Source organism: Misgurnus anguillicaudatus, chromosome 24 (assembly GCF_027580225.2).
Source record: "Misgurnus anguillicaudatus chromosome 24, ASM2758022v2, whole genome shotgun sequence".
NCBI classification, from domain to species: Eukaryota; Metazoa; Chordata; class Actinopteri; order Cypriniformes; family Cobitidae; genus Misgurnus; species Misgurnus anguillicaudatus.
Genome location: NC_073360.2, coordinates 14,656,781 through 14,800,959, shown reverse-complemented (window position 1 = coordinate 14,800,959; position 144,179 = coordinate 14,656,781). Strand labels below are relative to the sequence as shown.

At 37.1% G+C, this 144,179-nt stretch overlaps 3 protein-coding genes and 1 pseudogene across 3 annotated transcripts; 3 read left to right on the top strand and 1 right to left on the bottom strand.

Annotated features, from left to right (window-relative positions):
* The first annotated feature begins 18,193 nt into the window (after positions 1-18,193).
* Positions 18,194-21,832, top strand: LOC141361692 (uncharacterized; annotated as a pseudogene).
* An 11,740-nt stretch (positions 21,833-33,572) lies between these two features.
* Positions 33,573-47,984, top strand: LOC129437769 (GTPase IMAP family member 8). The gene is made up of 5 exons (XM_055196063.2): positions 33,573-33,652; positions 34,222-34,257; positions 41,710-42,405; positions 42,494-43,138; positions 46,715-47,984. The coding sequence occupies exons 1-5, from the start codon at positions 33,637-33,639 to the stop codon at positions 47,752-47,754; spliced, it is 2,433 nt and encodes an 810-aa protein (XP_055052038.2). The 5' UTR covers positions 33,573-33,636; the 3' UTR covers positions 47,755-47,984.
* Positions 47,985-55,286: 7,302 nt separating this feature from the next.
* On the bottom strand, positions 55,287-70,833 carry LOC129437770 (zinc finger FYVE domain-containing protein 1). Its single transcript, XM_073863276.1, has 12 exons — positions 70,802-70,833; positions 69,439-69,548; positions 65,666-66,170; positions 62,693-62,910; positions 62,426-62,532; positions 59,970-60,078; positions 59,135-59,227; positions 58,940-59,062; positions 58,694-58,864; positions 57,949-58,138; positions 57,713-57,811; positions 55,287-57,081 (listed from the first exon to the last, which is right to left on the bottom strand). The coding sequence occupies exons 1-12, from the start codon at positions 70,821-70,823 to the stop codon at positions 56,849-56,851; spliced, it is 1,980 nt and encodes a 659-aa protein (XP_073719377.1). The 5' UTR covers positions 70,824-70,833; the 3' UTR covers positions 55,287-56,848.
* A 21-nt stretch (positions 70,834-70,854) lies between these two features.
* dpf1 (double PHD fingers 1) lies at positions 70,855-142,926 on the top strand. Its single transcript, XM_073863277.1, is given in 14 exon segments — positions 70,855-70,902; positions 70,904-70,968; positions 89,696-89,725; positions 95,612-95,772; positions 95,858-95,965; positions 96,587-96,714; positions 103,856-103,945; positions 107,055-107,133; positions 109,717-109,848; positions 132,642-132,761; positions 132,852-132,964; positions 133,097-133,178; positions 137,306-139,093; positions 140,738-142,926. Coding segments are annotated over 13 exon segments (1,227 nt in total). The 3' UTR covers positions 137,377-139,093; positions 140,738-142,926.
* Positions 142,927-144,179: the final 1,253 nt, after the last annotated feature.

Below are 144,179 nucleotides of genomic sequence, written 5' to 3'. Positions count from 1 at the left end.
TATATATATATATATATATATATATATATATATACATACATACATACATACATACATACATACATACATACATACATATATACATACATATATACATACATATATACATACATATACATATACATATACATATATATACATATATATACACCATGGGTGGTCCAATGCGACCTCCATAATGAAACGCCCCCAAAATTCAAAGCACCTTCTCTTAAGTGTTTAGCATCCCCATAGCACCTGCATCAGAAAATCTCTGGAGCTGCCACTGATCAAGAGATGTTGCACTCAATAAGGCCGAAAAGGGATACAAAACAATCTCAAAATGTTTAGACCTCCATCAGTCTACACTTAGACAAATTGTCTATAAATGGAGACAGTTAAATACTGTAGCTACCCTTCCTAGAAGTGGGCGCACAGTCAAGATGACTCCTAAGACACCATGCAGAATACTCCAATGAAGTAAAGAAGAACCCACGAGTAACAGCTAAAGGCTTGAAGACATCATTGGAACGAGCAAACAGCTCTGTTCCTGAGTCTACCATACACAAGTCTTTGGACAGGCACAGTGTCTATGACAGTACACCACGGAGGAAGCCGCTGCTCTCCCGAAAAACATTGCCGTGAGCCTGAAGTTTGCAAGAGCACCTTGGCAAACCCCAGTGCTACTGGGAAAATATTTTATGGATTGATGAAACAAAAGTTGAATTTTTTGGGGGGGAAAATGTTATGACAAAATGGGCACAGCTTACCAACATCAAAACATCATCCCAACAGTGAAGTATGGTGGAGGGGAACATCATGATTTGGGCTTGCTTTGCTGCCTCATGGCCTGGACCACTTGCCATCATCGAGGGTAAAATGAATTAAGTTAAAAAAAATCCTACAGGGTAATGTCCGGGTGGCTGTCTACCAGTTAAAGCTCAGAAGAAGTTAGTTGATGCAACAGGACAATGACCTTAAGCATTGTAGTAAATCCACTACAGACTGGCTTAAGAAAAACAAAATGCGCCATTTGGAGTGGCCTAGTCAAAGCCCAGACCTTAAACTGTGGAATGACCTCAAGAAAGGGTTCACTTACATTTTCCTCCAGCACTATGAATGTTTAATGGGGGTTCTCAAAAAAGACACAAGAAACTAGAATTATTTTTGTGTTGTCACCTTATGCGCATTGTGTTTGTCTATTGTTGTGACCTAGATGAGGATCAGATCACATTTTATGGCAAATCACTAGGGGTGTCCTCGACTAAGGATTTACATATTCGAATCAGAATTGTCGAATCTTTCCATAGTCGACCGATAGTCGAATCATCTGTGTGTGTGTGCATGGGAGGGGGCCAGACCAGGTACAAATTGGTAACTTTTATTTTCTTTGAACGAAGACAAAACTGACGATGCATTTATATATATATATATATATATATATATATATATATATATATATATATATATATATATATTTTTTTTTTTAAGGTAAAATGTAAGGCAACATTTGTTTAATTATTCCTCATAACATTTTTAACCATGATCTACAGAACATCACACAAAAAACATTTTGATAACTAAACCTAAAAAAAAAAACAAAGGTATTCCTGCCTTGGAAACCCCGGCTACAATTTAGTGTTTTTATTTAATTTGGAGATTTAGTGCATCAAAGCCATGAGCAAAAAATATGACAAGTGACAAATAATTTTTTATTGTTACTGTAAATGATAAAAACTAAGCTTTATATACAATTCATTAAACTTTAATTTATAACAAGAAAAACACTGAAATTAATGCTTTTTATAGACACTACGCGTTATTGTTTAGCACAGAAATATCTGCTTGCTTGCTTTGACTTTGATCATCTCTGTATTCACTTTAGATACAGAAATATCTGATGATATTATTTTAGGAATCTCTTTGCTATCATTTGAAAGTGAACACCGATCATAATATTAAAATCACAAGAAAGACAGTCGTGTCAGGCGTAAATATAGGTTCGGTGCAGATATTTTCCGTGTCATCACTGAAATAAAAAAAAAACGGCTTACCTGTTTTGTAGTTTAACTTTTGACAAGATAACCACTCTGTTTTAAATACATTTTAAAACTTATACCCGTCGAAAAACAAACGTTTTTTAATGTTTAGTTTGATGAACTCCTAAATATGAGAAGCAGAGCACCTAGCGCGGCTAAATTGCATGCGCAAACATCGCCAGAACGCAATAGCGCAACATCGATAGAACGAAAAACAATCCAAAATGTACAGACTTAAATTAGATCAGAATTTACGTTTATAATGAATACACTTTTTTAATAAAATAAGATCAGAAGTAATAAAGTTCAGAACAAATGTGCAAAATGCCTCAAGTGCACGGAAACAAAACACAAGCCAAATAGATAAATCAGATAACCCAGAGTGACTTATAAAATAAAATAAAGAAATTAATAAAAAAACGAAAATATTGCCAGAATTGCCACCTTTGTCTTTTAAATGTAGAAACAAAGAGGCAGTGGTTTATTAACATTATGGACGTGTAGCCCTGTCACAGGGGTTGTTGGATTTATTAACGCATTTTGCACCCATATACGGCCAAAATTGAATTATCCTAATTTCATAACACATCTGCGATGATTCGACTGTGATTTGTAGTCGAATCAGGCATCTCCTATCGATGCATCGAATCTTCGACTATTCGGGGTCACCCCTACAAATCACAGTAGAAAACCAGTTTATTCCTAGGGGTTCACATACTTTTTCTTGCCACTGTATTTAGCCCGTCAACATATGTGTTTGCGTGTCATGTAAACTTATGTGCATTTCAAAATACATGTCTGCTGCAGACACTTCAAAGGGGTTTATGATAAGAAAGACACTCATGTTTGCTAGATACTCTCTTAAGCTCATGTGTAATCTGAGTTTAGTGTCAAGTTAGTATCTTGCGAGTATTTTGTGAGCGTGCGAGCGTCTCTTTTATCATAAACCCTTTTGACGCGTGTGCAGCAGGCACATATTTTGACAAGACGCATGATGCACATAGGTTCACTTGACGCAACTAACACAATTTTATTTTGCACCCCTCTGAAGAGAAGTCATCGGCAGACACTGGCCTAACATATAGATCTGTTAAGTCACATGCTAATATTCTGCCTAAGGTGAAAAATGATATGTTAGCAAATCAATAACAGGGTGTTACGAACTGTTACGAACAAGGAAGAAGAGGGATGTTTGCTGGTGCGGATTCTGCTGGTGAGTGCTCTCCTGGCTATTTCCACCCGCATCCTTAATATAGCCGCCCACAACGAACCCAATTTGAAACACGTGTGCAGGGGTGGTCCTACAATTAAAACACAAGTAAGAAAACAGGAAAAACACCACACACACGGCAAGAGCCGTAACACAGGGCTTGGCATTTACACTTGTCTGGGACAAGTGAGTGTTTAAATGGGCAACTAAGAGATCATTTTACTTGCCCGACTGGACAAGTAACCTAAAAATGTTGCAAGGACACAAACGCCTGCATGCGGACACATCAAGTTTAACCAGGCTTAATTGAGGGGTCAGAGTCACAGAGGAGCACAGCGACTGACGCCAGGCATGTGTGTAAAGAACCTGTCATGTTACAGAGAGATGTAGGGTCAGTACTTGGACATGGTTTAGATTAAGCCAGGACTTGGCCTTAGTTATTTTAGGACATTTGAGTTGTGTGTATATCTTAAGACAAAATAATGGCACTCGACAATGTTATGTTATGTCAGTGCAAGCTGCTTCAGTTAAAGCAACACTATGTAGTTTTTTACCTTTAAATAATGTGTCTAAAATTATTTCAGTGATAGAACAACTTTAAACTGCACAAATTTTACTGTTGCTGCAACCTGAGCAGCCTCCTAGCTGCTACAAGCACACTCTGAAAGTGGCGGTGGAGGGAAGGAAACACAGCACCGCCCCTCCCCCTGCCTGCAGAAGAGTGTCTGATACCAGGCACTGTTGCGCTTTTCAACCACATGGGGGAGCTGTAAGTCATTTTTACATGGTAACTACATAGTGTTGCTTTAATACAACTCAAATATGCATTTTAGTCTGGGACTAGACTTAAACCCTGTCCAGGAAACCACCACATATTGAAAAACATGATGTGCAAAAATGTATTTGTGATAGTCAATTTTGATTTTTGTGGCAATCAATTTTTATTGTGTGGTGGGCACAAAAACATTATAATATTAATGGTAAACACTATAATAATAACTGCTTTTGTGTGATATAGCATTTTTTCTATACTAATCTGGTATAACCAGATTCACACAGCTAGAAAAGTTTTTTTTCCCTGGGCAAATAATTTTTTTCTCGGACAAGTAAATTTGTCACTAAGGACAACCACATGACAATGCTTAATGTCAAGCCCTAAACTATAACCAGTCATTAACAATGAAATTTGCATAATCACATGTTTAACCTATCAAATCCATCAATTCAGCTTCTGTAATACCAACAAACTTTATCAAGGTAAAAAAAGTGTGTTATTTATCGAAATCAATCGAAAGTAAGTCACAACCTCGAACTACGAATTAAAAAATTGAATTGTCAATGCTGCCACGCCCCCATGAAAAAAACACGTGTTTGAGTGCCTCGAGTCAACCTCCTTTAACTTAGCTAACTAAAGCCAGTTAAAAGATAGCATGGCAGATGCAGGAGACACTACGCGAGCTGCTCTTTTCACGGGAAACAAAAAACAGCAAGCGCCTCCCGCCTTCAGCTAAACTCAGAGCACACACGTGTGCACAGCAGAACAGCGTCTGTGACAGGACCGGTCGTTTCTCTGAACTGAGATCCTTTTAAGTTTCACAACAACTTATTTCAGTTGCTTAAGAGTTATGAAAACAGCATTTCAACATGACTTATTGGGGTATAGTCTCACAATCTTGTCTGATGGTAATAAAAGCGCGTTTTTAAGGTGCAAAGTACTGACAGGAATGTTCATCTGACAGGAAGTTTTGTATTATCAGGTATGTGTGTGTAGCATATTTTTCCACTGGCAGCACGACTTACATGGCAGGGCATCTCCGGGTTGAAAGTCAGATATTTCATAAAAGTCTAGTCTAAAATGGCATAGCATTTTTTGTGCTTTCGAAAAAAAAGTAAAAATCAAGAATCGAACCGTGACCTTAGAATCGAAAATGTAATTGAATTTGGAGAATCGTAACACCCCTAGTTATTTAGCATTTGTAAAAGCAAACATTATTTGCCCATTAAAAACCCTCTAACATTAGGTGATGCAATTTTCTTTTCAATACATTAGAATAGAACAATACATACACTAGAACACATTTTCTGCCCCAAGACCCTCAGGATCCCAAGAAGATTACAATTACAAATATAGCTGCATACTTTACATCATTAAGAGACAGTTTTCCAGACAGTGTTCAGATTAATCCAGGACCAGGCCTTCATTATATTAGGACATTTAAGTAGTTTTTACAAGCAAACTTTGCAAAAGAATTACAGGTGTGCATTCTGAGAAAAAAAACATCATCACGGATATATGTAAAGATATCTTAATGCAAGGTGTTTTAAAATGAAGGCAGCTTAAACTTACATTTTACTCTGGGATAAGCCCCCTCCCGGCAAATCACTCCTGTATGCTAAATATTATTAAACACAAAACTAGAGGAACAATTTAATTGCAGGTAGAAAATTAAGGCCTTGACAATATCAAGCAAGATATCTTAAGCATTGTGTTTTTTATTTGTATTGTTTTATGATGTTCCCTGAGGCGTACATGTAATATTACTTAGGTTTGTTTTTGTCAAAAACACACAAATTAAAAGAATTTATTACAATTTTTCACCTTGTTTCGATTGAAAAAGTCTAATTTGTGTGCTTTCATTTGGCCTCAATTTGTGTCCACTAGTTTTCCACTGCTAGAGATTTACGGTTCCGGCTGTAATAGAAAATATTTTAACGAAATATTTTAATATTTTAACAATTTGTCATGCGCGTATCAGGCATATAATTATATCAATCAATCGGGTTTTACTAAATGGGTCCGGTGCTCAAGCCCTGCTAGCCCACCTCTACGCCACCCATAAAGCAAAATGGGACTGAACATTATGTGGCACGTCAGACCTTGGGATTGAGAACCAAAGTGGAGGCAACATTTACGATCATCTTAATTTTCTTTGATCAAAATTACGTCTCAAAATGTGTCCTGTTTTTAAGTGAAGTTGTGGTATCTTAACAGATTCTGAATTGCTGTTTCAAGAAAATTGAAGATCTTACCAAATTGCAGGTAAAATTGTTTGTGTGTAATGTGAAAAAAATGCAAAAGGCTTTTATGAAGAAACGTGTATGTTTCTGTTATTAGGGCATCCAAGTCTGGACGTCTACCGGCTATGTGAATTCAATGCTGATTCCCCTACTTTGTGCATATCCCTGAAAGTAATCATACTTTGTTTCAATTGTGTAATATTTTAGTCATGATTTGTTGATCTTGTTTAGCATACATACTTTGGATTTCATTGACTGTTTCGATGTATTATTGCTATTGACATTTTATGCATATAAGAATCAACAGTAAGTGGCATACACATCAACATATGGAGGACTGTGTTGTATAGTGTGTTCATGAGTTTGGCAGCAGAGCTATAAAGATAGAGGTAAGTAGGGGCGTGTTTTATTTTTAAAATGTGAATTTAAACAATGTGAATTGTGATAAGCATTATTTTATGGTCCCTTGTTTGGGTATATTTTAATAGGATGGTTGCTCAGACTGTCATTCCTGGCCATTGGACTGAGATCTCCTGTAAGGATCTTTCAGTAAGTTTTTGAATCATCACTTATTCTTCTAGCACACAATTCAATTAATTATATTCATGCTTACTTGCTTTTTCCTTTCTCTATATCTGTCTTTGCTTGCAAACCTTACCAAGGAGATTCCAATGCAACATTCATCCAATAATTGTCTTTGTGCTCATGGTTTTTATGATATGACAATAATATTTTACATTTTGAAACACAAAACAGGTCTAAACAAGTAGCCTTTGAACTTCAGTATGGCCTGTACATTGCTCTGAGTGTGGCTTTTAACTTTTCAGAAATGATTTGATGGATCTTTGTTAAACACATTTGTTTTGCAAGCCAGTATAAAAACAGTATTAACATTGTAGTAATTGTTGCTTTTTTCAAGGCTAATATAGATGTGGCCTTTAAAACCCGTGTTTCTGCCGCAGCATTCGGCAATTCGTCTTGCAGAATTTTGCAAATTTGTAATATATAAAAATAATGTTGCAGCACAACGTTGCATTTATATTTTGGGCGCATTTGATTGCCATTACATTTTTAATAAATATTTTAACTGAACTGTTTTAATGCATTAAGCATGAAGATTTTTCCACATTAGTCTCAGAATGTCTGGGGTTGGCTTAGGGTCTTGCCGATGTTTGTAAATCTTTTAAGCATTCATATTCACAAAATCCATATAAAGGGTGATCAACAGTTATGAATTTAAAAAAATAAACAATGTAATACATGGTAAAACATAATACAATTATTTTAATTACGCATTTTGTTCCTGTTCCTATTTTTTATATAATTAATTTCACCTGAGATAGATAGATAGTGAGTTTTATGGCCTTTTGATAATTCTTTGTGATGTCAAATTTTGAAACAGTTTCATTGTTTGTTCATAATAATTTGATTCATAAATGTCATTTTTTCTAAAAGTAGCAATATTTTAAAGAGATAAAAAGACAGAGAAATGACAGAGAAATTACGTAGTCTGGTCACATATATGGCCAGATCAATTAATCTATTGCAGAAATACAAAACACAAAGTGTACTCTAAAAACAAACGGTGCTAAATAGCACTAAAAGTGGTTCTTGGCTCGTAATCATAGAGGAACCATTTTAAGTGCCATAAAGCACCGATGAAGTATCTGTGTGACATAGTGTTAATTTCGTCAGACGAGACTAAATTTGTTCGTCAACGAACTTTTTTCCAAGACGAGACGATGACGACACTGCACAGATGTCCAAAAACGCTGACTAAAACTAAATTAACATGCATTATTGTTGACGTATAAGACAAGACTAAAATGTTTTACATCAAATAAAAACTTTATTTTTGTCTACAATCGTCTCTACTGGAGATAGAATAATCAACCGTTACATTACGCCTTCAAAATACACTGAATGAGTTTGCGCTGTTGCTCAAGTTAGTACAGGTATTATATTCCTGTTGCCAACCTGTGGCTGCAACACGAAACTACATACAGCAGGAACACAACACCCATAGATAGTAAGCACAAGGGACTAGCGCTGACAACATTTGTGAATGTGTCTCTTAAATCAGAAAACCAGACACGTTTAACAAAGTTGCATTCAACAAAAATCATTCAACAAGTGTATTTTGTCAGGTGATTATGACATTTAACCAATATTTGAGATGTGCACTGTAAAAAAATTCCGTAGAAATTTGCAGCTGGGTTGCCGGTAACCTACCGCAGATCCAAATGTCTGCTTTTTCACTGTCAACATTTTGTTCAAAGTTAAACGAACACCAAACATCCACAAGTCCTTGTCTTCACAGAACAAAACTAGAAAAACAGCATCAAGCTAAACATTCTGGCAAACAAAATCTGAAGGAAAAAACAGAAAAAGTTTGATGATTTCTGGTTCCAAGAAAACTTTGCATGAGGCTGTTATTGTATAATTTTATTCTGTAAAGATAAAGACTTGTTAATATTTAAAATTTATTCAACTTTGAACAAACTCTTGCCAGTAAATAATTTAAATCTACGGTAATTTACCGGCAACCCAGATGCAATACCATTGTAATTTCTACAGATTTTTTTACAATGTGTGAAACACTATTGGACTGAAATGGTTATCAGAAATAATAATTTATTTTAAAAAAGACAACAATGTTTTAACTAACTTGACTAAGATATGTTGAGTTTTCTTTTGACTAAACCAAGACTAAAATGACGAGACTTTTAGTTGACTAAAACTTGACTAAAAAAAAGATATGTGAGTGACTGAATATGACTAAAACGAACATTTACAACATTAACAACATTAAATAGAAAAAGAGCAATGGCAAATAAGATAAAACTAACAATTTAAATGTATTTTAGAAATCTGTCTACTCAAGTAGGCCTACAGTATAGTTAACTTAACCACTAGTCACAACAACCAATTAAAACCGAAAAAAACCTGAAATCTATAAACTTAAATTTTGCATTTAAATCCATTTGGATTAAAAACTGTGTGAATGGCCTTTGGTGTCCTAACATTATTGTCCTGAAAATTAACATTTTGAATAAGTGGTTGTCCATTGAAATGTCTGGAATGTCCGGTGATTGTGGGGCTATAACCATTTACAGTCTCTTCAACTGTTAATTTTTCTAACATTCACACTATGTCAGTTGTCAGGTCATAACCAATTTACAGTCTCTTCAATTGTTATGTCTTCTAAATGAAGTACATTTACACCATTTTGTTGGAGGGGTGGTCATAAACTATAAAATAAATGAAGCCACTCACTGTAGGTATTCGCAGTTGTTTCAACAAACATGGAGGCAAAGGCATTTTATCCCAAGAAGGCTGCTGCAAAGAAAGCTACTAATAAACGAAAGGTAAGAAACAGTTTTGTATTTGTGTGTTTCTTTTAATATTAAACAATTTTGACTTGCTGTAGGCCTATTGTCTACTTTCAGTTTGTGTTGTGCTTGTGTCTTAACCATACTGTACATTTCTTTACAGAATTCTGGAAAGGAGAACAACCCTCTTCAATCCTCAACACCAAAAACTCAACTAGTAAAAAAGAAATCGGTATGTAATTGATATTTATTGTAACCGTAACGAGCAATCGTATAGCTCATATCTCTGTTCGATAAAGTTATTAAGTTATTAATTTTTCCTGCTGGTTTACAGACTGTACTGATCCATCGCCGAAGCCCTGCTGTCAGGACCTCAAAAGAACAGCTTTCAGCCTTGACTCGAAGGCTTCTGGATTTGGAGGTAAAAGTTGGTTTGTTGGAGGCACGTTTGAATGAGAGGTCTCACCCGTCTCATCCGCCGACCGCTCATCAATCTACAGCTACAGACATTTCAGTTAATGTTCCTCAAACTCTGGCGGAAACTCAGAGGAAATGTTAACAGTCAATCTTTTTACATTCGTCTGCTCATGGGGACTTTATTTCAACCAGTAGACATTTGGACAATGACGCTTAAGGGTTCCTATCGGCTGCTTTTACACAGTTTAGTGACCGCACTCGTCCTGCAGATATAACAAGGACTCGGCTTACTTAAACCACCAACTGTCAACAAATTCGATGCTTGATTACAGTTCACCTGTTCAAGAATATCCATCGTCTCCTCTGTCCAGCACATCACAACATTGTCCTTCAGCAATGTCATCCTTTTGTTTGAGATGAAACACCAAGAACCTCTTCATATTTTCAGCCTCATAATCTTGGCCTCTCATGTTTTTGTGGATTCAACACGTTCAGACGGTACACCTAAAGCCGATCAATTCCCCTTACCGTTTATTAGGACTGGGTAGGTTGATTAGTTAATCTTGCTTAAAATAAATGGGTTTAAGCAAGTTTTGTTACATAAAATTACATCCTAACCCAACCATGAAAAGATGCTAGCTTTCATATAGCCTATGTAGCCTGTCATATGGATGCAAAATTGGAATTTGGCGTGCATTTATTTCATGACTTTTCAAACGCGTGGTATTATACATACTTGGAATACTAAGGAGTTTTCCTAAAAGTAAATTTTGTTTTCAATTTGTTTCTCAATTTTAGTCGATGCTTTGTTAATAATTTTGTTAATATAAATCAATGTGAACATCAAAAGGAACATTGAGTGAAATAGATGTGTTAAAAAACCCTACTGCCTATTATTGGAGTAATACGTTTTTTATACGTAAATTTTTCTTTTGCAAGTTTTTGCACTCAGGTTTTTCAAGTAAATTTCACACTTGGGAAATAAAGTAAAATGTACTTAGTAAACTGAAGTAAATTCTACTTATTGTTTTTTTGTTAATTAAAATCAGCTTTTCTAAGTAAAGTTAAATTACACTGTAAAAATGTGTGATTTTTACTTAAAAATATTATGTAAAATATTGTTAACGAAACATGTTTAATCTCAATACTGACATTAGCACAGTTATTGCTGATTGAGTGAATTAACAAACATCATGATTTTCATTGTGTCACCTATTGTCTACAAAAGGACCACTCTTCTGAAATTTGGGAACCATAAAACTAAAAAAACGGAAACTTTACAAAATCTCAAAGATAAATGAACATAAAACACTAATAAGTCTTTCTTTTTATTTAAAAATGTAAAATAGCATTTAATTTCAAATTTTACTTGCTTTACTTTAATTGCAAATGCAGTCCCATCCAAAGCATGCTGGGAACTACAAGTCAACTTCCTAGTTAGTTATAACTACTAAAATCATTCAAGTGGTTTTAACACAAAATGATTAAGTTAATTTCCTTTTTTCAAATTTAAGTGGATTTTACCTGATAACATTAAGTTAAATTTACTCAATGTGTTAATTTAGAATTACTTAATTTACTTTACACATGTTTTTTGTGTTATTTTTACTCACATTTTTGTTAATAAACAAGAATTATTTTTTTTACTCATTTTATTTAGTTAAATTTACTAAGGCACATAATCATTTTTTACAGTGTAGGTGCATGCTTACTGTGCGTGACTGGTCATGTCTCATGTGTTTATGACTGTGTATAGCAGTGGTTCTCAAACTGGGGTCCGGGGCCCCCAGGGGGGCTGCGAGATGGTGCTAGGGGGTCCTCAGTTTTATGACATTTTATAAAATACATTCATTTATCAAGAATTCTGTGTAATTAAACCTAATAAAAATAAGGCTACTAACCAACAGCACTACTTTGTATAACTTAATATGTTTTGTTTAATTAAAAAATAAATTTTTTAAGAGTTTTTGTCACAAATTTTCTTTTGGGGGGCCGCGAAGGAATGCACCGTACACGGAAAAAGTTTGAGAACCACTGGTGTATAGTACTTAAGCCTTCTTTAGTGACCACTACTATAGGACATTATACCCATTAAGGTTGGTGAGTTGGTAATGGACCATCACATGAATCTAGATTATTCACATTACATTCTCACTTACATTACACGCCCCCACTGACATCTTGAGATCTTAATATTATTTGTATTTAACATCAACTTAAAAATTGAGGAAGTTTTACGCCTAACTTGAACTATTATTTACTTAATATTTTTACATTGATATTATCTGAGTAAATGTAGGGAAAAAATAAAATAATAATAAGTAGAACAAATGTTAAAAAAAATCCCATAGTCAACAGGGTTTTTAATTAGCAACAGAGAACTGCGCCTTTCGCCGATGACAAACACCTCAGAATTTATGAATATTTACACTCACAATATGATTTTATTTCCTTACTACAAAAGTATAACATTATAAATTATCATTGAAATTTGTTCAACACCATTTCACACTTTATATCATGTTTCATATCATGTAAAGGAAATCATGATAATATAAAAAGTACTGTACAGTAATGCAGAAAAGCGCATCCCAACCATGTTTAACCTATTAAAAAGGTCAGATGCTAAATGCTAAATGTAAAATTAGATTAACTCGTTCATGATATTGCACAAATGCTTTAGGTCTCTGCAAATTATTTTGTTATAAGACTCAGTTATTATACATCACGTCTCTTCTACTATAAGTACACGGAAAAAAATAAGACAAATGATGCGCGTTTGAGTCGGATTTTTATGAAGAATATGTGACTTTATGTAACTGGCAAAAGAAAACTTCACCAACCAAATGTTTGCCAAAAAGCGTGCATTTGTATGACATCGCAGTACTGCCAAAGCACCGAGAATCCCTGTCATGTTACTTTAATATCATACAGTATGCTCACCATAAAGTCGAGCACACAAATTGTCATCAGTACGGTTTTATGGTCTAAAACGCGTGAATTCGCTTAGAGCACCTTTAAGTTTTTCATTAAAGGGCGTTTTGCAGGTAAAATTTTTCAACGAATTTGTGCAATTTGCTTGTTGATAATAAACATTTAAACTGTTATCCATTGTATTTTATGTTGTTGGGTATCAGAATAATGAGAGAGGAATCAGTGACCCGAAAAGTATGAAAAAGTACAGCGGTTTGCAATGATTCTCCTTTCCCCCACAACGCACTGTATGACGTCACGCTGGGGAGAGAATTTACCAAAGCCGCCTTGAGAGCATTGAGAATGACTATAGAAAGACGAGTAAAGTACAGTTCTGATAGCGCAGATTATAGATAAATACATACATACATACATACATACATAGATAGATAGATAGATAGATACATACATAGATAGATAGATAGATAGATAGATAGATAGACAGATAGATAGACAGACAGACGGATGGATAGGCTAGTATAGAGAGATAGGCAGACAGCCAGATAGCATAAGGTTAACATATACAACATAAACAAACAATTAACATACTCGTGCATGCTGGCTTGAGGGGGTCCATGATCCTGCCTGAAATGGGTGTAACTTTATGCGATCTTCAGCACAAACGGTTTTGGCAGCATGTCTCTAATCCTGGAAGGTGAGTGAAGCACGTCACGTCTGTTCGCGGGAACCAGCGACCCAAACGCACTCACTTTCTTACAGCCAGTAGCGGAATGGCAATCGAGAGAGTCGGGACTTTCCCGGGCCGATCTGATAATAGTTATACATTTCGGGTTATATTAGCAACACCGTCTGGCGGCGTGATGTGCGCCGGTTCCCGCAGCCCGCTGGTCAAACTGTGCAGGCAGCCTCTCTGCTCAATAAAGTATATAAAAGTGCTCAACCTGTTCGGCAGGTCCAAACATGTACAGGATTTATAAAAATACGGTGATCAATGAGCGGTTCCTCCTCAAATGGCTTAGCCTGTCGTGATGTAAAAAGCCGCCGAACGCCTGTTTATTACAGTATGTATGCGGTCGGATCCGAGTATGCTGCAGCTGCTGCGTATAAAATGATCGTGTGATTCGTTATAATCGCATAAACAATATAACAAAGCATCCTTTTATTTCACAAAACAATATATTTTGAGATATTATTTGATAGACTAGTAAGTGTGGATTAAGGATGTTTAAAAATCTCTAGCCTGGTGGTCAGGACATGAATGGATCAAATCAGCAGATTTGCGAAGTTTTATTTATCTCCACATATATCATAAATAATAATTAGCAAGGTAACTTTGCAGTATAACACATTATATATTTCCTACGATGTATATATGATTTCCAAATTATATACGTAAGTATTAAACAGCAATAAATGTCTCATCTATCTCTATGGCTCTAGCTGAGTCTGTCTCCACTTCTCCCCAACGTGACGTCATCGCAGAATTGCGTTAAAAAACCGTTAATACCAAAAACGTAAAAAAAGTGGTCTTTAAGACCATTTTTGAGACATTTTAAAAGTTATACACATATCTTCAGTGATTTATGTACCCATTAATCGACAGTGGTGGTTAACCTGCAACATACACTTTAAACTATTTTTGTTTTATACATATTATAAAATAAATATAATTAATTATCTTATTTTTTTCATATCTTTTTCCAGCTACCACCAGAGGTTCTTCTAGATGTTGTTTATGACGGAGGAGACAAAGCCTTTCACACTCTGTCACTAGCATGCAGAACGTTTAATGAAACATCAACCATCCAGGTTTTCTAAAAAAAGCTCACTTTGTTTGACTGGACAGTATGTTTATGTATTACTCTTATGAAATAAACAAGTTAGGCCAATATATTCAATTAATTTTATTTAGGGGTGCACTGATAAATACTGATATAGACTAAAAATACATAGTTTTTCAAATGCATGTTATAAACGAGTGAAACTAACAGTGATTTCAGATCGATAAGCAGGGGCGCCGCTAGCAATTTTGGGCCCTATGAAAGAATAGGGGGTCGGGCCCCCACCATACCCATTTCGCATCAAACATACAATCCAACCTACTGTAGCTATTTATTTTATTTTTTTATTTTGCTATTGTTTTGACCACAATTATCAGTATTTATGGAGACTTACAATGTCTGCAGCTAAGATAATTTATTTGTCAATGTAAATTTAATTGAAAAATACAGTACATTAATTAAATATTCAGAGAAAATGCAACATTCTTAAAGATTAAAGATAAATGTGACCATGCCTGTGAAAACCCAGCTGAAGTATTTCTTTTGTGATTTACTGTTTTCCACATAAATTCATCCTATATATAGTGTAAAGAACATTTTGTGAAAATATAAACTTGATATCTTTAATATTGACTGAGTAATGTCATGTCAGCGATTGAAATCATAGTGAAATTAATGCTTGAAATTAAACTGTGATGCTTTTTATCTCACAATAAGATTTGAGACTTTAGTCTGATTTTCACAGGCAGTCTCAGTGACATACTGTATACTTCAGCGGTTACACACATCAATAACATTATAACATTTAAAAATAGCGAATAACAACAATGCATCTGTTCTATACAGTTACCTTATGCCTCAAATAAGACTGGGTCAACAATGCTTGACCAAAGCTTGTATTATAATTATTACAATATTTATAAGGTAAAGAACAAGTTTCTTAACTTGTGAACTTAAGAAAACAGCTATACTGTTATTAAATGATTCTTCAGACTGTTTTTTAATCAACGGGGCTCTAAAATGAAATGAAGGACAACTATAGCAGATTACGACAGATTTCCATTGATTTCTTAAACCTGTTGCAAGGTGAGAAGCTTTAATATACATAACTCCACCATTCCCATCTCTAGTTGGCACCCATCATCGAGACCATGCATCATCAACCATCACCATCCTCATGTAGACGGTTGGAGTGTTGATCCACCTACAAAGCATGGTGAAAGAGCATGTGTTAACATAATTAGAAAGAAAACAGAAACACATTATTCATGACATTTAATAATGGGGTGACTAGCAAGGACACATGCAGAATATCAACATGTAAATGCAAAAATGCAAAAGCAAAATTTTAACATTCCCAAGGTGGATGCAGGTCTGATGGTCCATCCAACATTCAACACCTAATGAGAATGAGTTGAACAAATCAATGTACACATGTTTATTAGCAATGAATAAATGAAAAAATAATCACTTAATAGTATGTAAAAGCTCACTATTAGTTTAATTATCTTTGATTTTGCAGTGATAGACCCCAACCTTGGAGTCACCTGACGTCACTGGTCCTGTCTCTTGTTACCCCAAATGCAGATGGAGAGTAGAAAAGGATGGTGTCTTTTCTCCAACATCTATTAAAGATCAAGACAGACTGGAACTGAAGTTAACAGGCAGAGGGTTTATGGTAAGAACCATTATATTGGTCAAACTTACAATTTATTGTAAACATAAACAATATTATAGGGCTTCATTTGTGTTAACACATTACTTCAAATGTATTGAATCTGTTTATGGTGAGCAGCTACACATGAAAACAACCAGTGTTGATGCAGGAGAAAACACAAGTAAGGTATGTTCAATACGTATGCATGTTGTAGCCAGTGATGGGAGTAATTCCACTACTTTTAGCAGTAACGAGCATGTAACGAAGTATTTTTTTAAATCAAGTAACGCAATTACAATTACTGAAATTTTAATGAGTTCGTTACTCGCGTTACTCTATTTTGTAAAAAATAGACAAGACATATCTGACGTCGCAGGACCATAGTTGGCGGCGCAATGATTCATTACACTTCATCATAGCTGACAGTGCATATAGAATGAACATGAAAAATCTAAACGGGACAACATACCTTTGTTTAAAAATTGTGCGCAAGTCATAATCCATCCGGTCTCATGTTTGTAAATTATCTTCACCAAGCAATCTCAGTATGACATCAACTTGCATTTGTAGTCCACAAAGGTAATAATGGGTAATAAGGCGGGTGATGCTACAAACATTTTTTTTGGGGGGCAAACAAACTTAAAGAGCCACTAATTTGAGCAGAAAAAACTTTATATATTTATTGTTGGGGTCTGCCGCAATACTGTTGTTTGAATTAAAGTTAAAAAACGCATTACTTTTCTCATAATGTAGATATTTGCAACACCTCTCTTTAAAACACTTGATTGCAGCGTGTGTCTCTTCAAAGCCCCAGCCCCACAAACGACAAGACCTTTCTCTAATGTTTCAGTGCAATTGAGGAAAAAAAGCTCGCACAACTTTCACATTCTCACAAAATGAAACTAATGAAAGACGCAGAGATCAGCCGCTTTAGTTTTTATCAATGAAAGCCTAAAGATAGCGCTGTACACTGTGTCAGAAAAGATGTAAAACATTGTGCTCAAAACATCAGATTAGAAAAATAGATGGAAAGAAGGTCTCGTGTGGCTGTTTGAACACATTCAACCACATGCACGTTTACACTACAAAAACAGTCCGGTCTTATGTGTTTTCAACTACCTCTGAATGTGGTCGAAACTGGATGAGCTCAAAACATTTTGAACATCGTTTACACCTGTCTTTAGCATCGTCCACTTGTGATCCGATCGACGAAAACACATCATAATACCAAGTGTAAACAGCCCCTGATTACAGGTGTTGAGAGTGCATTGAGACATTTTGTAGTGATTACAGCACAAGAATGTGATTTCTTTACTCAAGTATGTCTTAAAGTAGCCTAAAGCTTTTACAACAAAGTAAGAAAAAGCTGGATGTAAGTCTTATAGTTAACACAGTAAGGAAAATATATAAGAGTATGGTAAACTAAAAAAATATTTAGGAATATATTTTCTAAGGAAAAGTAAATTATCTGTATTTGTAATGAATTTATTAATGCATTTAGCATGTTTGAACTTAGTTTAGTGTTTCTTTTTTGTTTTTACACCACCCAGTAGTGACTGGTGACATAAGATTGAGGCCCAACGCCACCAGCTGTGCCACCCATCTTAAATGTTAGTCTGGAGCCCTGAAGGTTCTAAAAATGTTCCATATAACTTTTCCTAACTTTGTTTTTACTCATACTATGTTCTTAGAAAATTTATTATTAACGTTCTTAAAACGTTAAAATGTCCAGTTTCTTGTCGTTATAAAGCCGCCTTTACACTGCACACGACTTACGGAAACGGGCAGTCGCACGGAATTTGCATTCTGGTCGTGTAGACGTCAACATGGGAGAAAAGCTAATTCTCGCGGTCTCGGAATACCCTATAATTTGACACATTTTTGGAATCATACAGAGATACAAGCAAAAAAAATGAAGCATGGAAGCGAATTGCCGACACTGTCGGTCTGTCAGGTTTGTTGTATTTGCGAAATGTACTAAATGTTTGCAAACGTATATGGGATTTAATTAGCATCTAGCCTAGTAACGTTATTTCAATGCAGTTGCATTATTCCTGCATTTTACAGTATAATTAAGCAATATCGCTCGAGTAGGAGTGTGATATAGCTCTATATCATCACGGCTGTGATTAGGCCAGAGGCACGAGGCCGTAGGCAATCACAGCCGTGATGATATAGAGCTATATCACACGACTCCGAGAGCGATATTGCTTTTATACAACAGTTCGATGGCACACGTTTGAAAAACGAAAACTAGAAAACAACAACGGAGTAATTTTAAAAGCCTCTTTGTTTGAGAACTACTTCTTCCGCCACGGATTTGAGGGCGGCCAGAATGACAGGTAAAACTTTCGGCTGCTTTGAAGCTCATAACAACTCAATGGACGGAAAAGCCGTTACTTTATATTACCGTTTCTTGGTCACAAAGTGTAGTTTTAAGATTAGTTCAGTCGAGAATGTATATGTATTATATTTAAATCTGCAGTCGATTAGTAAAGATAGCGCCTGTTTGAACGTTTGCTTAGTGAGATTCGGTACGAATGAGAACCAAAGCATGAGCGGACGTCAGTGTTCACTCGCCCCGCTGACCACCGCCCTCTCTGGGCTACATCTCTGACAGGGATTCCCTGGCTCTCATGTTGGCCTTGTTTGTTTTTGATAGTCAAAATGAGATCAAATCAGCAGTATTTGGTGTCATGATCAAACCATTACTTGTTTTTTTGTTCGTATTTGGTGTCTTTTGTGTTGTTGTTGTTTTGGCGCGAGGTAAAAGTTAATAAAACTACTTGTATAACGTTACTATTGCTTTCTCATTTATTCTTAACGCGATACGAGCACTCGATTATTATTATTAAACTTTGTTATTGTCAGTACTATATAAAACGGTTTTTTATAAGTGTCAGAGAGATGTTTTTGCATGCTGCTTATAAATATACCAGTGGCGATATCTCATAACATGTTTTAATAGTCACATCACGATAAAGTAAATGATCAATGTCCACATTTAAAGCTCACGTAACACACGCTGTTTCTGCATTTCTGATATTAATCTGGAGTACCTATTGAGTAGTATGACATCCTTTATATCTCTGAAGAGTCTTTAGTTTAATCAGATTTATAAAAGAAAGATTAGCTTTACCGAATCTTTCCGATAACGTACGCAAAAATGAAGAAGGAGGAGTTATAACACGGGAGGAGCGAGTACGAGTCATACAACACTATACAACACTGTTTTAACTTATGATTCACTACATGTTCGTGTCATTTATATAATATACACGTGCCTATTTCCAACATAAGACAGAAGTCTTACTTACCACGTGTAACTCGTCATGACCCGGTTCTGAAAATCCACCGCATCAAACACACACGCAAAACTCCGCTGCTAATCCGGATAATAAACTATATCCATTGTTTCCATAAGGCTGGATGTCTTCTCCTTACATCCAAAAACACACTTCTTCTTGTGCCATTGTTGACTTTTGAAATTAAACAAGGCTGAGTGGCGTGATAAGCTGTTAGCAATCTCTAGCGTCTCCCGCTGACTGGCGGCTGGGCGGGGTTTTCCGGGGGAAGTTTTCCGGCGGAAGCCCATATAAAGAAGTGATACGTATCGAAAACCCCTGAAACGTCAGTGAGAACCGTAATAGAAAAAAATTAGCCGAAACTTGTACGAACCCTGGCGAAGTGCATTCGGCACAGAAATACTCTGAAACACGCCCAACTGCATTTTTGACACTTTGCCTACGTTTAGCATGAGGAAACAACTCTATAACTGTGTTAATAAGTCAGAATGCTTGAAATACCATTAAACCCCCCCTTTAAAAGCTGCGGTGCTTACTTGCAGTTCCACAGTGTTTTCGCGTTCTGATAAGAAATATAGCTTCAGAAAAAAACGAGTGTTTATATTCCTCTTTCCAAGTGTTAATCGTCCACACGATGTGACAAGACATTTCTCCCATTAACTTTAACGTAACATCCAAGAGCGCTGATCTTTGACGGAATAATAACTTCCGATTGGGGATTCACAGACTGATTTAGTAAACTAATGAGACAAACGGAGAGTGATTCAAAACAGCGCGTCTGTGTTTTTCCATTCAGAGATGAGCGTGCTTAAGACCTCCATTCACGGAATGGCGGAATGATACGAAAGGTGAAGCGGTTACAGTGCCGTTATCAGCACAATATCGCATAGCTCTTAGCCAATCAGATTCGAGAACCAGAAAGAACTGTTGTATAAATTACATTATTAAGAGGTCTAAGTAAAATAACAATGCACAGTTTTAAAATAATTTACTGCTGATAGAGATTTAATCAGATCATCATTATCTTTGGTGGTAAATTGCGAAGATCTTGACTTTTTGTTGAGGAGCGTGGCGCATTATTCCCGCATTTTACAGTAGGCTATCCCTTACGAAAATTAACCATGGTTTTACTACAGTTAAAACCAAAAAACCATGGTTACTGTAGTAAAACCATAGTAACCACAAAATAACCATGGTTTTGACAACCATGGTTTTTAAAAACCATAGTTAAACCATGGTTAGTGTAGTAAAACCATGGTTTTGCTCATAGTAATCAATACACCAAAAAACCATGGTTCCTACACTTTTACCACAATAAAACCATGGTTAATTTTCGTATGAATTAAAGTATTAAGAGATTTAAATATAATAACAATGCAGTTTTAAAAATGTTCGTTTACATTAATTTAGAAGTTGATGATCAAATGTAATTTGTGCACTAGCACATGATTTACATGTAATTCTTTTTAAACTTAACAGTGGATGAGTGCAGGAAAAAATGGAGGGATCTCCGTGATGTTTATGTCAGGGAAAGGAGAGAGAAGAAGAAAAAAAGTGGAGCAGCTGCCACCCAGAAACGCCCTTGGCAGTACTACCACATTATGTCTTTCCTCCTTCCATTCATATCTTCTCGGCCTACGTCTGGGAACATGGAGGAGGAAAGGGGAGAAGGGAGAAGAGATGAGGAAGAAAGAGCAGAGGCAAACACTGAGGAAAGACATGGTCAAGAAATACAGGGAGGAAATTACATGGCAGAAAGGCACAGGGTAGAAATAAGTGCAGAAGAGAGTAGGATGGATAGTCTGGTAGAGGACTTTACTGGAGATGAGGAGAGCAGAAAGAGGCAGAGCAAAGACTTTACCCAGCCACGACAATGCCGCAGAAGAGTGGAGGCCTCATCAATTTCCTGTTTTGAAAAGAAAATTGTTGAAGCTATAGAAAACTCCAGCTCTCCCACTCCTGCTGTATCAGATGATCCTGACATGCAGTTTCTGCAAAGTTTGCTGCCATCCATGAAGAGACTTGATACCAAATCCAGGGAACTCGCCAAGCTGAAAATCCACCAGCTAATTTTTGAAGCCGAGTTTAACTGTGAGTTTTTGATATCTCTTGTTGATATTCTTTTATAAATTGTGAATGGTGGTGACATTGAATCTAAAAATATAACTGTGCTTTTTTTGCAGAAAGTTTCATCAGGACCTCATCCCTGATATGCAATGTTCATTTTCTTAAACACATATCACATACACACAAGTATGGGTTTTGATGGTTTACATAGTGTAAGTTCTCACTCAGGTCCTGTTGTGTTATTAATGGTTTTGTTCTGGCATGTTCACTGACACACACTACCCACACATTACAAACATACATGACATACATTCAACATTTCTTTAATAAAAGTTACTTTGATTACTAATTTACTTGAATTTACTTGTGTAATGCTACTTTGATTTTTGTTTAGGCAATCAGTACTAAGAAAATCTGCTATATATCTGATTGTAATGCCATATGATAATAATAATAGTAATAATAATATGTGTCATAATAATAATATAAAAAGTATTATTGAATCCTCTGTGTCTAAAAACTTATAATACTAATAATACAGACCCTTTTAACTATTAATATTAATATCATCATAATATAAAGCTGCAGGTTTAATCATTTTATATCATTTAAGTAAGATTTTGCATGCACAATTAATAAGGGACACCCACACACTGAACTGGAAAAAGGCTTTTGTGAAACTGTGGCCTACTACACCAGATGCTGCCATGGAACCTCACCATGTACAGAGGAAAAGAATGATGTGTAGGTTTCCCTCACATGGACAGCCTCTCTTGAGGAATTGTTAGCGCCTTGATGGGTGATGCCTTGCATGCTGCAGTTTGGTTCATCCATCACTGGTGCAGAAGGGTCTGTTGTTTTCTTTCTCCGCAGGAGATTGTGGAGGACACATGTCGCTTTCACACAGATTTCAACATTGTGAGGGTGCTGACCCATTACTCTGTGGTACATTCGGAACCTAGACGACAAGATGCCAAATGCATTTTCCACAACCAACCTAGCCCGGGACAGGCGGTAATTAAAAATGTGTTGCCGTCTTTGCAGGTTCTTCCCTGGATAAGGTCGCAGGAGATGGCGACGGAGTGGGAAGGCTTCATCCCCTACAAAAGCATGAGGTAGTGGGCCTAGATGTTCAGCTCCTGGTAGACATGCATCTGGTGGAATGTTAAGAGTGCCAGCTTCAAGGGCCCTTCCGAAAGCAGAGTCCCTTAGGGCACCACCATCACTTCCTCGGCCATAAGCACCAACATTGATTACTGTAAAGCAGTAGTTGGCATCAACTACTGCAAGTAATACAATGGAGTAGGTCCCTTTGTAATTGTATAAAAGGGAGCCCGAGTTTGGTGGAGCTTGGATGACGACATGCTTTCCATCAATAGCCCCCAAACAATTAGGAAAATTCCAGCGGACACTGAAGTCCTGGGCCATCGTCTTCCAGTCTTCCTCTTGTGGCACTGGCATGTACTGATCGACCAGACCATCCCAGATTGCCTTTGCCACCTCAGGGACAACGCTGGACACAGTAGACCAGCCCACCCTGAAGTGATAGGAGAGTGAGTGGTAGGAGTCTCCAGTTGCTAGGTATCTGAAAAAAAAGAAAACAGACAAGTTTATAAAATTACATTTCCAGGTCACAGTATAAATTCACAAAGTAAAAACACCCTAAACCCAACCCACTACATTGAAAAATAAGCAAAAAACTATTAAAAAAAACTTAAAAATGAGCCTTTAACTCATACTTATAATGTAATGTGTATATATATCTCTATATATATCTATATCTCTATATATATCTATCTATCTATCTATCTATATATGTGTGTGTGTGTGTTAAATATGTAACTTACCTGAAACAAATTGCCAGGCGCTCGGCTGGGCTGATGGATTCCCGAAATGTAGCAATTTTTGGGCAAAAGTAAAGAAGAGCAAAAGCAAGAGCCTGTATTCTCCGTCCATTCCCCATGGTCAAATAAATTAATGAATAAATGGATAGATGTATGAATGAATGAATGAGTAAATGCAAACAATCAATAGAAACTCATAAAAGACCGCAAATAATTTCTGAGGGAACACGGACACAACATAAAAAATAATACAATATAAATATATTAAAAATGTATATATTTTTATTAATAACAATGTTTTTTTCAATAATATTGTTTCTTATAAAGTTTAAAAATTACTAAAGTTAAGAATTATTGAAAACGATTAATAATTATCCCCTCGCGCACACGAACTTGATTGGACAACATTGGAATACATCACTTCCGGTCAGCATATCGGATGCGGCGTAGTCGTACAAGTTCAAATTTTTTAACGGATCCAAAACATTTCTCACAATATTCTCCTAACTTTCATTTATGTTGTTAAGTTGTTATGCATGCAGGGGTTTAAAACCAGTAAGTAAGTTGGTACCGTTCCCTGACACAAGAAATATCAGAGCGCCTATGAATGACACGCTCAAATTAAATGCTTCATATTAGGAAGGTCACGACAGTGTTTGTGTGTATTTAATAGAACATTATATGTAGACACCAAGTACTGAAACGTAATAATTATGTAAGGGATGCTTCGCGTCGGGTCCTGATCACACTGTCGGGGCTTAATTCGCGAAAACTACCGGCTGCCTGTACATTATCCCGCTTATTACACGGCTACTTGCCACATAAGGGAAAAAACTCAATATGAATTTGAAACATTTTATTGGCATATTTGTTTAAAAACAACGTTTTTATCCTTCCGCGAAACGACATCGGAGTTTCGTATTAGATGCATGTCTGCTGGTGAGATCGGTGGATGATGGTGACTATCTTTGCCAGCTTTACGAATGTCTTTAATTGTAGATTTAAAAACTGCATTGCTGGAGTTGAAGGTTGGACTTTTCAGGATATCAAACTTTTTAAAATATCTGGCAATGCCAGTCCTGATGGCCATACACGTTCGCACTTTGCACAGATGCATAAAATTATCGTAATACCTTAAGATCCTCTGCTTCATACTTGTCAGGCTCAATTTTTTTTCTCTTTTAGCCAGTCTTTGAGAAGTTTTATTGCCCATTCTGTATTTTTTTGTGTGTTGGCTTCGTAGCTGTCATGCTCTATTTTGTCAAGTTCAGTCTCAGTAAGCACTCTGTGTCTTGTCGTTGTTTGTTCTTCGTAGTTCAGTTTTCAATTTTTCGTCTTAATTGGGGAGCCATTTGAATCGTCCAAACCTATCCATTGTTCAAACGTTTTGTTTTTACCGTACATGTTAAAATTAATGTCGAAATTTTCCATTGTTAATTGTGGTTGTCCAGTGTTTGTCACAAGATGGTGCCAAACGGTAATCTTTGTTGTCGTGGAGGAATTTTAAACATACAAGTAGTACCGGCTATGCGTTATTACTTTGGAGCGGTTATTATTTGAAAAGAACGAACCTGCAAATGTTTCAACTGACCAATCAAAGTAAAGCATTCCAGAGAGCCGTGTAATAATAAAGCAATGAGCCCCAAGAAGCAGTGGGCTACCAGTGCATTTTATAACAGCTAAGGGGCATTTACTAATTTCTGGGGTATTTTTCAAATGTGGCTTCAAAGAAGATTTTTTCCTCATTTTATGATGTTTGGCTTAGTCTCTGTACTAAAATGCCTAAAAACCCCCTTAGCTGTTATAAAATGCACTGGTAACCCACTGCTTCGCAGGGATATTGCTTTTATAAAACTATTACTACATTTGCATAGCAGGATTTCATAAAATAAAACACAAATAAGTTGCAATTATATAAGTACAAATTAGGGCTGTCAAAATTAACGCGTTAATAACGCGTTAACGCAAATTCATTTTAACGCCACTAATTTTATTAACGGAGATTAACGCAACGCGCAATTTCTGTTTGACCCTTGGTCCAGCCCATAGTTGAATGAACAGAGACGCAGACAAATGTGACTCTCTCTAAATGAGTAAAAGGTTTTCATAGAAATAAGAACATTAAGCAAATCGTCTACCAAATCCAATGCTCTAAATGTTCGTTGGACATCTGATATGATCTTTATTTATACGTCTGAGAGGTGTAACGTTACCGTCCTCCTGCGTCCTCCTAATGCTTAATCTTCTACAAAAATGCGTCTCAATTCATTTTGGTTTCGCTTTTATGCATGACTTATAAAATAGACTGCAGGACTTGCTTGATCTTAAAATAGTCATTAAGAGAGTCATTAAAGTTCGGTACCTGATTAATGTTAAAGAGTTATTAAGAGCGACAAGACTCAAAAGCGATCCCCTCACGCTGACTGACTGACATCTGAAGCGCGTGCACACAGACGCGCGAGTGCGCGACCTGGATATAGACATCTACACAAAATTACAGTTTTACAAATATCTGTTTTTATAAGAATTCACGAAGGTAGGATCTATAATCTGTTATGTTTTAAGTAAATGTTTGGTTAACTGTTGGGTAAAACTATCTGATGTGTAACATTATATTAGATCACTTAGATTTTAAGCAGTCTGTCACAATGTCAATCAAACAAAGGAAAAAAGTTGAACATACATTGATGATGTTTTTGCTTTGTGTGTGCTAAATCTATTAGTTTTACCAGTGATTTTAAGGTATTGATGTGGTAATATAATGTATGGATGTGGTAATTTTTGTGGTAATTTGACTCTTTCAACTTCAAACACGTGTAGTTCTGTCATATTTTGTTATATTTCAACAAATCATGCATTATTCTATGTTTTAATAGAGAATGTCAAAATGTGAACAACTATTTTTTTTTAAAAAATTTGCTAATTCTGACTTAACTTGCCAGCACAGGTCACAAATGATGCAGCAGCAAACAAAAATGGAGAAAGAAAAATCTTCTTAAAGGAAAATTCGTATACAAAACAATGGCTGATGATCCTGTTAAAAATGTAAACAGGCTGGTGTTAACATACATTTGCATAAAGCATCTATATATGTATATATGATTAGAATATTAAAAACCTGAAAAGTGTTAAATTAGGGTAAATTTAGAATGGATAAAAATGTGCGATTAATTTGCGATTAATCGCAGTTAACTCATGAAATCCTGCGATTAATCTAGATTAATTTTTTTAATCTATTGACAGCCCTAGTACAAATATTACTCTTCCGCCAAACAAAGTAGTTCCTCAGAATCAAGTGTGGCTGCAACAGAGCGCAGTTTCCAACCAACACAGACGCTGCAAAGACACAATAAAAATGTGATTAAAGACTGTGGTGTTTATTTTCATAAATTAACATTCATCTAATTTATACATTAACATTTATATCGTGCAACTGTTAAAATGGATCAAATATGCTTGGAAGCATGCTTAACTCTTTAACCGTCAGCGTTTTTCAAAAAGTTGTCAGTCAGTTTTAGTTTAATGGCTTCCAGAAAAATTATCTTTAAATAAACATAAAATGAAAGAACAGATCCGCTTTCAAAAAAAAAAGTTTCATCTTACCTTCATTTGTTCTCTTATCACCTCTTAAATTTTCAGCTAAAGCAGAGATAATTTAATTTTTGTGAAGAACTCTTGTAAGAGATCAGATTCAGAGCCACGATCAGAACTTTACACACGGTGTTGTTAGTGTTGAGTGAATGCGTCAGTGTTTAAAGGCGGAGTCCACGATGTTTGAAAAAGGTCCAGATTCTATTGGGGTAGGGGCGTGTTTGTTTAGGTGATTTCAAATATCAACATTGGCTTTCAAACATCATGGACTCCGCCTTTAAGTTGGGTAAGATTGCCATCTAGCGGATAATAGCGGAAATATCAATTTAAGATAGAAACAACTCAGAGAACGTTTTCTCTTTATTTGCGAATTGACATTTATCTGGATATCGCCATAATTGTGCAAATGTAGAAAAATTAAAAAATAATTATAGACTGTGGTGTTTATTTTCATAAATCAGTACGTAGCAACATTGGCGCAGTGATACCTCTGTAATGCGGTCTGAACCGTGGGTTTACCGGGGTATTTTATCACGGCTTAGAACGCGCTTCAACCAATCAGAATGAAGAACCAGAACGGGCCTTTTATAAATAAAAATAATCAGACACGTGCACAAAATACAGGTGCCGGTCATATAATTAGAATATCATCAAAAGTTGATTTATTTCACTACTTCCATTCAAAAAGTGAAACTTGTATATTATATTTATTCATACACACAAACACACACACAGACTGATATATTTGAAATGTTTATTTCTTTAATTTTGATGATTATAACTGACAACTAAGGGAAATTTTTCTTAGTTAATATTACTTAAGAGACCAATACAAAGAAAGGATTTTTAGACATCTTGGCGTGAAATGTATGTACATGTACAGTAATCTGCAGATGTAAACAAGCCGTGCCCCTTTCTAGTTTCCACCTCAAGGAGGTCCCAAAGCCAACCCAATGACCAGACAACACAAGTGTTAGTATAATTTAAAATATAGCTTTATTTAATTTATTTAAAATGTATGGGAAAAGGGTAGGTTTAAAAAGGGGTCTCTTTCTCCCCTCCAGATGGGCCGTGCCAGGGGGAAGAGTGAGGCCAGGTGCCGGGGGTCCAAGGCACCACTGAAGGCGGGGGGGGAGACAAAGCGGGGCGAGGCTCCTATGCCTTGTTCTCTTGATCCCGTGGCGCCCTCCTCTTCTCCTGGAGGCAGATTAAAAGAAAGGTACAGTAAATGGTAAGCTCGGTGACGTAGATACCTGGTGGTTTTTCCGGCGATGGGGTGGTATGCTCCTTGGCTCTACCCTAAGGTGGTATCAGGTAGGTTTCTCTTTGACGACTAGATTCGCACCCTCTTCGTCCTCAGACTCTCAACTGTAAACACAGAGTATTTCTTGACAGTAACCAAGGCTTTTTCTCTCACCCAGGTACCCGTAGCAGTGTACACATCAAGCTCCCCCCCGCTGCAGGACTCGGGCTCTCTCCTTCTGCAGACTTATAACGGTAAGTATCTCACAGGTGTTTGACTCGGGCTCTCTCCTTCTGCAGGCTTTTTTGATTGATCTTCAACACCCTTTTTACAACAGTACAATCATCCACATAAAGCACTTTTCTTTGATGTTTGTTTACTCTCAGCAGTCTAGTAAATCGATGTCCTTCACCACCGTTCCACCCAGCCAGGCTAAATCCCAGGGATGACCAAAAGACACTGCACTTGGAGCTTCAATACAGGGGTCACACACAGCATATACTGTAAGTTGTTTCACCGGCTTTCACAGCCTCTCGTTCTCCTACGGCGAATTCAGTGAAGGGGGCTACTGACAACACAAACACAGCAACACACTGCACTAATTTTAAGGTGTACTCTCACAGCAAAGGCACAGACTCACCCACAGCACTCCTCGCACTCTATGTGAAAAATAAGGTCGCAGCCCCATCTTCCTCGAACTGTTTCTGGGACCGGTTGGCATTGAAAAGTGTAGACCAGTAATATAAACGTCGCTGTTGCGGCCCCTTACTTCTCCCAGGATCGTCACTTCCCGGCTCTCCCACCACTCTGCTCCGTAGTAGGGCCGTCAACCTAATCACTGAAGGCTCACAATACACGTTGAACAAGGCAACTCCACAATAACACACTGTACCAGACACCGAGTACTCACAACGGTTAATGATGTTCTCCTTTGTTTCCTTCTCCTTTAGAGCGGATGAAATCCTCTTCGCCAGTGTCCAAATCCACTGCTATAGTCTTCTCCAGCAGCGCTTACGGTGAGTCGTTCCTCAACAACACTCAAACACATCAATGATGCACATAGATCAATTTGTTTCCGAAATCTTCCTATGAATCGTATACTCAACCTCTGGCTGTTTCCTTCTCTGCTTCGTTATCCAGTAAACATCAATTCCCACCGCTACCAGCGCGACTTTGCCCAGATCCTCACTCTGCAACACCGGAACGGTTCAACAGCGCAACACGGCTACCACAAACACCAACAATCAACACTCCTTCATGTTTAAAACTTTCTTTTATATCCCTCTCCGTCTTCACATTCTCCAATCCCCAGCCGCTACGTTCATTACTCACACCTGCGTTTAATCGGGCTTAGAAATCGTCACCGTGTGACATATACATGGCAGTATACAACTGAGGTAGTTTCTGTAATAAACAAATAAAACAGAATACATAACTTGTCTACATACTGTTATGATTCAACAGTAAATTACGAATGAAGCATTTTTAACTCTCATATATACGCTTAGAATACTAAGAAAGCAAGGATATAAACTACGGAAAGAAATATAATAGCATAAATCACATTATGTAGCATTATTATAACAACAGACAACAAACGGTAGAATATAGGATTATGCACATAAGGAGAAGAACTAATCATATACATATTGCAGGTATTAGTGTTATAAGCATCCGTGCTAGCACAAGTGTTAGCGCGAATACACTGATAATTATACAGATCCCGAAACAGTGGCAAAACTGGCTTAATGCCAGAAATAATTGTAGTGCACACAAAACTTCCGCATTAAACAAAGTATCATGATATGAACTTACTTTGTCATAAACTTTAACTTCACTCAAGGATGTTGCACACGAGTGGAAAGTCTGTAATCTCCACAAAAACTCCAGCTAGTACGCTTTCGTAACAGAGAATACCTCACACTAAAATCGTATCTGCTTCAAACTATGCACTGCGCATTTTTTGTAACCCAACACATTAACAGAATAAATTACGAACAATAAGAGAGAAACCATAAAGAATTCACACCAACAGGGATAACATGGTCCTTAAACCAGGTACTGGTAGCTTTGGTACTGTGTGCACGTGCCAAGTCATGTAGGAAAATGAAATCTGCATCTCCATAAAGTTGGTCCTTGTGTCAGGCCACTCTTGAACAACAGACAGCGTCAGAAGCGTCTTGCCTGGGCTAAAGACAAAAAGGACTGGACTGCTGCTTGAGTGGTCCAAAGTTATGTTCTTTGTTGAAAGTAAATTTTGCATATCCTTTGGAAATCAGGGTCCCATAGTCTGGAGGAAGAGAGGAGAGGCACATAATTCACGTTGCTTGAGGTCCAGTGTAAAGTTTTCACAGTCAGTGATGGTTTGGTGTGCTGGTGTTGGTACACTGTGTTTTCTGAGGTCCAAGGTCAACACAGCCATATACTAGAAAGTTTTAGAGCACTTCATGCTTCCTGCTGCTGACCAACTTTATGGAGTAACAGATTTTATTTTCCAACAGGACGTGGCGCCTGCACGCGGTGACAAGGCTGCCAGTGCCTGGTTTGAGGACCATGGTATCCCTGTTCTTAATTGGCCAGCAAACTCGCCTGACCTTAACAATGCAGAAGAGCTGAAGGCCACTATCAGAGCAACCTGGGCTTTCATAACACATGAGAAGTGCCACAGACTGATCGACTCCATGCCACGCCGCATTGCTGCAGTAATTCAGTCAAAAGAAGTCCCAACTAAGTATTGAGTGCTGTACATGCTTATACTTTTCAAGTTCATACTTTTCAAGTTCATACTTTCAGTTTGCCAAGATTTCTAAAAATACTTTCTTTGTATTGGTCTTAAGTAATGTTCTCCATAAACCCACAAAAATAAAAGATGAAAATATTAAAAAAAGGTTTGGACCCCGTTTTTATATTCATAGACAATAACAAATAAGTTTTCAAGGATATTTTAAACATTGGGTGAGCAGCAGTGTGTCGAAATAAACACATCAATTAACAGGAAATTTTTTTTATTTTTGGGGGAGTGAAATCCCAATACAATTTGGACATCCGGGCACCCCTCTAGCTCCGCAACGTTATTGGAGTATTTCACTGTATGGCATAGATGGGCTGAATGTGCTGAAAGTCTCAGAGGGGAAAAGTTTCCCTATCGCGTTTTGCAATCGGCAAAGCAAACTCTAGCCTCGCCGTTTACCAACATGTGATGGATAACTCGCAAAGCGCAATGTTTATTCCTGTTTCCCAGTGAGATACCATAGAAAGGAATTTAAAGTATGATGCTCCAGAAGTGAGAGGCGGGGCAACAGTTAAACGTTTCAAAGTTAAAGTTCATGCAAACCGATATTAATTTAATGATGCTCCGATTGGTATCGGCCATTAACCACATTAAATGACTCGATCTTTCTGTTTACTTTTGTCATCATGGGGCTCCTGAATGTGGCTGCAGTCAGAGAGCATTTTTATGCAGTGCAAACATTTTTACAACGTGTTGCTCATGTGCAACGTGTAAATTTGGATTTCTCTCTCTCCTTTACAGAGATACAGTTGAAAGAAAAAGTATATGAACCCTTTGGGCTTACTTGGATTTCTTCATAAATTGGTCATAAAATGTGTTCTGATCTTCATCTAAGTCACAACAATAGAGAAGCACAGTCTGCTTAAACTAATACCGCACAAGCATTATACGTTTTCATGTTTTTATTGAACACAACATGTAAACATTCATAGTGCAGGGTGGAAAAAGTATGTGAACCTTTGGGTTTAATAACTTGTTGACCCTCCTTTGGCAGCAATAACCTCAACCAAATGTTTCCTATAGTTGCAGATCAGACCTGCACAACGGTTTTGGACCATTCCTCTTTACAAAACAGTTCGGCAATATTCTTGGGATGTCTGGTGTGAATCGCTCTCTGGAGGTCATGCCACAGCATCTCAATCGGGTTCAGGTCAGGACTCTGACTGGGCCACTCCAAAAGGCGTATTTTCTTCTGTTGAAGCCATTCTGTTGTTGATTTACTTCTATGCTTTGGGTCGTTGTCCTGTTGCATCGTCCATTCTCTGTTAAGCTTCAGTTGGCGGACAGATGGTCTTAAGGTTTCCTGCAAAATGTCTTGATAAACTTTGGAATTTATTTTTTCCATCGACGACAGTAATCCGTCCAGTACAATAGAGATGTGCCTGGTATGGTGTTCCTGATTCTCAGCCTGTGGATTGGGAACTTACATCAAAGCACAGATAGCAACAGGTTCTCGTCACGTTTCAGTATCAGCTCAGCTGGCTTGGAACCTCAAATGAGGTAGAACTAAAGTATCGGGTACTACGTACTGCACCCAGTGGATAAGCCCCTAGTAGTAAGATGGCCCAACCTGACCCGTGGGGTACCATGCAATGGAAAAGCACCATTAGTGTAAACAGGGTAAACCATTAGTGTAAACCATTTGTGTAATACAGTGGTGTGAAAGTGTTGTCTCCCTTCCTGTTTTTTTGTGTGTGTGTTTTTGTATGTTTGTCACACTTTAATGTTTCAGATCATGAATCAAATTTAAATATTAACAAATGAGAAAGAAACTAATTGAGATCTATCAGTCTTGTAAAGGTTATAAAGCCATTTCTAAAGCGAGACTCCAGCGAACCACAGTGAGAGCCATTATCCACAAATGGCGAAAACATGGAACAGTGGTGAACCTTCCCATGAGTGGCCGACCAACCAAAATTACCCCAAGAGTAAATTTTTTAAAGCTTACAGACATTTCACAAATTGTCTGGGTACAGGATTGTTTACATTTCGACAGAAGGACTGCAACACTTGTAAAACAGCTCACTAGAGTAGAGAAACACAGACAAGAGGAAAGATGTAAGACATTGATATTAAGAATCATGTGATGTTTTACTACAACATATCTGAGGTAAAATGACCACTAATGCCAAAGATGAGTTTCATTTTCAAAATCTACATTAAACCTCAAACCCAAGCTATTGGAGAAAAATATAAATGAAAATGTGTGGTACATTTCTAATGGAGACAAGGTAATGATTTTTTTTACTGAAATGCATTTAATTCAACCTAAATGTCAGTAGTGCATAATTTTTTTCTTTTTACAAATTGTCATTGCTGCAAAGCAGCAACTATGTTTACTAAACATCCAGAAGTGGCGCAGTGAGTGACTCTTAAAATACATTCAGGTTTCAGGTTACATCATGTTCAGCTGTTGCATATAGTCACAATGGCGGAGAGTTTGGGTAAGACATTTCACCAGTGTAATGTGTTAAAACTTTATTCAGTAATCATAAACGCATACTGAAGGCACCTAATGATGTTTCAGTAAAGTTATATGTGCTTAAAGCTGGAATTGCATGCATTTAATGCACACAATGTGTTTTGTAATACCCAGTGTGTCTACTTTGTAACTGTCTAAAGACACCGCCTTGTTTTAAAATAATGGTAATACTTAATAAGGTTGTATTAGTAAACATTAGTAAATGCATTAACTAACAAGAACAAATAATGAACAATATAATTTTTAATTCTTGTTAATTTTAGTTAATGTCAATACAGTTATTTATGTTAGTAGATGGTGCATTAACTAATGTTAATAAGTACAACGCTTTGATTTTATCAATGTATCAGTAAATGGTGAAATGAACATGAACTAATAAATATTAAATAGCTGAAGAAGTATTGTTCATTGATAGTTCATTTTAACCAATTGTTAACAAATGCAACCTTATTGTTAAGTCTTACAAAATAATGAAATTCGCCACTTTGTATGTTAACCTCTATTCGTTTTTCTGTTGTTTTTGTTTTTCAGAATTAACACAATGCCTTTCAACACTGAAAGCGAGACGTAAGTGTAACAATAAAAACAATGATGTTATTTACGTTTGTTTATTATTTCTTAGAGTTTCTCTCTGTTAATTTTTTATAAATACGAATCACATCATTATTATTTTAAAGCTAAAATGCATTCAGGGCTTTCAACTTTGGAGTTCAGCTTAATATCATTTGAGTAGGGACGATGTGTAAAGCCCGGGATACACTGCACGATTATTGGCTGTCCCAGACGAAAGATTGCCATCGTGAAACAATCGCCGCGATTTTTGTTATTGTGGCTCTACATCTGTGATCCTAAGTCGTACAGTGAGAGAGGTTCAAAGACGGACGTTTTTCCAGTCTTGCGTCCAAAGATAGCCTACGATAGTTTTCTGACAGTGTCAGAAATTCGGCATGACCACCGCACAGTATGTTTGCTGCTCCGACCTGTGTACTGGTATTTGTTTACCACGAGCGCATGCTGGTGACGTCGCGCAACGTGTGACGCTGCCGCCGAAGCTTCCGTGTCATCATCGTACAGTCTACATGCCTGTCCTACCCGGGTTTAAATTATCCATCTCGTACAATGTGATAAGTTATTCGATGTATAAGCCTGTGATTTGATCTGAACTCTATATTTAGATAAATACATGAAAATATAGCTTAGTACATGGGTTGAAAATATCCAAGCATTAACCAAGTGTCATATATATATATATATATATATATATATATATATATATATATATATATATATATATATATATTGACCAGAAAATTATTGGCATAAACCAAACTAAAACAATCCCCGGACAAATCCTGGAGACATTTTCAGTGTATTGTCCGTAATCGGTGTGTGAAAAGGGCTATAATCAAACAATCCCCGGACAAATCCCAGACATATTTTCTGTGCTTGTGTGTCAGCGCTTGTGTGTCAGTATCTTGATCCTAGAAAATGTCCATAAAATGGTGTGCCTTCTGTGTAGGACATACCTGTCAAGTTTTGGATTTGAAAATAATGGAAATTTTCCAGCGCCCACCGCAAGCAGTACCACCAACCCAAACAAGCTCCAGTATCCCTTAAATTTTAAGACTGGTGCTATAGCCTAAATGACAACACAAAATGGTATGTATCAGGGGGTGTCAAACTAATTTTAGGCTGAGGGCCTAAAATAAATAACGCCACGATGTGAGGGCAGGATCATTTTTTTAAACCTTAGTGTGCTGATAATTGTGTTAAAATTAACTAAAACTAATTCATTAGCAAAAAAACTAGTGAAACACACAGTTCTGTGAAAACTTCATTTCATAACTCATACTGTACATACTATACACACAAATTTGCATCTGTACAAAACCCACTGGCATTAGGTTGAAAAGCCTTAATTGAACTTCTTTTGCATTATACCTTAAAGGAATATTCCATTTTCTTTAAAGAAAAATGCAGATAATTTACTCACCACCATGTCATCCAAAATGTTGATGTCTTTCTTTGTTCAGTCGAGAAGAAATTATGTTCTTTGAGGAAAACATTGCAGGATTTTTCTCATTTTAATGGACTTTAACAGAGCCCAACATCCAATACTCAACTCAACACTCAACAGTTTTTTCAACGGAGAAAGGACTATAAACGATCCCAAACGAGGCACAAGGGTCCCATCCAGCAAAACGATTGTCATTCTTGACAAGAAAAATAAAAAATATCCACTTTTAAGCCACAACTTCTCGTCTAGATCATGATGCGCCAGCGTGTCCCCACGCAATGCGTCATGACGTCAAGAGGTCACAGAGGACGAACGCGAAACTCCGCCCCAGTGTTTACAAGTGCGTTGAAAGAGGACTGTTCCTACGTTATTGTGTGTCAACTGATACTAATGAATGTCTTTGAGTCAGTTTATTGTTTACAATGGTCCGCAAATTTGCGTTTTATATATGTAACACGTGACCTCCCTACGTCACTACGCGTTTGCGTTAGGTCGCGCTGGACTGGACCGGGACGAGAAGTTGTGGTTTAAAAGAGCATTTTTTTCCTTGTCAAAAATGACAATCGTTTCGCTAGATAAGACCCTTATGCCTTGTTTGGGATCGTTTATAGACCTGTAACAGATGGCTCGGAGTCAAATAGAGACCATTGGGCATCTGGATTTCAACAGCCCTAAAATTGTGATAATTAGATAACCCTGTCTCCTTTGTTGACAATTGTTGAGATCTCTATCACCTATCAAGGCTGTAAAGTGGGCGACAATTAAAACAAATGCCGTCGTAAAAGGAGGTTCAAAGGAATTCCACCAGAGAAACCTGAGAGCCGATCGAACGACAATCGCCAGAGACACAGCAGGGGGCACAGACTATATGTCTCTGATGAAACCACGTTTAAAGATCACAATGAGCTGTTTAAATGTATATATATTTTATATCCCTTTACTGCATGATCATGTATGTGTGATGTAACTGTGTGTTAACACTTTAGTTAGATTTTGTTCACTGTAGCATGGTTCATATCTTGGGTATGAAATTATTATTCAACGTGATCTTAAACCCATGTCTTGTCTAGTTTCAAATTAACCTACTCTTTATTTCCTAATCATTTCTATGTATCATATTACCATGAGCCGCATCAATGTCATTTAATATCGATTTGAAGAGTTTTGGAAACAAACTTTTATCATTATGCAATTACGCAAATGTGATGTCTGAAAGAACAAAGGCTTGTTTCCCCGCGCGATCGAACACTTCGCACATTGGTCATTCACCTAAAATGGGCTGGGCGCGTGAAAGGTCAAAACGGCCAATCGCCCAAGCCATCATCGCTCAGTTGGTCATGTAGCTCAGTTCACTCAGGAGCGCTCAGTCGCTCGGTTACTAAGGTAACCCGCCAGCGCAGTTTGGAAACTCGCTGAGACTCACCCAGAGTCCCTCGGATTCATCATCCTTTCTCTGGGCCCTGTCCTACTCTTCGGGACAGTCTTTCCTGGCTTTGCGCTAGAGTTCGGAAAACCACGTGGACCAATCCGCCCTACGAAACAACTTAACGGACTCCTTCATCTTAAACGAACACACCTGGATTCTCTCTCTCTCTCTCCTTGCTCGCACCGCGCACATCAGAAACTTCGCACCGCATCAAAGAGCCAAACGCAAGTATAAACTTGTTTTACTCGCTGATGTTCAAGCTTTACCCCTTATGAAAATTAAGGCGATCCTTAGAGATTATCCGATGGTTTGTGCAGATGTTACGCAATAGTGCTATTGCCAATCTTTTACTCTCTCTCTAGTATTTTCAATCTTTTCTTTCTCATCTATGTTTTATGTTATTGTATGTGAGTTTGTTTAGTTAGTCGTTATGTGTACTTCGTTTTATAACCGGTTTTGCATTTTCACAATTGAATTGTTTCTGTCTTCAATGCTCATGAAATTAAAGTCACTATTTCTGCCTTTTGATCCAGCTACACGCTGCGAGTAGCACTGTATATCAGTGAGAAGGTTCATTTTAAAGGCCATGAAATTAACATTTCTTAGACGTTAATATACGATTATGGATATATGTCTTCGGTGGACGAACATATTAATTAATTGTTATTATTAATACTGCTACGCCAGGTAAAACCTGATAAACTTGTATAGTTAATTACAGTTAATTATACATTCCCTTTTGAGCTAAAATCTAAGATTCCCTTGGGAATCCCCGTAGTGTTTCGGTCGGAGGTTCATGGTGTTTCAAATAATGTTACTCCCATCCTCTCGCTGAAATTCGCTACAGACCTTTGAAACTCCGTTGAAAAAAACTGTTGAGTGTTAAGGGCAGGGTAGGCAGGAATCTAAAAAACTTTTTTACAAATTTGTTTAAACTGTCTTTATATACAAATACATAATTAAAATGTAAGTACTCTGAAAAAGAGAGTATAAAACTCGAGTGTCTGTAGACCTCTCACGACTGTTTTAAACCGTTCATTTTTCCATTCGGGACGAAACAAATGATTAGCTTGCGCTAATATCACTCTCTCTCGCGACCATGGCACCACCCGTTGCTATGGGATCTGCCCAGACATGCGCACACCCGATTGATTTGAACGTGCACGAGGCACTCTAGGAAGAGCAAAAGTATGGCAGAGAAAGTGCATTCAGAACTCACAGAAAGTGCATTCAGAACTCACAGTACCTGCATATCCAGTCAGCGAAGGCAAACAAGGCAAAAAAAGGAATAAACAAAGCAATCAAACAAGTGTAAATATCACGTGGCTTTTCCTCGAGTCGATGATGCGGTAGCGGTATTGTCTGCGGAGTGTACAATGCTTTCATCACGGAAACTCTTCCATGCAAAACACTGGCTTAATAGTGAGTACTAAATGCCATCCTATTTGTTTATATTCATAGTGATAAAGTTAGGTGTATTATTACATGTGATTGTGACATGATGTTATTACATGCACCGCTTCTTCCTCTCTGCCTTGTCTGAGGTAACCTTCTCCCAGCAAAGCTGTCGGTGTCGCGCATTCATGTGTTTTGGGGGCGTGGCCTTAGAAGAAACCCAGAAGGGAGGGGTGGAGTGAATGGAAAAATGAGCTGTGTTTAAAACAGTGGTGAGAGGTCTACAGACACTCGATTTTTATATTCTCTTTTTCAGAGTACTTACATTTTACTTATGTATTGATATATAAGGACAGTTTAAACAAATTTGTAAAAAAGTTTTTTTTAGATAATTCCTGCCTATCCTGCCTTTAAGTATTAAATGTTGGGCTCTATTAAAGTCCATCAAAAAACATAATTTCTTCTCGACTGAACAAAGAAAGACATCAACATTTTGGATGACATGGTGGTGAGTAAATTATCTGGATTTTTCTTTTAAGAAAATGGAATATTCCTTTAATGCCAAAATTATTTATAAACCATTTACTTTTCTTTGTAATGAGAACAGTCATTTAGAAAATGAAAATGCTAGATGGGGCAGTGGCCCAAACCCAAAAGGGAACTAAGGGGGGTGGTACTATTAGTATGGTTTTAATAAAGTATTATAAATATATGATGTGTTACTATATTACTAGCATCAACTTAATGTTTTTTACCTCATTGCATTATTTTGATTTTTTATTTGAACTGTTGCAACTGTTTAACTCTGTCAACTCCAGACACTTCAGTGAAAAAATATTAAAGTGTCTTTTTAAAACAAGACCAAGATTATGCTTCTAGACTAAAAAAGGCCAAAGTTATAATATTAATTTGAAGGTGCACTTCAACTTTTCACCCCCCACTCAAAAAAGGTAGGTTGCAGGATAGGACGTAAGATTTGTGTTTTTTAAATTCTGTTGCTTCCATACCTCTGATTGTTTGTTTTTCACATTACAGAGAGCAGCATGTATGTTTGTGTTCAGGGCTCTACAGTGCGGGTATTTCACTCACATTTGCGCCTAAAAATAGTTATGTACGAACTTGTAAAATAATTGTGCGTAAGTGACGGGCTGTTTGTAATACACTGAACAGCAGTGCTATGAAGCGAAGCATACCATTGATTTCACATATGAAAGCAAAGAAGAGGACGGGTCACCATGTGAACATAACATGATGATGTAACTTTATTCAAATGAGAGCGACGTTTTGCAACCAATGAGCCAATCAGCGAAATAGTGTGGGAATGTGCAGGAACTGCTGGATTTTAAGTGAGAGAGTCAAGTGACAGTGCTAAAAATGTAGCCAGATATGATGACGCTACTGCAACACGAATCAAGACAGATCAGCAATCTATTCATTAAGCCAATGCACAACTGCCGCATATGAAAGTGAAAGTAAGTAGTAGATAGTGCTTTGAGGATCGCAGTTGATCCGTGATCTGTACGAATCACGACCCACGGTTCGGCTTGCATGCGATTCACAGATTAATACGCAAAATTAAATAGGGAAAGTTTATCATTTGCACGTGTTTCAAAAGCTTGCAAATGTTAACACAAAGTAATTTTAAAAAATTTAACCGCAAAAAGGCGCTAAAGTGAGCAGCTTTTTGTACGCACAGACACACATGCTGCTGAATGTGTCTGGTCCAGTGATCATCCCTATACCCTAAAAAATCAGAACTCTTGATGTGTAAACTATAGTGAGAGTTGCGCTACTGTGTCTCATACTGTAGTCCATTAAAATACATTTGGCGACGAGAGCACTGAAAAACAACGTAAAGTGTAGCTGCGTCTCTGTGTGAGCTCAGGTTAAGGGCACTCAAGCGCACACACAGAGAGACTCTTTTCAAAGAGAAAGCGAACACAAAATCTTTCTGTTCTTGACAGGGCACATAGAAACAAAATTATGTCCACAGTATTTTTTTTCTAATAAAAACATTTGTTTATATCTTAAGTGTATTACAGTCAGAAACCAGTCTGTGCTTATTTGTTCTTAAAGAGACAGTAACATCAATTAACCTACTTAAAGGAATAGTCTACTCATTTTCAATATTAAAATGTTATTACCTTAACTAAGAACTGTTGATACATCCCTCTATCATCTGTGTGCGTGCACGTAAGCGCTGGAGCGCGCTGCGACGCTTCGATAGCATTTAGCTTAGCCCCATTCATTCAATGGTACCATTTAGAGATAAAGTTAGAAGTGACCAAACACATCAACGTTTTTCCTATTTAAGACGAGTAGTTATACGAGCAAGTTTGGTGGTACAAAATAAAACGTAGCACTTTTCTAAGCGGATTTAAAAGAGGAGCTACATGTCATGGCGCAACAGCACTTTTGGGAGCACTTTGACTCGGCGCAGTAACACCCTCCCTCTCCCATTATGAGAGTGAGAAGGGGAGCGGACTTTTCAGGCAGGTCGAAGTTCTCCCAAAAGTGCTGTTGCGCCATGAAGTGTAGTTCCTCTTTTGAGTCCGCTTGGAGGGGCGCTGCGTTTTGTTTTGTACCACCAAACTTGCTCGTATAACTACTCGTCTTAAATAGGAAAAACGTTGATGTGTTTGGTCACTTCTAACTTTATCTCTAAATGGTACCATTGAATGAATGGGGCTAAGCTAAATGCTATCGAAGCGTCGCAGCGCGCTCCAGCGCTTACGTGCACGCACACAGATGATAGAGGGATGTATCAACAATTCTTAGTTAAGGTAATAACATATTTTAATATTGAAAATGAGTAGACTATTCCATTAATGTTAATCAAACAACCCAAGACAAAGTGAAAATCACTTTTGTAGCTCTAAAAATTTATTATTATATTTAATGTATACAATAAAGACAGTGTTATTATTCATTTGTTTCGATTTCTGTTACTAATGCTAATTTTAGATCTGATGCTTTGACAAAAGATCATAAAACTAATCTATATGAATTGAGCACTTACATCAACTTTTTTTCACTGTGCTCATATATTTCTTTGTGTGCTCCCAATTTTTTTCATTTAGGAGCACATGTACATTTTGGGAAAAAGGTTAGTGTAGAGCCCTGGTGTTGCATGTGTGATATTGATGAGTGTAAATAGTAAATGTGTGATTCTTCATTGCAGTGAATATTGTTCTGCTGGGGAAGAGTTTTTCCGAAAATATCAAAGTGACAAACTCTATTCTGGGGAAAGATGTGAGCGAAATTTACTCGGAGTATTCAAAGAAGCACAGCTTGAAAATCAGTGAAGCAGTGGAAAACAGACACATCACAGTCATCATCTGTCCTCATCTGCTCCACCCGAATCTCTCATACCTTCAAATCAAACAGATAGTGAGAAACCATGTGTATCTGTCTGATCAAGAACCTTGTGTGTTCATACTCGTATTGCAGCATCATGACTTCAGTGAAGATGACAGCATGAAAGTGAAGTCTGTGCTGAATGCATTCAGTGATCATCAGGCGATAAATCACACAATTGTGGTGACTACTGATGATGAAACACACAGCTTCAGTACATCTGTGAGATTCAATGCATGCATTTATCATTTAATAAAGGAGTGTGGAGGAGGACACCTTCAGTTTAAAGAAAGACAACATGATTGGCGCTCCGAGATTCTGTTTAGAAGAGTTGGTGAGTTACTTATGGAAGAACGTAAAGAATATCCCCAATGTGAGACATCAGGAACATCTGCTTATCAAGCGCTATGCATACACGAAAATTCAGAGAGATCACAGAAGGAGGATTTGCATCAAGATGATGGAAAACATACAGAGAGCAATAAAAAGACGAGAGATGAAAGAAACATTCTTACTCATTGTAAGTATTCAAGATTGTGTTTATATATACAGTTGCAAAACATCAGTAACCCTGATAAACCACCATTTTTTTTATTTATGTTTTCCAGCAACACTAACAAAGCTGAATTTGGTGTTGTGTGGAAATGATGGTATGCTAAAGGCGACTGTGTCAAATATTCTACGAGGAAAAATGGAAAACCCTTTCCATCAGAGATACTTCAGTACACTGTGTGTGAAGAAAGAAGAGAAGATACATGGATATCAGATCAATGTCGTGGAGCTTCCAGCTCTGACTCAACTCTCAGTTGAAGAAAGGAGGTGTCAATCTCTCAGCTGTGTGTCTCTGTGTGATCCTGGAGTTCATGTGTTTCTCATCATTGTTCCTGACGGTCCACTGAAAGATGAAGACAACGAAGAAATCGAGATGATCCAGAAAACATTTTACTCCAGAGAGCATCTCATGATGATTTTCACGACTGATGTTGCTGCTGACAGAAATGTGACTGAATGTCGGAGATTGATCAGTACTTATGGAGGACGATACAAAGTGCTGGGTTTGAAAGAACCGGAGAAATTTAACCTAAAATCAGCAGAACTGTTGAAATATATAAAAGACATGAAGACTGAACCATATTCACTTCAGATGTATGTCAAAGCTCAAGAGAACCGAGTGAGCCATGAAACAGAGAAGGAATTTAAAGAACAAATGATGACGATGAAAAAAAAGATCAAACTGTTGGAGGAGAAGATGCGTGAGTAAATTTTTTTTTAAGTCTATTAAGTCTAAATAAGTTTAAAGAATGCAGCTATCTGTGTAAATTCTAACATCTGTGTGAACTTACATATAATTAGTAAAGTTTACTTAATATTGCTTCTTGTACACTGTAAAAGATCCCTTATTGGACTTAAACTTAAAATAAGTTTAATCAACTCGATATTACAATTAATTTCAACTTTCTTGTTCCTATAAATTATAAAAATAAAGTTTAATTAGCTTAAGTTATTCAAACTTTATTTTTTATAATTTATAGCAACATGAATGTCGAAATTAATTGTAATTTTCATTTGACTTAAAAAATGTAAGTGTAACAGGGAATTTTTACAGTGCAGGGTAAATAAAAACAATTTGATTGTTTTAAGTGATGCTAACTTAAAACAATCAGAGTGGGAAAAAAACTTCAAACATTCTCTGAGCTGTTCAGTGTGTATATAAACTAAGTGATCTCAGACCCCCCTAAAAGGACCAAAAAGTGAACTGTAACTGTATGGTTTTCTTTGTGACATGTAAAAACAATGAGGTCCTGGTCCACTTTTTGCAAAAAGAAAACAACGGAAAGAGGCTATAACAGAACTGCGCTACAATGCTGCGTAATGTCAACATTAGTGGTTAAACGATTCGGCACACATGCGATCCGCAGATACATTTTCAAATATACATTGGTGTTCAAAAAAATAGCAGTATAATAATAAAAGTGAATAAAGTTCAAAAATTTTATGAATTTATTTCCATATTTCAAATGTCACAAAATGTATAGTGAAAGGGCTGCATGCATTTTCTGTTGTTGAGTCGCCATCATTTAGGTGTTACGTTAAGGTGAGCAAGCCATTAAAAAGCCATTAGCTATTAAAAACATTAAAGGTCCCATTCTTTCTTTGTTTTTGAAGCTTTGATTGTGTTTACAGTGCGCAATATATCATGTGTTCATGTTTCACGTGTAAAAAAAACAGTATTTTTTACACAATTTACTTCTGTGTATCGCTGTTTTCACTGTCCTAAAAATGTGCTGAAGTCCCTCCTTCAGAAATACGTATTGAGTTCTGATTGTGTAGTTTGTTTAGTGTGTTGTGATTCGACAGCAGCTTAGCTTAGCAGAGCCGTTTGAGCTTAGCTGGCGACTGACGTATTCATGTGGGCGGAGTTTAGTCAAAAAACGGTTTTACTGACATCATTAAAGCAGGAAGTAGAGTTGCTCATTCTACTTGACCTAACAGCCGCATTCGACACAGTGGACCATGCCATCCTTCTGGATCACCTCCAAAATACAGTTGGACTAACAGGAACAGCACTGCAGTAGTTTAAATCCTACCTTTATGGTAGGACTGAATGAGTTATACTGGGAGACTATGAGTCCAGGCAGCTCCCTGTTACATGTGGTGTTCCGCAGGGGTCGGTTCTAGGATCGATTCTATTTATTCTCTACCTGCTCCCTCTTGGCTCTGTCATCAGCAGACATGGACTGTCATTCCACTGTTACGCCGATGACTTACAACTTTATATTAAAACTGCCCAAAGTCCCTCTACAGTCTTGTCACGACTCGACACATGTCTTCTGGAAATAAAGGCATGGATGGAAAGCAACTTCCTCCAACTAAATTCTGGGAAAACTTAGGCATTACTCATTGGAACCCCGCATCAGATCCACTCTTCTCTAGTATCTCAGTTCACCTTGGACGGCCAAGCCATCACGTTCTCCTCCCCAGTTACAAACCTAGGGGTTAGGTTTGACCCGCAGCTGACCTTCAACGAACACATTAAATATATTTGTAAAACTTCCTTCCACCATCTTCGAAATATCTCAAAACTACGTCCTTTTTGAAAGAATCTGCACTCCGGTGCGTTTTATAGTCTGGAAAATACATTATTCTGATAATTGCTCTACTGTTTTTCTATTTCACTACTACTTAAGTAAGTAAATAATTTCCAATGCAATTTTAAACAATTTTAGCGCAAGAAGTGAGCTGTTCTCTGGGCGCACCGATGTACACACACCTCAAAAGCACGCATAGTCAAAAACGCACAAACCAGGGCTGTCACCAGAACATACAGAACAGGGGGGCATTTTATTTTCATTGGGGGACACACTTCATAAAGTGAGAAACGGTCCGTTTCTCAATCCGAAGGCAGCCTCTGGAGGTTGCATATGCAGGCTTCATACTTAAACAAGCCTGGTTTATTTAAGTTAACTGAGCATTACATTCGCAAGTCATAAGCATATTACAACAATTTACGAATAACTAAGAATAATAGGCAATTTTATAATTTTTAATATTCTGAAATAAGACAGTCTTGATGACGTATGCAGCCTGCAAATGCCACCTTTGGAGGCTGCAGCCAGATTAAAATAAACGGCCACACACTGAACAAACTCATTTGAAATAGAGCAATACAACCAATACAACAAGAAAATATAAATGTATTAAAAGGAATGCTGCTGGAGTATGCTGCTGGGCACGTGTCATTGGCTGTTGTATTTGAATAAATAATTAGGTGAGTCTAAGAAAGGATTACATGGGCTATTTTGGTGAAGTTTTATTCTAAATATTATTTTGTTTGATATAATTGTGTTTTATATTCTTACATTTAATGTAACAATGCGTTAAATTATTTGTTTAAAATTTTAAAGAACGTTTGTTAGGTTGCCGTTGTAGAAAGCAGTAGTACATTTTCTGTGGTTAAATACTACTGAAAAGGGCGCCTATTCACCAAGAGAGAGTGAGAGCGTACATCCGTAATGAAAGTGAGCAAGTTCACATTTTTTCCTTCAATAATAAGTTTGACCATAAGATTAGGGGGGCACAGCCCCCTAATGCCCCCCCCCCCCTTGGCGACGGGCTTGCCACAAATAGAGTGGCGTAAACTCTGTGCACTTGACAAGAAACATTATACACAAAATTATCTCAAAATACTGGTAAGTGGTAAGTATTGTCAAGCCCAGAGTATAGTTTGTGTACGTGAACGTATACTAACAGTCGACAGCACAGCCTTGAAAAGTACAGTTTATTTGACTTGTACGTGTACACAGACGTTCAACCCATGTGTGTTGTGACAAAATGCAATGCATCTCCTAGGCTACATATTACATTCTCCTGTAGGTAGAGTTGGGAATCGAATTTCAATTCAAAGCATCTGCAGTTGGTTCATCATATTGAATTAAAAGAATGCACCCCTTTTGATTTGTTACGCATCCCGGGTGCCTTATTATTGAGGGCCATCAATAATAGAAATCTAATCACAAACGGACAAAAAACGAACGAACCGTACTCAGACCACCTCTGGACAGCTTTTAGGCGGGCCTGAGATCACTTGCTTTGTACACACTGAAGTCAACAATGGTCATGTCATTTTACCAGAGAATGCTTAACATCTCCAAAAACGTTTTCACTTATCACAAACCAGTTTGACTTTATTTCATACGTGTACAGAAGCTCTTACTGAGAATTAACAGCGATTGAACTTATTTTTGAAAATAAAAAAATCCAAGTTTATGGTTTAACTGGAATGTAGTCTGAGGTATTCCTAATGCATAAACATTTGACTGACTTTGCAGAAGATCTGGAGTGTCTGAGAATCACGCTGATCGGGAGAACTGGAAATGGAAAGAGCGCGACAGGAAACACAATACTGGGAGTAAACCGGTTTCTGAGCAAATTAAGCTCGGATTCAGTGACGGCTGTTTGTGAGAAAGGAGTTTGTAAAGTTGATGGTCGTTCAATAGCTGTTGTTGATACTCCAGGTCTGTTTGACACAGAAATGCCAAACGAACAAGTGATTGATGAAATCGTGAAATGTGTCTCAATGACAGCACCTGGACCTCACGCCTTCATCATTGTGTTGAGTCTGGTAAGATTCACTCGGGAGGAGTCGGCCACTGTAGATCTGATCAAGATGATCTTTGGTCCTAAAGTTTCACAGTTCAGTATCGTTCTCTTCACTAGAGGAGATGAACTTGAGGAATCTATAGAAGATTATGTGATGAGCAGTAAATCTCCTGAATTTAAGAAACTGATCAAAGATTGTGGAAACAGATTCCTAGTTTTTAATAACCGAGAAAGACATGACAGAAGTCAAGTTTCTCGACTGTTAAACATGATAGAAGAGGTGAAAAGAATGAATCAGGGGCAATATTTTTCTAACAGCATGTTTGAGGAGGCCGAGATGAGGATTAATAAGAAAACGGAGACAATAATGCAAGAGAAAGCGGAAGAAATTCAGTCTCAAATAGACGAATTAAAAGCCAAATATGAGACTGAAATAAAAAACATGGAGGAGAGATTGAAGGAGGAGGAAAGAAGAGGACCAGAAGCACAAGAGATCAGAAGAAATGAAACTCTGAAGAGAGAAAAAGAACAAAAGCGAAAAGCAATGGAGGAGGTATTTCAAAAGAGAATCAAAGAAATAATCAAGAAACATGAAGATGAAGCCAGAAAACAAGCAGAAGAATCGAATGAGTTCAGTAAGATTCATGTTCAAGAGCTCAGAACAGTGCTGGAAAAACACCAAAAACAACAAGAAAGACAAAATAAATTCTTTCACCGCTTTAAAACAGAAGGTGAAGAGAGAAAAAATAAAAAATGTGTCATTCTGTGAAAGACACAATTATGCTAATTATTTAAGTAAACATCATTGCATGATATTTTACACAGTCCTGAATATAAATGTTTGATTAAAGCTATCCTAGCAGGTTTAGTAAATTTGTTAATAATCCCATTAATTTTGGAAAAGGAATCAGTGTTTACCTTAAGCTTGGATGGCATTGACTGTTTGGATCGGAAATGTAGCCTGTCGGGGGACATGGTGGTGGACGGTGTTTGGGATGAGAGGGAAAAAAAATAACAGCTTTTGCGTTTCCCGAGAAACTTTACGTTCTCTTGCAAAACTTTTGGGTTCCCCCGAGAAACTTTTTTCGTTCCCTCGCAAAACTTTTGCGTTCCCCCGAGAAACTTTACGTTCTCTTGCAAAACTTTTGGGTTCCCCCGAGAGGCCTTTTGCGTGCCCCTGAGAAACTTTTTGCGTTCCCCCGAGTTGCGTTCGCTCACAGGGGGAGCCTGCGTTTTCGCGGGGAACCACGGCGCTTCGCGTGGTCGCCTGGGGCGGTTCATTGGGCGGTGGCATCATTGATGCCAGCTGTTGATATGATATATAACTACTGTTATTAAAGAATTATATGGTATTTCTTTGTATTTAAGTCCAAGTTCAAAATAAACAGTGGCATGTAACTAAGACTACTCTTGCATAGCCTTAGTTCACTCCAAAATGGTGTAGTATTGTCAATTAACGTATGCTACTTGACTTCTCAGCATTAAGATCATTATAAAAAATAATATTAATATTTCAAATTTAGAAGTGGATATAGGCTACCCCATGCCATCTAATAAAGAAGTGGGTACTCTGTATAGCTGCGTGTACCCAGCACTACACCATATGGCATCATGTGTCCGCTGTTAGATATATAACTACTGTTATTAAATAATGATATTGTTTTTCTTTGTATTTAAGTCCAAGTTCAAAATAACACTCTATAAACTGCTCCATTGTGAAACAGGTCATGTTTTTAGTTCAGACAAACACTTTATCTCCTGTCAGCAATGGTTCAGACAGCTCCCCACTAAACACAGGACGTCGAATAGACGTGCAGATCGTGTCTATATTGGGTCCGTCGGTCCATGACCAATTCTAGACATCTATTCAACGTCCAAACTAGGTCAACTATTTGGACGTCCAACCATGACCCTACTTGGACGTCATATTTACGGGCAACATTTGACGTTTAAACTGGGTAATTTTTTGGACGTCATTTGGACGTCATATTTACGGGCAACATTTGACGTTTCAACTGGGTAATTTTTTGGATGTCATTTGGACGTCATATTTATGGGCAACATTTGACGTTTGTACTGGGTAATTCTTTGGAGGTTATTTGGACGTCTATGACAGGCCTGTGTCTATATTACATGATTAGGCCTATAAAAAATTTTTTATTTACAAATATCAACATTATTGTACCAACATGATTAATCCTTACGAATAGTGTATATTCTTTTATACAGTACTGTTTTTTCTGCTTTATTTATTTATATACAAATTCATCTAAATGTACAATTAAAAATCTGTAATTAAATGCGTAGTTCGTTATATTAAAATATATGACCATATTAACATATGGCCGTGACACCTAAAATTAACATATGGCCGTGTGGCTGAGTGGTTAGCGAGACATCCTTGTAACCCAGAGATCGGTGGTTTGAAGCCCACGGCCGGCAGGAAATAACTGAAGCGTTCGGTGGTGCAATGGATGTGTAAAGTGCAGAGATAATCATTTCTTTTCGCTTTTTTCATGTCTTTTTTCCATACACGGAGGTCCTACGGATGTAAACATTTAGACGTGCAGAAGACGTCGCAAAAAAGACGTCGCCTGGCGTTACAAAACAACCCCTTTTATGAACCGAATTTGGACGTCCAAAAATTACATGAAAAAGACGTCATTCTGACGTCACTTTGCGCAGTGGGTCAATGCATTCACAATGGAGCGGTTTAGAGATTTTTTTTACTTGGACTTAAATACAAAGAAATATGGTATAGTTCTTTAATAACAGTAGTTATATATCATATCTACAAACAGCTGGCATCAATGATGCCATTGCCTGGTGAGCTGCCTCAGGTGGCGCTGTGGGGCGCTGTGGTTTCTTGCGAAAACTTGCGTCTTTTTGCGAAAAAAATTTCTCAGGGGAGCGCAGGGGGCTTCTCGGGGGAATGCAAAAGCTGTCACATTTTTTCCCTCTCATCCCAAATATTGTTCCTCTGACGGGCTTCGTAGAAATGTAACAATAAATACAGTGTAAAAGTTTAAGTTTAATCAACTTGGATTTACAATTCATTTAATCTTTTTTGACTAGTGAGGAGTTGCTTTAAATGATAAAAATAAAGTTACATTGACTTAAGTTATTAAAAATTTGTTTTTTATTTTATTTATAGTGCAACAAGGAATTTTTACAATGTATACAGTATTCATAGTTGAAAAAGAAAATTACTCCAAGAGGTAAATTATAATGGGGTTCCTTTGTTTCAAATGTAAATTGGAGAAAAGCCTGGCTTTTGCCTAGTAATTTGGTCATGACAGCCAATAGCGCTTTACATTCTTAGCTAACGTAATAATGCATGATCTCCCCTTTATTTTCTGCCCTTTCTTGCTAAAATAATCTCTAAGATTTATGAACAACAAAAAAGTACACAATTTGAGACATTAAGATGATTTATTTAAAGATGCATGGTAAAATTATTTGGTTTTATTTTTGTCATTTATTGGCAGACCTGCCAACCTGTACGCATTTTGCGTAGCAGGTACTCATTTTGACCTCAATGTACGGTGGTACGATTTGTCACTCTAAACTACGCAAAAACCTGATGACGCCTCTGCCGCGCGAAGTACTCGAAACAAGCAACAGAAAAAATAAAAAAAGTCCAATCATAGCACTGGGCTCATCCTCCACATAGAAAGTGGGGATGATTGACAAGTCGTATGGGCTAATCAGTAACAAGAGTCTGCTATCGACGGAACCTAAAAATCCCGTGTGATCTCTGTCCTCCACCCGCAGTCTTTTTCAACGGAGAGTCAAGATGTCTGACCCCCTAAGGTAAACTGGTCAGGGTGGATGTGCACAGTTGAAATAATGATTTAGTTTAATCCTATGAAGTCGACGGTCTCGCGGGCTCCGTTTCATAACGTGCACTTGACCGCAAGATACGTAAACATTACTTCTGATTTGTAAATTAGCATATTTTATAATTGAGCGCTTACGAAAAAGTACCATGATTTTACCATGGGGGACAGCATCTAGTTTTAGTCAAATAAAAACGGAAAATTCACTCTCAGTGAAGGGAATCCACCTGACACCCGAGTGAAGCGGATTAAATGCGCTCTACAATAACGCGCTCTTGATAATTGTCAATAAAATAAAACGTCATATACAAACCACATCAAATAAAGTTTTATACATGGAGAATATCTCGTGTCTTGAGCACTCACGTGATAGGTGCCTACGCCGTATGTACTTTACTGTAAACAAAGCTACAATAAATTAAAGACAGACATACAGTAAACAGCAGTACTGTCACAGTTATGGTTGAATTTAAAGCAGTGTTAAAATACTGTATTAAACTGGGTAGTTAACTTACAAAATGTAATTCAGTCATAGTTTACATAACAGTACAGACCGTACAAACCTTTGAGTTTCTTTATTGTGTGGAACACAAGTTATTTTGAAAAGTGTTGGTAACCAAACAGTGTCTGGTTCCTACTGCTCTCCATTGTATTTTTTGCTAGTCAACAATTTTTTTCAGGGTTCCCGCGGGGTCTTAAAAAGTCTTAAAAAGTCTGAAATTTAGAAAGTTAAATTTAAGGCCATAAAAAGTCTTAAAAATGGCCAGATTTTCACCCTAGGTCTTAAATTTAATTAACCCAAGTCTTAAATTTCTTAACTCCATTTATTCCCGAAAAGGTTGTCCGAAAAAAAATAAAATGGTAAATTAAAATGCCTCAGTGACGGAGGAAGAATGTATTTGATGGGTGGGCCTCTAAAAAGAAAAGTTCTGCACTTTGCGTGTCACTGAATGTCTCTTCAATCCAGTTTTTAATCATTATTTTTAAAGAGAATACAAATGTAGGCTATTATAATCCACGCAATTCATGCCATAAGCTATATTTCAGATGTTGTGATCCGACTGTATACTTATATAAAAATCTTTTCTGTGTTAATTTAACCAACTAGCCCGTGGCTTACCAGAGCATTTGCAAGGTTCTGAAACAGAGGACCCAGAAGCGAAAAAATCAACACTGCTTTATTGAAAATCAACTTAAACAGTCAGGCCGTCAAGTCCCGCGCCATCAACAATGAGTCAACTTTAGTGTTACACAGTTTTCATATGCAGCCTACAAATGCGACCTCTGGAGGCTACAGTCTTCGGATTTAGAAACGGACTTGTTTGCAACACACAACAAACCACGAACAGCCTTTTAATAGTAAATTTCCTTTTCATTTAATTATTGTGTAATTAGAGAGGGGAATAAATGCGATGGCGGTATAGTGCATATTTATGCATATAACGTATGGGTGGAGAAAGTGTAAAACATGTGAACAAGCCACATATCAGCAGCTGACCATACTGATCTTCCCATATTAGTGGATTTTATTTGTCAAAATAAATAAATAAATAAATAAACAAAGATATAATAAAAATATAATGTTTTGAGAATTTCTGAGATCATTGTGCCGCTTTGGTCTTAAATTTCACTCATAATGGTCTTAAAAAGGTCTTAAAAAGTCTTAAATTTGACTTGGTGAAACCTGCAGGAACCCTGTTTTTGTGTTTCACTCAAGAACGAAATCATGACGGTTTGGAACAATATGAGTAAATGATAACTGAATGTCATTTATGGGTGAACTATCACCCACTATTTAACAGGAATATCACTTTAACAGTGTTTGTGGAGACATGCTAAACTTTGGAGAATACAGTATTTAACATTAATAATGTTATTAATCACCATGTATGGCAAATTTTGTTAAACATGATTTTATTCACATTTATAATTATTTTTAAAGCAGATTATGACTGGATGGGAAAAAAGTGAGTGCAATGTGCAGCATGTTACCTTAAAAGTTACCAAGAGGTGTGTGTGTGCGTGCGTCTGCGCGTGCATGTGTTAAATTATATGTTAAAAACCCGTGTTCTGTCCTTTCGGCCGATGCTACTGTACTCAAAAAAATGTTTCAAGGTTGGCAGGTCTGTATTGGGTTTACAATTTAATGTATGAATTGAATTGTGTGATTCTCAATGATACAACTTCGTTTTATCCCCTGAATTTTCACTGAACAGAATTATAAGTACACTTTTGCCCCCGTTTTAATGAGCTGATAAAGACTATTTCTATGTAGCCTATACACAAAAGACTCTCAAATGTTCACAAATCTGTCTAATGCTGGATACACACCAAAAGTTAACCGGGCTGATTTCCCCCCTTGCAACTTTGTCCCGATTATCTTGCTGATTCTACAGATTATCTTATCAGATTTTCCCTTGATGTGTTAAAAGTGTCCGAACCTGATCGGAAAAACGTTGGAGCCGCCCTGATCGCTGATCGTAAATATTAAAAGTGTATCCCATTCGATCAGAAACATTTTAAGTTATGCTGATTAAAAGTCTCCTCACATCCTGATAGCAATCACTATGTTAAGTTGTTTAAATTTTTTTGTAGAAATTTTTGTCATCTGTGAAAGGCATGGGACCAAAAAATGTTAAACCAATGAGAGATCTCGGTCCGAACGGACGTTGCCTTTTTTGTCCCTCATCCATAAGTGTAATTTGAATGCCACCGCACAACTTGTCCACGCAGACACCATACGTCATCGGTGCGTTCATGTGCGTTCACCTCCCGTCTGTAAACAGGCAAACTTTCCTGCTGAATTGAGAACCTGCACAGGACCCACAAAACGAAGAAATGTTTTATTACAACAACAGCAATAACCCAAATTAACATCGGTAACTACTGCCTTACCACGAGATGCAAACAGCTGAAAGGGTCGTTGCACTGTTTATTTTGGTAAGGTAGGTACAGGATATGTTTGTATTGAGATGGATTCAGATATTCTACTTTGATGAAACATTGTGTTGCTTATGAAGTTTGTTTGTCTACGGATTAGCGTAACGATATAGTTACTACGTCTACACAACCAAACGTGTGCTTAAACTAATTCTGATGTAAACCAGTTGTTTATGTTGCTTATTTTGGAAATGTTATTCACTTTGTCCTGCAAAGTTTTCTCACTGGTGAATGAGACATGACCGTCTGATCTGTGCGTGTTCATGTGTTTTGAAAGAGGCGTGACTTTGAATGGCAATTTAAATGGAGGGTGGGATCGTGATTTCATTGCTAGTAAGCTACCGTTAGCATTTTTCAAAATGTGATACCCTACCTTTAAACGTGTTTAATATACGATCCTGTTGTGTGGGGGGAACCCCCGAGGACAAATGTGCTCACGCTCTTGAGATTATCACATGAAACGAAACAATATCCAATCAGAAAGTGAGATGATGGAAGATGGAAGCAAGCAGTCATGGCGCAGCACAAAGTGAAGTTGATGTGGAAAGGAGAGATGGAGGATCAGCTTGTTGATTTGTGGCAACAGCACGAATGTTTATACAATGTGTCTTGTAAAACATTCCAAACACTATCATTGAAATTTCATCCTGTATATCATTCGCCATGCTTATTCTGAAGAAGTGCTCACTAACACAGATTTAAACAGATTTGTGACTAGGGCTGGATATTGGCAAGGGCCTCACGATACAATATGTATCACGATACAATACGTTGCATGTTGCGATACACCGCAATACTTTTTCTTTTTTTAAAATCAAAAATAGTGCTAACTTTTTTTTAACTTTTTTTTAAGCCAAAGTGCTTCCACACGTTGGCTTTGAATTTTCGGCCATTTTCTCACTCCCTCTAACTTCTGAGGTGTTTCAAATATCGATAGTAGAGATTGAAGTATCGATACACTATCGTGTAAAAATGTATCATGATAGTTTGCTGTATCAATATTTTTGCACAGCCCTATTTGTGAACAATATTTGAGAGTCTTTTGTGTACATAGGAAAAAGTCGTAGATCTTCAGCTCATGAAAAATGAGGGCAAAAACAAAAGTGTTGGGTTTATATTTTTGTTCAGTGTATATGTTTTTATATGTTCTCTATATCTATAATTTTATTTTAAAACAAAATTAAACAAGATAACAAGCAAGGGGATGCAGTATTAAAAAGATGATCATTTAAAGCTGTCATCTTTCTTTTTGTATGGCAACAGTGAGCTCTGTTTTACACCTATTTGTATACTGTATGTTTGTAATCATTATAATATAACTTTGACAATTAATTTCAATTACTGGACACTGAAGGTGTGATGAGCTAGGTTGCCAATAATGATATTAAACAGATAAAACGGATTCAAAATTTAAGCAGGAAATCTGGAACCTTCAAATGATTTTTGATTTGTTCACTTACAGTATTGTCTTATTTACCATCTATAAAATAGTCAAAATAAGTTTACCCAAACAAAAGGGTAGATTGTTTTAAAAAGCTTTAATGTTCTGAAAAGCCAGAGAAATAGTATTGGCTATTTAAAACACATTACAATGATTGTCAAATGCAGATTCAGTTTAATGGTATTAAATCCATTGCTTTGGTTAAATCCCTTCATAGAAGACTAAATGATGTATTTCATGAAATTACAAAGTATAGAATCTAAAAGAAAAACAACAATTCAAACTGAACTCATTCAATCAAAATGAAACATACAAAAATGAATAAAGTGCCTTTTATGAGCAATTGAACAATAATCCTGTTGTGATGGCTTGATTCAGTCATCAGCATTTAGTTTGTATCATGTTCAGTAAACACCCGCACACCCACATTATGAAATAATGCAAAGTTGACATGTTAGAGAGTGGTTGAGATCTTTTAGGCACAGCTGAATGATAAAATGTTGTTATGCACATTTATACACAGCATTAAATGTACAGTTTGCATCTTTTTGTATTACAATTACGTGGCTCTCAACTAAAGAGAAATAACTGACCACAAGTGTAAAGATGAGATAAAGTGCAGTCAAATTAAAGTCATCAGTACTGAAATACTACACGATGAGAATGAAAAACACCAAGACATGATAAACTGTAATGTAACTGGAATGTGATTTCCAAACTCAATGCAATTACATTAAATTGAAAAAAAATCACTAAAGTTATTTTTGTTCCTGAAATGAAGTATAAATCTGCAGCAACTGAGAGCAAGTTTGTTATAATAATGAGATGTTAATCTTTAAAGTACCTACCTATGTTAAATCGTAATGTATTAGATATGCTAAATAGTTAATTCACACAAAACAATGAATTCTGTCATAATTCACCAATACAAGGTACTCTGTACTTTGAATGTGAGCTATAAAAAGTAAAATGATAAAAAACACCATTAATAAAATTACAATTTGAGATCATGACTTTAAAATCTGATAACTTTGTGGGAGGAGCAAAATTGAATTACAACAAAAATCGCTACCTGCTGCTGCAGCCATCAAAAGTCATTCTGGATACTAAAAATTTGCCCATAGGCTTCATGTAAACAACATCGACCTCTAGTGGACTAACATGGAGACAATATGAGGGTAAGCAAATCATGACAGAATTTTTATTTTCTGGTTAAACTTTAATATTTACTCTTTATTCTGACTTGCACGTTTTAGTTAACAAAGGACAAATCTTATCCTTGTAATTAAAAAAAAATTAAGTGTTTAATAAACACAGTTAATATATACAGTAATGCACATAAGTGGCTTATTACTCAGTGCCAGCACTAAACTATAGTGTCCGAATCCACCAAAACACATTAATCTTCTTTCTAAATTTCTTTGTCTGACTTTAATTCTGCAGCCTAATGCATAAAAAAACGCCTGAGAGTTTATAGTGGTCGCCTCCAACTAAACAGACCGTTTCAGGCTTGGAAACACAAACCGGTGAACCCTAAGCGGTAGCAGTATAAAGACAGAACTGTAAATAAAGGGCTGTATGTGATGTGAGCGCCTCTTTAAAGGCACAACAAGGCGGATGTGGGTCTCCAGCGGGCAGAGGAGTCATAAGGAATCTCTGCTTTCGGCACAGACATCACAGACCCGCACCGGGTGGTCCCAGCCGTGAGAGGGCACGGGTCTGGTCTTAGCGGAGCACTTGCTGCACACTCCCTGCCCGCATGCCCTGCAGTGATGCTTTGACATGCTGGGGGTGAAGGTCTTACTGCAGCAGTGGCACTGAGTGATCTCATGGTCCGGGACCCAATATTCTGGCCTCGCAACACCCTTTACGAAACCTGTGTATGGATTAAAATGGGAGAACGTGAAAGAGAAGAGATGATAATTAGCACTGAAAAAATATATAATGCTAATTCATAGAGCATTCAATAAGTACTTAAAGGTAAAATGTGCTTTTAAGTCCCACTGTGATTTGAAGGTTATGATTAATTTGCATATTCATTAATCAAAATAAACTATATGAAGCCAGAATGTAGAGTTTATATTCAAGATGAGCATTAAGGGAATTACTGACTGCAGGCAAAGATATTCCCCAAGATGCATCACTGCCACTGCTATGGATGGGGGGATCGCAATGGTCTATATGGCCACTCTAACAAAGAAAGTCCCGGTTTCCAGTTAAAAGAGCCAATCGTCAACCGTTGTACAGACTTGTCACCAATATTCAAACACCCGTAAATAAGATTGGCAAGTACTACTTCATGATATTTAGCAAAACCTGAAGGTATTGCAAACATGGCGTTGCAGTGACACGACTTTCTTAAAAAGACTTTGCTACAGGGGGACTTTGAAAAAACTTTGATGGTATTATTAAAACTAAACCATACTGAAAACAAATAAATTTCACAATAAATGTAATTTTTGTTTAATATTCAGTGATGACTTTTGTTGTGTATCAACAATACTCACACAAAGGGTAATCCACAGCAGTGGAGACCATTTCAAGGGTGGACTGCGCAACTTCTGTCACTCTACGGGCGACTAGGGATCGGGGTTCAATCTGGGCCACTACAAGGGACATATAACCCAAACCAGGGGCTTTAAAAACTTTAAAAAGTAATTTAAACCAGTAAGAATGATATTATAGATACGAAAATACATGTAAGGATACAAAATTTAAAAGCTAAGTTACTGTCTGTACTCACCCTGTCCAGCAGGTGGCGCTCCTCCTTGTCTATAACAGGCATCACAAACTCTTACAGGGGTCCCACCCCAGCCCTTCTCAGGCACGGGCATACTGTGTGTAGAGCAGGCCTGACAGAAACCCTCACCACACGCCCGACAGTGATGTTTCCTTTCAGCTTCCTCAAACTTTCTATTGCAGCCATTACATTTCTAACAATGTAGCAGACAAAAAGACAGTGTAAGAGATTTTCTACCTCATAGCATTTGTAATATATTGTCTAGCAGGTAAAAACAGTTAAAAAACTATGTGGAAGACACATTTTTCAGATGTTGCATTGTATCATAATATATCAAAGTTCACCCCTCCCTTTCGAAACGCGTAGAAAGGCTACGGTAGCCGTCACAGGACAAACACCTTAAGTCCAATTTATAGTTGTGCGTAAGGTTTTATGCTGTAGTTTATCTGCTGTAGGTTATCCGTACCCTCTGGGTAGCCTGACATGCACCTTGACAAATTTTTAACAGCATTTCATACATCTTAGGACTTATAAAAAGGTCTAGATTTATTTAAAGATGCTACTTTTGGATATTTTCTTTCTAATAATTAGCAACAAATAGCTCCATTTACTTACAATAACTGTACTGTAAATATTCTTTAAAATGTCTCCCTCTTGTGTTCGACTACAGAAACAGCATAAATGTGAGTAATCGAGCCACTGCATGTGCATTCTGCCATTCAATATATTGTAAGACAAATATACTCACAATGATTTCAGCGTTAGGTTTCCAGTAGGGTGGAGCCACCTGATCTGTGAGCCAGGCAGTTACAGCTTTGGTTGGTCCTGAACTGTATTCAGTCACTGACTGGATGATATAATTCACACCATCTAAAACCCTCTGAGCTGCATTCTGATGGTCCGTCTGGAAAGTGTCAGTCTAGAAACATAAAACAAACGTGAGCCTCAATGGAGTAATCACATTTAAAAATGAGGAAGTGGTGCAAGGACTTACCCCCTGCCACACATGCTTAACCTCCGGACGCACCACACTGCTCTCTGGGTCCTGGTTGCCTATCCAGTACTGTCTGCTCCTGTAGATGATGCCACAGCTGGCACACTCCAAAACATATCCAGAGAAAGACTGGGTTAAAACTTAAAGATGAAGACAGGCTTTAATGTCCAGCTTACAACATGTCACTCACCCAGACCATGCATACTTGGCAAGACCAAGCCATTGGTTTTCGGTTGAGGCAGATGTTTTGGGCACAACAATCACTTCCCGTCCACCCTCATAGCACCTCTGTATAGGTAAAATAATTGATTTGTCAGGGTTATTCAGGTTCAGCTTTAAATTACAACATCTATACATATTACGGTAAATAGCTCAATTAATGTGTTGATTACCCTTTTAACAAAATGTACATTTAGAAACTAAGACCAATCGATTTGCTTTATTGACAAAAATAAGTAAAATAACAACGAATATTAGGAATAAAACGCGACCCATTTTTTTGTGATTTACTGTTTACTGCAAAACAACAACATCATCCTACATAAAGTAAAGAATATTCATGTCAAAGATTGAAATCAAACTATGATGCTCTTTATCTCAAAATGAGATTTTGAGACTTTAGCCTGGTTTTCACAGACAGGGACACAAACAGTTCAAAGCAAAGGTGGTGGGAAGTTGTTACCTTGCAGATGAGAACTTTATTGTTGTATTGGTGGGCATAAGAATGGCATGAACCACCAGAAAGAAGGTTGACATTTGCTAAGAAACTAAGACCAATCGATTTGCTTTATTGACAAAAATAAGTAAAATAACAACGAATATTAGGAATAAAACGCGACCCATTTTTTTGTGATTTACTGTTTACTGCAAAACAACAACATCATCCTACATAAAGTAAAGAATATTCATGTCAAAGATTGAAATCAAACTATGATGCTCTTTATCTCAAAATGAGATTTTGAGACTTTAGCCTGGTTTTCACAGACAGGGACACAAACAGTTCAAAGCAAAGGTGGTGGGAAGTTGTTACCTTGCAGATGAGAACTTTATTGTTGTATTGGTGGGCATACTGGCACAGTCCATCAGCCAAATGAGGGATGCCATCTTTCTGGTGGTTCATGCCATTCTTACACCGAACGCTAAAACCATAACAATTTTGGAAACTTTAGCTTTGACTTTGCAAATCTACATGCATAAGCTTTCACAAAAAAGTCACAGAATTGAAGGGCAAAACAATTCTGTTTTCAAACAGATTTCCTGAACACTTATAAATCTGCTATTGCTAGAGAAAATCACACACGGTTCCCTGTACAAAAAGCAAGAGCAGAAAGTAATTTAACAAAAAGACAAACCTTAGTAGGGATGTTAACCGAACATTAACCGTTAACTGATTCGATTTTAATATTAAATTGTGTAAAAATACAGTTGACGGTTGTCTGTGACCCGGTAAAAACAATACAAACATTTTATTTAATTTGAACGTGCAAACAGCAGCAACAGATCAACAACAGAACCAGGATTTATACATAATCAAATTTTCATGCATCAAAGAGCGCGCGATCAGTCCAGAGGATTGATATCCAAAAAAGGTGTATTGTCTCTTTTTCATATACCACAGTGGACATTTCTAAAGCAGGACACATTGAAATTTTTTTTTTTTGCTTTTGCGTCTTCTTTTTATGTTAGTGCAAGAAGAGAGATGTTTATGGTCAGGGTCTAGGGCAGGGGCGATCAACAAGATCTGTCCAGACGAAGCGTGTCATCTTGCGCACACGCATGCGTCTCCGTGCAGCTTCCAAGCCATACTCAAGCATGGACACATATGCAGTCAAATGATTTATCAAACAAATTATTACATTACCAGACCGTCAGGGCAGGAATAATTTATGTCAGTTACAGGCCGTTCACAAATTAAGGATAGAAAAGTATCGAAATGTCTGTAAGCACCTGTCGACACGCACCGTGCGTTAACTATTTTTTTAACTGATAATATTAATTGGTCATAAATTCTTACATCTGGTTAACAGTTAACCCGGTCAATATGAACATTAGCTTTAAATTGCGCACAATCTTTAATATTGAAATTGCAAGTTCAAGATTAGATCTAATAACATCTATGTGCATCTTGAGCTTCTTGTGTATTAAGTTTGTGATATTAGTTTGGTTGAATCTGTGTAACGTTTTGGATGTGACATTTGCTGTCAAAACTTGAAATTTAAATTTTCAGAGAATGCATTTCTTACCAATCTGTTTATATTTTCTTCTTTATATTTATACAAACTTTGTAGAATTTATGTGAATTAAAAAAGGCACAAACTAGCAGTGATAATACCCAACAAATGGAGAAGGGATGGCTCTTTAAAGAAAAAAGAATATTTTATTGTGTGCACATTTTTGAGGTAGGAACACTGTTATGGACGTGACAATTCTGAAATTTGCACTTACTTAACTATGAAAAATAAAATGTTTTAACAGAGACTTTGCATGGGTATTTAAACCACCAAATATTGACATCGGAGTATGGTTAAAAAACTTTGGGTAAAAACTTTACCTTTCATTCTAAGGTTGACATTTGCATGTCCGAAATCAACAACTTCCGTACTATATAGTAGGCGAAAATCAGTAGACGAGGCAAGAGAAGTATGTCCGAATTCATAGTATTCAAAACACAGTAAAGTACCCAGATCACCTACTACTTCTGGCAAATTTTTGTAGTGTGCATTCAATGGACACTTTACTTTCCCATGAGCCCCTGGGAGAGGCAAAAGAAAAAGGAGAGGCGTCGTATTTAAAAATGTTGCAAAGTGGTAACCTGGTTCAAATGCAAATACATATAAAAACAGCTGTCCCTTGTGGTTATATTGGGCTTGTTTAAAGCAGCATTTCACCAATAGAAACATTAATATTTATTGAAAGTGCATCATATTTGTAATTTGGTGCCTATTTGACCGAGAAAGCGCTGTTTGTAGTCTCACCCTCTCAACAAAGATATAGCACTTCCTTCTTTCAATGATGCAAAATGATTTTTACATCATTGAAAGAAGGAAGTGCAACACTGAAATCTGTATTTCTCCTGTCACAGCGGCAACTGAGGAAATGATGCACGACCATTCAAAAACATGACTGGGGTTCTAAATATACAAAACTTAATGGAAATGGGTGAAGTGTCCCTTTAACGTCATTCAGGTGTACTCACTTGTTGTTATGACGATGTGTATCATGGGATGTATCAACATGGCGGATATAGCATGTTCAAATTTCATTGATACTATCCATATTCATACTATACAGTACTGTTTTAACGGTCAATGAGTAGGTACTTAATCTTAATTCAGGACGTACCACAGTATGCGATATTGTACATTGGTTATAACATTAAAGTCTGGAGGGTTACAATGAAGCAGTGTCCTCCTCCTCATTATTCTGCAATCATGCTACATCAGTGTGCATTCAATCTACTCGGCTTTGAGCACTGAGTGAACTTACTTGCAGCTGAGACAGGCTGATGGACACGTGAAATATTCGTCAGGAAAGAAGGAGCATATGTTGATTTTCTCATCTGAGATCTCTCCACAGAACCTGTCACTCAATGCCTGAAAAAAGACAGAGCAGTGAAGATCAGATTCAGCTAAATGTATTTAGCAGTATTTCTCTTTAAAGAGTACCACTTGAATTGCTTTATAATATTATTATAAATATATTAATACAGTGTGCCGTAAGTGAACCCTTTTTAGAGCCGCTGCGACGAGTTACCTTCAGTGCACTGAACACGATGGCAGGCTGTCGTGGAGCTCGAGTGGCTGTGTTGTTCACCTGCTGGTTGACTATCTGAATTAACTGTGAGTAGTCTGTAGGTGGAGTGATGGTCTGAGTCCCAACATACTGAACCGAGTTGAAGGCTTCTGTGCTCTGGCCAAGATCATGAAAACGCTTTTGAAGAAGTGTGTCTGCTTGCACCGAGACAGAACTATCTGTATTTAAGAACAAAAATGGATTTATCTTCACACTGAAACACACAGATCTCATTTAGTCACTAGACAAAAGCACTAATTTTAATCAATATAAATATTAAAAGTGTATGTGTATATAAAACTTGCTATTTAGCAGACACTTTTTTTTATCTATGAATGTTTACATTATCAGGGTAAGATGGTCCACATGGGAATAATATCTTTACTTAAGGGCGTAATCGTAATTGAGCAATGTATTCTTAGTACATCTCTGCACCTGCGTCATCTCACCTTGAGATTAATCCTGCAAACTGTGTCTAAGGCAACTAGATACTGTAACCATAAAGACACCTCTTATTCATAAGTTGACAAAAAAAGTGTACCTGCCGCGTGATCACAGTGGATATTGTGTTACCTAAACTAAAAACACTTCATGGGATATTCTTAGACAAGTGCATGTGTGGACCCTGAGCCCTGTGCCTCCGAGACAGACAGCAGACAGAAATGACAGTAGTGCGGTTGGCGAAAACGTTAATGTTATTCATTGTTATTCAAACAAACACACATGTAAACACTATGGCAATATATTTTCTAAAAAAAAAAAAAAGTGAGGTCATGTTTATCGAGGTCAAGGTTATGTTTAAGTTTGATAAGTAGTGCTGCCTCACGATTAGTCATGACTAATCGTTTGCAGAATAAAAGTTTTTGTTTACATAATTTATGTGGATGTACTGTGTATAATAATTATGTATAAATACACACACACACACACACACACACACACACACACACACACACACACACACACACACACACACACACACACACACATGTATATAATTAAGAAACATTTGCATGTGTATATACATGTTTATATTTAAATATAATCTATATTATATATAAATATAAATATTTATTATATAAATATCTTTTTTTCTTAAAATTATACATGTATGTGTGTGTATTTATATAAAAATAATTATTATACACAGTACACACACATATATTATGTAAACAAAAACTTTTATTCTGCAAATGAATAGTCTCGACTAATCGTGAGGCAGCACTAGTGATAAGTAGATAAAGAAATCATCGCGATAGGCCTAGTGCTAATTATTCTGTTTGCAATATTTTTTGTATGCAAATTACAAACCCCCTTGTGTGGATTTTTATAACTCAATCTGTGACTCATTTCGGAGGTTGCATCGTCCGATGCGAGGTCGCTTTTATGGGCCATTGTTGTCTCATTTAAGTAACTGGCAATCGTGATGTCAAGACATTGAGTAAACACTATTGAGTAAACTGGCAGTGGGTGGGATAACACAGAACAAAACAAAAACAGACAGAGAACGCACAAGAGAATAAATGGCTATGGAATTGTTTTTCGGAGAAACAGATACGTGAACATAGCATGTTTCATAAATATCTACAAATATATTCCAGTATTTTTTTAAGGTAGTACAGTCAAAAACCTATCTATAGCCCCTTTAAATAATATGGGCTATTATCAATTAAATGGACATTTGATGCATTTGAAGACACCCATATTTTAGGAATTTAGCTTATTTGGGAATTTATGCTACTTGGGCAGAGTGACTTGCACAACTCTGACCAAACTCTGCTCCTCACCTGGGGGCTTCTCAGGTGCTGCGAGCAAATCACTCCGCCCAAGTAGCAGTGCTATGTCTTCTGAAAATATATAGTTTCCAGTATGTATACTGTTAAAAGATCGCTGTGTCTCATATGTCCTTGTTATTTGTACACGGTGTGACAATACAGATCACAACACATAAATATGAGAATGTTTGCGTTGTTTTGTCACTTATTGAGAGCAGTATGCTAGCTGAAGCCATTCACTTCCAGTCTTTGTGCTAAGCTAAGCTAGTGGGGGCTGCATCAGACAGAGTTACAGCACGCACGGAGATGTGAAAGGTATGTATGGACTTATCTAACTCTGGGGGATACGGTGAATAAGCTAAATTCCCAAAATATGGGCGTGTTCCTTTAATTATGTGAAAGACTCCATTCAATTTTACTTTTTCTGATTTAATATTTGAAACTTCACCATATGAACGTAAAAAAAATCAGAATTGATAATTTAACTAAAGGACACTAGAAAAAGAAATGAAATTCTATTCACTAAGCAGAGAGAAATAAAAGCAGATATGACGAAACAACACAACATTAGCAAATCTTCCTGTGAGTTTCTTCACCCCCTGGCTATATATAAAGGCCTCAAGAGGGTGTACAGACCTACATTTTAGAAACAATCCCTGTGCTTCAGGCTAGTCACACTGACATGTATCAGAAAAACACTTTCTTTGTACTGATAAACACAACCCAGGCTCACATACATACCACTGCCTAAATTTCTGCATAACCTAAAATACATTGCTGCTGGTACATAGCACTGCATCTTTCCAGTGGAATGTCCACTAGACATTTGTTGAGTTTTTGGTTGCTTTGAAGAGGGATGTTTAAAAGTTACGAAGCAGACACATGCACAATTTAAAACCTGCTCGTCTTTGTTAAAGGTGCACTGTGTAACTTTTAGAAGGATCTCTTGACAGAGATGCAATATAATATACATAACTATATTGTTAGTGGTTTATAAAGACCTTACATAATGAATTGTTACATTTTTATAAATGTTTAAATGCTAATAATGTTCAGTATTGTCTGCTGTGCAATCTTGAAGAAACATATTTCAGGTTATGAAGAAATGTAGGGTACGTAATTCCAATGAGTCTGTGTAGGATTAACAATAAGTACTTACCATGACCCAACAGCTGTGTGCGAGAAGTCTCCTGAAAAACTATTACAGCGGGCCCAAGGCTGGACAGAGGCACATTTAAACCACAGCGGTTGGAAAGCGTCTTGAGCTCAGGGGTAAAGTACTTCAGGTAAGCGGCCGACGCGCTGCCGAGGAACTGAAACAAGTCGTTGTGCAGCCTCTCGGCTCGTGTGCGGTAAATGGCCACATCTGACACGGCCAGAACCTTCAGCAGCAGACGCATCCGCCGGTTCAGCTGGTTGGTGGCACCGAGCAGCCCCTCCGTATCTAGCACTATCAAGTTTAGGTGAGGATCGTAAGCGGCCCATACCCCCACTGTGCAGGAGGTTGGGGAAGGAGACGTAGCAAACACCTCCTCGCCTTCGAAAAGAACGTGATTGAGCGTGTGGGACTTGCCGTCACCCGTGTTGCCGAAGATGGAAACAACTTTGACTCCTTGAGCGGCACTGCAGCCCAAACGCTGCAAAAAATGGGCTTCGTCCTTCACCTGGGTGAGAGAAAAAGTATATCAGACTATAAGTCTAAAATAATATAAAACACTTTGGCAGCTCAAAGCTAGTTGCCATGCATATCAGTATGTCTTATCCTTGGGATCAAACCCATGACCTTTGGATTCCTAATGTTATACCTAGTAATAGCTCTTTTGTGCCCCACCCAATCTAAGTCATTATTTATAGGCATGAAGTCATCATGAGTCATCCCAAAGTATATGAACCTACCTTAACTTTTCTCCATCTAAATATATCTCTATTCCAGAATATCAGCATTCATACGGCATTACTCTCTATATAATGTCTGCATTGGATTGCTATCCATTTGTTATGTCATGACTTATGGAATACTGTTTCCGGGTTCAAGACTCCACTCATTTCAATAGAGGATATTATTTAAACAGCTGTTATAAGCACTATTACACATTTAAGCGATTTTTTTTAACAAAGCAGTCTCCAGGCTTACAGAATCAGAGACAGCAATATATTAATAATTCCTAAAAAAATCCATGTCCACGAGTCCATGTCTGGTCATCTCGGATTTTGTTATGGAAATAAAAATTAAGACTGGGTGTTTTTGGTAGTTTTACATTATGATACAAGTGAATGTTAGCATGATTTCTTTGTTATTTCACTATGGCATTTGAGATCGTCTGGACCCGGAAGCGCTGCATGATGTCAGACTTAACAAACGGAAGTCTGTCTGTAGAGACAATACAATAATTGCTTTGTGTCAGTCTGGCTACAGTTAAGTGTTTAAAATGCACAGTTCTGTATTATCAATGATGATTCTCTATTAAATATATTTAGCTATAAAACAGCAGCATGCCGGATTTACCTACAACTAAAGAAACTTTGTATTTTTTCCCTTGTTTGTGTTGAACAAAATTGCTCTACTACATAAAAAAACACCTTCTGCTACACTTGCAGAAAAAATTTATAGTAATAATATAGTAAGAGGGCTGTCTCAATTATTAAATAATCGCCTCGTCGTAATTGTTTTACCTCATTGCGATGATTTCAGATCACCGCAATGATTGCACATCTCTCTAAAAAACACAAGGGGGGGCTGCAGCACCTGTATAAACAAGACAATATCGCTGGCGTTCCTTAACCTACAGTGTAACACGATACATTGCAAAGCCACTTAATACAGTGGGAAAAAAAAAACAGCATTTAAAGAAATGTTGCAAAACTTTAATAAGCAGTAACGATTACCAGGTAAAACATACATTTCCAAAACAAATTTAGGGAAGTGAAGGACGCTTTTCTTAAGGATATGTAAGGAATAGATTATCGTGTTACTATGTGGTCCTGTGTTGATTCAGACACTTTATGTTTATATCTTATGAATAATTTTCAGTTTTTGAAAGATATATTCATTAAATAATTATTTTGAAATATGTGTTGTGTGTATTCATATTTACTGCCAGGAAAACCTTGCAAAATATTTTATTTAAATAATCACAACAATGTGTGAAAATTATTTCATGAACAAACAAAAATTATGAGAATTAAATGTCAAAGCAACACACAATTAATTGCCATAGTAATCAAAGCCTAAACAAGCAATTAATCATCATAATCGTCACAATTTGTTAACCGTCAGCCAAATTTTATAATCGTGACAGCCTTATATAGTAATATAAACGTAGTTGACAAATATTTAGAGAATTTTTTTGTAAAAAACTATTTTTGAAGAAACAAATCATATATTTTTGTGGTGTGATGTTTGAGAAAATATAAGGGGTCACAAACTATTAATTATTTTACTCGTTTCACAAATTTTTTGCGAACTGTACCATAAAAATTTGACTTTTGAATTATTATTTTTTAATATGTGACACTGACATTTTTTATTGGGGCCAGAGAAATTTTTTGCAGGGCAAGTGAAAACCTGAACCGGCCAGTATACATTTTTTTTGTGTTGAGCCCTGGATGTATTCTCTTTGTTAGACACTTATTTTCATATAGTTTTATTTATTTAATATGAAATTATGAATGACATAACTTTCCTCCTATGACTAGTTAGACATTTATGGAGCAGTCGTGGCCTAAATGTTAGAGGTGTGAGTTTGTTCACAGAGATACTTGACTCCAGACTTGACAATCATGTCACTTAACTTCAATAATTACAATTCAATTCGATTCAGTCATGGAGACTTTAGTAAACTAGACTTTTAATAGCAAACTTTGCTGTCATCCATTAAAAACAGTTAAAAATAATTTTAAATATCATTTTTATTTTAGGATGAGTGATATTTATATCTCCCCTACTGCAATTCTCAACTATTCTTTATAATTATTTGAGATATAAACAAATAAAAACAAATCTGTGGTTATTTTATGCGTGTCACACAATAGGACATTACATCACACTAAAATATACCATTGCATTGTATGATTATACATCTTAAAATGAATGACTAACAAACATATTATATAGTATTCTGTAAAAAGGGGTCCACACAAACTGTAGTAAACACTGACGTATACTTTCTATGGTAGAGTTCATAACACTACTGTATCTGGGAATTTTACCACATTTTTCTGTAGTAAACACTAAAATATATAGCCTTCGTGTGGGATATAAAATGGCATAATAAACAATAACATGGTTTTATAATAGAACAGTAACTGATACTTTGTGTATATAAAAATTAACATATAATGGGGCAGTTTCCTGAATAGGGATTAGACAAGTCCTAGACTAAAATAAATTTAAGAGCTGTCCAAACTCAAAACAATTTGCATTGAATTTTGTTTTGCCTTAAAATGCACGCCAGTAATGTTTGTAGTAAGGCATGTCTGTTAAAACTAGTTATATTTTTCTTAATAAACTAGGCCTAGTCATGGTTTAAGCTTATCCCTGTCTGGGAAACAACCCATTGTGTTGACATGTACGTCAACATCCTCATCTACTGTACCACGTGGCCCCACACATGCTAATAACAAAATACAACACAATAATAAAGTTAACAACACTAACGATAGATCAGTAAAATTCAGGGTCAGAGTTCAGTAATATAATACAAGTATAGTGCTTGACATCAATAAACCCTTTTGAGCTTAGCTTTTGATTTAACTTAACAGCTAAGTTATGGTTATGATTAATGTAACTGAATATTTCTTTAAATTACGCATATTACGCTTTATTAAATGCGCATTCTTACTAAAACGGAAAAACTGCATAAAAACAACGAAATTGTATGCTCTGTTTACCTACTAGCTCGATGGCTAACTCAGAAGCTAACAAAAACAAACCTTCAAGTTTTCGTTTTCGTCCACCAGAAGGAAACTTCGTCCGTTTTCCGGCTCCTCGTCCATTTTAGCAGGCCCGAGAGAAATGTCATCCATCTCTTTTAGTAGCATTTCTGACATAATGAAACATTTAAAACCATCACAAATGTATAGAAAGCTGAATTAGAACTGTCCCACCATGAGACAGACAGGACTGCTGCTAGTTTATAAATGTCCTCCAGAGGGCGCTGTTGCTATTTTTAACGCTTTTACTTTCATTATTGAGCTCATTGTATTGCCCTCTTGTGGCAATTCTTATTTACTGCCATTAATCACTCTACCTGGTCAATACTGTACAGTCAAATCAATAAAAAGTCTGAATAAAATCACATTTCATATCATCTTATAATTAGGTCATTAAACTATTGTAAAATAAGTTCAATACACACGCAACAATAAGTGTGCTGATCACATATTATTGATTGCACATTAGCTTTTCAGAGTATCATCCAGTTTGATGTTTAAATAAACAGTCAATTTATAAAAATCACACATGTTTCCATACTGTAAAAAATCCCATATGAATCAACAGGACATTCAATTCAGAGTCATTCCATAGAGCTTGCTAAGGTTCATTAAATATTTGTTAGCAGGGATCTATAAATATCACATGTCACAGAATGCCTTCAAAGTGGCGCCATTGCAGTTAACTGGACTGGAGAGCCCTTTATAGTCACTTCCCTTTACTTTAGAGGTCAGTCTGGCCTGTTGTCACAATATTTAAGTACTGTGGTCAATTGATTCTCAATGCATATGAAGATAAATAACATATAAGAATCACTTATTATGTTATTGTGCACGAGTATGCTCTTATTATTATACCATTTGCCTTTGTACTGTATTTTTTTAAGCTATAGATTTACATGTCAGCCCAAGGTAGGCTACTTTAAAAATTACGGTAATGTAGAGATCTTATGCTACCCAGGTGTTTGCTCCAGGGGGTGCCATAGAAATCCATATGAATATGATGCATGTTGCATGGCAAGAAAAAAAATACTTTTATATGATTAGTGTATAAACTTCCATAATCTATAATACTGAAAAAAAAAACATTTTAAGAATAACATACTGTAAATACAAATTGCTTAACATCTTTCCTATTTTTCACTATTTCTTTTCCTAGTCAAAGAGAGAGAGAGAGAAATGCAGTCAGACTGACAGTCCAGTAATCCAACCTTGAATTTACAGTAGATGTTTTGGCTTACCCATACAAAATCTAGGCGGGACTAGTATACAGTTACAGCAATGCATTGTGGTAGTTGTAGTACAGGTACCGCTTAGCCTTGAAGTCAGTCAGAGATTGAAAACTACATTGCCCTTCACTCACCATCAGACAGTCGTGCTCCCATTGGTTGGATCCTGCAGCCGCAGCCCCAGAGAATGAATGAAATTGAAATTGCTGGTATATTACATGTACAATACCGGGGATCTGCAGTCTTACATTGTATCATTCTATATCAAAATGGCCACAGTGGTCCAAAATCCTCTGAAATCGTAAGTAAAAAATATTTATATTTTAATGCTTATTAGAATTCATGTCGTGCAACAACCAGCGTTCGTTTCTATTCACAAATATGCAAACATCTTTAAAGTATAAATTGCCGGCGAGGTTTAAACTGCGAATGCATGCTGAAATGCAATAAATCAACATGCATGCGGCGACATTTTGTCATCTGGAGAAATATGGCATGTGGAAAAAGTGCACAGTGTCGGGTGTTATTTCTGCATATGCACAGTTATATGGAGGAATGCCGATAGAGAATTGACGTGACCCGGCGTCCCTGGTCAATATTGATCAGTGTGAACTTAGAGTTGTTGCTATAGATTTGAAAACGCAGAGTTTACGGACTCTCCGGAGATGAGAAATGATACTGAAAATATATCTTTGCCTCTGATTTTGCACCTGTGTGCATTAAATTCCGTTATACTGAAATGAATTGGTATAGGCTACTGTCTGTAACAGGATAACATCGGCTGTCTGGGAAAGCTTACGCGCTACTAAATTAGTCACATTGAACGTTTACATATAATGCTTGCATTGCACGCGCCGATATATACAGTAAGAACATACATTATATTGAGCTATGTACTGTATATGTGTGGCGAATAATAAATATTAGTGTTATTTCCTTGCCAACTCGTAGCATTCAGGGTGTCATGATATTAAAATGGTGACATTTTGACGTTTCCTCAGCGTAAACGCACACTCACAGTGAAGTTTCCGTTAGATTCCTTTGTGCACACGCCGACGCCGCACGCGCTCACTGCCGAAGAGATGCTTTGCATGCGTTTGGTTTAGAGACGGGGACGCGCAGCGGTGCAGACGCGTGTTTATATTTGCCATCATTTTTACGTTTCATATCTGATATCGGAGAAATGCGAATCATGCCGGTTTTTAAACTACGAGTTTGCGTCTCCCTGTAACTGGCACGGTTGTCTGCACTCGGCATTAAGGCATCGAGAGATATGCATATATGTAAGTGTTTCCTGAAGAGACCAGCGACATTTCATGAAATAGGCTACTGAACAGAGAATAGCACGCGCACTTGTCAAATACGTGCTTTGCATGGACTTTCTGAGTGCATTCATGAAACCAAAAACCATAAAGTTAATGCTATAGTCTAGTAGTGCATTCAAGCTGTACAATATTGTTTTTAATATGTCTGTTCCTTGGAATCGAACCCACCAATGACTTTTATGGTGCAAGCCTGATGCTCTACTATAAGGAAGCTACAGCAGCAACATCTCAGATGCAGTTTACCATCAAGCCTTAGCACATATAGAGCAACATGAGACATTCTTATTCATGACAAACTGTAAAGAAGAGTTTAAGGTTGTTGCAGTTTTGGCAGTGATCACTAACTAAAGATACCAGAAGTGCCATGGTAGACTTGATACCGTGAAAAACACATTTTTGACATGTATCATGTCTTGAAGTACCACATTAATACCATAGGCTATAAGTATGTTAATAATTTAGAATCAGTTGTATTTACAGTATCAAAGTACAATGGTATTCATCTGATACCATTACTGTACCAAGGTAAGGCCACGTTACTAGGTTTATGCTAAGAAATACAACCCACATGCAATGTATGCATGTGGGTGCTCATATCTGTAATGCAAGTTAAATTATGTATCATTAGGCCTGGTTCAAAAGTACTAAAGGGTACCACCATACTATTTCATGCTTCATTTTATGTATTTATTTATAAACAATTTGAGTTTCATGTAAATACCATATATATTTAATAATTTTTCTGTATCTATGATTTCTGTATTGAGTGCTTTACGGTTAATGGCTCTATATCATGTGTTTTTTGCAAAGCTACAATGCAATCCTGTTAAAAGTGCTTTAAAGTTTTGGTATCATCAACTAATACACAGTGCTATTTATAAATACCTTAAATGCAAGTCTCGTGTAAAAACGTATAAACACAACATCTGGGATATATCTTTACTAGGATCTTGAATCACCGAGCGGTGGACTTTAGATGTTTATAGGCATATGCAAGGTCAGGTCTTTGCCTTGTTGTGATTAAGATATTTGCATTGGAAACATGAATGAAAGAGCGGCAATCAGTGTCTGAATGACTTTGACGTTCCTCTCTTCAGTAAGCCTCTTTAAAGGACCTAGTTAAAGTGCAGTACTTCTGGAGCCATGAGGAGATAACAGTTAGGAAGCCAATCTAATTTACATTGCTGGCTTTTATAAATCACTCATTTTTAAGAGATGGTGATTAAATTATGCCATCCTTGATTGCTGATTATCTGCTAACTGGCGTGCCTTCACCAAAATAATGACATTTCAATGGGAATCTTTAAGCCACTGGATTAATTTCCTACTGATTTGTTTTTTTTTATTTCCTAAATCCCTGAAATACTTTCCAGGTGGACTTAGTATCTGCATTTTTCCATCTTCAACCATCTTTCTCTTGTCTCCCAAAGTAATGATGCCCTGTCTCTACCTGTCATTTTGCGGGATGCAGGCCTCTCGCATAGTTATTCCGCTTTGCCTCACTGATCTGAGAAAAAAATGAGTGCTATATAATTCTTCACACTGTCGCTCCTTAAGCCGGTTTGCACCCAATGCACCAAAATCCGAGAGTGCCAGTCTGTTCCAGACTCTTACATACTCATATACTCAGACCCTTTTTAATGTTTGTTTGCATAATCGGCCATCGGCAATTCCGTAAGGGCATTTTTTATCTTCCGAGACCGATGGGCTATTCTCTTTATCTCCCTCGTTTTTTTCCAGAGAGACTCTCTCTTTGTCTTCAACAGGAGAGAGAGGCACAGATAAGTATTTTTAGCTCTATGACCTATTTCTCCAAAGCTACCTAACTCACTGTCAGTCAAAGCACTGTTGAGCGAAGATCTTAAAGTATCTATAGGCCATATATGTGTTGTACTGTGGTGTTGAACTTGAACTTAGTGCTACTTTCGAAGGATCAAGAAACACTGTTTTTGGGAGGTGAGACACCTTGTGGGAAGATCATCAGATGGTGGATTGAGTAGTACAGAGATGGAGGGTGATGCTTCCTGGTGATTCAGTCGTGTTAGTGTGAACATCTGAGCAAAGTAGTTTGGAACGAGCCCTGTGCATGTTTGAAACATTGAAACTTCCAATTATGAGAAGAACCAGGTCTATAGTTTATGAATAAATTGCCAAAAATTGCTGTTATGAAGCTATAGGCCATTGTTGGTGACCAATGTGTTGCTATGCAGTTGCTTAGCAGTTCTGCTGAGTGGTTTCAGCTTGAGGTTGCTACACTCTTAAAACTGAAGGTGCTCTAAAAGGTTCTTCACAGCGATGCCATAAGCTGAAAGTATAGATATTTTTTTCAGTTAAGTTTTTATTTCACAGTCAAACGCACAGCCTCGCAAAGCATACTTCATTTAAATTGAATACGTAAATAGGCATTTATCCCTGGCCTACAGGGGTACGTAAGGAGCAGTAATGTCGGCCTAAAGGGGTGACACCAACTCGTGTGGACATCTTCTTTGTACTGTACAGTTAAATAAGTAGGGGTACTTCCTGCCTTCTTTGCACAATTTTCATATGTGGCCTCCATTGTCGATGTAGCCTGCACACGTTCCAGTCTGTTTTGCTTGTGTAGTTTTTTATTGACCACCTTGTGAATTGACGCCCCCCAGGACACTGTTGCCACCTTGTGGATAAACGAATTACTGCGAGAAAATGAAATGTGCAAAAATCTGTCAGTGTGCGTATGGCACATGCATACTATTAAAAACGAGATTTGCGTTGTACACTTGTCTGACACTGTCATCACTGACCGAGTCGTTGTTTTGAGTCTGAACGAAAGAGAATCTTTTTCATGAACGAATTGAACAAACTACATTTCGTTAATAAATGAATGTGCACTGCGTAGGTTGGTAACATAGACTGTAAAAAAAGATGAACGACGCCTGTTCGTTCTCTTCCATTGGTGAAAAGTCCTGCGCAGAAGTGAGCAGGAAGTAAAGCCGCGAAATCAAGACCCTGCCCTCGCTCTCACAGAATGCGCATATCACATGATATCACAGCTGTCAATCATGACGTGACACCACCGTTATATCATTAAATAACTAACTAAAAACAAACTTATTTTAAAAACAAACATTTGAATTTACATCAGCGTGATAAAAACTACAGTAAATGACAGAAACCAGCTTCTGAAAAAAATTTGTTTAGTTGGTCTCAAGTCCCATTGAATAACATGGGGAGGCGGGGTTTATGACCTATACTGCGACCAGTCACTGGGGGGCGATCGAGACGTTTTGGCTTCACTTTTCAGGGCTTGTGCGGCACGCTTGGTTGGTAATTTAGCATGCGAGTCAGTCTCGTTCAGCAGAAAGCGGTTCCAAAGCGCAGCAGGTAGTACTGTGGTAGGCTACTGTGCACATATACTTGTTTATATATATTCATATTTAACATACAGAACATAACTCTACAATTTATGTGTAAATGTCTGACCAAACAATTAAAATGATTATTATGCATGAAAACCTTATGTTTTGGTCATCGGAACCTTATTTTATTTATTTAACGAGTAGAATACACATTTGAATTTTGTCAATTCAGTTTTTTGTAACAAATAAATAGTAATACAGTACAATCGTTGACTTAGACGTAACACATAAGACACTCTTTTTCGCCGCTGCTGGCTAATATATGTAATTTGAAGAAATGGTTACTGAACGAATCAGTGAAAGAATTTGAATTGAAAACGAACTAATCTTGAAAGAATGTTGAATCTTGAAAGAATCAAAATTTACATCACTACTCGCGTCTTAAAGCTACAGTAACCTAATTTTTTTTTATAATATTAAAAAGAAAATCACTTTCTGCTCTTGGCTGAAGAACTATTGTACTTTATAAGAATGCGTTTATATTTAATTCATACAGTGAAGACTGTAAAGTGTTTTATTTTCATTACTTTTAACAGGCATAAGCCTTTTTAAATGCATATTAAATTGCCCTTTGTAGAATTAATATTTGGTGCGCTTATTTATTTAATTCTCTATATAAACAATAATATAGGCTACATAATTACTGCAAGTAATATAAAAAAGGCAACATCTACTTTATCTAGAAAAACTGTTACAGTCATCAAAGAACCTGCATATCAGCTTGAAGAATTGGTATCGGTCATTGGTTTTGCCCAATCATGACAACAAGAAATCGGTACTCTGTATCGGCTGCAAAAATCCTAATCGGAGCATCCCTACCCTAAAGGTGCAGTGTGTAACTTTCAGAAGGATCTTTTGACAGAAGTTCAATATAATCTACATAACTATATTTTCAGTGGTGTATAAAGACCTTACCAAATAAACTGTTATGTGTTTATTACCTGAGAATGAGACGTTCTTATTTACATACACCACGGGTCCCCTTACATGGAAGTCACCATTTTGTGCCGCCATGTTTCTACAGTAGCCCTAAACAGACAAACTGTCTGCGTTTTGTCACTGCTGTATTTTGTCATAGACAACAACATGTTTGTCCTGTGGCAGCTATCGTAGCTTCTCTATGCATTACGGTAGACGATGGATTGAGCCGTTGGTTGCAATTCACAATCTCACTGCTAGATGCTGCTAAAATCTACACACTGCATTTTTAAACCATTTATTTCTTATCTTAAGAATACTTTTCACTACAAAGAACATTTGTGAAACAGAAAGTTTCTTCAGATGTTTAATGTTTTTTTATGGAAATGTACAGACAAAAATGTTTAAATGGCATCATTTAGCACCTTTAGTTTTAAGAGTGTAATAGAGATGGTGAGGGTTAAAACTTGATAAAAGCTTCACCCCAAATTGTAAAATTGTCTTTTGGGTCCTCTCTTTAATTTCCATGAGAGTGTTTTGCCTGTTTTATCATCTGATGTCTTATCTCTTACGCTGCATGGTTTGTACCTTTTAAGTATCTATCTCTGAATCAAAAAGGGGGAGGATAAGTTACATGCTAAAATATGATTTACTTAGGGATAAGATTTTTTGACTAAAAGCTATTATATGGGAAATAAATAAAAACAGACAGTTGAATAAATAAAAACAGACAGTTTTCTTAGAGCTCATTTCTTTTTAAGTGCATATTTCTTTTTCTGAAATTTTGAAAAGCGGTATTGACTTGACTTGTTTTCAGATTGGTGGAGGAGTATTGCGCTTTTGGTGGGTTAAATCTGACTGGGCTATGTCTGCAGGGTTTACTGCATAACTGCAGGGTTTACTGCATACCACAATAAGAGTCTGGCATGAACTAATCTGGCCTTATCGCCCAGGGCAGTTATTTAAACAAATAATGGTTGCGCCTAGTAGTGCCTCTAGCAGATTACAATATTACACTCTTCTATTTCCAAACAAAAACAGTTTATAGCACACTGTACATCATCTTTTCATTAATTAATCACCCAGCTTTCTTTTAATTTTGTAAATTCGGCATGCTCATACGCCGACGTCAGTCTATCAGAATGTGTTAATCTGTATGTTGTTGTTGTTATGGATATCCCATGCATGTGCCCATGTTTGCATGCCACCTTTGTGGAAATGTTCAGTCTCAGTATAGAGGCATCTACAGTAGATTGAGAAATCTTCTGTCTCTTGAGGTTGCATGCCCTGTTTGTGAGTTCGTTTGTGTGTCTGTATGAATCACAAAAGCAGCGCATGGTGCGGTCCACTGCTAAATGTGAGTCCATCAAATGGGATTTACCGCTGTTCCATTTTCGCTGTTATTAGGTGGATAGATCCCCTCCCGGGACTAGATAGTATTAAAGTACAGAATGGAGAAATATTCATCTCTGTATGAGACAAACTGTCCCAATAGCTCTTGTCATCGGAGATCTATAAGCATACTTGTTTGATATAAACCATTGATGCTCCAGGAGGAAAATATAAAGACTTATTAGGGGAACACACACTAGTGTTAATGCACACTAGGGAAGAGAATAAGCAGGGACCTTCCAATACACTACAGTTATGTTATCATTGTCTGGGTCACATTATGATACCATTGCATTTTTAAATAATATTAGTGTATTGTTATTGCAGTCTTTTATCAGCTTGTTTTTCTATTAATCCGTGTTGGACTTTATTAGTTAGGTTACATTATTTTTCTGACTTTGCCGAGTGTACGTCGACCTACAGTAATGCTAAGGTACGGTGGTCAGTCAGTTTTGCATCAAAATTAATGTTTTACATTCAGGCGAGAGAATATCAATTCACTTTAGTGATGCAAAACATTGCAACACTTTGAAATATCGTTCCCCCGACTCCTAGTAAGCACTAATTAGCTGATAAGTTCCTAAATGTTTGCCGTAAAAATGTAATAAAGTCTTGTAATTAAAGTCTTGAAACAATAAGCGTCAGGATTTACCATAGTAAAATGACAGTCCAGGTGCAGCCGAAAGCTTAAACCTTACTGTACTGGCCGGGTTGCATCGGTGTCTGTCCTGCAGTCTGCGCAGACAGTGGAACATGCAGCAGGATATCAGGTCTGTGTTACACCACAGGCAACGATTTATGTGAACACACAGTCTTTGCCAGCAAACACAGCAGGCCAGTTCAATATAGTAGACTAATGCCTCTGAGGATATATGCATCTGTACAGCTGCAAAGGATTCTGGGTATTCTGTAGGCATCCATAGCGAATGCAGGTGTCTGTGTATAGCAGGCGATGGCTAAAAATTCAAAGTGCATCTTTTAATATAACACGTGAAAATGTTTTAAACAGTTCATTTGGCTCGGCATACAAATGAGATGTTTTGACTCTTTCTGTAACCAAAAATCCTTTCCCAGGTGATGCTGATGAATATAAAACTAATTTCATACTGATTGACCTTGACTTTGCGCTTGGTGAACCAGGGTAAATTTTGCTCTGGTAGGTTGAGGGTAAACCCTTAGACTTCCAAGTCAACCACAATTTGTACGAGCCAGTGTCTTTAATGAGCAACCTTTAAAAATACTTATGCAAAAGCATTTAATATGAATAAAAATCTGAATGATTACTTACTATGTTTTTTTTTTTTTGCATGCTACTCCTGGCTGGGCACTTTTAAATAATAATACTATGGAATTACCATGGTACACTACAACATGGCTATTTCTAGTATTTTGTGTTATTGTATTTGTTTATATTAATACGTATCCAAAAGCTTGCATTACTGTGCATTTAAAGTATACATTTCATCAGCATGTGTGTTCCCTGGGATTCGAACCCATGACCCTTGCACAGCTAACACAATGTTCTACGTACTGAGCTACAGAAACACATATTTTTTTACTTGAATGAATGAACAAGTACCCCTAGCCACTCACTACACGATCATATAAACACATTTAGCATGAATTCTTAAAAGTCTACCACTAACATTAATGCAACACTTGACCTCACTAATGTAGGGCTGAGCTCTGGCTGTATATTAGTTCTCAGTTTTCCAGCACACCGGGGAAAATGCTGTGGAGAGGAGCAGATGAAGAAAGAAATGAGATAAATCATTTGACTGGGTAGACTAGTGAAAAAGAGGAGGGGGGGCGGCGAGGCGGAGGATGAGAAAGAAGAGAGAGGTGCTCGAGGAGTTTGCTTTTGCAAAGTGTAATCTACAGAATTGATGGGGGATGGGGATGCCAATATCCTCTCGTACCAAGTATATGAAAATAATGCACGCCAAGTCATCTTATTAGACCACCACCTAAACTCTGTCTGCGCTGTAAACACATTGAAGTGGATTTAAGTACATTTTATTAAAGATTTTGCTGGTTAACTGAATTAATTTGCTGTAGTTGGTTCAAATTTCAATTCGTATTACTAAACGTATGTTCAGTGGATTTGCATGCATTAGTCCAGTCAATGTCAGAAGCGGTGCGGCAATTTGAATTTGACACTTCAATCAGCTTTAAAGGGAAACATTTATTACTTACAACATAATAGTATTGGGTTTCTTTATTAAATCCTTCTTAATTATATGCAACTTACATATTATGCATTCTTACAGTGTGCAAAAAAGGTCTTTACACCCAGAATTGAGGCTGAGATCCATAACAAAACATTTACCAAGGTAATACATATTTCTGGGCATGTGAAAAACATGGTGGCATGTTTTTTTTTTTAGGACCACCAGATATCAAATTTTCATTACCATCTGATGCCACCCAGAATGTGTATTTTGTGTATAGACGGTTTCAGCAGTAACAACATAAACAAGCGGCTGTCGTGGTCCGCATGTAACTTCCGGCAAACTCCGCTAATAATAAATAACCACAAAGTACTTTAAAGGTAGTTTATTTATATAACAACCAAAAAAAACAACACATAGATTACCTAGAAAACCAAAACATTTGTTATTTTCGACGAGGCATTTGTTCAAGAGATCAGTTTAGCAACTAGTCAGACCTTTAAAAAACCGAAAACCGGAAGCAAAGTTCGGATCCAGATGTGTATCATGTGCGTCCAATGAAACCGTCTTTATTAAATTATTATTATAAAAAATAGCAATAAATAAATAAATAAAATAATAAAAATAAAAAATGGCTCGTAATCATAGAAGAACCATTTTAAGTGCCATATAGCACCTATGTAGCACCTGTGTAGAACTATATTGTGCTTGCAGGTTCCCACGAGTCCTTGAAATCCTTGAAAGTTTGTAATCTGGAGGGGGGGGGATTCAAGGCCCTGAGAAATGTTTGAAAATATTCACACATAGATACAGGTCATTGAAAGTGCTTAAATCTATTTTATGCAAGAATTTTCTGAAGAAAAAACATATTATTCCCTGTGTAGTGTAGGATAATATCATAAAATTCTAGACTTTTTAAGCACACATGCTAAACTATTCCCTTTAAAGCGTAACTAAACCCTAAACCAACTTTTTTTAGTTAATAATCTGTACGAATGGGGCTTTATTAGTGCTGTTCATTGATTTTAGTAAGTTTTTTGACATTTGGATATAAAGTGCTTTAATACTACAATATATGGTGTAAAAACGTCTGAGTGCTGCCCTCTTCAGGTTGAACGGTGGCTACTGCAGTTGAATTTTCCTATTTGATGGTGGGTGCAAAAAATTACTCGTGACGTAAGCAGGTTCAAGATCACCACGCCCTTGTTACAATCTCACCACACACTTAGTTCGGCTTCTCTATCTCCTTGGGATCTGCCCACTTTTCTTTTTGCATTTTTCAAATATTGTGGGAGGAGTCAGGCTCTGACCAGGAGTTTAGTTACGCTTTAAATGCTTATATCTTCTGTATGCAAATGTTGATTATACCAAAATGCTTTTTTCCATAGTTGTGTTTGACACATAAAAACATCTCAGGTTACGTATGTAACTGTTGTTCCCTAAGAAGGGAATGAGACGCTGCGTCTCCCTTGCCATACTTCCTGCATCCCTATAAAGCCTTCTTTGGCAATATTTCAGATAGCGCTATACTTCCTGGCTCCCGCGTCACCCTCTCTTTGTTGTTAAGCCTCACCATGGGTTGAATTTGATATACACATTCAAACGCACTTACCCCTGGAGGCGTCCCTAAAGTGTCAACGCAGTGATGCGGCGTGAGTTCCCTCTAAAGGGAACTTTAACAATGTATCTTAAAGGGTAACCTTGCTCTCACTTGAAATGTGTCCCCACGTTTAGTCCTTGAATTTGAGGGGATTGGAAAGTCCTTAAAGGTCCTTGAATTTGAAGTTAACTAAGGACCATATCTCGTGCTATAGTGGTGCTATATCACCCCCGGATGGTTCTTCATAGGTGCTTTATAGATGCTATATAGCACTAAAAATGGTTCTCCTATGATTATGAGCTTTTAGGGCATTTTCACATTAGCACTTTTGGTGCGCACCCGGATTCGATTGACATCAGAGTTCGGTACATTTGGATGATGTGAACGCTGTCTTCCGAACTCGGGTGCGCACCCGCGAAACGTACTCGAGTCCGCTTAAAAAGGGTGGTTTGGGGTCCGGTTCATGTGAACTCCAGATCGGTTCACTGCTGATGTGAGCGCAATCATACCAAATCGTGGAAGTGAACCACTGTTAATTACGTATTATATGGAATGTCCCACCAAAACAGATGTGTGTGTTTGTGTGCGTGCACTTACCTTGACAACAAAATGCATAGAATGCTTGCTTGACTTTTGTTCTTATTTTTTTAAACCTTTGGTTTTGTTTTCAAAGAAATAATACAGAAACGCACTTGCGTCTGTCTGGCGCAAACAAACTAAAGTCGTTTCGATGACAACGGGCTTTTCGCCGACGTCAATTTTTGCGGAGGCATTCAGAAATCATCTCTCTGCTTGCAGTTCGTCAATCACGCTTGTCGTCTTCTCGTATACAGCGGTTGCCAAGCAACATGAGAACGCGCCGGCTGCAGCTTGATGATGCAAGCGTACCGCGGTTCGGATGCAAAAATAATATGTGAACACAGTACATGGGGAGGGGGGAACAATCGAACTCGGGTTTGGACCAGGCAATCGCATCAAATGTGAAACCGCCCTTAGAGCTATTTAGCACTTATTTTTTTAGAGTGTATAATATATCTCGATAATAAATTGTGTTGTCCTTGTGGCTGATAAATACTAAAAAGCAACAGTACACTCGAAAAGTACACTTTAAATGCATAGTTCATGCAAAAATTAAAATTCTGTCATCATTTTTTCCACTCTCATGCTGTTACAAACCTGTATAAATTTCTTTGTTCTGATGAACACGAAGAAAGACATTTTAAGTGAATGTTTATAACCAAATCGACCATGATCCCCTTCCACTTCCATAGTATGATAAAAGAATACTATGAGTGTGAATGGGGCTCATGAACGGTTTGGTTACAAACGTTCCTCAAAATATCTTCCTTCGCATTCATCAAAACAAAGACATTTATTCAGGGTTGTAGCAATGTCGGAGTGAGGGAATGGTGACAGAATTTTCATTTTTGGGTGAACTATCCCTTTAACTGCTATGTAGCACCTATGTAGAACCATATGGTGCTATGTGGAGCCATAAGTGGTGCTATAATCATGCAATGGCATCACATATGGTTCTACATAGGTGTTACATTGCACTTAAAGTGGTTCCCCTATGATTACGAGCCAGTGAAACACGTTTAGTGCTATTCTTTTTTTTTGTTGATTGTACAACAGAAGCCGAGATTTATTTTAAAAGTACCAGAGATGTTTTAGGGCATGTTGTGGATATAGTATTGTAGCATTATAATATTTTTTGAGGTGGCTAGGATCACCAGATATCAGATTTCCACGGTATTACAATCTGATGTCATAAGAAACATCAGTAATGCTTTTTTTACTATACTTTAGTATTTAGTAAATTGTATGCATGAAACTTGTTACTTATGTCAATATATTATGTTGTCCTTGTGGTTGATGAATGCTGGACAGATTTTTTGAGCATGTGTTTGTACGTTCAATTAACTTAGGAATAGTGCAGTTTATCACAGCTTGTTTTTTAACTGACACCGTGTGTCCTCTAGAGGGAGCTCTCTGTTACTCTTCCAAAGGAAAACTGTTAATTGAGACTAATTGGCACCGCATGGGGAGCTTTCTCTATGCTGTGGTGAGAAGAATAAGGAATTCACAAATGAGTTTTAAAACAGTTTCAGACAATGCCTCCCTCCACCTCCTCGCTGTCTTAAATCACACAGGCTGCAGGATTTTGGAGGTTGATCTATTTTTGAGGGGCATCCAGCTTTGCACCGGATGCTTGAAGCTATTTGCTTCTCCTGAATCAATTCTTTTTTTTTTTTGGAGAAAAGGCACCATGCTCTTGTTTTTCCCCTTTGTTTAGCTACTGCGTGTGTGGGTATGCTTTCTCTTTTTTAAATTGTGAGTTGCATGCATTGGTGTCGTATCAAGCATGCATTATCAGTATAACATTTTATTGCAGGATTTGACGGTTCTAGGATTTAGTCGTAAAAAAGACCCTTAAATGGGCAGCATCTGCCAGGAATCGCTCTCAGAAAGTAGATTATAATTTAGATGGTTTTGTTCCATTAAGATACGCACAAAGACGCTTTGATATACGCCACCAATATAACAACACTGGCCTGCACTCTGTGGTTTTGAATTATGGGATGCCCCAAACACAAATGTAATGAAAACACAAGAGTAATTGCATCAGATGTGTCTGATTGGATCTGTACTTCATTTGTCAGTGATGTGGACAAATTGAAGTCTGGCATGAAAGGTTATGTCCAAATGCTCCTTCACACTTTTATATGGTCAATGAAAGCATGTGAAACCCTGCTGCGGTCACCTGTTATATGGGAGGCCGTGATTCAATTATGAGAAATCTGAAAAGCAGCAGTGGTCAAGTAAATTGGGGTTCACACTTTGATTTTTGGGTTACATGATATACAGCCAGGTTCACAAGGCATCTCCAGCAAGGCATGTTTTACAATTTTCAAGGCCACTGATACAGTATAAAATAATGAGATTTCATTTAAAACCAAACAAACAGAGGGCAGCCATTTTCTACAGCTGTCAACGTAATATTGAAAGCTAGGCTTGTTTCACTAGAAGCACACATTGAGGTGATGGGATAAGGGTTACAGCTCCGTGCCCAGACTTTAAAGAGGTCGAGGGGGAGGGAGGGTTACCCTTTCATGACTTTTAAGTCTGTACCTAAATGCACATCAGAGCCACTGGCTTGGAGGTTTATGCTGTATTAACAAATAATAAATAAGTCTCAAATGCAATCATGCAAAAAAAGTACCTGTGCCTGTACATGGTGCAGTGATGGTGGTACCATATGGTATAATATCTCTGTTAGTTTGCTTAGGTGATATATCTAACAATTTTGATGTATTTGCAGTGTGTTTGTGGTGATATAAAAAATAGCTTACCATCTAACTTACCATCTGATGAAGAGCGTCAGCAGTATGTAATAAAAACTTCCTAAAACCAGTAAAATCCTAAATGACAAACACGCTTATATTAAATTAGAAATAAAATGTTTATTAACAACAAGCTGTTTGTTATGCTGCGTTTACACCAGCGGCAGTAGAGGCGTGAAGCGCGAGTGATTTCAATGTCAATGTAAAGACGCAGTGACGCGTGTCTGGAGGTCTCACGGCGCGGATGAGGTGTTTGGAGCGGCGCGGAAGGCGCGTTTCCGCCTCATTCGCACGTCTAGTTCGCGCAAATGGCGCGAATTGAGCGGATGGCGCGGTACACGCGAATGGTGCTTTTTGTGCATGTTGTGTTTGATGCGAATTGCCGGCTGACGCCCGAGTTGAAAAAGTTTAACTTTGGTGGAATTTCGCGCCGCGTTAACCAATCAGAAGCCTGCTTGCTGCTGTGTCGGCAGCCCCGCCCGGAGTCACTCATTCAACATGAAGGAACGCACGATATTGTCTGTGAGCAGTCACCCGGAGCTATACGACACAAGTTATTATTTCTATAGAGACAGGAATAAAAAGGACCTCGCTTGGAAGAGTGTCAGTGAGGACATTGGGCAACCTTGTAAGTTGTAATACACATTTCATTTTTGAGTCACTTGACGTTTATCGACCCGCGCCGTTTATTTCCCCCCTATAGTAAGGTTGCCAAATACAAACCGGTAACTCTCTCGATAAATGCACAATCAACATCAGTCATCTTGCAAACATACAACCGCATAGCACCTGCCCCTCCCACAAGAAGCGGATTTTGCCTCTGATGTGCGTCAAATGCTTACTTTTTCCACGCATCTACTACGCTCTACACTCGCAAATGCATTCAAACTGTTCAAGCGACAAACTAGGCGCGGTACACGCGATTTTGACCCCTGAAATGCGGTTGGTGTAAACGCAGCATTAGGCCGCTTTGTTGAGCGCTTTTTCCTCTATCATGTTCTTCAATCTTTCAGCCCCTCTGCTCGTGCTTGACCTTGCACGCAGGCGCGCACCCACTGCTCAACATACATTGCAATATAAGCGTTGTTGCAAGTTTCTTAAGGCAGAGCAATGAATAGGTTATTTGCATTTTGCGCTGGAATAGAAGATCGGATTAATATCAAAGCCAAAACTCATTTATATGGTCGAATGTAAATGCAACAGTTTTAACATGTCAGATAGCTATATGATCAGGTAAGTGACCAGATATAAAAGGCCCTATAATGACTGCTGGAATGTTAAAACAATGTTCATTGTTAAAGGGGTCATTGCGTGAAAATCTGACTTTTTTCATGTTTAAGTGCTATAATTGGGTCCCCAGTGCTTCTATCAAGCAAGAAAATGTGATAAAGATCAACCCAGTAACTTAGTTTTGGTAAGCCATTCTGTGCAGGCATGTGAAAAATTAGGTCGTTCAGATTTCGCCTGTTTTGTGATGTAGGTAGCAAGGCCAATTACAATAATGCCGCCCCTTTATCTGCACTATCCAACCACGGCACTGCCATTTAGTGCGGAGAAAAAGAGAGAGAAAAAATAATTAACAGCAAAATTGAGTTTCAATTGCAACAAACCACAATCATTGCGATCAGTGTTGCATTTCATCTGTCATTTGCATTTTAAGGGACACACCCAGAACCGGCACATTTTTGTTCAGAGGCTTACAGAGTGGCAATTTAAATATGCTATAATAAATTATCTGTGAGGTATTTTGAGCTAAAACTTACATACGCACTTTAGGTAGTGGGACACCAAAAACCTATTTTACATCTTTAAAAAATGTCCTTTAAATAATGTGAAATAAATATAGTAAAAAGGACATTCTGAAAATGTAACTTGTGCAATTGTGAAAAAATTGGCAAAATAATTAGGAAAATGAAAAAAAAATAAAAAAAAATTTGGTATTCGGCCTTCGGCTGAGTTTTTCATTTTATTCAGCTTCGGCCAAGAATTTTCCTTTTGGTGCATCCCTATTATCAGTGGTGTATAAAGAGTTTACAAAATGAACTATATTGTTTTTATTACCGTAGAAAGAGAAGTTTTTATCTACATACACTGTTGGTCTCCTTAAGGTGCTTTCACACATGCACTGTTTAGGTCTGCCCAAATGACGTGTCGGTCCTAGTACGGTTTGTTTGGGTCGGTGTGAACACAACAGCTGCACTCTGGTGCGCACTAAACGGCCGAACTCTGGTGTGTCGTGACGTGGGCCGGGTGTTATATTGTGGGTTAACAACAAACAAGGTAATCTTGGTCCTTTGCAGAGATTCACTGTCTTCTGGATGTTTGAGCTGATGATTTTATAAATGCATAGCTGTCCTCCACACACACAAATAGTGATGGCTCCGTGAGAAGGGCTTTTAACAGAACAGTTGCGCAATTTTGCGATAAAGCAAAGAAACTTTGCAAAGACGTGCATCGTTTATCTTGCTAGCCTCGCTCTTCCTGTCAGGCTGGTTGTCATTGAAACGTGGGGGGGTGGTCATGGGTGTAAGAGCTGTCAGAGACCAATGACAGCGATGAGCTTGTCACATTGTGTACGGTGCGGAGTTTCGATTACCGTATTTTTCAGTCTATCAGCCGTGTTTTTTTTCATTACTTGGCTGGTGCTGCATCTTACAGTCAGGTGCGCCTTGTAAGTCAGCATGAACTAATTTGGACATTTATGAGGCAAGAGACATCATTACCGTCTACAGCCGCGAGAGTTCGCCATATGCTGCTTCTGTATTTATATGATTTAATGGGTTCTGTGATGTGGAATGACGAGTATGCGAACTTAACGCTAGTTGGCTTGTTAATTTAGCCTATTCAGGTAAGTTCTGTATGCTATGGTTTATCGTTTAAATAACTGATAATATTACTGTAACGTACAGACATCTATTTAGCCTGCTGTTCTGTCTGTTATTGTTTAGTTGAAAAACTTGTCTTTCCAGATTAAATGTCTGTTCTTTGGCTTGGATTTTGTGATTTTTTTCTAAATAAACGTGACATATAGTCTACTGTGACTTATATATGTTATTTCGTCTTGATGCATTTTTGAATAATGCGGCTTATACGCCGGTTTGGTTTATAGTCTGGAAAGTACGGGATGGTAAAAACAACAAATGTGAACACGAAGCACACTAAAATGATACAATACTATTTGGTGTGCTCCGAGGCCGCACCACGGTGCGCACCAAACGTGTAAAAACACCCTTACATGGAAGTCGCCGTCATGTTTTTACAGTAGCCCTACACGGACAAATAGATCGCGTTTTGTTACTACGTTGTCTCAGACTATGACATGTTTGTCCTGTGGCGGCTACGGTAGCTTCTCTATGCGTTTCGAAATGAAGGGGTTGAGCTGTGAACTGAGCCATTGGTTGCATTTCACAATCTCACTGCTAGATGCCGCTAAAATCGACACAGTGGACTTTTTATATGCACAAAAGTCCCTTTAAATAAAAGTCTCTGCCAGATGCATAAATGTAAATAAATGTAAAATAAGTACATACAATAACTCTTTTTTTATTCTTCTTTTAACTTAACTGACTTTAAATGCACTTTTGTTAAAAATAAGCACAAATCTATTATTAAGCAAGTACGCATATTGCGTGGGAAATGTCAGATTTTTTTCAATATGCGTTAAGTACATAAAGTAACCTGCAATTATATGTTTCAAGCAGCTGTGGCCATAGAGAAAACAAATTGCAACATTTAAGGCTGAACAATTTCAAGATATGATTTGTCTAGTTATATCACCAAGCCCTGTTTGTTAGTTTGAGTATTAAACTGAAACAGACACCACATTGAAGCGATTGTGTGATTTGTACGAATCTGTTCTTCTCAATGATCAGTTCAGCATCAACTTTCTGAAGGCTGAAATTGAATTTACATACAGTACACAATCACATGAAGACACACATCCCGACCTTTACAGTCTTTCTAAGCATGCATGTGGACACAAAGAAGAGAAAAGGTTTCCTCATGGCACATTGGCATGCAGACTTTCCCCACGGATTCACTTCCTGGCCGGCTCTGTATGCACATGAGCCAAACTCGCTGCAGGCTTTTGCCTCCTTTTATTGATTTTTCTTATATTAGCCAACCTCACCCATTTCTCCTGTCAGCTTTCTTCCAAGATACCTAATATGTTTTTTTGGAGCTCTTAGACAGCTCGAATACAGCGGCTGCAAATAATGCATTTCCCTGTAATGTAGTTAGAGAGGCAATAAGTAGCATTTTCTGTTTTCTATTCCTGTATCCGCCTTTCGAATCAGTTGTAACTGTAGCGCACTGCTGCCTTACATGCTGTTTATGTGGCTGGTCCAAAAACATGGTTGAAAATGTGTTCAGACACCAGATACACTTGAAGGGATAGCTTCCAAAAATTCAGTCTTTCACACACCATCATGACCTTCATTGCTTTACAGAACATAAAAAATGACTGTACACACTGGTGGGGGTTGTACCAGGATATACAAAGGATAATGAGTCCATATTACAATGTGCATTTCATTTACCGATTTAAAGTGATTCTTTAATATCAGTCAATAAACAGATTATACAGCTTTTTAAAATTTGGACAGTTTCACCCAAGTCACTTTCATGGCTCTTTCGCTGTGCTTTTTGTCTTTTTGTCACGGCTTTGCGTTTCGTATTTAGCGCTACAGTAGGTGATGTTTTTACGACGGCCATTTTTCTGTCAGTTAATCCTGATTTGAATAGAAATCGTATTTCCCCTTTAATGATCTCTGTTATAGTGGTTATAATCTTGGCCATAACCTTATATGTCGCTTGAATATCAGTGACTTACATTCCCTGCATCCGCCCGCATCTGTCTGACACCTTTCATCTTCTCTTCCTAGGCAATCAAGTGGAGGCGTCATAAAGAACAGGTAAGCTTGTTAAACCTGAATGCTCTTACCCCTCGCTGGTGCACAGTCCTACCCAGATCACAGTGTTTTTGGTCACCAACTGGACCAGCCGCACAGTAATTGGACCCCTCCCTATGGGATGTCCATGCCACATGCATTATTGTTTGCTTTTTATTGAGCTTATTGGGAGCATTATGTAGAAAACAACAGATCTGTGTCAATCAAGAAGTTTTTGTGTTTGTACAGCCCTCTTCACACACAACATATGGGTAACACAACAACGTTTGTTTATGTTTGAATCATCAACATACAATAAAAATGCTATTTATACAGACCGTACCATGACAATAGCTCATAACCGACATACAGGTACCCAATTTTGTTTTTATGTGACAAGAGGACCTTTAAATAAGACACTTGTTCTTGACCAGCACGATGCGAAGCTTGTCACAACATGTATTTAGCCCATCATGTCTGTGACTCGTCATGTCAAAATAAGTGTCTGCTGTAGATGCTTCAAAGGGGTTTATGATTAAAGAGACGCTCATGTTTGCCAGATACTCGCTTAATCTCATGCATAATCAGAGTTTAGTGTTAACTGAGTGTCTTTTATCATAAACCCTTTGATGCGTGTGCAGCAGGCACGTTTTGACATGACACACGATGCACATGGTTCACATGACACAACGAACACATAATTTAAAAATTGCGCCCCTCGGAAGAGAAGTCACCATCCGCCACTGCTGTTGACCCTTATGACTGTGACAGGGCCAGTAAGCCTCTTAAAAATAGCAGAGGATTTTAGCTGTAAATAATATTGCAAAGTTGTCAACTAATGTAACCACAAATAAAAATCTTGAAAACTGTTACTTTATCTTTTAATGATCAAACAAATACACAAGTCAACATTTGAAATGGATCAAAAAAGTTAATCTAAGTTGTCCAAAGACTAGAATGGGTATTGTTCAAAATTTTAAGTCAACTTTTATGAAAGGTTTTGATCCACTTCAAATGATGACTAGTGTAGTTCGTCCAAATTCGGGTCACAGCGTGGCAAAATCTCCAAAAAAGCACAAACTTCCATCATTGAAGTAATCCAAATGACTCCATTGGGTTACTAAATGTCTTTTGAAGTGAAACTATATGTTTTGTGAGAGAAAGGGGAGGTTTCCCGGACAGGATTTAGATTAATCCAGGACTAGGCCTTAGGGATGGGACGGTATGAAAATTTCATATCATTATTGTAGTGACCAAAGTTATCACGGTTATCAATATTATCATGGTTTTGTTAAAATGAGATGGAAATGTTTAAAAAGAACCGATACACACACTGAAAACATTTGACCAAGTTTTATTTTTGAAAATCACAATTTAATATTTCATGTCCCTGAAATTATTTCTGTGGTAAAAACAAAACAATGATACATGTTAACTCTTTCCCCCCAGCGGTTTAAAAAAAAGTTACCATTCAGCGCCAAATTTTTTCATGATTTTCACAAAATTTTAATGTCTTCCAGAAATGTTTCTTCTCTAAATATAAAGACATACAATATATCAAATGAAAGAATAATATATCAAATGAAACAACCATTTCATCCTACCTTCATTAGTTCTCTTTATATCACCTCTCAAATATGGGTAGGTTTCTTCAAAAACACAACAATTTTACCAAAATTTTTTTGTAAAGGACTTTTGATAGAGATAAGATTCAGAGCGATCCTCAAAACAAACACGGACATACAGCTGTTTGCCCTAGGGCGAACAGCTTAGAGTTTTATAAGTTGTGGAAGTTGCCACCTGGTGGATAATAGCAGTATTATGGATTACCGGTAATACTCGTCATTGGCAGGGAAGCGTTTTCTTTTAGTTGCTGAGTTAACTCATCAATGGCAGTGAAAAACTTAAAGGCGAATTCCATGATGTTTGAAAGCCAATGTTGATATTTGAAATCACCTAAACAAACACGCCCCAACACCAATATAATCTGGGCCTTCTGTTGATAGACCCGCCCCACACATACGCAACCCGGCATTTGATTGGCTATAAGTGTGTTTTGGTAGTCGGCCCATCTCCTTTTCCAAAGCGTTTTTCAAACATCGTGGACTCCGCCTTTAAGATATGTCAGTGCAAGATGTTTTAAATTAGGCAGCCCGAACATGCATTTTAGTCTGGGACTAGGATAAGCCCTCTCTGAGAAACCTCCCAAAATGTTTAATATTTTGAGATTATTTAGCGATCGATATGGAGCATATCCATGGTAACATAAAGATCAGTGGAGTACGGTTAAATATGCCAGCATGTTGATAACTTTGAATCTCACTGGCTCTTATCTCGTGACTAGTAGCATGTTTCGTCACAAGACACGCAAGAACCAATAAGATTTTACGTTATCAACATGCCGCCATAATTTTACTTCCTCCTGACATTTATGTTAATGAATACACGACGTATCGATTGCTAATTCAACTAAAATTGTAGAACTATTCCTTTAAGGTATTCTCACATTTATTGAAATTGTTACTTTTTACATTGCGTTTACACCGCTTGACTTTTTTTCCTCAATCTTTTTCATTTTCATCATCTCAGACGTCTTTATTTGCCACTGACCCTTAAAACATGTTAAGTCAAGTTAGAAAGCTATTCAGGAATGGTCGAATCACAACATCATTCAACAAGATGTTTCCCGGGACGCGATTTCTCACACGATCACAGTGACTCCGAACTTAGTTTTTCATGCTCACTGACCTTTAGATATTACCGGCCCATTGTGTAAGACCGACCGCGGTCTGAGTGTCTGCTGAGTGCAGGGGTGTATTAATGGAGCCCGCAGCACTTCACCGCAGGGCTTAATATTTCCCCTCTGGTGGACCTGAGCATATGACATTCGATGCTCTGTAATTTACTCCCCCTTCACACTTAGTGGTTTTTCACACATCCAAGATTGATTTCACCCGGCACTGACAGACCAGTATGTAACTGCCTTCATTTCTTTGTTTTATTCGACTTTTGGAGTAAATTAGCCAACACCCTGCATGTTTGAATTTGTTGCAGTAAACATTTTGCTCGGTTGAGTTATTTATTATAGGTTGAGTGGTTAGTCTTGCGCCCGAGGCTCTTATTCATTGTCCTGGAAGGGGAAAACGGACAAGTTCACCAATCAAAGTATTTGTACTGTTACATCATTAACGAGTTATCATCACTTCGAGCCTCAGTCAGTTTGCTAGCCAGGTTTGTTTAGGGATGCAGACGTTGTTGCATGATGTAATATTGCTTCATTCATCCATCCCGGTGTTTTTTGTTAAAAAAATAAATAATAGCACATCAGCGGAAACCAAATCTGACTCTCGAAGTGTATCAGAGCCGTCTTGTGCCTCCCTTTCCTTTTGGGAAACAGTCATGACTAGCTAGTTGCATCGTGTTGTGGTTGTTCAACGTAGAGTATTGAAATATGGCGGCACGTCAACAACATTAATTCACTTTATCAGGTTGTGTAAATTATGACAAAATTTTCATATTTGGATAAACTATTCCTATTTGTACTGCCGATAATAAAATGCCAAGAAGCTAATTAAAAAAAAACTGCCATTTACTTATGCTGAAATGATCAAAAGAATAATGTATTGATGCTATTGAGTAACACTTCATAAACATTTATATTTGTAACATTTGCATACATAATTAAATGGTCTAATGGAATACTTGATTCTGATTGGTCAGTTGCAGCATTCTGCAGTCAAATATTTCACAGTAATGATGGTTGGCCGTCAAGCAATTTCCAGATTTCTTACACTGCAGTGCTATGTTTAATGGCCCTCTTGTCACTCTGTGATGTCTATTTTCTCACATAATAAAACAATTTCACCCAGGGCCATGGCAACAATTTACAGAGCAAGAAACAATGTGCCCACACTAGCCCCGCCCACCCTGATAATGGCCCTCAAATCAATATTTCAAGTCCATATATTTATTTGATAAGTAGTCTTATGCGGAGTAATGTACAGTCAGACGGTCATTATCTCAAACCCTTTAGGATCAAACACGATTACTTAACTGTTTTACAGAATGTACAATATTCCATTTACATTATAATCAGATTATTATTTTGTACATTCATGTAAAAAATTTTTATTTGATTTTATTCCCTATGAATGTATTATATGTGCTACTCTCGTCATTTTACTAATACAGCAGTTTGGTTAGCAGGGTTTTCTCTGCAGTTTCAGCAATAAAATCTCAGTTTAGTACTTTTGTCCTCATCAGGTTTATGCATGCAAACATGCTCGAGAGCACAGAACTGTTGACTGTGTGCTTTCTCATATGAATCATAAATGCTTGCCTGTTTCCATGGTGCCATGTGTTAAAAGAAATTATTTTTGTGTGTTGTCATCTTATTTGTTTTTGTTTCTGTATTGCAAAGCACATTTTTTAATTTGATATGGCAGATGTTTATTGAGCTTCATAATTCAATTAACATAAAATTTCATAGTTGGAAAAAAACATCTTGTTGTTTGGACACCCGAAAGCACCATTAGCCAACGAACATCGCAAGTTTCATCGTTACTAACATCGTTCAACGATTTGGTGTTTCCCGAAACCATCATTCAAATGAACATTCGCAAACTGCATCGCTAACTTGTGTCGTTGGAACGACAGCTCTTCACCTGTCGTTAGAAGCATCGTTCCTTGTTATTATAATATGTAGACTTACGTTGATCATGCTTTTGAACAAAATAAGCAAAAAACGTAGTACAGTCTATATCCATCATTCTAAATATATTGCAATTTTATTATACGTCTTTAAATTTGTAAACAGAATGAAAGCGCTGCATTTGAAAACTGCGCATGTCCGCAGACTACGAGCTTTAAGACCCTGGAGAATCCCTGGGAGGAGTGGCGTGAGAGGGAATTTGCGTGTGAATTAAATATCTTGAAAATAAACAACAGATAACTAAATCACGATAACAAAATCAGTCTTCCGATGCAGTTTATGTTATTTACAGCAATAATCTGACATTTAATCGATTTGCACAGATTAATTAGTACTTCACCTCCCACATGACATCATCAACTATGTTGTTAAACCAACATGGTTCAAACGACGAATGTGCGACAAAGTTACTATGCTTTCGGGAAACAGTCGTGACAAGGTAGTTTGTTTATCCAACGATGCATTGTACTATGGTCGTTCAGCAATGAGTTACATTGTTGTTTGGGAAACACACCCCAAGCTAGGTGACCAACTGAACCAGATAAACACCAGCTAAGTCAGGATGGAAAACCAAGCCACACTAACCTAAAGCAGTTAAGACCAGCAAACTAGATTGTCTATATTAGGGCTGTCACAATGATTAAATAATCGTCTCATCGCGATTGTTTGACTTCATTGATGATTTCCGATCACCGCAATGATTGCACATCTCTCTGAAAAACACAAGGGGGAGCTCCAGCGCCTGTATAAAAGAGACAGTATCAGATTACTTTTAAATATGTGTTATGTGTATTAATATTTACTGCCAGATAAACCTTGCAAAATATTTAATTTAAATAATCACAACAATTTGTGAAAATTATTTCATGAACAAACCAAAAAATGTATAGGAATTAAATGTCAAAGCAAAAAAAAATTAATCGTCATAATCGTCAAAGCCTTAAAACAGGAAATGTATCGTAATCACGTCACAATTAATCAGACAATTAATCGTCAGCCAAATTTCATAATTGTGACAGCTCTAGTCTATATGTTTTTTTTTACTATTTTGCCAAAAATTTTATTAAAATCTTACATCAGTTCAAATATAGACTTATCCAAAATGACAAATAGTTTTTTTTTACTTTTAAGCTGTTCAGCAAAAAAGTCAAAGCAAATGTCCTTATTTAATATTCACATCTCTTCTGTATTGTTTCCAGCCTCGGTGAGGAGTTTTACCGCGAGGCCATCGAGCACTGCCGCAGTTATAATGCTCGACTATGCGCCGAGCGCTCCATGCGTCTGCCCTTCCTCGACTCACAGACAGGCGTAGCACAGAGTAACTGCTACATATGGATGGAGAAGACCCATCGGGGGCCAGGTGTAAATTTACACGTTAACAAATTGCACAGATGGTTTGGACAAGGTTCGTGTTGCATAACCATCTCTGGTTCTGTTCGACCCAGGCGTGGCTCCCGGGCAGTTGTATACCTACCCTGCACGCTGCTGGAGAAAGAAAAGACGGTTAAACATCTTAGATGATCCGCGTCTTGGACCTATTGAGTTTAAAATTGGTGAGAGACATTTAATAATTTGACTTTGTTGTTTTTGACAGCATGTATTGTATAAACATTTACTTGGACAGGTGTGCTCTTTTTTTAATTATTAAATTCCAAGTTATAATGTTCAAAGTATTAAGTGAGCTAGCTTTAAGCTTTTGTAATTTTGAGTTTAATTCCTAACTTACTTTATTTTTATATTATATAGGCTGAATCAACCTAAGTTACCTTGATCATTTTTTTTAGGGTAAAGTAGGGGTGTCAGACTCTGCTTTTGGTGGGTCGCGGTCCTGCAGAGTTTAGGATCAGCCTCCATACCTGAATCATTTCAGGAGTACATCATGAAAATGTTGATGACAGGGGTGTCGAGCCGAAATGAAAGCAATCTCTGCAGGACTGCGTCTCTCTAGTACTTTGTCTTCTTTGGTGTAACATATACAGCTAGGATGTAAACACAGTATACCACAAAGAGGTCTGTGGTGTCGAGATTCAATATTACGATGTGTTAGTATGCTCCAATATTGACTTACTGTCTAACAACACACTGAAACATAGCTGCTTTCCCATCTATCACTCATCCAGTCAGTTATGACATTTTTGACAGTATTTAATATTGTATTGTAACTATGTGTTCAGATTATGAGGCAGCGCTTAAGAAGGAAGGCGGCGTTCCTGAAGGTCCGGTGCTAGAGTCTCTTCTCAGTGGAGAACTGCTGGATAAGAAGGTCGAGACAAAGGAAGAGGAACCTATGAGTGAATGCCAGGTAGGTTCCAATTATTGTGCCTTTAGTGCTGTGCAAAGATTAATAGCATACAAAATAAAGTTAAATTTTGCATAATATATGTGTGTGTACTGTGTGTAATTATTATGTATATTTAAACACACACACATACATGTATACATTTCAGAAATGTTTTATTTATATATACATGTAAATGTTTCTTAAATACTTACATGAATGTGTGTGTTATATAAACATAATAATTACACACAGAACACGCTTTTATTTTGTATGCGATTAATCGCGATTAATCTTTGCCCAGCACTAGTCCCTATTGTTATGTTTTCCCAGTTTAAATCAATACAGTAACTATATTATACAGTAGTGGTCGAAAACGATGTCCAACTTTGAACAACTGACGTCTCTCTTTGAACAACAAGATGCATTAAAAATCTGTATTCTGTGTTGTATTGGTGTGTTTAGAGTAGGCTTTAAATTTAAGCATGTGAAACTGAAATTTATAAAGACAAGCCCAGGACAATGACTACAAAATATTATCACAAAAGAGGATCGACAAATAATAATCAAAGATAATTGAGGCCGTGACGTGTTTTTTATTATGATCCCTGAGGTATACTTATATTATTACTAGTTTTAAAAATTTAAAGAACACCTATTTTCCGATTTTACACATTCTTTAGTGTAAGACCCCTTCTGACTATTTAAACCTTGACTCAAACACAAGTTTTGTGCAGTGTAGAGTAGCGCTTGTTATTTGTGGTTTCTACGATCACAAATGCAGACATGGTTTTATGTTTTATTATCCTTAACTTACCAATCTGTTATTTTATGCTCAAGCCACGCTGGTAAAGTTGATCGATCAGCTTGGTTATCGGCATTTTCTGGATCAGATTTGGCTCGTATTGATAAGGTTTACTACCTATATGATATTTACTCATTCCTCGTCAGCCTTTATTTGCATGAAAATTTTCTTCTAAAAAATATATAAACATACAAATATATCAAATGAAAGAACAGACCAAACAAACAATAAACAAACAAACAAACAAACATCCTATCTATATTTTTTCTCTGCTTATAAACTCTTAAATATGGGTATTTTTCTTAAAAAATACACATTTTTTTAGCAAAAAGCTGAAAAGAATTGCATTTTTATGAAGGAATTTTGTTAGAGATCAGATTCAGAACGATTATCAAAACATACACATAGCTTAAAATTAGTAAATAATTTTTTGGCTTTTTTATAAATTGGGTAAGTATTACAGATTAACATAACAACTCACCAGGAACAAATTTTTCTGTCATGCAAATGTTTCCTCTTAATAGATTAGATAACTCAGTTGCCAATGGCGGGGAAAGAGTTAACTCCTGTCAGCACTGCATTGTGAGCTTATCTTCCAAACATGGTAAGGAGCATCACTGACTTCAGAGGTATTCAGGCCAATCACAACGTACTGGTTAGCTGGCTAAGTGGAGGACGCTTTTCAAAATGATGAGATTTGTACCAATAAATAAGTCGCAATAACACCACACATCAGTTTTTTTTTTTTTTGGAGACTGCGGTAAAAGACTAATCAGGTCACGCCCCCTTTCGCTCGCCGAGGGTGCAGATCAGGCTTAAAATTTTTACGTGTGTGACCAGCCTAATTGAATATTGGTATTGGCATAGAAATTTTGCATCAGGGCATCCCTTATTAATATTGTTATAAACTACACAAGCTCAAGAATTAAATTCCAAAAATCAAATGTTTATTTAAATTATTGCTCCAGGTTGCATTTTATTAACAAACCTCTGTGCTTTTGGTGCAGTGCTGTTTGCGATCAATGCTAATTTTGCACTATTACCCGATTTGTATAATTCATCTGGTGAATCACGCGACACACTGCACAAAGGGCATGTTCAGATGAACAATGCTTTTTCCAGGCATGTTTCATTCTTAAGTGAATTCCCCCTCAGACACACTCAGTCTTATCTGCATTCACTACCAGTGTTTGGTTTAGCGCTTCACAACTTCATTCAGTGCTTCTGTCTGCTTTCTAACATTGGCTTGCTCTCCTCTCCTCTTTATTCTATTCCCATTTTCTTTCCTTCTCATTTATCCGTCGTATTTGTTTCTCATATTGGCAGTGACACAAATCCCTGCAGGGCCGACACGCCCCCACTGGCACACTACCTTGTTAACCACAAAGCGTGTGCACGGTCGCGAGCGTGAATGTGTTGGTGTTATCGTGTATACATCTGTGCGTGCATGTCAACACGTTTGACAAAGCTGTTGTATTGATTTGACTGGGAAAGGTTGCATATTTTAAACATCTCTGGGTTCACAGATATTTATGTTTGACTGTTTGTAGACATGTGAGTGAAGATGGCCCTAATGCACTGACCCTTCAGCGATTAAGCTGCCATGCTATAGTTTTTATTCACACATAATATGACAGCCATCCCAAGGGTGGACAGTTATGCAATTAGCACTTTAAATAAAAGTCAATTTTTAGAGTGCGCCATCCCATAGGAGCGGACATCTGAACCGGCTTCTTGCACTGTCCCAGGTTCTTACAGAAGCTGAAAAGTTGTCAGCTTTCCGCACCACTGTTCCCGTCCTACCCTTTTACATAGCTTTCTATTATACTTATTTAAGGGTGTGTTCACACTTGGCAGGTTTTGTGCGTTTGCTCTGTTAGTTTAATTCATTTGAGTAAGTGTCAACGCTGCCACCCAAACCTTGGTGCACATCGAGGGGCAACCTTACGGTCTCTCTTGTGAATTGTTTACAGCCTGGTAAAAAAGTTTTTTTTGTCTACATAGCTAATTTTGCCCTTCATGACAACTGTGAGGGAGGTGAAATTTTTGTAACTCATCTGTTTGAATTATATTAAGCTTTAAAGGTGCCAAAGAATGCATTGAAATAGTATGTTAAAGTGTTCTTTGATATTAACATAGAAGGTATGTAACTTTATTAATTGCAAAAATTGCGGACATTTTTAACATGTCCATTAAAACCTCTAGGATTTGTCCTTTGAATAAAAGCAAACATTTTTGCTCTATTTGGAAGGGTCATAAATAATAATGTTGAGCTCTGCTCTGATTGGCTCTGCTCTGAGGCTCATGTCAGAAGCTCACATTAGTAAACAGACCTTATATGTTTGAGCCTGTATCAGACGAAAATACAGATTTTGAGGAACAACTTATTATTTGGAGATTGTTAAAGCTCCCGTTCTGTCTGTGATTTTGAAGCTTTGATTGTGTTTATAGTGGGCAATATAACATGTGTTCATGTTTCACGTGTAAAAAAACCACGGTGTTTTTCACACAATTTAATCTGTATAGCGCTGTTTTCACTGTCCTTAAAACAGACTGATGTCTTCCTTGCTATGTGAAGTCCCTCCTTTAGAAATACGTATCGAGTTCTGATTGTATAGTTTGTTTAGTGTGCTGTGATCCGATAGCAGCTTAGCTTAGCAGAGCCGTTTGAGCCAAAGCTGGTGACTGACGTATTCCTGTGGGTGGAGTTAAGTCAACGAACTGTTTTACTGACGTCATTAAAGCAGGAAATAGGCTGTAGTCCAAACCGGCCGTTCGTTGTAGGCTTTTAAAGAGGAATTCTATTGAAGAAAATATATCGCCTGGCAGTGAACTTTGAGCTTTATTATTTTACAGGTATTATTTATGCTATTATAGCAACATTACACACTAACTAGGGTTTAAAAAATGGTATCAGGAAGAACGTGACCTTTAATGGATGTTTCTGAGTGGTAAGTTTGTGGGTTTTTTTTTTCAGTATGGACCTGCAAAACGTAATTGTAAAGTCAATAGTAGAACTTCAGCCTAAACATTAGCATATAGCATTAATTGGCATATAGCGCATACTTAACAGTCACAACTTGTTTTTTAGCATTTTAACAAACGCGTTTGAGGCTCATGATATGTCATTACAATGTACAAACTCTTACTATTCATATATGCCTAGTTAAATACAGTTTTTTATTCTATGGCACCTTTAAAATTTTTTATAATTACGGAAGTGGCCACTTAAGTGACAGGTGGATTGCCATTTTTGTCACCTCCGTTTAGTTAAACAGGCGTGGTTTCAGCACCCTCAGGACCTCAGCTCCACCCACGTTCCGCCTTTTTGACCATTTTTGGTTATCCGGGAGTTACTCGTTGCCTAGAATGGGGACTGCTGGCTCCGCCCACTTTGGGCTTTAAAAATGCTCTTCAAAAAGTGCACTATGTCACGGACACTATGTCCATGTACAGTCTATGGTGCACACTAAACAAGCAGATAAAGATCACAGAAAAGGAGGGTCTCTGCCTTTTCCAAACTAATTATTGTACGACTCGACTGAAATATGATCGCAGCACATTCCAAAGACATCTAGATAAACTAAAAACAGGAAGAGATAACAAGATACGACCCTACAAATAACACAGTTTTTAAACATAGAAAGAGCCTTTCATTTGTGCATAGAAATGGGGCTGTTTTGACTCTTTTAAACATTTTATGAGTTTATAAGGAGTTTTCCACTTGTTAAAGTACCCTTATATGTAGCGCATTTAGCTTAGCACACAACATTATTTTAGTTGGTCTGCAAAATTGATGGCAAAATACACATAAGAAAAGCTGACCAATCAGGTTATGACCTTATCCTTACGCCTTTACAGTAATTTTGCTTCACAGGCATCATTTTCAATGCAGGAAAGTGTAATAAAATAAATAAACAATAAAATAGTTCTTCTATATTAAATCATAAATCAATGCGGATTACTTTGGCCGGGAGTTTGAGCATGTTATTTATAATGTGGTATAGTGAGTATAAAGGATATAGATCTTTAAGAAGCACTGTATGCCTTAAGGGGTTTTCAAATGTAGTTGGTAAGTTGGTTTGTTCTGACAGTGATGGAGAATTCGCTTACAGGGGCCAAAGATTGAAAAATATCTGAATGTGGTCAAGCGTATACTCTTTGTGTGGAGTTGTGGAGAGAGCTCTGCATGTATGCTGTACAGTTCTGTGAGACACTGAAAGCGGTGGGAGGATAAGCTGATGTTTTGAATATAATTCCAGGAGTTGAGGACAGAGTCAAGGCGTAAACCAATCAGAGCAAAGAGCATAACATGATGAGTATTTTGAAAAATATATATTTAGCCATGAAATAAGCAAAGCCTGAAGACAGAAAAGTGTACAAATTGCAGCTATGTAGTTGGTGTACAAGGTGGATGAATAAAATGATGACACTTTTAAACTAAAAGTAACATTTTTTTTATCATGTTGTCTTTTATGTGACCCTAGACCACAAAACCAGCCATAAGTAGCACATGTATATTTAACAGTATATTGTATGGGTCAAAATTATCGAAAATATTTTGGTAGCACTTTATTTTGATAGTCAACTTTAGACATTCTACTAACTATAAATAACTTTGCAACTACATTTTACCTAACTTTCATAAATTTGCAACTGTATCTCAACAAACTGGCATTAGAGTATTAGTAGACTGTAAGGGTTAGGGTTAGGGAAGAGGTTAGGGTAAGTGGAATAAGTTGACATGCACCTGCAAAGATACTTGAATATCTTTTGAAGGATCATCACAATAAAGTTTTAAAAGATATTTAGTAGATAGTCTACTAATATTGTAAAGATTGGTAGTTGATAAGTAGTTGCAAAGTTACTTATAATTGGTAAAATGTCTAAAGTGGACTATCAAAATAAAGTGTTACCAATATTTTTTTCTGTCAAACATCATTAGGATGTTAAATAAAGATCATGTTCCATGAAGATATTTTGTAAATTACCTACCATAAATATATCAAATATGTATTGTACTAAGGACTTCATTTGGACAATTTTAAAGACGATTTTCTCAATATTTAGATTTTTTTGGCACCCGATTGCAGATTTTCAAATAATAGTATGTCGGTCAAATGTTGTCCTATCCTAACAAACCATACATCAATCAAAACGTTATTTATTCATGATGCATAAATCTAAATAAAAAAGACTGGTTTTGTGATGCACGGTCACATATCACAAGGCTCAACGTCTAAAAAATGCTGGGTATTTCAAACCAGCATTGGGTCAAAAAGGGACAAACCCAGCTGTGCAATAAATCAAAATGCAATAAATACATCCAATTTTTTTTCAAAATGCTATAAATCTATTGAATCAATATATAAATGTGCATTCATCTTTGCCATGTTATATTCATTTAGTTGACTAGTGGTATACACTGATTAAACATTAATGGCATTAAACAAAACACTTGGGATGTCGTCACTTTTTTGACAGCGATCAGCAGTAAAATGTTTTGGTCCTGCCTGATTTTCATTGACCTTGAGTAAAATAATGGAAAGTTTTTCAAGATCCCCTGGGGTCAATGTGTTAGCATGACAGAAGCTTCATGCTGTCGGGAGAACATACAACAGCCAACATTTTTCCTTCGCCCGAGTGCCTCTCACGTAAATTATTAGATTTTGATGGCTTACATTTCTTCCCCGCCACAGAAAGTGGCAAAGGTCCACAAACCTCATGTGAGCCTGCACATGTGTACTATTTATGTGTGAAAATCTTATGACAGTGGTTTTCAAAACTGTTTTGTTTTTGCTGTTTACTTTTTATTGTAACAAACTGCTTTCTTTTATGTGCTGGCGTCAACTGGGCCCTTAAGATTCTCAAATAGTGCTGATCCACGGCATCTCCCGTGTGTTTATGCTCATTACAAGCTTCTGTTGATGGCCAACTAATATAAAAGATGTCTGGCCCTCTCATAAAGTTTTTTCAATGGGTCTCTTATTGTCCCAGTTATTGTTACTGAAGCTAATAACATGTAGTGTAAAGCAGTGATTCTCTGGTTTTGCTTTATGACCCAGATATTATATTACATCAGGCATATTAACAGCATTATCATACAAAAGTAAACAAAGAATTAATATCCGATATTCAAAGTCAAACACTGAAATGTATTGCTATTATTATGAACAGGACAAACTCAACGAGATACACACAAACCTGATGTGTGTAAACATTAATAAGATTTCAATGTTCAGATAAGAACAGCCACAGTATGCAATGTTTTCATTTTGGCATCTGCCTAATTATGCTAAAATACATAAGTTTTTGCGTATAGCTGACTCACATGTGCTGGTCTTTTCCTTTTGGTGACAGAAGCTGCTGGTGGGAGACTTTCCTCATGAACTGGATGTAGAAGAGTTAGAAGAAGATGTCCCTAAACGCAAGAACCGCACCAAAGGACGGGTAAAACACTCAAGCATCATCACACGTTACATGACGCCCGATCTTGTGGTCACTAATATGAATCATACTAATATAAAACATTTAGTTTCGCCTCAGATATTGTTAGCTGGCTGATTACCCACAATGATCTAGGGAGCGATTAGGCCCGCAATCTAAATCTGAGGTTTTCGTATTACTGTAATGGTATTGGATTTTATGCCACAGACCTGTAGGTTGGCAGCCATCCCCATGGGGTCTTTGTTTCATCTAGTTTTTCTGTTTCCTCAAGGCTAGAGTTTCAACAAAGCAGGCCATTGTAACTCATCAGCCATTGATCTTTCACGACTGTTTAGCATGTCTTCTGGTTTGATCTTTGCGTACCTTTCATCATTGCGTTCCAGTGGCTTTGTGTTGATATTCAAAGAAGCTTCTTACCTAAACCAATAAAAAACTTCCTTTAATTCCACTTTACAGACATCACAAGTGATAGCACACAGAAAACGTGAGTTGGCTGATCTTTAATTAAGGCTTGAATCAGAAGCGACATAAATCTTTGGATAGATGCGTGTCTTTAAACCCCAAAAATTGGTATGGGTGTTTGCTTAATAGCACTAGCAGATAGCAGATTCCAATTACAGATAACTATTTTTACAGTTAGTACTGCTAATATATATTGTACATAAAAAATGTGTTATATGATCGTCTTTATCAATTTAACAATCCTATTTGCCTATATTGTGGTTGATACTGTTAAAGTATTACTCCACTTTTTTAAAAAAAAGCTTGATAATTTACTCACCCCCATGTCAAGTAAAAAAACGAAAAGTTTGAGGAAATCATTCCAGGATTTTTCTCCATATAGTGGACTTTAGTGGACCTCAACAGTTTGCAGTATTATGCAGCTTCAAAAGCAGTGGGACTCGTGAGTGCTCATCCGAGGGGCACTAATTCAAAATAAGTGTTTGGAGTGTCACATGTGTTGCTCGTGTTTTCAAAAATGTCAAAATCGTTTATGAGAAAAGAGACGCGTACGTTCACAAAATACACACAAGACACTCCCCTTAACAATAAACTGTGATTAGGCGAGTATCTGGCAAACGCGAGCGTCTCTTTTATCATAAACCCTTTAGATGCGTCTGCAGCAGGCACTTGATGCACATAGGATCACTTGACGCGCCGAACACATATTTTGAAATTACGAACCACACACATCACGGGCTACATACATCATGTGACGAACTTCGCATCGAGCGTCCTCGAAAAAAGAAGTCACCGGCCGCCACTGTTCAAAAGGTCTTGATCCCAACCAAGGCATATAACAAGAGTATAATCTAGCTAAACTATCGTCATTTTAGCTAAAAAATAATTTAAATATGAACTTTTAAACCACAGGTTTTGTCGAAAGGTCACACGTTTTCGACCTATCGATGTGATTACATAATACGTAAGGTGACTCTGGTGCATCACAAAGGTAGTGCAAGACAAGAAGTTGGGGTTTAAAAGTACATCATGTTTTATTTTTGGGGCAAAAATTATAATCGTTTTGCTAGATAAGACCCTTATGTCTCGGTTGGGATCGTTCAGAGCCGTTTAAAGCTAGATTAACCTCCTAATGCTGCGTTTACACCAACCGCGGTAGAGGCGTGATTTCAATGTTAAGTCAATGTGAAGACGCGTTGACGCACGTCTGGAGGTCCCGCAGCGCGGAAGAGGCGTTTGGCACGGCGCGGAAGACGCGTTTCCGCCTCATTCGCGCGTCTTGCTCGCGTGAAAGGCGCGAATTGGGCGTTGTGCATGGTACGTGGGAATGGTGCTATTTGTGCATTTTGCGGTTCAAGTGAATTTGCGGCTGACGCCCGAGTTGAAAAATTTGAACTTTGGCGGAATTTCGCGCCGCGTTAACCAATCAGTAAAGGTGGTAAGTAATCATAGTAAGGTTACCAAATACAAACTGGTAACTCTCTTGATAAATGCACAATCAACATAAGTCATCTTGCAAACAGACAACCGCATAGCACAAGAAGCAGATTTTGCCTCTGACGCGCGTCAAATGCTTGCTTTTTCCGTGCGTCTACTCCGCTCTACACGCGCGAATGCATTCAAACTGTTCAAGCGGCAAACTAGGCGCGGTAGACACGATTTTGACTCCTGAAACACGGTTGGTGTAAACTCAACATAAGACCTGGTGTGTCCACATATGTGAACATCCCATTTTTTGTTGTTTGCACCATAATACTTAATTCTACTTACTGGAACCTGTTGTACACAAATGTGGACAATTACACTGCTTTATGTTCAAAGACAAATATTTGGTTATTATATTTATTAGTTCTTCCTAACCCCAAAATAGCTGGTAGAAATCTGAAGAAAAAACACAAAGCTTGTGTCTTAGGAGATTACAACGATTTTAAACTGCACTGAAACTGTGAACTGTTGAGGTCCATTATATGAAGAAATTCCTAGAATGTTTTCATCAAAAAATCTCGACTGAACAAATGAAAAATTTTCATCTCGACTGAACAAAGAGAGACAAAAACATCTTGGATGACATGGGGGTGAGTAAATTATCAGAATTTATTTATATGAAATTGGAACACTTGTATACAATTATTTAATATAATCATATTTTCATAAAAATTGCATATATCATATTTCAACCTTTTCATGGTTTATATATTTGTCTCTGCTACTCTGGATTATCTGTTAAATTCGTAAAAGCAAAATTGTGAAAAGCGCTATGGAAATCAAATTTGGTTTTCTGAATGTTTTGCCAGTCTAGCCAAATGCAGAAACAGAAAGGTCTTTTCCTGTTGATGTCTCAGATATCTCAAGCCTTCTCACCTTCTGTGCTGTTAATTGGGATGCACTACTTCCTGTAAGATCTCAAAAACCCCACACAGTTAACATGCAGTGTGCAGAAAAGATGCTGTGATAATTGCGTACTAGGTGTAATTAATGCTGTGTAAGAGGATTTGCTTGAAGCTTGAAGAAAGAAGTAGGGTTGGGAGGCGGAGACAACACAAGCCGAAATAGTGATGCTTCTGTAGTCACACCTGTGTACAAAAAACTGGTTGCCAACTGCAAATTGACTTATGGTTTGTGTGTATGTGTGCGGATGTGATGTGTCTAGGCATGTGGTGTTGGGGGAATGAGGAAAAGACAGGACCCAGCATCTCTAGAGGACAGAGACAAGCCATATGTGTGTGACAGTAAGTAGCGTGTACATAAAAACATCCCAGAATATAAGTAGTACGTTTCTGTATAGTGGATAGTAGACATATTACAGTACATAGTAAAAAAGTATGTAAATTATATAAAATATATGACATAACATTTATTTATACATAAACACATGACTTTTAATGATTTTAATTATGTGAAAATTTTATTGGGGTAACTTTTAACCCCTTGTAACAATTAAAGGCAAATTAATGTTGTTATAATTTACATATTAAAAAAATTAAGAATTATCCAAACACACACACAGATGAAATAAAAATACAAAACATTTAATGTGTACTTTATTGTAGAGCAATTTGTAGTAAAATATTTGAAGCAATCAGATGCAAAAACTGGTAAACGCCACCTCCTTCAAAAATTAGATAATTATATTGGCCGAATGCTCTTGGCACGTATTATAGATTCATCAAATATTTTTGCTTCAAATCCACTTAATCTTGGCCTCAGAGCATTCAGAAATACAGATTTGTTGGCAGAATCCGTTAAACCAACACTATCTCATGGCAATTTGTACGTATTTTACAAGGTGGCTAATTTGCATTAATTCGTACGACCGAATTCATACATTTTTGTGACGATTTGCTTTGCCCCTGTGATGTTGGGGTTAGCAGTTAGTTAGTTAGGGGTGGGGTTTTGTTATTGTTTATTTTTTTTAAATAATAATTGTACGTTTTTGTACGATTCACTTCGCACAAATTAATACGAATTAGCCAACTTGTTAAATACGTACGAATACTCGTGAGATCAGGCTGGTTAAACACCACATTGATTTTTCAGCAAAGTTCTCTAAGTGCACTGAAGAAAAATTGGATCAACGACGGCACGCGTACGTCACAGTCCAAGAGTTTTTTATTTATGAGCCTTTTACCTTTATTCAGAAAGAACAGTAAAGAGAAATGGAGGCTTTTTTAGAAGTGATGATTTTTGCATGTACTTAAAGGGTTTTGCTGCAAAATACAGTCAAATTTGTGACATTTGTGACAACAAGGCATTACAATTACTGACAAGTAACCTTATCATTGCCATTAAGGTTAAAATGACTGAACCTAAACATAAGAGCCTGATAAAAATGCTAATTTACAAGAAAACATGTCAGATGCACTTAGAGGGTTTTGCTTCTGAACTTAAATTTTTATTGTTATTATATGCTAATAAATTATTAATGCTTTATGTTTCTGATAAATTATTTGGTAACACTTTACAATAAGGTTGTATTAGTAAGCATGAGTAAATGCATTAACTGTAGGGCTGTAACGTTTAATTGTGCAAATGCGCGTTTTCTCAATGAATGAATTTGAATGAATTATGATGAAATGCCGCCACATCCAAAAGCCAGAGGGCGCTCTCGTGCAGAAACTCCCATTGTGCCATAGAAGAAGTAGCATTACAAACCCTATTCCAGGAATTATCTAGAAGAATATTTATATCGCTGTTCTTCAGATTGTTTCAGGTATTTTCATGATGATAAATATTATTTTGAGTGTTTGTTTTTAACGTGTGTTGCTTTTTTAAAGGCACGTTATAAACGACTCCGACTCATAATGATAAATGATAAGGACTTCCTACTAACCAAAACGCCATAGTACACGCACAAGCTGCGCATGAAACACAGAATCGCAGCCTTGCGATTCAGAATCGTTACAGAATTTATTGTTACAGCCCTAATTTACTGACATGAACAAACAATGAACAATATATTTTCTAATTATTGTTAATGTTAGTTAATGTCAATACATTTATTCATGCTAGTTTATTGAGCGTTATCTAATGTTTACTAGCCTGGTTAGCCAGACCTACATCAAGATGTAAGGTCTGGCAACTCTTCACACAAACGGCTCAATGCAAGGGGCGGGATATAAGGTTGTCCCTCAAAATGCCTCTACACGCAATAGGATAGCGCTATGACCAATCAGAGCAACGAAGAAGGTGACGTATGAGTCCCCTGCGTTTCCCCACCAGTGGAGCTAATTGGTATATCAAACTTTTACCGTAACCAGTCGGCAAAACTCCAAACACATCTTTCTTGCTTAAAAATGACTTCAGTAGGGTTATTTGCTCTTCACTCAAAGAAAAACATAAGTCTAACTCCTCCAGAGTCGCGACCAAAGCCGCTTCAAAAGAAAGCTGTTCGCCAGCAGCAGCAGCCATTCTTTGTTTTCAAGTAGGAACCGTCGCAGGCAGCTCTGTCGTCATCATGTTAAGCCCGCCCCATAGACGCTACACACGATGTGATTGGCCTGACCAAATTTTGGTTTTTGGAGCTGTTAAGTGTATTGTGAGTGCCTAGACTAAACCCTGGCAGCAAATATATTTTGCGGCCGCTAGGGTGCGTCTAGATTTCTAGGCTAAATGTTTACAGTTACAACACTATAATTTTAAATGCTATAATTAACATGAAGTAATATGAATAAATGCTGTAGAATTATTGTTCATTGTTAGTTCACGTTAGCTAATGCATTAACAAATACAACCTTACTGTAAAGTGTTACCAGATATTTTCATTTTATTTTACATTGTGTAGTCCAGTAAAAGTGTGTGTCCTTTATGTTTAGTTTGTGGAAAGCGCTACAAGAACCGTCCAGGTTTGAGTTACCACTACACTCACACACACCTGGCAGACGAAGAAGGTGAGGAAGACTCCGAACGGCACACGCTGCCCTTCCAGCGCAAGAACAACCACAAACGTGAGCGCAGAATCCGCCACAGCCACGTACTACACACCCATAACACTACCCATAGAGTACCACTCTTCTAACAGTGTTGATTCACTTTCAAAGCCCTTTTCCACCGACACGGTGCTGGTGCCAGTGCCGCTGCCTAATTCGGCCCCATTCAATGTGTTTCCAATGAAGAGAAGGTGGTTCTGGGATTAAAAATTTGTCTCTGCACCGGCCCTTTGAACCTCTTGGTCTCAAACCAGAAATGTGGGAAGCGGGGGGAGAGAGGGTCATCATTATGTAAAGTTTTTAAAACGACTACTTACTCATGCTCATGCAATAATAAATATACGTTTTTGTTGTGTTTCTGTTTTGGTTGCTTTTCCTTTCCCCATCTGTCTGAAATAAAATGATTTGATTTACAAACATCATACTGTACGTGTGCATTGATTGCTATGAGTTTTATTTGTTATTTACTGTATTCAAACTCAAAATTGCCCCTACTTCGTTTCTTAATACTTGTGTTCAAGATTCAACTATGCACGCTTGTGAAAGAAATAAAAGTTAAACAGTTGCTCTGCCTCTGAAATGACTTTCTTTTACAGCTGACATCATGAAGTTTTCCTACATTTTTCTCTATAGTTAGAAATACATCACATTACAGACGTGAAATGAATTGTAAATGCCATTTTGTATTGACTTCAACATCAAAGCCACCTTACGATGGCATAAAGAACCTGAATAATAAACTGTATATGTTTTTATGGTGTAAAACACTAGGTTGGTTATGTTGTAACATAGCTGACAATTTGCTTTTGCTTAATGGAAACACAAGCCAGTTCATAAGGTCCGCAGGTTCCCTTCCAACGGCACCTGCTCCTGCACCATTTCGGTGGAAAAGGGTATTTGCTATTCACACATTTGCATTGCAATAAAGAGTCATACTGCATTCATGTGACCAAAATTAGACAGTTTAGGATCTTGCACCTCTTGTTTACGGCTGTGCGGTTTTCATCCGGCAGCCCTTTGTCTGAAAGAGACAAGGTAACATTGACCTCATTGCCGTGTCCTTGTGGAATCACGCCCATTTACCTCCCAGAGTTATCTGGCTGAGTGCTCGTCCTACCCACCTTTCTGTTTACCCTTACCGCCAATGGCTTTTCAGTTTCAAAGCTTTCAAATATTAAGGCCTCTTTCAAATTTAGAAGAAATTCCAGACACCACGTACCTCTGCACGATGATCCGTTTTCCCCCTCCCCGCTCCCAATTCCTCATTTCACACTCAGCCTGTATTCCCACATTACACCACAAGCAATATTATTAATAAGAGGGATTTTAATGAAACCTAGGCCCATGCATTATTCATGCAATATTTGGACCGAAAGAGAAAGATCTAGACGTAGGCACTATAACTGGAGCCGCCTGACTCAAGATGGAGAATTAAAGAAAAAAAATTGGAGTCTGACCAAATCCAAATTCCCATCCTCTGCCTTTATTTCGTTTTACAGGTGTGCTGCCTCTGTTCCCTCTCTTCTCTCTGTTCTATCAGTTTGATAAATGACAGTCTCTTCTGGCACGAGATGAGATTTCACCCTTCTCTCGGTTCTTCTTCCTTTTTCTCATTTGTACTCTTTCCTTTCTTCTTCCAAGCCTGGCTATTTATTTCTTTTTAATGGGGTTGTCAATTGATTTATAATTCAATCGAAGTGATTACCTGATTCATTTGCTTATGGAGAAAGAAACATTGCAGCAGACGATAGTCTTTTTAAAATATATTTTTTACTAGCTGTAATACATTTCACAGGAAAGTTCGTCAATCTATTAAAGGTTTAGATAAAGTGCATTATTTTATTTGGTCTGTGATATTTTTGATGGTCGGTCCGTGTACACATTAAAAATGGTCTTATGTAAAAATAATCTTTTGGCATAACTTTACGTCCAATAATAATAATATATTCAGACAAATGACTACCCAGTCTCACAAAATTATGTACCTACACTCACCTAAAGGATTATTAGGAACACCATACTAATACTGTTTTCGACCCCCTTTGGCCTTCAGAACTGCCTTAATTCTACGTGGCATTGATTCAACAAGGTGCTGAAAGCATTCTTTAAAAATGTTGGCCCATATTGATAGGATAGCATCTTGCAGTTGATGGAGATTTGTGGGATGCACATCCAGAGCACGAAGCTCTCGTTCCACCACATCCCAAAGATGCTCTATTGGGTTGAGATTTGGTGACTGTGAGGGCCATTTTAGTACAGTGAACTCGTTGTCATGTTCAAGAAACCAATTTGAAATGAGCTTTGTGACATGGTGTATTATCCTGCTGGAAGTAGCCATCAGAGGATGGGTACATGGTGGTCATAAAGGGATGGACATGGTAAGAAACAATGCTCAGGTAGGCCGTGGCATTTAAACGATGCCCAATTGGCACTAAAGGGCCTAAATTGTGCCAAGAAAACATCCCCCACACCATTACACCATTGCATAAATGAGAAATTGAACAGGTGTTCCTAATAATCCTTTAGGTGAGTGTATACTGTAGTCACGTAATTTTTTTATTCTTTTTCGTGATACTGTCACAAATTTCTGTGGTTTTTCGTGATCGTATAACAAATTTCTTTTGTGTCATTGTCACGTATTGGTTACTCAACTGCTTTCTCCTGTTTTCAAACCATTGACTCTTTGGTTTAGGGTTAGATTTGGTGTTTGCATTAGGATGTCACTTGAAGTATTGGTTTATACTATTTTTTCTGATTTATTTTTTATATTTTCTAAATTTTAAAATATTGTTGCCTGGCGTTAGGGTTAGAGTTGGGTTTAGGTAAGGATGTCATTTTATGTAAATCTAACCCTAAACCGAAGCGAAAATGGTAAGAAAATAGGACAAAACAATTGCGTAACCAATACGTGACAATGACACATAAACAGAAATTTGTGATACGATCACGAAAAAACACGGCAATTCGTGACAGTATCAGGAAAAAGAATACAAAAATTACGTGACTATAGGTACATAATTTCGTGTGACTGGGCTGCAAATGATAGTAAGCACACAGTTGACATTTACTTCCATAGTATTTGTTTTTTCTATACTATGGATGTCAACATCAACTGTATGCTTACCATCATTTACCAATATCATTTATTTTGTGTTCAACAGAATAAAGAAACTCGTACATCATGACAGAATTACATTTTTGGATAAACTATCTCTTTAAATTGGTTATCAATATAAATTCATTATCCCTTATTGCTAAATGTAAGGTACGAGTCAGGGAGCACATACATTACATGCATTTCATTATATTTAAAAAAATAATTGCTCCAAAAATTGACAGCTCTAGTTTTTTACTTTCCTCTTTCTCACTGCCATATTCTGTTGTTCTCTGTTTCCCATCAGCCCTTGTTTCCATCGGCTCCCTGTCCTCTATCTCTTTCTGTTTGATTTAAGATTTATCTATCACTTCTCTGTATTTTTTCTCCTCCTTATTTATTTCCACTGCAGAAGTGTGGCTGTCTGACTGAGATGAGCTACTGCATTAAAATTCATGCCTGCTCATATTCTTTCTCATAGTGTTGTGATGGTGGTGCTAGTCGGGTGTGTGTGCAAGGGGATGGAGGGGGTATGGGGGGGCGTCCAGCAGGTTTTGGGGGGAAGGGTGCTGCAGTCTGAGCACTGGTGTCAGTGTAGAGGGGTGCGGGGAGGGTCGTTGTTTGCATTTGAGGTCGACCATCTTGACGTGCACCTGAAAATTGGTTTTTGAGATTTGGGGAGGTAAAATCCTCCCCCACATGCAGACAAAAAGCACACACACATCGTATACCCAATACTGGTTGTGAACTTTACATTGTGATTCAGACACACTCGGACCGTTGGAAAGACGGGTGCGAAGTTAAGGGCGGATGGATTTGTTTGCTGACTGTATTCAGTCTGAAATTTCAAACAGTTTCTTTCTTGCTTCTCACCTCCTTCTGTGCTTTTTTCACTCCGCACGTGACACACACAAACACGTCAGTAATCACGCACTCTTTTTACGAACAATTACAGTGATTATGACCGGTAAGCAAATGCATTGGAAAAGACTCCAGCTGAATTTCCTCACGCTGTTTGTACGAGAGGAATCGTGATTGTGAGGCTGAATCACGGCACAAATAATAATGGCATATCAGCACACCTGGGAAGAAGAGGATTGTGAACTTATCGCGAACAGCAGAAACATCAAATGCTGGAAAAAGGTGCTAAAAATCAACTCCATCTTGGTTATTATGAGGCATGATGATGGATTGTGATGGAAACAATGTGTTTGTAATGATGATTTGCCCATTTACAGCCAATTGGAATGCTGCATTCCTTGTACATTTATGCATTTAACGCACATTATTAGCTAATAAATGATCAACCAAACTGGATCAGTTTGGAAAACCCAACAATACACAAATTCTGCAGATGGTGCGTGTTACACAAAAGTGAAGCGTGTGGTGTGTTTTACATTTTGAAATCGTTAGTTGTAATTTATTATTTAAAGGGACCATGGCATGAAAATCTGACTTTTTCCATGTTTAAGTGCTATGATTGGGTCCCCAGTGCTTCTATCAACCTAGAAAATGTGAAAAAGATCAACACAGTAACTTAGTTTTGGTAAACCAAGCACATGAAAAAAGAGGTTGTTGAAATTTGGCTCTCCTTATGATGTCACAAGGAGCTCTTATTATAATAATACCGCCCCTTAATCTGCACTATCCAATCACAGCACTGCCATTCAGGGCAGAGAAAAGCATAATTGAGTTTAATTGCAACAAACCACCATCATTGTGCCCAGTGTTTGAATTTCATCAGCTCATTTGCATTTTAAAGGACACACCCAAAATGCCACATTTTTGCACACACCTACAAAGTGGCAATTTTCACATGCTATAATAAATTATGATATTTTGAGCTAAAACTTAACATATGTGCTCTGGGGACACTGAAGATTTATTTGACATCTTAAAAGAATCTTGTGCCATGGCCCCTTTAAAAACAAAAGTCCCAAAATGTCACATAATATCATGTGTTTTTTTTGCAGTGTCTGGCAAAAACTAGTATGCTCTTGCTTAAAAAGTCCCTGCACCCTCAGATTCCAGATTTTCAAATCTCAACAAAATATTGTCCTGCCGTAACAAACCATACATCAATTAAAACCTTATTTATTATGTATAAATTGTCCCCAATAAATTGACCTTTATGACTGGTTTTGTGGTATATTAAAATTGATTAGTAAAAACAAGCATATTTATTTATATTTAATCATTTATTGGAAACTTTTATCCAAAAGGACCTTCAAATAAGAATAATAAGATAACAACAAGAAAAGGGGTTAGATAAGATATTAATAAAAGAGCTAGCTGTTTGTTACTTACTGTAACCTCATTTACGCTACATCATATTTATTCACAATTTTAAGTGTATAATGCATTAAAACTAGTGCTGGGCAAAGATTAATTGCGATTAATCGCATACAAAATAAAAGTGAATTTTTTTGCATAATATATGTGTGTGTGTACTGTGTGTAATTATTATGTATATTTAACCAAACACACATACATATATTCATTTAAGATTTTTTATTTATATTTAATTTTATAAAATGTATATAAATAAATAAATATATATACATACATATATGTATGTATGTATGTATGTATGTATATACACACATGTAAATTTTCTTAAATACATGTGTTTGTATATATATAAATATATATATATATATATATATATATATATATATATATATATATATATACACACACAATAATTACACACAGCACACACTCATATATTATGCAAAAAAATCACTTTTATCACTTTTAATCGCAATTAATCTTTGCCCAGCACTAACTAAAACACATTACCAACACCCAATTTCATACATTCATCTGTTCAAATATTTATGTGCACCCAAGAATATATTATAACGTATTTCAACTCTGGTTATTACTTCTAATAAATGCTTTAAATGTGGATTACAATACAGTACACATCTCCATAGTAAACCACTATATAAAAAGGTTTCTAGTAAAATATTAACATCCTTTATACAATAATACACCAGCATCAAACAGATGTTGCCAAAATCTCAGTCAGTCATTCGCATGAGTTTACCTGTCTGCTGTCTATGCTCCACTAGGCCTCAGTCGGTACCTGCCACAGTCACACTACTTCTGTCTGCTCCGCAACAAAGCAGGAAGAGCAGTGGCCGTTGCCTAGTGATGGTGTTGCCATGGAGACTGGCCAGCCAGACTCCCCGTATAAAGAATAGGTTGTTATATGTACATCGACTACAGAACGGGGAGGGGAGGCAGTGGAGTTTGGAGTTTCTCTGGGTTTGAGGACTGTGGGGTGGAGAGGGGTTCATTAAATCAGAGAGAGAGAGAAAGACTTGCTGAATTTCGCTGTATGATTTGGCATATATATGAGACAGGAAAGAGAGTTGGTGGAATGATATTGTGTTCTGCTTCATTTACTATTCTGTATTAAGAGCAGGGCCGAGGGCTGTTTGGCTAGACTGAGTGCTTAAGGTAATTTAGATGATATGCGCAGAAGCCCACATCGCCTGTTTTCTTGTTTTCCATCTCTGTTTTTCTCAAATGATCATACACACTCGTATAAAAGTTTATTTCTAGAGATTTAAAAACAGGTCTTTCTGATAAGTTCTTCCACGCAGCATTTCTTATATTAATTCAGGACTCACTTTCATACAGAATGGCTAACCATGAATATAAACTCAGTCTGTGTGTCCTTTAGGAATTATACCCATGGTCTTAGTGTTTCTAGCACCATGCACTACTGTTTGCGCTACACAAACACTTAATTTTTTGTGTAAAATCGTAAACTTATAAAATGTAAATCCTTTCAGTCTTACAGGGTCCCTTCAGTCTGACAGGGGATACAGAAAAGTACAATGTGCAATACAGTATTTTTACCTTATGTATGTATTAGGTTCCGTTATTTCACTATAATGGCAATGAAAGTTATGGTTATTTGTCAGAAATTTAAATGCCTTAGTTTCACAAATGCCACTTAATTTCATTGGCATTTAACAAATGAGAGTGTCTTTCATTGCAAAATCTTCTTTTCTAAAAAATAGTTCTCCAGTCACTCTTCACTGTCCTTTCTGAATAAGGATAAAAGGCTCAAAAATTCGGTCAATATCCTAATTCGATAAACCTCGAAAAAACTCTTGCACTGTGACGTATGCGCCGTCATTCATTCAATTCTTCTTCTGTGCACTTTGCTGAAAATCATCACTGTGTTCAACGGATGCTGCCAACAAACCAATATTTATGAATGGCCCGAGGCAGGGATTAAGCGGATTTGAATTGAAAGTATATTTGATAAACCTAAATAATATGTATATATAAATATATAAATATATAAATATATAAATAAATAAATAAATATATATATATATATATATATATATATATATATATATATATATATATATATATATATATATATATATGTATGTATGTATGTATGTTTGTGTGTATGTATATATGTATATATGTATATATATTTTATATATTTTATATATATTTTATATATACATATATATATATATATATATATATATATATATATATATATATATATATATATATATATATATATATATATATATATATATATATATATATATATAGCATATTTTTTGGTTTCATGTCCAATATAGATATATATAGCATATTTTATGGTTTCATGTCCAATATAGATATATATAGCATATTTTATGGTTTCATGTCCAATATAGATATATATAGCATATTTTATGGTTTCATGTCCAGCTGATCCACCCATGTGAACATTAGCATACGATAAGCATAACAGATGTTAAACAGATGTTGTATAATGCTCCGTTTAACTCCTACATGAAAATGGTAGAGCTGTCAAAAGATTAATCGCGATTAATCGCATCCAAAATAAAAGTCTGTGTTTACATAACATATGTGTTTTTACTGTGTGTAATTATTATGTATATATAAATACACACACATTCATGTATATATTTAAGAAATATTTGCATTTATATACTGTATATAAATGTATATAATTTATGTTATATAAAAACATAAATATTTTATATATAAATATAACCAATTTTTCTTAAATATATACATGACTGTGTGTGTTTTTATATATAAATAATAATTATACACACTACACACACATATGTTATGTAAACACAAACTTTTATTTGGGATGCGATTAATCGCGATTAATCTTTTGACAGCCCTAAATGGACATACATACATTAAATTTATTATAATATTTTTGATTATATGAGCCTCCACAGAAAAAAAGATTACAGAAACAAGTTTGAATTTAGCATAGACCCTAGCAAAGACTTCTCACATTCACTTCTTTATATAAAAAACTAATATCTGTAAAGGCAGAGTAAATTATTCAGACGTATCATAAGTTGTATAATTCATAACAAGTTGTTGTTCTGGATTCATCATTCCAGTCCTCCAGTAAGAAAGAATATTGATCTTTTGATATCTCTTCTCTGAAAGTCCAACGGAGAGTGAAAAAGTCACACTGGAGGGTGTTTTTATATGAATAAATAATTCCTGTGAATGTCGTCTGTCTGAGAGACTGGCCTGCTGTTGTGTGCAAATGCTGGCATGTATTTATTTTGCGACTTTAAATGATCTCGCTGATGGTATGGAAATGCCATTTATCCATACAGTACATGGGAAATGTGTTTGTTTTGTTTGTGTATCTGGTTGTACATCATGTTTGTTTTTATCAATAGATGCGTACATCACCCTGCATTGCACAGTCATGTGTGCATGTGTGTGTGCGCAGGTCGAACTGACTATACTGCAACCATAGATCAGTTTTTATTATGCACCAAAACCTCGTCCTCAGCTTTAGCAATGTCATTCTGTTTAAGGTGTGTGTTATGCAACCTAGGCTGCTGAACAACAAACTGATGTTTATATATTACTACAATGTCGTCTGAAGACGGCTGTCCGAGTGTTTCTGTGTAGGGAAGAATACAGTAGTGATGAAATATTACTTGTATAAAACCCATGCGTAAACCGTTGGGCAATGTGTGTGTGTGTGTATACAGTGCTTAACAAGTTTATTGTACAATCACCCAATGTAAGGTTTGTGCCACAGTTTTAAACTAAACGTATTGGTCATTGGGCAAAATATAATTATTCTCGTTAAAAAATAGTAAAACACTTCATCATTTTTTGCCTAATCACAGTTATTTACTTACAGTCCTTAACAGAAAAAGATGTTTTAATGGTTGAATGTTACACTTGATTAATCTCTAACTTATTTATTAATAGCTATTAAAACATTAGTAACTAACAAAACTTTTAAAAAAAACTTACAAAACTTACAATTTAAAATCTAATGTTGCATCTATTTACAATAGTTAAATATCAATAAATGAACAATACATAACACTGTACATAATATTAAAATCAATGCAAGAAAATGGCGTAAAAATATTCCCACTTTCTATTAGGTTTCATTAAATACTGTGTACATACATAAGATAATAGCAATTGATCCATTATACTTAATGTGCACATACATGTTCTGGATAGTCTTAGGGTTAGTTATAAGATCAGGAGTATAAGATTTAAAAATTATTCTATTGTATGTATGCAATACAGTAGGTGCATTGCATTGTATAGACTTTTATTATGTAATATATTGCATTGAAAGACACTTAAAGTAGGACTGAAATATTTTGCTTATAGTTTTTATTAGCTAATGCATTAACTAATATTTTGTAAGCCCTTTAGTGTTAACGGTAGGTAACATAAAGATACTGAACATAAGTGTTACCCTATATAATTATATTGTATGTATAATGAAATATATTGTTAGCAAGTGAGATACATGTATGGACATGTGTGTGTTTGTCTAAGGTTGCATGATAGAGAGGGTTATTAAAAGCAGGAGTCCGCTCCATTTGTCATGGTCAGAAAGCGGGGTGCAGCATGCGAACGTTCTCCGAAGAAATGATTAGGCAAAGGTGTAGCCGTAATAAAGCTGAGCACAAGAGGGGTTTATATGTGTGGACTCATGCATCATTTGTTTGTGTAAAATCCATCCACACTGCTGCAAAACCTAATGAGGTGCTTTATGTCTTATTGTAAAGCTGGTGTGGCGTAGGAAACACTATAGTGTGAGGTTTTCTGCAAATGTTAAAACACACATCGCTAGGTTAAGATTAAATGCTATTTAAATTCTAGCCTCTGTGGAGATTTCAATTAGATTTAATAATAAAACAAGGACAAAACCTAGAAAATTGTGTATAATAATATAGTGCAATGGAGATTTATGGGGTGATTCAATACACTAGCACTGCTAAAGGTATTAATATACATTTACATTGTTGTGTAAGTATGACCATAATACTTAAACATTATACACATAAAGGCAAAAGAATGGTTCATATACGCGTATACGCGAAGGTCCGCAAAAGAATGTGTTAATATTTGACACTTTTTTAGATTATGCTATTTAAAGGAAAACACCACCGTTTTTCAATATTTTACTATGTTCTTACCTCAACTTAGACACATTAATATATACCCATCTTTATTCAATGCGTGCACTTCATCTTTGTACAGCGTGTCGTGAATGTGTTAGCTTTAGCCTAGCCCCATTCATTCCTTAGGATCCAAATAGGGATGAATTTAGAAGCAACCAAACACTTCCTTGTTTTCCCTATTTAAAGACTGTTACATAAGTAGTATTCGGTTTTAGAGGCGAGTTCTCCGTTTGCGTGTAAACGAGGGGCACAAACGAAGGTAAATCTCTCAGTTTTTAAAAATAACAATGTATGTGTAAACAGGGCCCTAGTTTGCCGCTTGAACAGTTTGAATGCATTTGCGCGTCTAGAGCGAAGTAGACACACGGAAAAAGCAAGCATTTGACGCGCATCAGAGGCAAAATCTGCTTCTTGTGGGAGGGGCAAGTGCTATGCGGTTGTCTGTTTGTAAGTTGACTGATGTTGATTGTGCATTTATCGAGAGAGTTACCTGTTTGTATTTGGTAACCTTACTATAGGGGGAAAATAAATGGCATGGGTCGGTAAACGTCACGTGACTCAAATATGATTGGTTAACGCGGTGCAAAAATCCGCCAAAGTCCAAATTTTTCAACTCGGGCGTCAGCCAAATTCGCGTCAAATGCAAAATGTACAAAAAGCACCATTCGCAAACTAGACGCGCGAATGAGGTGGAATTGCGTCTTCCGTGCCGCACCAAACGCCTCGTCCGTGCCGCGATACCTCCAGACACGCGTCTTCACGTCTTCACATTGACTTAACATTGAAATCACTCACGCTTCACGCCTCTACCACAGCTGGTGTAAACGCAGCATTAGTCCGTGCGCGTTTCTTCGCGTAAACTCCTTTAACCTGCAAGTGTGTTATAGAGTTACCGACTAACTTCATCTGTGCAAAATATATCTTAACCCCCAAATTCTATCATGATGATTTACACCTTGTAAGTGATATAATATGCACTAGAAGGGAAGTAAACCTCATAAAGTGCATTACTGTACAGAGTTTTTTTATTTATACGAAAAATTATTTTCATATCATGCTTTAAATGCTGTTGAAAGTTCTGTTTAAGCTTGAATATAACTGCATGGATGATGGTAATGAAACTCTATCGATGACTCACACACTGCTTGACTTCCTAAATGTGCGTCTGTCTCCTCAAGCTTTTATCTAACTCTCATTTTGCAGTCACTGCGACGTACGTCAGACCAGGGATGTGGCGGCCCTGTTATGGGTCGCGTGGCAAATCTCCTTTATTAGTCTTAAGGGGACCGCAAAAATGCCTTTGCATGATTCTGATTTGATTGCCTCATAAAGACTATTTTTGTTTTTATGGAGTGCAAGGGATGGTTTACCGTGGTAATGTTTCTGGCGACAGGTGCTTCCTGTAGAGGTGACATGAGCTGTACCCTCTTCCAACCAATTGGGTCTTAATTAGCGACGTGTGATCTTCCTAAAACAGAATTGTGTCACTGTGGGATCATTTGGAAGAGAGAGAGATGATGAGGAAGGGGGTATTTGAGGGTTCCTCTTCCTATCTGTCTTTCAATTCCCACGGGGCTGCGAGGCTCTTGAAAGCTGTGAAGTGTGCTGTTCTGCCTGTATTCTCCGCGTAATTGGACAAATGCCGCTTTGGGAAAGATATAGGAATTGGGAATGAAACTCGTGTGTGTCCCCGGAACTCTCCATCTGTGTTTCTCTTTTGGCTTGACTCTCTGTCTGTCTGTTTCTTTCTATCCACCCACCTTTGGGTTTTTTGTTTAAATAAAGGGTTCTGTTCCAAAAACCTAGTAAACTGCCTTGCTTTCTACTGACTACATAGTCTGTATAGGAAACTATATAGGAAACAAATGTAGGTGATTTCTAACACACAGCATATTTGGCAACCCAGCACGCCACACAAATGGCATATTCCACTGATCCCAATAGAATAAGGTGACCAGATATAAAAAATGAAAACCGAGGATATTTCCTAGTTCAATTGTCAAAATATCCTTAAAATCTCATTTGTTGTTATCTATGAATTAAAAAATGGGGACAAAACGTTTTTTGAAAGTTTTCTTCTTTTAATTGTTGTGTATTTACTGCAAAAAAAAATAAAAAATTACTTACTTGGTTACCTCTTACTTAAAGGTGGAGTGCACCTTCTTTTAAAAGACCCGCCCCACACATACGCAACCCGCGGCAAGGATGTCGGTTAGTAGACACGCTCCTTACTGCTGATTGGCTATAAGTGTGTTTTGGTAGTCGGCCCGTCTCCTTTTCCAAAGCGTTTTTCAAACATTGTGCACTCCGCCTTTAATAGTATTTTTGTCTGGTTTTTAGTACAAATATCTAAATATTCTTAAATCAAGATGCATTTTCTTGATAAGCAAAATCCTCTAACAAAATAAAGCTAATGCTGTCTAGCTTTAAGACAAAAAATAATAAATTGAAGTCAATTTGTGCTTAAAACATGCAAAAAATGGTGTAAGACATTTTTTCTTGAATTAAGTGTTTTTAAGTGTTTTTGTTTTTTTGCTCGTTTTCAGCACAAATGTGATATTTTTGGTCTAAAATTAGACTTATTTTCTTAGGTCATTTTAACCATCAAGAAAATGCATTCTGATTTTTGGTTGTTATTGGATTGTTATTTGGATTGAAAACAAGAGAAAAACACTATACGAAAGTCATTTTTGCAGTGTTTCTTTAGCCTAAACTTAATTTCCCCCCTTTTTTATAAAATGCACAGAGACTTACCTCTTCGAAAGTTACCTCTAAGGTAGGCTACTACTTCAGCTGATTTCATAGCATTGTAAATGTAAGGAACAGAAGGAATAATGCCAAATGTAAACATATTTGGCCTACACAAAACAAATGCTCACTACCATGCAGTTCACTTCATTGGTTTATTACTTTAATTTAACATGAGTACCTTAACCCCCGATAACTTTGACTGTTTTCATATCTTATGATAACTTGATTGATGATAACTTGATGACGCTTTCTCATGTGTCTCGTAGTAAATTCTTCTTCGCTAAAGCAGTGTAGCTTGCGGCCCCCTCTGCTGGTGAAAATAATCATTACATTATTGCTCCAGTCTGGTACTACAAAGGCTAAATGTTGATCGGGTTTTTGCTGGTTGTTTAGGACGTGCTTTAAAACAGGGACATGTTCAGGGACAGCTCCAGTCGGGGACTGCTAACACCAAAAAATGGGACTGTCCTCGGAAAACTGGGACGTCTGGTCACCTTACAATAGAATCCCATGTTAGCATGTTGCTAAGCTAAGGGTGCAATATTCTAAATATAAGATAAAATATCCAATTGCTAATAACGGTGTGCTATATAAATCTGTTTTTAGCAACATTTTTCCGAACACTGAACATTCACAATCCATTCTGGCATTGCTAAACATTTTCTTTTTTTCGAGGCACCTTAGGAGGCAGCATAATTAAGTTACCTACCTTTTGAAACAGACTGTGCATCTGGAACATAAGATCTGGTGCCTATGAAGCCTAAAAATACTGCCTCAATAGGCAGCACAATGGGTTTTGGAACAAAGCATCTGTCTGTCTGTCTCTTTCTCTCATATTTTTGTTCACTATTTTCTTTTTACTGTGTGCATACAGTGTGTGAGCGTGTGTGTGTGTGTGTGTGTGTGTGTGTGTGTGTGTGTGTGTGTGTGTGTGTGTGTGTGTGTGTGTGTGTGTGTGTGTGTGTGTGTGTGTGTCAGGCAGGATTGATTGCCTGTGGCTGAACAGAATATAACAGAATACCTTAAAACATCACTGGAGGATTTTAATCATTAATACTGTAGGTTTTTTCTTGAATCAGTTTGGCTGCAGACGCTCTTTCATATACACAACCATCTTAGAAACTGCTGATTCACTCTTTAGTTTTTAATCTTGTTTGTATGTACAGTATAGTGTGTATGTTCCCTAGCATGTCAGTGCCGGCATGCGTGTACGAGTGTATGAGGGTATGGGTTTGTGTGCTCATACAGTGTATGCATGCTCCATAGGGACTTTTGAGCACAGCTTGCTTTTGAGAAATGAAATTAAAGGGGGACAAAAGAATAAATTTCTTCTACTGCTGGAAAACCAAGTGGATTGTTTCATACTTGCATGCTTTGTATAAAGTTTCATGGAGAAAACTTTGCACACTCGGTGTACTTTAAAAGGAATAGTTCACAACATTATATCATTAATATGCCATCATGTGTAAAACAATTAAATAATCATAAAAGTAGCCAATATTTGTGGGCTACAATTTTAAATCTTCTGAATCCGTGTATATTTCTTTTTAATTATTTACTGTAACTCTTGCCTTGAAGCTGTAGTCAACATTTATTTTCATTGTAGGAAAAGCAGTTTAGACATTGCATTACAAATAATACATTATTATTTTTAGGTGAGCTATTCCTTTAAAACAGATGTTGTCTGCGGTAACTTAAATATTTTATGAAAAGTGAAATGGAAAGAGACGGATGGAGAGAAAGTTCAGCGACACATTATGTGAGTCATATTCTGCAGCAAATATTTGGGTACAGCAGATTGTGGTCCTCTTTTCTTATGTGCCGTTGCTGCACTCCAACGGTTTTCATGTTCTAATTATGCAGTGTAAATGAGAATCTAATCTCACAGCCTGAATACTGTAAAGAGCTCCCATTCCCCATTATACTGTGTGGTAAAACACAGTTATCTTTAGCAGTTACAGTTTTACAGAATTAAAGTGTTCTTTCTCCATTTAAACATCCTTAATGAAATATTAAACATGTTTTAAACACTGAATTGCTCATCGTGTGCTACTTACTGGTGCACATTGCATACAAAATGGCCACAGCTTTCCACAAATGCAAGCTCCAATCTGATGGTCTGGAATTTATGTTTACTGGGAAACAAGGTTTTTCCAAGATACCCGGCTGCTACAAAAACATTTTTGAGGAAGAACTAGTGTATGTTCACACGACAATAGTGTAGAAATGTTTTTATTTTGTGTTTTTCACAAAGAGACGACAATGTATTAATGACTGATCTCAAGGAAAGTTGTGTTATAGTCTTGCAAAATTTGATTAATTTATTAGTGTCCATGGCAAGAAATCTAGATTTTTTTCGTGCCTTAAGCACGAATGTCTTTTTCCGAAAAAAGTTTTTTGTGTCACTTGCACAAATTTCTATAAATAGTTTTTCGTGTCCGTTGCACGACTTTCTTTTGCATTTCATTTTATGTATTGTTTTCTCATTGTTTTTTCCCCCAATTTTCTTACCATTGTCGCTTGGGGTTGGGGTTAGAATCACTTTCTGTTAAATTTTTAGACATCCTAACCCAAACCACAACTTCAACCCCAACTTCAGGTGAGAATAGTTTTAAAAGCAGAAGAAAAACATGTAGAAACCAATACATAAAAGTACATCCTAACCCAAACCCCAAATCTAACCCCAACCCCAAGTAACAATGATTTATATAGAAAAAATACAATACATAACATGACACGAAAAAGAAAGTCGTGCCATAGACACAGAAAACTATTTATAGAAATTCGAGTGACATGAAAAAACATTCATAAATTAGTCAAATTTTTTGTGACTATAACACAACTTTCCATAAGATCATGTTGCCGTGTTCACAAAAGTGTGTTTTTGTGATTTACACAAAGATTAAGATTCTGTTGCTTTCAAAAACTTTTACTTTAAAGGTGCAGTGTGTAAATTTTAGCGGCATCTAGTGGTGAGTTTGTGAATTCCAACCAACTGCTTATTCCACTGCTCACCCCTCGCTTTTGAAACACATAGAGAAGCTACGGTGGCCGCCACCGGACAAACATGTCATCGTCGGAGACAACTTAGTAAAAAATGTGTCTGTTAAGGGCTTCAGTAGAAAATGGCGGCACACAATGGCGACTTCCATGTAAGGGGACCCTCTTTGTATATAGATAAAAGGTCTCGTTCTAAGGTAATAAACACATAACGGTTCTTTATGAAAGGTCTTTATACACCCCTGATAATATAGTTTTATTCATGTATATTATTTTGCATTTCTGTCAAAAGATCATTCTAAAAATTACACACTGCACCTTTAAAACCCGTTAAGTTTGATTTTTCATTCCCCCAAAACACCATTGCCAATGAAACGCCAAAACAAATTAAAAGTTTTCCATTTTTAGTTGAAAACCGTGTCAAGCAAACGGCACCTGTAGTGAATGGTTTTTGAAGTTTACGGAGGTTTTGACATCAAATATTTAGATACAGATATTAAACATTTTCTATCATGCACTCTCTGAAAAAATTGTACAAAAGCTGTCAGTGGGACAGTATACCCCTTTTAAAAAGGTCATATTGTTTACCATATAGGTACAGATATGTATACATGTGGTACCAGTATGTTCATTTGAGTTACTAATATCCAGTGGCACCCGGTGACTTCTTTTTTCGAGGGCGTTCGATCACAACATGTATGTAGCCCGTCATGTGTGTGGTTCGTAATTTCAAAATATGTGTTCGGCGCGTCGAGTTATCCTATGTGCATGATAAAAGAGACACTCGCGTTTGCCAGATACTCGCACAATCTAATGTGTAATCAGGGTTTACTGTTAAGGGAGTGTCTTGCGTGTATTTTGTGAACGTGAGCGTCTCTTTTAACATGAACGGTTTTGACACGTGTGCAGTAGGCACAAAACACGTGATATGCACATGGTTCACATGACACAACAAACACATATTTTGAAAACACGAGCAACACACATGATACTCCGAACACATATTTTGAATTAGCGCCCCTCGGATGAGCAGTCACGAGCCGCCACAGCTAATATCTACATTTTAGGTTAAAAAAAGTAGATATTGCAAAATTGAAAGCTTTATTCTATGGGTGTGATAACATTTTACAATAAGATTCTATTGTTTAACAACATGAGTTAATGCATCAGCTAGCAACAATTAGCATCACATTTTTACAGCATTTGGTCATTTTTGTTAAGAATGGTTTGGTTAATACCAATACATTTGTTAATTGCTCATGCTTATTCATTGTGCATTAACTAATGTTAACAGACAGACACAATATTGTAATACCAGTTTCATGCATTCAGTGTCAACTAAACCAGATTCTCCTCGAGCACAGTATTATATCTGTGAAATAAAATAATTAATTGTTATACATTTTGGATGGTCGACATTTTTGAAATAAGTCAACACATAGCGTATTTTCTTCATTGCTGTGGCTTGTTACTTGTCAGCTATATACACATACAGAATTACTGCAGCATGTTTAGGTACCATGGACAGCAGCATTTCTCACAGTTCTGCATTAACTCTAATGCTGCTATCCACTACTGCAGCTGTGCACACTACAGTAATGCCCTCTTTGACAGACTACCAGTAGCATGAATGTGCCACACGGTCTGTATTTTAATGTGCTCTTGATTTAGAAAGTGCTTCACTCTTCTGTTTTCTTTCAGTATGCTCGCCGAGTTGTTTTGTCTTTCCAGCTCGCCATTGCATTTGAAAATTTGTGCTTTGTGGAGTTATCTGTCTCTGCATTCCTGCAGTGGCTGTTTGATTTAGCGGACATCTGCACTGGGTTTTTTTAATACTTACTCTCTCTTTGCCTTATCAGAGGTTCTCTCTCTCTCTCTCTCTCTCTCTCTCTCTCTCTCTCTCTCTGGAGATTAGGGAATAAAACAGCACAGATTCCCCCACTCTCGTACATGCACATGCTCCCTCCCCCACTGATAGGATCTCTGGAGGATGGAGTGGATTAATGACCTCGCTGGAGAGGGCCACAGTGCTCCAAATCACCCAACAGAGCTACATACCCTGCTCTTGATTACTCTATGTGTGTGTGTGTGTGTGTGTGTGTGTGTGTGTGTGTGTGTTGTGTTTTACAGCTGCATGCTTATTTCTGCTATATCTTTGTACACTGGTCTATGAATTGACTATTGCTGCATAGTTGGTGCAGATTTATTATTAAATGTTTAGTTAACTTTAATAAAGACACATTTATGATGTCTGGTTCTGTCCCAGAAGGCATACTTGTTGTGCGTTTGCGGTCTTGCTATGTCCACTTCGTGTCTAGGAGTCCACAAGCGTCCCGTTTGTTATTGTATGTCACAGATGTATGTTGGGAGCAGTTTGTGACTGTTGTTCAACCTCAGTGCACACTTCCTGTAACTACAAACGTAAGGGTGTAGATGCCATTTGGGTAACTAACAAGGAACAATACTTCTACAGCATTTGTTAGTTACTTTGTGCACTTTATAAGTTAAAGGGCACATATTATGTCCATTTTTTCAAGATGTAATGTAAGTCTCAGGTGTGCCTAGAATGTGTCTGTCACGTCTAATACGACTGCTTTGGTTTAAAAGGGAATAAAAAATGAGGAATTGGTGGATTTTTTTCATTGTATGGTAGTTGTGTTCACACACTGCCGACACGCGTTTATGTATAAACCCTTCTGTTTATGTAAAAGTGAATTTTCCACAATATGTGTCCTTTACTGTTAGTTTTAGCATTTACTATTACATTTAGTTTATAATAATAGTTGTAGATGGTAACATTAGTTAATGCATAATAAACTAACATGAACAAACAATAAACAATATATCTTGTTAACTAACATTGCAACCCAGTATCACGAAATTAAGTACCTATAGTCACGTAAATTTGTGATTCTTTTCCGTGAACATGTCACGTATTTCTGTTTGTGTTTCGCTGTCACGGGTTTGTTGCTCGACTGTTTTGTCCTATTTTCTTACCATTGTCACTTCAGTATAGGGTTAGATTTACATAAAATGACATCCTTACCCAAACCCAACTGTAACCCTAATGCCAGGCGACAATGGTTTAAAAATCATAAAATATAAAAAATAAATCATGAAAAATAGGTATAAACCAATACTTAACGTGACTTCCTAACGCAAACACCAAATCTAACCCTAAACCGAAGTGTCAATGGTTTGAAAATAGGACAAACAGTTGAAGAACAAATACGTGACAGTGACACATAAACAGAAATGTGTGACATGTTCACGCAAAAAGGCGGAAAAAACATGTCAGTGTCACGCTTAAGACTCACAAAATGATGTGACTATAGGTACATCATTTCGTGATACAGGGTTGTGTTCACACATTGCTGACACACTTTTATGTCTAAACCCCTTTGTTTATGTAAAAGTGAATTTTACACACAATATGTGTCCTTTACTTTAAGGAATTTAAAGGCATTTACTAATACATTTAGTTTATAATAATAGTTGTAGATGGTAACATTAGTTAATGCATATTATAAAACGGTTAGTTCCAATCCTTGATTCTGATTGGTCAATAGGTGTGCTTTATTCACAATAAAACACTGCTATGACCGCTTCACCCAACAGTTCTATTTAATATCACTGCGCTCTTAGCAACACCCTTAGCAACACATAAACATATAATGAGACAAAGTCTCAGAGAGCAGTTTGTTGTTTTTATTTGAGCTTCCATGTTGTTGTTTGCATTCAGGGACTATTTTTTCTAGCGGAAGGAATGCTTTTATTGATTTAACTTCATGAAAGTTGCACTAATATTTTTTTTACTTTAATATTGTGTGGTAACAGTTTTATAAAAGCAATAAGGTACTCGAGGCAAGTGCTGTATCGTGAATAAGTAACGGCTGAAGGGGTTGCAGGCACTCCGCTTCGCGTCGTGCCTAACAACGCCCTTCACCCGTTACTTATTCACGATACAGCACAGCCTCTTGTACCTTATTGCTTAAATAAACTAACATGAACAAACAATAAACAATGTTAACTAACATTAACAAAGACTAATAAATGCTGTTAAAATACACTAAAAATGCTGGATTGTTTTAACCCACACCGTTAGACTTAACTGTAATTTCTACAGTACTTACCACAAAATGCCCAGTAAAATACCATAATTTTCTTTTCCAGTTCATTACTGTAATATGCATTGCATTATGGGTATTAACATTTAATTTACAGTGATTTACTGTATGTTTTGAATTTGCGGTAGACTGCTGTAAAACAACAGCAGTAGTGTCACTGTAGTTGATTAAAATAGTGTTATAAAAGCATATAAAATGGAAAAATAAAATATATCTATGAAATGAAATACATTTAATTTGTTACGCTTTTAGCATGGAAGCAAATTTTTAAAATGTGAACGGTTTTTAGCAGTGTAAATAATTTATTGAGAATTGTAGATAGAAACAAGAAAGGGATTATGGATAAATGCTTGACCGTCAGATTTGAATTTGACCTCAAGACTTCAAAACACAAGTGACGCCAAGATTTCGCTCCTCGGAGTGTCGGGAGAGTGACAGAAGAGGCTACTTGGGGAGTGTACACTGTAAAAAAATCTGTAGAAATTGCAGCTGGGTTGCCGGTAACTTACCGTAGATTTAAATTTATGTTATTAACTGGCAACATTTTGTTCAAAGTTAAATGAACATTTAACATTTAGAAGTCTTTGTCTTTACAGAGTAAAACTAAAAAAACAGCATCAAGCAAAGCATTTTGGGAAACAAAATCTGAAGCAAAAAACAGAAAAAGGTTGATGATGATTTCTGGTTCCCAGAATGCTTTGCATGAGGCTGTTATTGTATGGTTTTGTTCTGTAATGATAAGGACTTTTTAATGTTGAAAATTTATTTAGCTTTGAACAAACTCTTGCCAGCAAATAACATCAATCCAAATCCACGGTAAATTACCGGCAACCCAGCTGCAATAACATTGTAATTTCTACGGATTTTTTTAACAGTGTAGCGAGTAACTTACATCAAGTGACTCTGTAGCACTGTGGTAGTGTTGCGGACCTACAACACGGGCCACCTGGGTTTGATTCCCCTTCAAGGCAATATATTTTTTTAAACTAGGTTACAGGGTATTATACTGTAAAATGGACCTGCAGTAAAGGCATCATACTGTAAAATCCGCATATACCGCATATATACAATAAATATATGCATATATACAATAAAGAGTCTAGCAGTGCATGGTTGGGTCAAATAGGGACATTTTCTACAGTAGGTTATTTTAAACCAGCTGTTGGGTTTGTCCATATTTTAAACAAACAGGTTAAAACAACCCAGCATTTTATTATATATTGTTTAATAATTGTTTATAGTTTATTGGTAGTTCATGTTAGCTAAAGCTTTACAACAAACAAATATTAACAAATAAAAACTTATTGTAAAATGTTTGCAAATATACAGTTTGCAAATAAACAGTTAGCTGTTTATTATTCTGTAATATTCAAACATATTCATAATCAATATATTTTTATTTAACAATAAAACAAAGATTTTCCTTTGTGCAATCAGATTCACCTTGAATCTCTGAATCACGCCTTTTATTCAGCTCGCTCCAAGACAGATTCATTCAGCCATGAGCGCAAACTGATCTAAGTGCTGTGCAGTGACTGGGAAAACTGGAGACATCCTGGTCTTTCTTGTTAATTATATACACCAGTCCCCTACTGTGTATTTGTGTCTTACCGCACAGCTGTGTACTCTCATCCTGTGAAAATTTTTAAAATATCTCCATTTCTCCATCTTAAAAGCACGTGTTCCCCCCTCCACCTGCTGGCTTCAGCTGGCAAATATACCACTGTTAAAGGAAAAATATGGCCAGAAACACACTACACAATCCAGCAGGGATCGTAAACGCAGCTCTAGTTAGTAGTGTTTGCACTCGATCGCTGTTATTATTTTTCATGCTTAGGTTAGAGTTTGTACAATCCCCTGATCCTATAGAACAACGCTGATAAAAAAAATGCAGAGGTGTGCTGTTATTGTCAGTGATCATATACAGTAATTTTTTACTGGCACATGAAAAGACTGGTGTTAAAATCCCAAAGAGGCATCCGAGTCGTACCTTGGGGCAAAAATGTAATACATACTTTGGAGTGGGCTTGTCCAATATAAAAAGTATTTTAATAATAACTATGGTAAAATGCAGTAAGTTCCAGTGACAGCTTTTGTACCTTTATTTCTGAGATTGTAGTAAATGCTATATAGTAGTATACTACAGCATTTTCATGTGGTTTTTGGGCCAATAAGCAGTCACCTAGAAACTACCCAAAACACCCTAGCAACCACTTAGCAACACTGTATCATTCACAATAACTATGCTAGCTACAGCAACTGTACAAACACTTAAATCAAGGACTTTGGTTATCTTTCTTTTATTTATTCTCCATTTCTTCCTGAATTTGAACTAAGGTTGTTGCTGTCTTTGTCTCTTTCCAGCCAAAAAAGCAGCTGACGGCTCTGTCATTCCCAACGGCTACTGCGACTTCTGTCTAGGAGGCTCTAAGAAAACAGGCTGTCCCGAAGATCTCATATCCTGTGCCGACTGCGGCCGATCGGGTGAGGACAAACGCTTGTCAGTTCCGCTCGGTTTCTGATAAGCACATTTATTAATGTTCCCTTCTTATTACCTTCTCTGTTTTCGCACAGGTCATCCGTCGTGCCTGCAATTCACCATCAACATGACGGCCGCCGTGAGGACGTACCGCTGGCAGTGCATCGAATGCAAATCATGCAGCCTGTGCGGCACGTCAGAGAACGACGTAAGTAAAACTCATAATGCAAATAGTACGCTGCTGTCTATTATGTTTCTGAGATATATACTGTAAGCCAAACCCCAGTGGAGGTGTTTGGTGACATATCCATACAAGGAACAACTTGCATTATGTTTTTAGGATCAGCTTTTATTCTGTGATGATTGCGACAGAGGGTACCACATGTATTGTCTAAGTCCCCCCATGGCGGAACCTCCGGAGGGTAAGTGCTTTCTGTGATTTTACTTACAGTAAACACCATAGACCCCCCTCCCTTAATATGCAGATTAACAGTCAACTAATACAGGTTTGCTTTTTATAGCCACCCCAAATTTAAACATGTGTCTTTCTACACCAGAATAGAATTAGTCCCCTTGAACAGGATGTCGCGATCAAATTTACTTTCAATTGGTTGGATATAGACGGTTTCAGCAGTAACAACATAAAGAAGCGGCGTGGTCCGCACGTAACTTCCGGTAAACTCCGCTTAGAATAAATAACAACAAAGTTCTTTAATCGTAGTTCATTTATATAACAAGCAAAAACAACACATAGATAACCTAAGAAACCTTGTTATTTTCGACGAGGCATTTGTTCAAGAGATCAGTTTAGCAACTAGTCAGACCATTAAAAAAACAAAACCGGAAGTAAAGTTTGGATCCAGACGTGTATCACGTCAGCGCACGTGCGTCCGATGAAACCGTCTATAGAAAAGTAACTAATTCAGTATTTCAATCAATGGAACTTGCAGCAGACGAAAGCTGCATGCACACCGCTAGCGATTATCAATGGTGGAGCAATGAGATCTCATTCATTTCAATGGAAGTTTGGAGATTTCCGGTGACACGAGTGACAGCAAACGACAGAAACTGGGTGTGTCCAGCAAAGTGGAGAACGGTTCAACTTTACGCAAATGATAAGCGACTTTTAGGAGCAACTACCAATGAGAGAGAAGTGGCAAGTTCACGTCATCTGTCTTCCGTAATTTTCTGAGAGGGCAGTTACTAATTTGTTTATAGTTGTTACTAAGACCAGTGTTGGGGAAAGTTTCTTTTAAAAGTAATGCATTACAATATTAAGTTACTTCCCAAAAAAGTAACTAATTGCGTTACTTAGTTACTTTTCATGGAAAGTAATATTTACGTTACTTTTGCATTACTTTTTTTACTTGGCTGAGACTTGATCTCTTTCAGGCCTTGTAGGTGTTTTTATGACTAAGATGTTCTGCATTCAGAAATTGCATATTATTTCCATGCCAAGTTCTTACCTGCCATCTCTGTTTCTGACTCAAACTGTTCCTGCTCAGGCACGCACGCATAAAGTACGTAATTCTTAGTTACTACATTTAGTTTAATTCAGTACATTATTATAATTTTTAAATCAAATTAATTAAACTGAAAATTAACTCACAATACTTAAAAAAAGTAACTTGAATATTATTGTGTACATTTATTATTGTGTAATGCGTTACTTTACTTGTTACTTCAGAAAAGTAATATTATTACGTAATGCACGTTACTTGTAATGCGTTACCCTCAACACTGACTAGGACAACCAAAATTAGGAAGGAACGCCTCCCAAATAGCGACACAGGGGCTGTTTCTCAATACCAGGAACACAAACTTCAAACTTGCGTCTTTCGTAGTTCGGACTTGCAAGGACAGGAGGACGCGAGTCCGGTTATATTGCAAATGGATCAGCAGAGTACCTGAGGTGGTCATTCAGTTTAACCAATACGTGCATCCCTGGCTATTCTTATTTTAATATATTTTTACAATAAAACTAAATATGTAAAAAGCAAAAACCCTGCTTGTTTTCATTCTGAAAATATGAATATGTGGTTCAGGCAACACATGAATACGCTGTTATAAGAATTAGCTTTGATGTATTTATTACAAAATGACATAAAACACAACCATTTATTTTAATACTACAAAACTATGTACAACATTAAATAAACACAAAAACTGCCAGTTATATTCAAAAGGGAATCATGTTTGACCATCGCCAAAGGGCAGAGCAGCTGCACTGAGCCAGTGGCAAATTTCAGAAGGACTTGCCAAGACGAGGCTGCCCTCGGCTGTGTACACGTTGCTAACCGCCGACAGATCACCTGGAACTTACATCTCCAAAATAGTCAGAGGAAATTTTAATATACTGTAGGCGCTATCTTTACTAACTTACCAGAGATTTAAAGTTGATTCATCTATTTTCTCGAGTAAACAGCTCTTAAAACGACAGAAAGATAATTATTTTGAATATTGTGCAGGTTTTAAGCTCCATTGTCGTTGACGCGAAATGCATTCTGGGAAACTTAGCTGTCATAAGTCCACACAAGTCAACTCCTGATGCATCCTCAACAAAATGGGCGGATCAAGAACACATCCGGGTTGGTGCGAACTCGGAATTTCAACAGTACTTGTGCAGCGACTGATGATGTTTCACAAGTCCAAGTACAAGAACACAGAGAAACAGTTGGTAGGGGCGGGGTTAATGGATGCTCGGCCAAAGCCATCAAACTGATGGCATCAGAGAATGATTGCTGACATTTTTAGATTTTTATTAAAGTTTATGAGGGCAAATTAATTAAAAATAATGACCAACATTTATAAATAGTTTGTATAAAATGGTTAGTTCCAATCCTTGATTCTGATTGGTATATATCTGATTCATATTGTAATAAATGCATTCAAGATAAAACACGGCTATGAGCGCTTCACCAAACGGTTCTACTTAGCAACCACACGTATCAGTTTGAGAACGGTTTGTTGTTTTTATTTGAGCTTTCATGCATATTACACATTGGAACTTTGTAGTTCACGGTCAGGGAATATCTTTTTCGCGGAAGGAATGCATTTATTGATTTAACTTCATGAAAGTTGCACTAATACTTTAATGTGTGGTAACTGTTTTATAAGTGCTGTATCGTGAATAAGTTGTGCCTAACAACGCCCTTCAGCCGTTACTTATTCACAGTACAGCACAGCCTCGTACCTGATTGCTAACATAATAAACAGCAATATTTTATTAAAAAATAAGAATTGCTAGTTTTGTTTCAATTTGCTTGTGTAAAGTACTAAACAGCTTTGTTTACAGTAGTGCAACCAAGACTTGCATATACATTACTGTAGGGATGCACAATATATCGGTTACATATCGTTATCGGACGATAACTGCTTATTTTTAATATTATCGGTTATCGGTCTGATAGCAAAATTAGGCCGATAAATGAAAGCCGATAAATTATGGATTATTTTGGTTTGTTAAACCACTTCACTTGCTCATTGTTGGCCATGTGGAGTTTTGATTGGTGCTTTCTGTGACATAGCACGAAGATGACACCTGTTGCGAGCTTAAGAAGAGTATGCTAGTCTAGCGCAAAGATAAGATGTCCGCGGTCTGGGAGTTTTTCATTGTGAAAATAATATGAATATTTATCGGCCTATATATATATTTCTGCTTATATATATATATCGGTTATCGGCCCCCAAATATAAAGAGGTATCGGTTATCGGTATCGGCCAAAATTTCCATATCGGTGCATCCCTAATATACATACATTTATTTTAACATAAAACAGCAAATTACTTTTTGTACATATGTTTGTTAAAATTAAATGACGTTAAACAGACATTACAAACTGATACCCGACAGCTCAAATGATAAATCATCAGGCTACTACAAGTTAACCATTGTGAACTGTGGTTTAAATGTATGTTGCAGATTTAAGCAACATATTTAATAATAAATTGTATTCATTTGTTGTTAAATCAAATTTGTATGAAGCAATCATAGTGACTTAAAACATAAATATATGCGATACAAAAATAGGGACGTAGGATGTACTACAGTGATGTAGGATGGGTATGACAGACATTGTACATGATGGCTTGTGTTGGATGTAACTCCCAGATGGCAGATGGGGCACGAGTGTGGGGGTGCTGAGGTCAGCTGTAAATCTGAGATTTACAATCTTAGGATAGGCACCAGGCTGTGAAAAGAAAAAAATTTGCTAAAAATATCTAAAGCAAATCTATTTTATTTAACAAAAATAAACAAAAGACATAAAGACCATAACCCCATTTTTAAAGTAATGTGAATTCAGGTATAAATTTAAGACATGATAGTCATTTTGATGTCTTACATCTTAAAACATAACTAATAAATGATAGTGAGGATGATATGTTTGCCTTTGCCTTGTTAAGGAAAGTTTAAATGAAAAACAAGAAAAAAGGTTGAATAAAAAAAAGATTTTTCACAGAGTACAATAACCACTACTTAAAAACAAAAATTTGGACCAAATCCGACGCCTTTTTCTGCTTATTAACACCTAAATTTGTTTCTTTGCAGGGAGCTGGAGTTGCCACCTATGTCTGCGCCAGCTAAAAGAAAAAGCATCCGCCTACATCACGCTAACTTAATCAACATGCCCTTCTTCACCCTACCAGTCTCATCCGCCTCTATCCCATCATCACAGATCCAAAGAGACTCCCCCATCATCAACCAGAAGAAAACATTGTTTCATTTGCCATGCATGGTGACTGCAAGAAAGACAACCTGGAGCCACCGACATTTTTGTAGGTTTAATGTGAGTTGGGACTAAAGCAGACATTTCAGTTCCTCCAAAGAGCTCCGTCTTTTATGGACCAGAGGGGTCTTCTTCTTGCCGAACTCTGTTTTATGGTGGCTGGGCAAGTAGTGCCAAATGGTTTGTGGTTGAGGAGACACTTTTTGCACGAATGGGGCATTTCAGTGGGAGGATTCTCATAAGATGACGACGCACCAACTGCAGATGAGACTAAAACCACATGATCTCACCAAAGCTTGTGATTGGTCCTGCTCTGATGAGAGAAAGTGGTGCCGACGTGCCATTTATTCTTCGCGGTATTCTTTGATAAGCAGACACCAGCACGTAATGAGATCGTGGTAAAGCGTTCAATTTGGCCTTATTCTTGCTATAATTATAACTATTAGAGATGAATGAAGTTATTGGTGATAAAAATAATTCATATCCCTTCAAGGTATAACATTTGATTAATATATCACAGAAATAGTCTGTGTTTAATGACTTTTGACCAAAAAGGTCTGAATGCTGCAAACATGTTCATGCATAGATAACCCTTTATTAAAAATGTGAGAGGTGCATGTCTATCATCCAGAGTGTAAAAACGAAAAGTAAAAAATTCTTCGGTACTTCCAACACGTTCCCCACAGCCTCTTCCTGTTTTGAAAAGCCAACGTAAATATTCCCTCTCAGCCAGGGTGCGTTTGTAAGAGTGTATATTAATCGGGCAACGTCTGTCCTTGTTTTAAAAACAGGGCGTTAAACGTTCAATTGCTCACTTTTTTATAATGACTTGCTTGCATGTTGTAATAGTATCGTTTTTAAATAATTTAAGGACAAAAAAATTGAAGAAAGCACACTTAATCTGCAATAATGTTTTTGTGTTTCGTGACCCTCTCTGGGTAAGTTGCGTCTGTATGTATGTGCGCTTTAAAAACTTGAGAATGCTAGTGGGCGGAGACTACAGTGCTAAAGTGGGAGGAGCTTGCTGTTTTTTGATGCTGTTTTTGATGATTCCTGGACAAACTGAAAACCAGCTTGGAGATACTTTTTCCCGGTCTCTTTGGAGGGGCATTTTTTCCTTTTATGTGACGAGAAAATTGTGCACCTTTTTTGTAGAATGAGCTCTTTATTATCCGTACGTCTGTTTTGTGTTTTGAACTTGCTACTGTGGCCTGCTTAAAAGAAGTTAAAATGTCAAACAAATTTCCGAGGAGTGTTCGGGAACGGTGGGACGTGTGAGATTGCGCTGAGGTGACCGTCTTCATCCCAAAGTCCCCTCTTATCCGTGGCCTAACTGAAAAGACTGCCTGCCATTTTCTCTATTCGGAGTCCTTGAGCTTTAAGTTGCGAGACATTTTGCTGTAAATAGATAAGTGCTCTGTCTTTCCTGAATCGGTCCCTGTTATAAACTCAAGTGAAATGTTTCATGTGCTGTAATGCATCAAAATGTGAAAACAGCCTTTTCTACACACAAAGTTAGTGGAATATTAATCCATGTTATTTCTATTTTTGTATCATTTTCAAATGTATGGTTTCAATGAGCGCTATGCCATTGTTAAGTGTTACATACAGTCTTGTTCAAAATAATAGCAGTACAATGTGATTAACCAGAATAATCAAGGTTTTTAGTATATTTTTTATTGCTACGTGGCAAACAAGTTACCAGTAGGTTCAGTAGATTCTCAGAAAACAAACAAGACCCAGCATTCATGATATGCACGCTCTTAAGGCTGTGCAATTGGGCAATTAGTTGAAAGGGGTGTGTTCAAAAAAATAGCAGTGTCTACCTTTGACTGTACAAACTCAAAACTATTTTGTACAAACATTTTTTTTTCTGGGATTTAGCAATCCTGTGAATCACTAAACTAATATTTAGTTGTATGACCACAGTTTTTTAAAACTGCTTGACATCTGTGTGGCATGGAGTCAACCAACTTGTGGCACCTCTCAGCTGTTATTCCACTCCATGATTCTTTAACAACATTCCACAATTCATTCACATTTCTTGATTTTGCTTCAGAAACAGCATTTTTGATATCACCCCACAAGTTCTCAATTGGATTAAGGTCTGGAGATTGGGCTGGCCACTACATAACATTAATTTTGTTGGTTTGGAACCAAGACTTTGCCCGTTTACTAGTGTGTTTTGGGTCATTGTCTTGTTGAAACAACCATTTCAAGGGCATGTCCTCTTCAGCATAGGGCAACATGACCTCTCCAAGTATTTTAACATATGCAAACTGATCCATGATCCCTGGTATGCGATAAATAGGCCCAACACCATAGTAGGAGAAACATGCCCATATCATGCTCCATGCTTCACTGTCTTCACTGTGTACTGTGGCTTGAATTCAGAGTTTGGGGGTTGTCTCACAAACTGCCTGTGGCCCTTGGACCCAAAAAGAACAATTTTACTCTCATCAGTCCACAAAATGTTCCTCCATTTCTCTTTAGGCCAGTTGATGTGTTCTTTGGCAAATTGTAACCTCTTCTGCACATGCCTTTTTTTTAACAGAGGGACTTTGCGGGGGATTCTTGAAAATAGATTAGCTTCACACAGATGTCTTCTAACTGTCACAGTACTTACAAGTAACTCCAGACTGTCTTTGATCATCCTGGAGGTGATCATTGGCTGAGCCTTTGCCATTCTGGTTATTCTTCTATCCATTTTGATGGTTGTCTTCCGTTTTCTTCCACGTCTCTCTGGTTTTGCTCTCCATTTTAAGGCATTGGAGATCATTTTAGCTGAACAGCCTATCATTTTTTGCACCTCTTTATGGTTTTCCCCTCTCCAATCAACTTTTTATTCAAGGTACGCTTTTCTTCTGAACAATGTCTTGAACGACCCATTTTCCTCAGCAAATGCATGTTCAACAAGTGTTGGCTTCATCCTTAAATAGGGGACACCTGATTCACACCTGTTTCTTCACAAAATTGATGACCTCAGTGATTGAATGCCACACTGCTATTTTTTTGAACACACCCCTTTCAACTAATTCAACTACTTGCCCAATTGCACAGCCTTAAGAGCGTGCATATCATGAATGCTGGGTCTCATTTGTTTTCTGAGAATGTACTGAACCTACTGGTAACTTGTTTGCCACGTAGCAATAAAAAAATATTCTAAAAACCTTGATTATTCTGGTTAGTCACATTGTACTGCTATTATTTTGAACAAGACTGTAGGTGATAGGTTCAAATACTTTTTAAAGCAGTTTTGTCTTCAGTAGAAATAGTCTTGATTTCACATTTTGATAACTCAACTTCTCTGTTAAACCGACTATGACACCCTCATTGTTCTTGTTGTAGTTCTGACTATTTGCACAGTCTGTGGGATTGTTTGTTTGGATGAGGGTGCAACTGGAGCATTTTGATAATAAAATGAAAGCAATTAAATCGCCATGTGTCGACATTGTAGACCAATGTCCATATCCACACATACAGTACATGAAATGTAGTGTTTCAGCTCTTTTCATTTAAACCTCAGAGAAAATTTTAAAGGTGAAGTGTGTCATTTTTTCATGTGAAAATCGTTCTCCTATCCCCATTTAATGCACAACTGTAAGCCATTTGAAGGTTGACTTCCAGACTCCAAAACGCTGTTTTTGTGTCGCTTTCAAAACATTGCGTTGTTTGTTCGAGGGGCTCGACATAGCAACATCAGCTCAACCAATGGCAAGAGTTTGCGGTGGGACTAAATGCTTGTCACTGACCAATGAAAAGAAAGGGTGGAAATTGTTCGTGGAAAATATATTTACTTGTTCAGTTCAGTGCCACTCGTGACAGAAATTACACACTTCACATTCTCTTAAAGGGATAGTTCATCTAAAAAATTAAAATTTCCCAGTGATTTACTCACCCTCAAGCCATCCTTGACGTACATGATTATTTTATGGAGCCGAGCAAAATTGGAGTCATACTGGGGGGTTTCCTGGCTGTTCCAATCTTTATAATGGTAGTAAATGGTGCTTCTGATTTGAAGCCCAAAAATGTCTACCCACCCTTTTGTAATGCATACAGCTCCAGGGGTTTAATAAATGCCTTCTGAGGGACAAAGATGTGATTTGAAAGAAAAATATCAATATTTAAAAACTCAAGGGAGTGCGTTTCCGGCGTATGACGTAGGACATAGCGTACGAGACCTAGTGATGAATGCAGAAGCGCAGAGAGGAAAACAAAATGCCAGTCCATCGCCTGACTGGCGTTTGTTTTGTCACTACGCAACTACATCTCATACGTTACATTCTTTGTCCTCAACTTGAGATGCACTTTATCGTGAACACAAGCTGGAGCCGCTGGAGCCATGTGCATTACTTCTAGTGTCAAATGCAGGAAGATCCCTGTTTCAGATGTCTCTGAACTTCCGCATTCGTCACTACATCTCGTACGTTAAGTATGTAAACCTCTGGAAATGCACTCTCTTGTTAACATACATCGGTTGTTACAGAAACCTAGTTAGTTTACTTTATAAAGCTTTAAATATTGATATTTGTCTTACAAAATTGGATCATTTGTCCATAGAAGTATTTTTGGGCACCATTTACTACCATTATAAAGCTTGGAACAGCCAAAACACTTTCTAGTATGACTCAGATTGTGTTCATCTGAATAGAGTTTATCATGTGCATCGGGGATGGCTTGAGGGTGAGTAAATCGTGGGGTAGCCTAATTTAAAAAATTTTATGTGAACTATCCCTTTAAAATGCACAACTATTTGATTTCTCTGCCTTGGTGAGATTTTGAGTTAGAAATGAACTTTGTGGTATTTTTAAGAACATCAAATGATTGTCATGCTGAAAATAATTTCCAGTTAATATGAAAATAAGTGTTAAGCCTTTATCGATGAGGGGTGGAGTCATAATGATGTGATTTTATTATCAGTAGCCTAATGTGAGAGTACGAAAAGCAAGCATGGGTACACAAACTTGTGCATTTTCAACACTTTAACCTGATTTTTTAATAGTGAGCCATTTCAATGAAGACCACTTTAGATTTTTCTGACCAGATACTCCTCAATTAGTCTTTAATCTGTCTCGCCGAGTTTTTGCAGGGGGTTGTCTACCTGTATATTGTTGTGCTGTGATTTTTGCTTGCAGGTTTTCTTGACCATTCCCCGACAAATACACAAAAAACAATGTTCGTGTGTGAGAGGCTGCGTGCGTGTTTTCCGTTCTTGTAACTGTCCAGTGAAAAATAAAAGAGATGTATGGAGAAAACAAGTGTGTTTTGACTCAGGACTGAGTTGTATATTTGTTTTCTTTGAACTTGAAATGGGTGCTCCTACTGTACATGGATCTGAGTGGCCGTGATTGCTGCTGCTCACGATCCGTTTTAAAGAATGTCCTTTGTTTTATTTCTGTCCATTTTGACAAGCAGGAAATAAAAAAAATGTACCATTATCTGATTTTGTCTTCTGTAATGTTTTCTGTGAGGCAGCACTATAAAATACAATTTACTTCTGAGCAGGGGCGTAGCCAGCATCTTATAAGTGAGGGGGACAGTGACATATACAGTATGTATATAGTAAAGCCAAATAAAGTAAACTGTGACATATTAGACTCAACAAATTCTTCATACAGTGGTCCACCAGTAAAATTTATAAAAAATATTTAGACACGTTGCAGTTTTTGCAGTTACAAAAGTAATTAAGTCAAGACAAATCAACGATTTTTTTGTCTTTTGTTTGATTAACATTAGGAAGTGCATGAATCCAATAGGCTTGCCCACTATTGGTTTAATTTCTCAACTGCTTACATTAAACTTAAGACATAGAATGTGTTTACGAGGATAATTATGGCATTTTTTGGTGGTTAGTTTTGCATAAATATCTTCATTTAAGCACAAGATATCATGAACTTAGAGGCTTACATGTTTAAAGGAGCCATGGCACAAGACTTTTTTAAGATGTCAAATAAATCTTTTGTGTCCCCAGAGTACATATGTGAAGTTTTAGCTCAAAATACCCCACAGATAATTTATTATAACATGTTAAAATTAACACTTTGTAGGTGTGTGCAAAAATGCAAATGAGCCGATAATGCAAACACTGATCGCCATAATGGTGGTTTGTTGAATTCGAAACTCAATTGTTCTGTCAATTATTTCTCGCTCTCTCTGCACTAAATGGCAGTGCTGTGATTGGATAGTGCAGATTAAGGGGTGGTATTATTTAGTGATGCACCGATGTATCGGCTGCCGATATTTATCGACCGATTTTTGATGAATTTGAAACCATCGGCATATCGGCAATCGCACGAGAAAGGCCGATACCGATTGTTTATTAATTAACTGCATAAAGAAATCCATTATATGTAAAAAAATGAGTTAATGTTGTTTATCAAATAAATGCTAAATAGCAGAAATCACCTTTGAAGGTTGTCATGCTGTCTTATTATATTTGTTTTAGCTTAATTTGTGCCTCTCTTATTATGTTGGTCAGTTGAATGTTGATTAGATCTAATCCATGTTCAGTAAAAATAATTTGATGCAGAAATAAACTAGCTAATAGACCAACTGTATAGTATTGTATACAAGTGTTTAATATCGGCATCGGTATCGGCCAGAAGTTGTCTGTTTAAATCGGCATCGGTATCGGCCCAAACAAATCCTATCGGTGCATCCCTAGTATTATTATAATAAGAGCTCCTTATGACATCA

Excerpts from the sequence above, each read along its gene's own strand:
- LOC129437769 (XM_055196063.2), top strand. Across the intron at positions 42,406-42,493 it reads AAGAAACATTCTTACTCATT|CAACACTAACAAAGCTGAAT; the intron begins GTAAGTATTCAA and ends TATGTTTTCCAG. Across the intron at positions 43,139-46,714 it reads ACTGTTGGAGGAGAAGATGC|AAGATCTGGAGTGTCTGAGA; the intron begins GTGAGTAAATTT and ends CTGACTTTGCAG.
- LOC129437770 (XM_073863276.1), bottom strand. The coding sequence starts at position 70,823 with ATGGGAGCACGACTGTCTGATG. Across the intron at positions 69,549-70,801 it reads GGGAGCACGACTGTCTGATG|AAATGCTACTAAAAGAGATG; the intron begins GTGAGTGAAGGG and ends TCATTATGTCAG. Across the intron at positions 58,139-58,693 it reads AACCTAACGCTGAAATCATT|AAATGTAATGGCTGCAATAG; the intron begins GTGAGTATATTT and ends CTACATTGTTAG.